We start from the raw sequence: 140384 nt of genomic DNA on the forward strand, positions 1-140384 counted from the left end.
CTTTACTAGGTTCCTTTCTGTTAGAATGGAGCAGCAGTCCTCCTCCCCTGCACCCTTTACCCTCCCCTCTTCCTACATCTCAAACTCTTCACCAAGGCACTGTTAGTCACCCAATTACATAACTGGGGTGTCCAGCCCATCTTGCTTTCTGCTGGGGGCGTTTGAAATTGGACAGAATCACACCCACACTGGACACACGCTAAGGCACCAACACACGCACATTCACAGAAAGGCTCACCGAATCATGCAGGCTGCACCAGGACACATTCAGCCCGGCCACAGCCACTTACCCACAGCACATCCATGGGCCTTGCCCCCAAAGACACTCATTCAGATCCCCCCTGACAGACTGGGGTACCCTCGCTCACCGAGTCTGCCGGCGGGAAAAGGGAAGCAAAATCTGTAATTTACGGCGCTTTAGCGGAGTTCACCGACCCTCCCGCGCACACACACCTTGTACACGCGTCTTCGCTGAGGTCTCTCAATCTCTCTTCAAGCCCCTTTCTGAGTCACACGAAGGGAACGAAGAGCCTGGCCTCTCCTGGTGCTGTCAAAGGAGAAGCCAGAGTCGGGTGAACCCGGGGTCCTCAGAAAGAGCTGGGGACCGTGACGCCTCGGAAGGCCGAGCGCTCTGCCCAAAGACTCCCAACCCCTTCGCTTCCCAGCGCAGCTGGCTCCTAGCCGCTGTCACCTCCGCGCTTCGCTTCTCTCAGCCCACGAAAGCGGGACCTGGGACCAGGACTGGGGTAGGAGGCAGCTCCACGGAGGCCGGTGGGGTAGGGGTGGCACAAGGAAACGCCCACCTGCTAACCCAGTCTGAGGGTGCGGGTCGGGGAGCCGCAGGGGAACCGGGCGTTTGCTGCCTGCCAGTCTCGGCCTCACTCAACCCTCTGGGCCCCTGGCCCCGGCTGTCTGTCTGCACGTGTTTCCTCTCCCGCGGCGGGTACATGTCACTCCGTCAGCACCCCACCCCCCGCCCCCCGGCCTCACTCAGGCTCACTGACCACATTCCAGGCCTTGCCCTCCCGGGAACGCCGGGACCCGCCTGAAGTCTGTCCGTGTTCTTGAGTGTGGGTGGAGGTATGACTCTGGGGCGGGGGTGGGGTACTGAACCCCAGGCCCGAGTCCCTGCCCCCAGCCCCCGACCCCGCCAAGTGCTGGAGCATGGCCAACCTCCTTTCTGCTTGGTCTCTCTGGGGTCGCCTTCCTGGAGCACTGCGGTTATTGATCCCGCTGAAAGAGCCGGAACGCGGAGCCTGCTTCCCTTGGGATGAAGGGAGTGAGGAGGAGAGTAGGCAAGGGGTTGGGGGAGGGAGTTGATAAACTTTATGGGAGGATGTAGGGCTAGGACAGCACTCTAGGGCCGCCCCAGCCTCGCTCTGCCAAGCAGGGTGTGGGGCTAGACTAGGGGTGAAGGAGTGGGCCACCCTCTCCCTTCCTCCCCACCCCCGCGCCGCGCAGCTGCCACGGAATCCTCTGGGAGTCGGAGAACCCCGACTCCTGCCCAATCAGCAGGGATGGGTGGAGCAGCCGGGCAGGGGCGGGGCCGGAGGGGGAGTCGGGCGGGGGGCGCGAGGGGAGCCGGGGCGCGGGGGCGCGAGGGGCGGGGAGTCGCGGGCTTGGGTAGCGTAGGCTGGCTAGGCGGTGGCGAAGGTGGCGGTGGCGGCCGGCATGGGCGATGGGGGCGCCGAGCGCGACCGCGGTCCCGCACGCCGGGAGTCGCACGGCGGCCGCGGCGGGGACCGAGGCGGAGCGGAGGACTCGGGTACTGATGCCGGCCGCCGCAGCCCCAGGGAAATTGCAGGGACCTCAGCTTCTAGCCCCGCGGGCTCCAGGGAGAGCGGCGCGGACAGCGACGGCCACCCCGGGCTCGGTGAGGCAGACCACTGCCGCCGCATCCTGGTGCGAGGTAAGCGGACAGCGCGCGGTCCTGGCTCACCGGATCCGCCCCCCCCACACCGCTCTTCTGCTGCCTCCACCTCCCAATGCTTGTACTCAACCAGTCAGTCATCACTCAGTCATTCATTCAGCTAGTATTATTCTGAGCGTCTATTGTGTACTGAACGTTGAGCTGAGTGCAGGGGACAAAGCGGCGAACGGGACCAAAGAGATCCCCGTGTCACTGCCTTATATTTCTCAGCCTCTCGGGCCGGCCGCTCACTCTAGGCCCATCCCAGCCTCTGACGGTGGCGGGGGCACAGACGCGAGCGCGGGAAGCCGAGAGCCGGTCTCCGCCCCGCGTCCCAAACGGCGGGTGCGGAGAAGAGCGTCACGAGCGCTCAGCGGGGTCAGGACAAGGAGGGACCAGCGTCTGGAACCCCGGGAGGAAAAGGCCGGCGCTCCGCTCAGAGGCCAGGCGCTTCCTCGCCGCCTGGCCAGCCTGGTTTCTCATTCCCAGCGACGCAGACTGCACTGGTTGCTCGCGGGAGAGGGCACCCGGGCACGGAGCGCGGGGTGCGCGGCGCTGGCCCGCCTGGGCTTCGCTCGCTTCCACTTCCTCGCGGCGCCCGGGCCCAGCCGGCCTTCTCCCGGCCTGGCCTTTCACGGCTCTCGCTTTCTCCCTCGCCCTTCGCCCTCCTCTCTTCTTTCCTGGCCTTTTCTCTCTGCCGAGCGCTCCCCAGCCCTCTTTTCCTACAAGCGCTTCTGGACTGCGCCCGAGTACCCGGCTCCTCCTGGCCTCCTCGCTTCGAGGCCGAGACTTCTCAGACCCCTAAAGCGAGCCTCACTGGAAGCTGCAGGCTCAGCTTTCGCCGGATCGGGGCCTCGCCCAGAGAGATGGGAGGAGAAAGGGAATTCCGGGGTCTCTCGGTCAGCCTGTCCCTAGGCCTCGGCCAGAGCCTTGAGGTCTGTTTCCCCCAGCATCTCGGAGCGCGGGCACCCGCAGACCGAGCGCCCAGAAGAGGCCACAGGCTTGTAAAGGCTCCCCCCCCAAGGCCTCCTCCAACTCCCCAGCCCGGCTTCCTCCCGCTTCTCTTTTACTGCCTCTGCTTCCTGAGCGCCCTCTTGCAAGCCGCTAGGCTTTGCGAGGCCACCGGCCAGAGCTGATTTCCCTGGCCATCAGGTCCTGGGGAAGGGAAACCAGCTTGCCGCTGGCCCCAGGACACTCCAGCGCCAGGATCCCGAGTTTGTCTGATCTGACCTAGGCCACCCACACAGAGGGGGGGGGCACCTTGGCCTGGTTTTGCACAGCTTCCCCAGAGCCGCTGGGTTTGAGTGGCTCTGGGAATGGGGGACAGAGCTAGTGTTGAGCATGGAGGCAGCCCAGTGTAAAGTCAATTGATAGACTGTCTTGTACACAGACTCAACGACCCTGGTCTTCCGGAAACACTCCTGGTGTCAGGTGTGGTCCCCTAGAGATGGGGCACTCGGCGCTGTTCTGAGGAAAGGCTTGGGCTGAGGCAGTTACAGGACTGGGTACGAGGGGTAATTCCATCAGGTGTGTGGACCTTTTGGGCACCTGGGATTAAATTGGATCCCTTCTCATAGACTGTAGGATGCCCTGAATACAAGATGTCAGCAGCCAGCTTGGAGTTCCATTGAGAAAATCTGCAGGGCTTCCGGAAATGAAGAAAGAAATCAGCCCTTTAAGCCCACACTCCGAGATTAAGACCCTCAAGTCCCTGGTTGCCACACTCACCACCTCATACACTATCTGTGGGTATTTGTGAGTTCCAGACCATCGTGAGTTCTATGCCACCTATCATCGCTTCCACTCTACTAATTCTGCATGTAGAACAAATAAATTCTGTGTACAGATGGCCAGTTTAATAATTCTCAGTTGTAAACTCACAGAAGGTAGGAGTGTGGTAGCGTGGAGGCCACCCACGCTAGAAGCAATCCACAGCGGGACAGAGAGGAACACCCCTCCAACACACACAGACTGTATGTGGAACAGCTTGTGTGCATTGTCAGGAGATATGTTTTTATAAATGCATGTGTGCACATACAGCAATGCATTATATTGGCATAATATAAAGAGAAATAAAGGAAAGGTACATAAGGTCCTCATAAATCCCTCTGCCCTTTCTCATTTAATGAAAAGAGGTTATTTCAGGCCTGAGATACCTGGCATGTCATTTAACCCTAATTACTCCTAGCCAGGGTCACCTGCGTCCCTCCTGGCCCCACCCGGGCTCAGGGTAGAGGCTCTAACAGATGAAAAGCCTGGCATCGGGATGAATGTTCCTCTGGTGTGCTTTAAGTAGCAAATGCATTTTGCCCTTGACGTCCCAGGGCATAGCCTCCCAAAGTACATTTGGAGGAAATCATAAAAATGTAGAAGGGAGGTGTTTGCCATCACAGACCATTAGGTTGCTGATGGGGTGAGAGTTCTGGGAAGGAACCCCACTTCCTCTGGGTCTTAGCACTTCTTTCTGTTTCTTTCTGTCCTGATCTATTAAGGGGAGTTCCAAGGCACAGGGGGATAGAAGGTAAGTGTGTGTACTGGAGTTAAATGAAGTTGGGTTGGAATACCAGCCTTAGAGGCCTTTAAATTTAAGCCACTTTCTTTACTGCTCTGTGCCTCATTTTCCTCATTGTACATAGAAACCCAGAGCTGTCACCTTGAAAGTCAGTGCTAAATATCAGAGGTGATGTCTATAAAATTGCAAACGCCCAGCAGGATCTCCAAAAATATTCTATCGAACGAAAAGGGGTTGCTCTGAGGTAACCCACAAACCACTCAGGGAATGGACCTCCTTCCTCAGAAGCTTCCTCCAGCTCAGCTCAACCCCGCTATCGGGGACTTGGTATCTTTTTGCCTTGGCAAAATGCTGTGCAGCAAAGGGGTTGAGAGCTGTGGAAAGGAGGATTAGTGCCACCTTGCAGACCACGAGGTGTGGCCTTCCCCCAATCACCTTCAAGAACCCTCACTCCACCAATTGCTCAAGTCCCCTGCTGCCTCGGCGAAATGCGGGTCAGGGAGCCAGGGAGGCCCACCTTACTGCATCCCCACCTCAAAATGGAGGCCGCCTCAAGCCACACACGGACACAAACAAGGCCACAAAGATGACAGGCGAGTGTGCACAACAGGCATGCCCGCATACCCCCCCACCCCGCGGTGTACACAGCCAGGCTCCTACGAGATGAGACAGCCCCGCAGGCCACCACACACCTCTGCATGCACAGCCTCTTGTTGGTGAGGAGCAGGGATGGGGGATCCTTTTGTTTTATACTGGAAACGGCGCCAACCATGAGCTGGAGGCAGTCTGACAGACGGCCTCCCAGCCTCGGCTCTCACCGCACAGGGCGGACCAGATGCAATGGCCTTTTCGCTGGACCCGGGACATCGGCAGCTGGAAGACACGGACCAACTCTCACCCGAAACATCCAGCAACCTCACAATCTCTGTTCAGGCCCACACACTCAGATGTGCCTGAGTGATTCCCAGATTAATCCAGATGCAAATTCAACAACCCTTCTGGATAGAGCCGGCAGGGTCGCCTGCTAGTGTCACCGACTTCTGTGAATAATGCTCAGGACCTCTACCTGCTACCCTGAAGGGGTCCCTCAGGCCAATGGGTGCCAACCCGCCATTCTGGTTGCATCCTCTGTCCTCAGCTCAATGTAAGCACCTTGGCCCCGGTGAAACAGGATCACGCTGCCCAACCCCAGCACTCCCCTTCTGTGAGAAGTGGAGAACCCCCTTCCTCATTTCCACACACCTCTGGTGGCAGGAGGACAGGAAAAAATTAGGGACCCCATGACTGAGTGAACAGCTGACCCGCCCACCACCACCCACTCGCTGAAATGCTTTCACCTGGGAGCTTGATGGATGCACCCGGTGTCTAAAGACATAAGAAAACCCAGGAAGAACAGGGCCTTCAGCACCATCTAGCAATTCTCGCTGTGGGTGTGGGTGTGGGGAAGGGAGGCACTGAATTTAGTGGAGTCCGTGCCCACCGCCCATCTGCGGGCAGTGCTGCTGTGTTCCAGAACGGGGAACCTCCAAACCCTTAAAAGGGCTAAGCAATGGCCTGCACCAGGCAGGGCCCTGGCTGCCAGACTCATCCGAAGACGCTGGGCAAGAGGCCAAGGCCTCTGGGACTTGAGCTGAGAGCGGCCTGGGTGGGTGGGGGAACAGACTCCCCCCTCCTGCAATCAAATCTGGGCTCAGCTTCGCTTCGAATCTGCTTGCTTTCTGCTTGGATTTACAAAAGCCACTGGATGTACAGCAGCTCAGCCCTGACCTTGCAGGTCTCACCCTACAAGTTGGAGCAGCTCCACAAGGCATACCTGCCCACTTGCCCAGCGGGCATTTAAACAACCGAGAAGGTGGGGCAGATTGTTTTATGTAAATGAGCACAGGATTGTGAGACCCAGCTCTTGCTTGGGCCATTGGTGGACCTCAGGACCCTGGCCTCAATCAGAGTCTGTGAATACACGTGATTACCCAGGCCCAGGCCCCAGGCAGCAGTTGAAAGGTTTGAATGGTTCATACAGGGACTGTATGGAATTTTGGAATTTTGGTTTTATATGTTATTTTTAGTTTGGGAGCGTGTGCGGTTGTATTAGGGTTTGTTTTTTTTTCTTTCCCTGGGATTGTTTTTGTTCTGTTTGTTATGTTTTTCCTTTTGCTTTGTTTTGGCAAAAGTACCCGCATTCTCCTCAAGGGTCTAGAGCAGGTGCTATCCTTTTGGTCTTTATTTTCCCCTTTACACACATGCCGCCTCCCCCCCCACACACACACAAAGAAGCAGTCCCAGCAACCGAATGTGTCCTCTCATTGATGTGTTTTGCGGGCAGTTTGCATTTTTAGGGAACTCTGACAGGCTCCTTGTGTTTCATGCTGTTTTTGTTGTTCTGGGTGGTAGACTGGGCTCTAGTGCCCGTGGACCCACTGCCACATCGCCCGGGTGTGTACCACACCCACGTGCAAACACACACATATACACACACCTGCAGGGTTAGAGCTTCTAGGTGTCCCCCTACCCTCAGCACCTCTATCTCCCACCTCCACCCCTTCACCCTGCAGAGCAAGGAGCCTAGGACAGTTGAGGGAGTACTTGCCCTGGAGGGGAGGGAGGGGACCGTGGGTGTGTGTGTGTGTCTTTGGGCTGGTATAGATAGATGGTTAGCTCTGGTTGGGAACATTGGCCCATTGTGCACCATCTATAGGGAGAGGGAGCCTTTATGGGTCCTGCTGGCTCTAGGCCATTTCCTCAATGACCCTGGACTGAGCCTGGGGCTACAGTGGCCCTGAGCTCCCTCCCTATATCTCTTTGATTTGCATGGGGGGGGCACAGGAAGCATACTAATTATACTTCTATTTCCTGTTTGCTTAATATAAAATAAAGACTGCCCTGGGGCACCTGTGTAAGGCAGTTGGTTAAGCATCCCACTTTTGTTTTCTGCTCAGGTCCTCATCTTAAGGTCAGGAGACTGAGCCGTGTTTTGGGTTCCCGGCTCAGCGCAGTCTGCTGGAAACTCTTGTCTCCCACTCCTCTCCTCCTCCCCCCCCCCTTCAGCGCTCTCTCTAAAAATAAATAAATCTTAAAAAAGAAAATAAAGATTGACCTCACAACTTGTTAAGCCGTTAGGGCTACACAGCGTGTATCCGCCCCACCCCACCAGTTCCCAACCCCAATTTGAGAAACTCTGATAGAGGACACCGAGACAGGGTGGGCCTGCGTCGGAATCCCTGAGAGCTGGGTGGTCTCCCCCACCCATCCAGGAGGGAGGTTGGAGGGCCTGAGGGTGTCAGGGTGGCCTCGAACAATGCGAAAAGGGAAAGACAGGACAGCGCCAGGACGGGATCTGGTCTACAAAGCAGTAGAGTGGACAGCGGTGAGAAAGCCAGGGCCTGGAGCGCAGGGGTGGGTGGGGATGGGACTGGGTCGGCTCTTAGGTGCTAGCTGCCCCCCCGCCCCCCCCATCCCCCGCAAAGGCCTCTCGAACCATTTCTCTCCCAGGTTCTCCTGCGGTCTTGCCTTTCACTTGATTGTTTTCACAAACATCAGTGAATACCTACTAAGTGCCAGACCCAGGCGCTAGCGCTCAGCTTCCCAAACAAGAGACTGTCTCAGACACTGGGAAGTGCGGGGTTCCTGACCCGCCCACCCCAGAGTTGTCGGGGAAGCGAGGCCTAAGCGAAATTCCAGGGACCTGACCCTGCGCCAGGACCACGGAAGAGGTCACCGTGCCGTCCAAATCCACCATCTCCCCGGATGTGTTCTTAGCACACAATACACAGTATTTATGTAGTGAATGAAAGAAGACAAAAAAGCAGTCAACGTCGCCTATTTCTTTAGGTGTAAGACTGCAACGCCCATGCCCGGGAGCAACATTCATTCTGAGATGACGTCCTCATTTATTTGACGTTACAATACCGTTTCTTTTATGAAACCATGATGGTGCCAGAACCCAGAATAATTGTTAAAACATAAAATTACCAATGCCAAAAAGAAAAAAAAATTACCAATGCCATATTTTTGGAATTTTGTGCAGCCCTCTACTTTGCGAACCACCGACATATAAAACGTGGAAAACCTCGAATATGTTTGTTTGACTCATCGCTGGATCTCCAGGGCCGGGGGATGGTGGGCCGCCTAGAGTCCGGTCCCGGCCGGAGCAGGGGGTCGTGCGAGGCGCTGGGCGGTGAGGTCGGTAGTGAGTCTCCCGCTTCTCTGCGACTGTTAGTGCGACGCTCCGCCCGCAAAGCCAGCGGGGGGTGAAAAAAGCAATAATACCTAGGTAAATCCGCGCCCCTCACGCCCTCCGCGCTCAGTTCACAGGCCTCCAGCCAGCCGCTGGAGCTGCACATCTCTGGGTGACCAAAGCCGGCGTGTGCGGCGGGTTTCGCCCCTGCCGCGGCCCAGCGCAGCGGCACGTAGGGCTGCGGGCAGCCCGGGCGGGGCTCCAGGGCCACCCTCACTCGGAGAAGGACCGGCGGAGGATTGCATTTCAAAAAGCAATAGGGGCTCCGCGTAAACAAAACAAAGCCTGGAGCGGCGGAAGGCTCCCCCAGATGGCCACAGTTCGCAGTTCCAGGTGCGTCCTTCCAGATTCTTCTACTCTCGCAAACAAACGTTGAAAAAGCGGAATCGTCTTACAGAAGCTGTTTGGCAACTTACCTTTTTAAACACATTTAATCCGCAGGGGTCATCTTTTCGGGTCAACCATTTCGCGCTATCCCGTGACGGAACCAGAAGGATCCCTCCGGCTGGGGAAAGCCCGGCTTCTCCCAACCGCTGAAGGGCTGTTCCAGTTGTTTTTCCCCAACAGAAACACCGTGCAATAAACTCCTAGGGCGCGGGGCTTTGCGCCCTTGAGTATTTCCGTGAGATAAATTCCTCGCCGTGGGACTGCGGCACCAAAAAAAAAAAAAAAAAAAAAAAAAAAAAAAAGGTTTACGCACAGCACAATTTCTAAAAACGTGTTTTTGTTTCATTCCAAAAGAGTAACTAACTCCTATGATTCGGAACTTCAAAACCTGGTGGTGGTGTTATCTCTCCCAGCCCCGCCCTCCGTCTTCCCGTTACCACCCGGCTCTAAGGCAGCGATTTTTACTTTCTCATTTGTCCTTCCAAAACCATTTCATGCTTAAGCAAGTCAGGGCCCCTATTTTATTTTTTCTTGCATTTATTTATTTATTTATTTATTTATTATACCCATATGGTGACATTTCCATACTTTCCAGCACCTTGCTATTTTTCACTTACCCATATATTTTGGGATGTGAGAAATTTCTCATCAGTTTTTTCCCAGATGCATAATATTCCATTTATATGGACTGGGTGGGCCATAATGTATGTTGCATAACCCATGTCCTATTGGTGGGCATATAGCTTTGTTCTCATATGTTGCTATTATATACAATGCTGCAATAAATAAACTGGTTCTCAGTCATTTCTACATGTGTAGATATGTGCCTAGGGAAGTTCCTAAAGGCAGATTACTGGGTGTGTTTGTAATTTTTTTTTTAAAGATTTTATTTATTTGACAGAGATCACAAGTAGGCAGAGAAACAGGCAGAGAGAGAGAGAGAGAGAGGAAAGCAGGCTCCCTGCTGAGCAGAGAGCCCGATGCGGGGGCTCGATCCCAGGACCCTGGGATCATGACCCGAGCTGAAGGCAGAGGCTTTAACCCACTGAGCCACCCAGGTGCCCCTGTGTTTGTAATTTGGAAGATAATGTCAAATTGCCTTCCGTCTATGGTATACCACCCCACTCCCTACCCACCCCCACCCAAGCTCCAGCTTCAGCAACAATGCCTGTAAGTGCTTGCATCTCCAAATCTTTTTTAAAAATAATTTTTAAATTATTATTAATTTTTAAAAAAGATTTTGTTTCTTTATTTGCCAGAGAAACAGATCACAAGTAGGCAGAGAGGCAGGCCGGGCGGTGGGGGGGAAGGAGGGAGGAAGCAGGCTCCCCGCTGAGCAGAGTGCCCAGTGCTAGGCTTGATCCCCGGACCCTGAGATCATGACCTGAGCGCAAGGCAGAGGTTTAACCCACTGAGCCACCCAGGCGCCCCTGTATCGCCAAATCTTGCCACCACAGTTTGTATTGTATATCTTGATAGATACTAATTCTTTGCAATTTATACCCTCATATTGTCATTTTGTTCTTTGTAGTTTACATCCTCATCTTTTCTCTCTGCCCATATTGGGCATTACGCATCTTTTTTACCTTTGTCAATGGTATAGGTGTTATGTAGTGCCTCACTGGCATTCTAATTTTTATTTCATTTATTATTAGTGAAGCTAACTATCTTTTCATATTTACTGACCAGTATATTTCTTCCGGTGTTATCTATTAACTCGTTTCTTTTGACCATTTTTAATTTTCAAATATTCCTTTCTGTGCTGATGGGTAGAAACTCAGCATTAAGGGTAGTAACTCATTGCTTTCAATATGTGTTGCAGGTTTTTTTAAGTTTATAATTTCCTTCTGATGTCTTTTATTTTCTGACGGATAAAATAACCTTCCAATGATAAAACCAACCATGCTATTTTGCTAGATCATGTGTAAGTGGAAACTTCTTCATTTTTCCCCAATAAATCATGTATACTCCCAGGATATCACCTCTCAAATTTTCTCTACTAATTGAAAAATAGAAAGATGTAAGTGATATATTACAAGAGTAGGAATTGTTTTTGCAAATTTTTTTCCATTTTATAAACATTTGTAGACACCTTGCTCTCTAGAACTGCATGATATTCCATACTTCAGATATAATTAATTTAGCCAGTCCCCTATTGATGGATATTTAGGTTGGTTCTACTTTTCCACTACTACACACAATGTGTCAGTGAACATCTTTGTATCCTAATTTGGACAGATGATTTTTTTTTTTAAAGTTCCATTCATGAGACAATCTGAAAAATGTGGAAATGTGTAGGACTTTTTTATGTTAAGGAATGATAGGTAATGTTTTTGGTTGTGACAGTAGTACTATAGTTTTTTTTTTAAAGGAAGTCTTTCTTAGAGATACACAGAGAAATATTTCCGGATGAAATGATATGATGTCTGAGATTTGCTTAAAATTATGAGGACAGAGAAGAAACAGGATTGCTCCTGAATTTATAATCGTTGCAGTTGGGGAATAGGTACATCAGAGCTTTACTATTTTCTCCAATTTTGTGTATGTTTGAAATTTCTCATAATAAAATGTTTAAAATAATAAGCATATTTCACATGTATCATATTAAAATTATGATAAGTATTTCCAAAATTCATACCAAAAATTTATACTCCCAGCAATTGTGTATAAATGTGCCATTTTCCTCATTCTTCCAACCCAGGTATACTGACTCTTAGAGTGAAGTTTTTTCAAGTGAAAAAAAAAAGTATTTTTATTAGCATTTTTAATTACTAGTGAGTTAAGCATGTATTCATATACTTAGGCCTCATTTTAATTTCCTCTTCTGTGAATTTTTTATTCATGTGCTTAGCTATTTCTGTGTTTATTATTTTCTTATAGTTGTGAATGCTATTTTTCTACTAAAGAAATAATACCTTTTCCTGTGACATGTGTTGCAAATACGCCCAAATCTTTTCCTTTTTAAAAAATTTGCTGTGAGGTTTTTTTTTTTTTTTTCCCTGAACTCAAATTTAAATTGTAATCATATCTAATGGTCCTTTCTATTGGGTCATTTAGTTCTGTTAGAAAGTTCTTGTTAAACTGAAGATAAAACTCAATTTTGTTACAATAGTCTTTGCAACAAACCAAACAAAAATATATGCAAGGTAAGATTAGGGAAAATTTTTCCTCCCTGACCAGCTTCTGATCCTGAACAGTGAACAGAAGAGAGGTGTTTATCCTGTGGACTTGAGCCTATGTAGGAACAAGCATACACACCCTGACACACACACACACACACAGTGTAGTCTTACTTTTTGCTCTTTGTAAAAACAGGTTTGTACATACTTGCTGTTTTTGTAAAGTAGCATGTAAGGGGCATCCATCCAGACTGATATATGGGGATGTACCTCATTCTTGTTAACTTCTGCATAAAAGCCAAAGGCATGACTAATATTGTGATTTTGTTAACAATATTTCTACTGATAAACATTGAACCTTTTCCTTTATTTTTTCTCTTACAAACCATGCCCCAGTGAGTCTGTCTTTATCAAAGTGTATCAATATTTTTCTGGCATAGAAACCTCTATCAAATTTCTAGGACAATGGAATTATTGCAGTTTTTAATTTAGCTAGGTATTGTGAAATTGCCCTCTACAAATATTCTTATAAAAATGGAGCTTGAAAGGGCCTATATTTCCCTCATTTTTGCCAGCACATTTTCCCCAGGCTGATAGATAAAATATGGCATCTGGAAAAAGAAAAAGCTGCATCTCATTTGCTGTTCTAACTTTCATTTTCTCGGATTCCCTCTGAGGTTGAGTATTTTTTAATAGTTATTAGGCACTTGAATTTCTTCTTCTCTGAATAAACCTTTCATAAAATTTGCTCAGTTTCTCACCGCTGGACTTTACTCCTCAGTTTCTAGAAGCTGTTTGTACCAGACATTAGGGCTCTGCTATGCAGGTATTATGAATATTTTCTCCTAATCTGTTTTTTGTTTTTTAACAGTCTTGTCCTGCAAAAGCTTTAATTTCTGGGTACTCAAATCTGTCCTTTATTTTCCTTTTTAAAAAATTGTGTTTTTCTTCAATTTTTAGAGCTTATTTTTATATGAAGATTTTCATCTATCTTGTGTTTATTTTTGCACACAGTGTGAGATGAATTATTTTATTCCAAATAATGAGCTAATTGTCCGAATGCCAGGTCTTTTTTTTTTTTTTTAAAGATTTTGTTTATTTATTTGACACAGAGAGAGATCACAAGTAGGCATAGAGGGGGAAGCAGGCTCCCCGCTGAACAGAGAGTCCACATACTGGCTCCATCCCAGGACCCTGAGACCATGACCTGAACCAAAGGCAGTGGCTTAACTCACTGAGCACCCAGGCACCCCAAAAGCCAGGTCTTTAATAATCTTATCTTTCTTCCCTCTAATCTGAAATGTATTCTTTTTTTTTTTTAAGGTTTTATTTATTTATTAGACAGAAAGAGAGACAGTGAGAGAGGAAACACAAGCAGAGGCAGAGGGAGAGGGAGAAGCAGGTTTCCCGCCGAGCAGGGAACCCAATGCTGGGCTCACCCAGGCCCTGGAATCATGACCTGAGCCGAAGGCAGGTGTTTAACAACTAAGCCACCCAGGAACCCCTGAAATGTCTTCTTTATAAAAATCCTCATATATGCGTCGATTTGCTTCCAGATACTTGTGCCGGCATCATACCATTTTAGTTGCTGTAGATTTGTAATATGTTCTACTGGCGGGGTGGGGGATAAAGCAAGCATTTTCGCCTCATTCTTTCACATTGTTTCCTCACTATTCTTCCATTTTTAATTTTCCCAATAAACTCGAAGATGAATTTTCCATAAGGAATTTTTATAATAATCACCTTGTAGATTAAAAAAGGAAGGACCTTGTCACGTTTTATTTTTTTTTTTTATTTTTTTTTTAAAGGTTTTATTTATTTATTTGACACAGAGAGAGAGAGATCACAAGTAGGCCAAGAGGCAAGCAGAGAGAGAGAGGGAGGAAGCAGGCCCACCGCGGAGCAGAGAGCCCGATGCGGGGCTCGATCCCAGGACCCTGGGATCATGACCTGAGCCGAAGGCAGAGGCTTAACCCACTGAGCCACCCAGGCGCCCCCCTTGTCACGTTTTAAAATCGGCACATTACCAGCTCATCATGCAAAGGAACTACCCGGGTGCCAGGGGTTGAAATCAGGAAGGGCTCTGTGGGCATCCACTGGGCGAGGGACCAGGAGTGGGTAATATTTGGTCCTAGAGGTCAGGGGCAGTGGCTAGCCATTATTAGTCAGAGATGACCACCTCCCCCAAAGCAAAGTCTCCTTTGACTGGATCACCCTCTCCCATCCCCCTAGGACTCAGGCCTCTTTGAGGAGACCAGAAAGGCAGCAAGCTTCAGGGGTGCATTTTCATCCTAACAAGTCCCTACCCACAAGGAGGCCCTGGAATTAAAGCTGTCCCTCTTTCTGGGTCCTTCCCCCAAACTCCACCCAGAAAAGGAAAAATTCAGGGAAGGGGGCTGTGTCCAGGGGGCTAGGTTTTGCCTCCGAAACAACCCCAAATCTTAGAGTTTGAATAAAACACAAGTGTACTTCTCACTCTCATGATAAGTGCATCACAAGTAGGCTCAGGCTCAGTTTGGTACTCAGAGATCCAGGCTGATGACCGGCCATCTTGACTCCTATTTCCAGGACCTTCCCAGTGAGAGGGAAGGGCCATGGCAGATTATGAACCAGTTTTTAAAGTGTCCACCTGAAGGTGACCTTTTCTTTTCTTTTTGGCCAAAGTCAGTCATATAGGCATATGTAATTTCAATGTGCAGAAAATTAGTGCAACCCTACCATGTGCTGGGGAGAGGTTGGAAACACTGGTAAATGGCATTCATAATTTATCCATTAACTTAACTTTGATGAGTAGTCTTCTCTGTTATAGCTAAAGTAGCAACTACACACACACACACACACACACACACACACACCCTATGGTTATTGGGTTTTGGTAATTTGGAGAGGGTCAGCAATATCCTCTTATCTTGTTTTATTGTCATCCCAGCATTTGTCGTTACATACATACTCAATTTTAAAGTTTATTGTTTTTCTCTGTCCACAGTACAAGGTCTAAGGAAACAAGGAACTTGTTTCTTTTGCTCATTTCTGTATCTCCAGACCCTGGAATAATATTTGGTACATAGTAGGTGCTCATTAAATATGTATTGAATGGTTTGATGTGAATATGTGTTTCATTTACTTAAGTGGGATATTACTGCATATGTTATTCTGAAACTTTGTTTCACTTAATGTCAGTTCATGTAAATACTTTGTCCTTCTTTTAAATTGCTGCACACTATTTTGTAGTGTGAATTACCATCATTTGTTCAGTCATTTCCCTTGTGGGGAACCTTGAGGTTGCTTTCAGATTTTCAATATTTTGAACAAAGCTGTAGCAAACATACTTACATATACTTTGGAGCACTTGAATGTATGCTTTTCTGAATAAATACTTACTAAAATAAAATGCTAGGGCAAAAGTTACGTGTGTCTTATGTAGCCTAAAAAGGTGGTGACAGGAGCGTCTGGGAGGCTCAGTGGGTTAAAGCATCTGCCTTCGGCTCAGGTCATGATCTCAGGGTCCTGGGATCAAGCCCCATATCGGGCTATCTGCTCAGTGGGGAGCCTGCTTCCTCCTCTCTCTCTCTCTCTGCCTGCCTCTGCCTACTTGTGATCTCTCTCTCTGTCAAATAAATAAATAAAATCTTTAAAAATAAATAAATAATGATGGGCGCCTGGGTGGCTCAGTGGGTTAAGCCGCTGCCTTCGGCTCGGGTCATGATCTCAGGGTCCTGGGATCGAGTCCCGCATCGGGCTCTCTGCTGAGCAGAGAGCCTGCTTCCCTCTCTCTCTCTCTCTGCCTGCCTCTCCATCTACTTGTGATTTCTCTCTGTCAAATAAATAAATAAAATCTTTAAAAAAAATAAATAAATAAAAATAAAAATAAATAAATAATGAAAAGGTGGTGACAATTTACAGTCCTACCAACATTAAATGGGAGTGTGGCACCTCCTACAGTTCATCATTGATTTATTAACCATTAATTAATGCCCTTCCAGTCCTTCGGGAGACAAATGATTTTCCATCATGTGAATTCGCAGCATCCTGATTTCTGTGAAGCTCTGCTCATTTTTCTTACATTTATTGGTCATTTGGCATCTTTTTCTCTAAATGGCCCAGATAAATAATTTGACCATTTTTCAGTCTAGACTAGACAACTTGCTTTTTAAAAAAATTATTTATTATTGCATTATAGATAATTTCTTTACATTTTTAAAAAGGTTTTTCTTCAATTTAAAAATAATTATCTTGGTAAAATTTTTGCTTTTGTCCTACAAAAGGCATTAGCTTTAATATAGTTGGTTATATTCTTTGTCTTTCCTTTACAGCTCTAGTTTTATATCTTTTTTTAAAGATTTTATTTATTTATTTGACAGAGAGAGACACAGTAAGAGAGGAAACACAAGCAGGGGGAGCGGCAGAGAGGGAGAAGTAGGCTTCCTGCTGAGCAGGGAGCCCGATGCGATGTGGGGTTTGATCCCAGGACCCTGGGATCATGACCTAAGCTCAAAGCAGACACTTAACACCTGAGCCATCCAGGTGCCCCTTCTCCCAAAAGTGACATTTTGCATATCTATAAAACATTATCAAGGGGTGCCTGGGTGGCTCAGTTGATATCCCATGGACTAGCTGTACCCCTGTTTGCTTAACCACTCACCTGCTGAGGGACATTCAGTGGCATGTTTCCATGGGGGTGGTTATTATAAATAAAGCAGCTGTGAACATTCATGTATGGGTTTTGCCATGAACCTAAGATTTTGTTTCTCTAGGATAAATGCCCAGGAGTGTGGTCACTGGGTTTTATGGTAATATATATTCAACCCTTTAAGAAAGTTCCAGGTCATTTTCTAGTGTGGCTGTACCAGGTATGTTCCCACTGGCAGTGCCTGAGAGATTGAGTTTCTCTGCATCCTCTGAGCCTTGAAACTCTCAGTATTTTTTATTTTAGCTATTCTAATTTGTATCTCTTGTGATTTTAATTTGCCTTTTCCTACTGGCTTGCGATGTTGGGTATCTTTTCCTATGCTTGTTTTAATGGCCTGTTTTGATAACTAGCGGGCAAGTTGCCTATAGGATTCCTGCCTTCCCTGACCTTGAGAGGAAGAGCTGACCTTGTCTGTTCCCTGAGGCAGGAATGCTCATCTCGGCTCTTCTACAAGGAGGAAATGACAGGGGACACGTGTGATTTGACCCCAGTGGTCAGGAACACAGGCTCAGGTGGTCTCCAGAGGCTCACTGAGGAGATGTGAAGCTGCCAGCACCACATATGACAGCTGCCACCCTTCCTCCAGTCTACACACCCCAAAACACTTTTAATAAAATCAAGGCCTTTGGAGATGGAGTTACTTGGGTGTTGTGACAAAGTTCTGAGACAGGTCTCGTAGTTGGAAATAACAGGACTTGAACAAAGGGGACCCAATCAACGGGGTCACAAATACTACCTCCCCACTTTTCGGAATGTAGAAAGTACCAGTCTCCTAGATCATATGGAGGATAGGCGGGGAGTGGGTCAGATTTACCCTCTAGGGCAGAGATTCTAGAAGCAGAATCCAGAGTGGTGAGGCTCACAGGAGTCCCTTGCCAGACAGCACATCCCAAACTCAGGTCCTTTCCTGTACCCCTGACCAAAGTTGTTTTTTTCTTTTTCTGTATCCATGACCAGAGTTCTCGTCATTATAACCTATCCACTGAATCATTACGCATTACCAAAAGATGGTCTTCATAAGGTAAAGTGAGGGTATTTATATAGCCGATGGAATAGTGTCGGTGCGGCCTCAGCTAAGTTACTTAAAATGTTTTCCTCCACTTCCCTATCTGTAAAATGGGACTAATAAATAGTTCAGCTCCACTGAGACATTAGGAGGGTTTGGGTGCATAGAACAGTGCCTGGCCCAGAGCACACATGGCAGAGGTGTCTGTTTTTATTACGCCTAAAACATGAGCAACCCCGCCATATGCTTCTAGAGGGAGAACACAGATCATCTCTGCCCCTATAATTAAAGCTGAGGTATAGATAGCAAGCCCCCCTTCCAATTCACATTTTACTTTTGCCGCACATTTAGTTGTTGTTTCTCAATTCTTTGAGTGGGAATATCTAGTGAACATAGGCTTCAGGGATTTCAGCCACTCTTGAGGAGGCTTCAAAATATTGGAGACCCTGTGCACAGATGGCATTGGTTTAGGACCCAGGAGGGTGGTCCTATTGCTCAGAACTAGGTACAAGGGGAGTGGTAGAAATCTTGTCTCTGGAAGGCACTGCAGCAGCTTGATGTGGTGGCGGTGGTCCTTGGGCTCTTTCCTGGGGATCCCAGCTCCCTAGGCTGCCCCCCACCCCACACTGGCTAGCTTCCTCATGGATCCCAGGAGGGTCTGTGGACTGAGTGTTCCCCCATGCATGCACATGCCAGCACAGGGCTCAGGACCTAGTCCTAGATGTCTCCTCCAGTAAGCCTTACCTGAGTGATCAGGTCCAATTCTAACCCATCCCTTCCTCTGCACTTGAGGACTTGGTATATCTCTGTCCATTTGTCCTTCTACTCTGCCGAGGGAACAGAATTCTGGCTGAGTCAGAGTGAGTCCTTTCTGCCCAGACTATGGTAGAGGACTTGAAATTTGTAATGAGGCCCGTTCACATATATTTGCCCAATAGATACAACATACTGCATTGGATGATGAAGGAAGCTCAGCCCAGAGAGGGTAAGCCACTTGTCAGACACCACATTGCCAGACCCAGGCGGAAGAGCTCCCCATTAGATCACACTGCCTCTTGTGAAGATGATTGTTGGTGGTCTAACTCCTTGCCTAGTGAACTAACTGGCCTCTTTTTACGGCCCCTGCAGATGCCAAGGGGACCATCCGGGAGATCGTCCTGCCTAAGGGCCTGGACCTAGACCGGCCCAAGCGGACCCGCACGTCCTTCACGGCTGAGCAGCTCTACCGCCTGGAAATGGAGTTCCAGCGCTGCCAGTATGTGGTGGGCCGGGAGCGCACTGAGCTGGCCCGTCTGCTGAATCTCTCCGAGACCCAGGTAAGCCGGCAGGGCCAGGCTACTCCACCCGTGGCCTGCAAGCCTGGGGACTTTGTGGGGGGTGTGAGGCCTTGTGGGCTGCTACTGGGAGACCCAGCTTGGGAGGACTTCAGACATGTATCAGGGAAAAGCTGAGAGTTAGAGGTAAACCAGAGCAGTAAATACAGTGGGAACAAGAGAGCACTGGCGCCAGTAGGCCCACAGGAGGCCTTCTGAATGCCTCTGCCACTTTGGGGTGGGATATGAGAAAGAGCCAGAGAAATAGGAAGGAGGGCGTCCAGGATGCAGGGAGTGAATCAGGGGTGTTGGTGCCGGAGGGACCTTGCAGGAAAGGATGGGGAGGGGTTGGCTTGCCAGGAGAAAAGATTCCAGGAAGAGAAGAAACATCAAAGAACTGAGTTGGGGGGTGTCTGGGTGGCTCAGTGGGTTAAGCCGCTGCCTTCGGCTCAGGTCATGATCTCAGGGTCTTGGGTCGAGTCCCGCATCGGGTTCTCTGCTCAGCAGGGAGCCTGCTTCTTCCTCTCTCTCTCCGCCTGCCTCTCTGCCTACTTGTGATCTCACTCTGTCAAATAAATAAATAAAATTAAAAAAAAAAAAAGAAAAAAAAAAGAACTGAGTTGGGGACTTATTTCCCCATTCTGGGCCTTCCCTCTGTCCCCCCTCCATACATACCCTCCATACACACCCTTTATCCCACTGTGCCTCGGAAGTTCTTGCTGGAGAGAAGGAGTCTGAACACCTCCTTCACCCAGGAAGGGCTTAGCATTTTAACAATAATAAGCTTGACCCAAAGGAGAACCTTTTGTAAAGTCAGCATGCATTTCAAGCTGTAACAGATGCATGATAACAATAATGGTAATAATACCACTGAGGACCTGCTGTGCCCAGGAGCTGCTCTGTGGGCTCTGTGCAGAGTAATTCACCAAGGCCTCCCAGCAACCCAGTGCAGTTAAGTCAGGGGTGGCTGCTGTCCTGCAAGCCTGGGCCATCTCCACCTGGACCTGTTTTCTTGCAGCTGCCAGTCGCAGACCCCCGAACCACCCGGCAGATGGCCCCGGGCAACAAGGACCCTTACCCCAGCTATTCTCAGTACAGAGGCTGGCAAGCCCGGCTCTGCCAGACAGAGGGCTGCAGTGGCTGAGCCAGGCCAGAGCTCCTGGAACGAAATGAGGCAGAGAGTCACCCCTCTGTACCTGCCCCTCCCTATCCTAACTGCCCTCTGCCTGGCCTCGCTTTGCCCACACACTATACCTGGAAACTCTGCTCCTTCTCTGTCCTCATCCTTCCCCTGCTCTGCGCCCTAGACACCATAGTGTACCTACCCTTGATGGTTGAGGGCAAACCCCTCCTCTTCCAGGAAGACTTCCATAAAACCTCCACCTGAGAGACCCTTCCATATGGTGTGTAGCGTGTGTGTGTGTGTGTGAGTGTGTGTGTGTGTGTGTGTGTTGGGCACTAGCTAGCATACACTTCCGGGGGACAAGAATGTGTTTGAAAGCCACATCTCCTTTTCAGGTCTCTTTGGGGAGCTCAGCACACAGCTGGGCAAACAGAGACCCCCACCTCCACCCAGGGAATCCTCAACTTACTGACTCTTGCTTACTCCCCTCCTTTCTCTTTCCCCAGCCCCAGCCCTTGTAGGTCCTATAAGGCACAGCTGACCTTTACCTTTACCGGGTCCTCTGTACCAGGCTCTAAGTACTAGAGGTGGCCTAACTCCTGTCGTCCTCACCACGACCTTGTGGGAGGGGAGGGAGGTATTTCTTCAGACTGTACTTCTGATGCCCAATGTGTGGTGTTTCCCAACACCAAGAGCAACCAGTTCTCCCATTGTTTCCCACCAACTGGGTGTCAAACTAGTCAATTCAGTTCTGACGCAGACTCCTGCAGTGAGCACAGACACCGCCACGTAAGGCTCAGTCCCACAGGACAATCTCCCATCTGGTGCCAGGTGCAAGTCCCCCCTGGGCCACCTGTACTTCTTACTGGCCAGCTGGAAAATTGGGGGTTCCCACATCTCCCTCTTCGGGTTTGGCGGTGTGTTGGAATGACTGGCAGAACTCAGGAAAACACTTCACTTTCATGTACAGGCTTATTGTAAAGGATAGAACTCAGAAATAGCCCAGTTTGGGGCAGGGGAGAGAGACAGCCAAAAGAGATCCATAGAGCAAGCTGTTGGGGTGAGGGTGTTCGAGGAGCTTCTGTACAGTTTCTGGGTGTGCCAGACCCCAAGACTCCCACATGCTTATCAACCCAGAAGCTCTCTGAATCCTTACTGTTCAAGAGTCTTTATAACCCAGCCCCCTTGCCTTCCTGGAGACTCCAAACCTTTAATCATGGGGGGTGGTGTCTTTCTGGGACCAGTGCTGCCACCTGAAACTGTGCAGGGCCCACCCTGAGTCACCTTGTTAGCATAATCTCAGATGTAGCTTAAAGGGATCCGTTATCAATGACAAAAGACACTCCTATCACTCAAGGAATTCCCAGGGCTTTAGGGGCTCCCTATCTAGAACCAGGGACAAAGGTCAAATATGTTCACTTTTTTAAAAATTTTTTATTTTTTACAAACATATATTTTTATCCCCAGGGGTACAGGTCTGTGAATCACCAGGTTTACACACTTCACAGCACTCACCAAAGCACATACCCTCCCCAATGTCCATAACTCCACCCCCTTCTCCCAGCCCCCTCCCCCCAGCAACCTTCAGTTTGTTTTGTGAGATTAAGAGTCACTTATGGTTTGCCTAAATATGTACACTTTTTAAATACCAGAAGAGGCCTTTATTATTTTTGCTTTGAAGAGAGGAGAACTGAGGCACAAAGAAATTAAATAACATGTTTAAAGTTTAAGGCAGGAATATTTGGGGAAAGTGGTTGGCTCAGTCAGTGGAGAATGCGACTCTTGATCTCGGGGTCATAAATTCAAGGCCCACACTGGATATAGAGATTACTTAAAATATTTTAGGGGCACTTGGGTGGGTCATTTGGTTAGCATCAGCTGTTGATCTCATCTCAGGTCTTGATCTCAGGGTCATGAGGTCCCAGCGTGGAGCCTACTTAAGAAAAGAAATCTTGAAGAAAAATAAAAATCAAGTAGGCACATACATTCATTAGTTCAACCAATTTTTACAAAAAGATGGCTTTATGGGTAGTACTATCCCCATTTCAGGAAACTCAGAGAGGTTAGTAACTTGCTCTAGGTTATATAGTTAAAATTCAGTGGAATGCTCCATATAGTCACCCATACCTCTGTTCAAAAATATTACCGAGGGGTGCCTGGGTGGCTCAGTGGGTTAAGCCGCTGCCTTCGGCTCAGGTCATGATCTCGGAGTCCTGGGATCGAGTCCCGCATCGGGCTCTCTGCTCAGCAGAGAGCCTGCTTCCCTCTCTCTCTCTGCCTGCCTCCCATCTACTTGTGATTTCTCTCTGTCAAATAAATAAATAAAATCTTTAAAAAAAAAATATTACCGAATACTTACTACATACAGGTACTGTTCTCGGCACTGGAAACATAGCCCAGAGCAAAACAGACAAGGCACTTAGCCTCATAGCAGCTTCCATTCTGCAGAGAAAGACAGATAGCATTTATTTATTTATTTGTTTGTTTGTTTGTTTGTTTGACAGACAGAGATCACAAGAGAGGCAGAGAGGCAGGCAGAGAGAGGAAGGGAAGCAGACTCCCTGCTGAGCAGAGAGCCCCATGCGGGGCTTGATCCCAGGACCCTGGGATCATGACCCAAGCCATAGACAGAGACTTTAACCCACTGAGCCACCCAGACGCCCTGACAGATAGCATTTAAAGAGTGATGAGTGCTATGAGGCAGATAAAACATGATAAAATAGAGACTAGGGGGTCATCAGGGAAAGCTTCTTTGAGGAGATGGGCTGAGGTGTGAATGACAGAAAGGAAACAGCCAGAGGAAGAGCCAGAAGAAGAGGAGTCGAGACTCAGAGTAAACTGGCAAGACCTGGAACTAGCATAGAATGTTCTGGAAGTGTCAGAAGGCCAGTGTGGCTGGAGTTGGAGGGTAATAGGGAAGATAGGTAGGGAAGAGCAGATAGTGTTTAGGGGCCACAGTGAAGTGTTGAAGAGAGGACTGGCATTTTACAGAGATCATTCTGACATCTGGAGAATGTGGATGAGAGGGCAAGGTGGGGCCACTGCCATGTTGTGTCAAGCTCCGGGTGATGGTGAAGGAGAGAAGTGAACTGATCCGAGACGTACTCTGATTTGGAGATAGAGCCTGTTAGGACTTGCTCATCATGAATTATGTCCACTGGGCAAGGGAGAGAGAACTGGTTGGGACTGGAACAGATGTATGTAGAAAAATGGTCACATATGCCACATCCCACATGGACAAGTTGAGAAAGCCGGGGAGGAGCAGGACAGTGGGAGAAGAATCTAGAGTTTTGTTTTGGATCAGTTCAGTCTGAGATCCAAGTGGAAATGTCAGGAAGATATGTCTGAGTTTTTTCACGGGGTTGATGTTTCTCTGATTTACCTAACTGTCTTGGTCTGGGTTCTTCTGGGGGAAAGGATAAGAGATTCCTTCAAGTGTGCTCAAATGATAGATGGACTTCTAAGGGATGAAACAGGAGGCACAGTCTTGTGGAAATCCCAAAACAGGAACCATGGTGTAGCAGGCCTAGTAGAGAGTGGAAGCTGAAGGTCATTTTGGAGCTGAGGGCTTCAATGCTAAGTACAGCCCTGCCCTCTAGAGCTCCCAACTATGCCCCCCAACTGCTCTCCAAGCAACTGCCTCTGTCCACTTCTCTTCCTCCTGCCAACAAGCATCTTTGCCCTCTTCCTGGGTATCAGGAGGGTCCTAATTCAGGCAGAGAGAGAGCATGGGCTTACTCAGGGCCCGTTCTCATTCCCTATCTCCTCCTTAACCTCTATATGCCAGGTAGGTTGTCTGCACTTTTAATGAGAGCCCCTTTATAGGACCTGGTGGACAGAACAGCGAAGCCTTCCCTCTCCACCTGCCTACAGAGTTCTGCAGGCTGAGGCATTCTTCAGATGTAGGGACAGTGAACCAGGCAGGACACAAGTGACCTCTGGCCCTGGCCTTGCCGAGACCCTGAAGGCTGGAGAGCAGGTGGGGGTCTCAGAAAGAGCTATTTCTTGGAACCATCAGAATCACCTCTCCCCAGCTCCCCAAAGCGACATGTGCTCTTCCCCACATCAGAGAACTAGGATGGTCCCACTTAGCCCAGTTCTTGCTATGTTTAGAAACCCCCTGATACACTTCGTCCCCATGCTTCATTTCAAGGAGAACATATGGTGCTTGGTTAAACCAGTGTTTCTCAAAGTGTGGTCTGCAGACCACCTTTGTGGAGAACCCCTGAAGTCCTCATTAAAATGCAGATTCCTTGCTCAGATTCCACGCTCAGCCCACAGGTTCCAAGTTAGAATTTCTAGGGAAGACCTAACAACCTCTGTATTTTTCAAATGATGTGGTACCACACTGCTGGAAAGACTTCAGCACCTGCCAGACACTTTACTGAATTCACTAGTGTTAGCTCGTTGAGTTATCACCCCAAACCTATGAGGAAGCATTATTACAATCCCATTTTAAAGATAAGGAAACTGAGGACCAGAGAGTTTAAGTAACTTGCCCCCATGCCATTCTCACTAATCAAGGAGAGGCCGGAGTTGAATCCGGGTCTGTCTGACCCCAAGATCTTCACTGTCTTGTTTGCTAGTCCTACCAAAACATCTACTGTCTTGTAACTCTTACCTGTAACTCTTGACCTGTCCATTTGCCCTGCGACTGGTGTCTGAGAGGTAAGTGGGTGAGTTTTAGGTATTCCTGTTTCCTCAGCACCTGGCAATGCCGACATGGGCTGGATGCTTGCTGTTTATGTGTTGTATGAATGAATGACTAGAGGCAGAGCCGGAAACAAGAAAAGACGTGGCTTTGGAGAAAAGGAAGGTGGGAGGCTAGCTCCAGGACCCCCGTCACTCGGCTGACCTGGGGGACTTTTTCAAGGCCAGGGCCCCACACAGGCTGGAGGCTGAAGACAAAGGGCCACATCCCAATACTGACTTGGTCATCACTTAGCTTGGATAAGAGCAGCTCTGGCTCCTCGACAGTTACCTCAGACCCATACCCATCACCTCTGCCCCAGATGACTTCATCCAGAACCGCAGAGTAGGGGGTAATTTCCAGGTTACAAAAACCAGGGCCATTGCAGATATGCAAGTACTGTTAATAGGTTTGGGCCCACAGTCACAGGAAGCAGCCTCTTCTTCTTCTTTTTTTTTTAATTTAAAGATTGATTGATTTATTTACTTGACAGACAGAGATCACAAGTAGGCAGAGAGGCAGGCAGAGAGAGAGAAGGGGAAGCAGGCTCCCCACTGAGCAGAGAGCTGATGTGGGGCTCAATCCTAGGACTCTGAGATCATGACCTGAGCCAAAGGCAGAGCTTTAACCCACTGAGCCAGCCAGGAACCCCAGGAGGCAGCCTCTTAAAGATCAATGCCATTTCCAAATCCACAGTGAGGCTTAGGGTTTAAGGCCAACCATGAGCCCAGAAAGGGGGACAGATGATCTCCCAGAAGACATCTCCCTAGTCCTGGCAGCCGGCTAGAAACCACGCCCCTAGGGATGCCTGGGTGGCTCAGTTGGTTAAGCGGCTGCCTTCGGCTCAGGTCATGATCCCAACGTCCTGGGATCAAGTCCCACATCGGGCTCCTTGCTTGGCAGGGAACCTGCTTCTCCCTCTGCCTCTGCCTACCACTGTCTGCCTGAGCTCGCTCGCTCGTAACAAATAAATAAAATCTTAAAAAAAAAAAAAAAGAAAGAAAAGAAACCACGCCCCTCCCCTCGTGTGTGACTCACCGACTTACTGACTCGCCCTGTGGTCCCTTGCAGGTAAGAGGGCCCCAAGCATTCACTGAGTTCCAGGGGAACCAGGAGAGGGAGGAGGCAGGATGGCAGCCTGCAGGGAGACACAGCAGGGCACCAAGAAAGCAAGGGGAGGCCAGCATCAGGAAGTATGCTTCTGCACAGGATCCAAGCCCATCCAGTATGCCATCGAATTGGGCCTTAAAGGATCTGTACCCAGATTTACCCCTGAGAGAGGGTGGCCCTGGTGGTGGGATTGAAAGCTTCCTAGAGGAAAGTGGGGGGGACGAGCCCAGAGGCTATGAGCCTGTCTCTTACTTGTTTGCTGAGCCTTACAAATTGGCCCTTTAGGGACCGTGGGACTGATGATAGGAAGTAGATGGGCCTGGAGCCTCACCCCCACCTTTGCAGCTCCAGCGTCTTCTACCCCAGTTCACACACCAGAATCACATCCAGAAAGTTTTTAAAAATATGGATGCCTAGGCCTCCCCCTGTAGAGATTCTGAGCTGGGATGAGGCAGGGGCATCCAGCTTTGCTAGAAAATGACTCCAGGTAATCTCAGGGATTGACAGCCCCTGATGTGGCTCATAAGGGCCCAAGAAATGGGCATGCCAGACCCCAGCCCCGCCCCCCCTTCCCTCTTCCCCAGGAGACTTCCCAGACCTGGGGCCAACGCACATGTCCCTCTCCCTGCTCCCCTCCCAACCCACCCAAGCTTTGTCATTCCTCATGGATCACATTCTTGTTATTGCCACTCCCTTTGCTGCCAGGAGTGGGTCAGGGCCACCCTCCCCCTGGACCCTCAGCTTCCCCAGGACAGGAATCCTGACTTCTGGGTCTGTCCTCTCCCCCTAGTTCAGAGCCAGGAGCTCACATTCTGGGTAGGCCAGGCACCATGCGGAGCCATCTACATGGACTTTTTTTTTTTTTTTTTTTTTTTTTTTTTTAAGATTTTATTTATTTATTTGACAGAGAGAAATCACAAGTAGTCGGAGAGGCAGGCAGAGAGAGAGAGAGGGAAGCAGGCTCCTTGCTGAGCAGAGAGCCCGATGCGGGACTCGATCCCAGGACCCTGAGATCATGACCTGAGCCGAAGGCAGCGGCTTAACCCACTGAGCCACCCAGGCGCCCTACATGGACTTTCTTATCTGATCCCTGCAACAGCCCAGGTATTTTTGTCCTCATTTTTTTTTTTTAAGATTTTATTTATTTATTTGACAGAGATCACAGGCAGGCAGAGAGGCAGGCAGAGAAAGAGGAGGAAGCAGGAAGCAGGCTCCCCGCTGAGCAGAGAGCCCGATGCAGGCCTCGATCCCAGGACCCTGAGATCATGACCTGAGCCGAAGGCAGCGGCTTAACCCTCTGAGCCACCCAGGCGCCCTTTTGTTCCCATTTTTGAGATGAGAAACTGAGCTGGGGCATTCTTGGGTTGGTACCTCCGTCCTACAAGAGCCACTTCCCCAAGGGTCTGGAGGGACCCTTTCGTGGAGTTCCAGGGAGCGACAAACTCAGGAAGGTTTTCTTTCCAGTGGCTTCCTTCAGCCATACTTAGTCGAATGCCCTTGACCTTCCCTTACTGCTATCTCCTTCACATGTCACCTCTTCAGAGAGGCCGTGTTTGCCACCCACGAAGTAATGAGCTAGTCCCCTCCCCTCCCTCTCCCCCTCCATCCTGCAGCCTTTGCCCAAACCAGTGTCTCTCCAAGTGCGGTTCTCAGGGCTGGCGTCCCCCGCAAACTGTTCCCTGTCCAGGACGCGTCAGGGGCACAAAGTAAGTGTAATTCGTTTTAATTGTATTTGACAAAAACATTGGTCCACAACAGACTGGAAACTTTAAGGCGGTTCCTCAGGACGAATAATTTGAGGGACACTGCCCAAAGCCCTTCACGCCCCCTGCCAGTCACGCTGTTGTCCTTTGCCCTTCTTCGTCTCCGGCTCTCCCTCGGTGCCGTCCCCTCCGCACCAAGGATTTGCTCTGCTTTCATCCCTGCTCATTCCCCGCCCCCCACGTCGAGAGCACCGCCCAGCAGGTAGTAGGCACTCAGTACATAGCCACTGAATGAATGATTGAGTGAATGAATGAAGGAAGGAATCCCTCAATCTCAAGTACATCCCATAACCTTCTGGTTATTTCTATCACTGAAACTCGGTCCGGTCCAATTTAAAACACCAGACTCCTGTCTATTTCAGATCTCTTCTTCCTCCCCTTCCTGACTCAGAACAGGTCTGACTCACCATTGGGGGCGCTAGAGGGGTGGTTGCTCCTAGGAGGTGGGGTCTCCAGGCATCGCCCCAGGGGGCCTCCACTGGGCCCTCATCCTCACCCAGCCAGCCCTCCCATTCCTGCCTCCTCTTTCTTGCCTCTGGGCTCCTTCCCCAGAGCCACAGGAGTGGCTGGCCTCCCTTACACCCTCGCAAAGCTGGAGTCCACCAGCAAGGCCACCCCATCCTTTTTCTCTTGCGCCCTCCTCTCGGTGCCCCCCCACCTTGTCCTGCGGGCACACACCGCCCCAGGCAGCTGCCAGCCTCTGAAACTTCCAGGCCAGAAGCAAGCACAGCCTTTGCACTCCTGGGCCACAAATCTGGGCGCAGCCGTGCTGGGTTGACAAGCGTTCTGGCTGGGGAAGGAGTTCAGACTCTCCTCTCAGGCTCTTCCAGTCCCTACAAATGATTCTTCCGTGCTCCTGGCCCCTCCCCGTGAGGGGCACACCCTCTCCTTCTCACAGTGGGGAGGAAATCCCGGCACCATGAGGGCTGACCACTGAGCTTCGCTCCCAGCCTCCACTTTCTTCTACAGACTAGAACGGGGCCTGGAGCAAAGGTGTTGGGTGGTGGGAGATGCTGTTCCTGCCTCCTCTCCTAGACCTAGACCTGGAGAAAGGGGCTCTCTCTGCCCCCCCCCTTTTAAAAAGATTTTATTTATTTATTTGAGGGAGAATGAGTGAGAGAGAGAGCATGAGAGAGGAGAAGGTCAGAGGGAGAAGCAGACTCCCCAAGGAGCTGGGAGCCCGATGCGAGACTTGCTCCTGGAAGTTCGGGATCATGACCTGAGCCGCTCAACCAACTGAGCCACCCAGGCGCCCCTCTCTCTGCCCTTCTTTTGGTGGCTGCACTTAGATGTGGAGGACTTGGCACCTCTTCGTCCCCAGGTTTGAGTGTGTGGCCCTTGGAAGCCCCCTTGGCAGTCTTCTGTATGCTGTCACACCTGGTGTTGCCTTAGGAAGCCTGGCGGCCTTTATAGGGCATGAGGGGGGAGGTGGCTGCAGAAAGGTTCACACAGATGGGGACAGAAAGCTCCCTTCAGAGGCAGTGTGGGGGTCGAGACCAGGAGCAGTGGGATGGTCCTCACACTTGGCAGCTGATCCCTGCCTGGGACCCCATGCTTCCCCGGGCCCCTTCTCGGGCCATGCTCCTCCCTATAAGGTGAGTGCTCTGCGAGCCCACAGATGCTGCCTACTGGGAGTCTGTGTCCACCTTCTAGATCACACCCCATGTCCATGATCTGGAGGGTGGGTCCCTTACTGGTTCACCCCGAGCAGGCTGGTGTGGGAAGACCTTAGTGACATTCTGGATGCTCTTCTCTCCCCCTTGTGCTCCACCCTTGCCCCCCCGCTCCCCACTCCCTGGCCCTCCATGTCCTCCCTCTCCTTCTCTCCTCCCACCAACCCCCTCTTTGCTTCACCTGTCCCCTCTCCCTTTCTGGCACCCCTCCCCACCCTCTGCCCCAAGGTGAAGGTCTGGTTCCAGAACCGCCGCACCAAGCAGAAGAAAGACCAGAGCAGAGACCTGGAGAAGCGGGCGTCCTCCTCGGCTTCCGAGGCCTTTGCCACCTCCAACATCCTGCGGCTGCTGGAGCAGGGCCGGCTGCTGTCCGTGCCCAGGGCCCCAAGCCTCCTGGCGCTGACCCCTGGCCCACTGGGCCCACCTGCCGGCCACAGGGCCACCTCGCTGGGTGACCCCAGGAACTCCTCCCCGTGCCTCAACCCATTGACCTCGGCCTCGGCTTCGGCATCCCCGCCACGGCCACCCCCTCCACCAGCGCTCTGCTTTTCCACGGCTCCTGTCCTGGACCTGCCCGCCTGCTATGAACTCAGCTCCTCAGCCTTTGAGCCCTACAGCCGGCTGGAAAGGAGAAGGGGCAGCCCTGGAGGTGGCAAGAAAGCCAATGTTTAAGCCTCCACCACCCTGTGACACTGAGTCCCCAAGCACGGCACCGTCCCTGCCTGCCCTGCCCCGTGGGCTGCCCCGGAGCCCGGCTCCCAGAGCGCGGGGGCAGCACGCGTCTGGCCCCGCCAGCCCCCCAGCTCAGAGACTGTCCACCGGAACGCCTTGGTCCCGCAGCTTGTGTGTGTGAGTGTAGTGTGCGTGTGTGTGCCTCTCACGGAAATAAAAGGAAAACAATGACAAGAAGGGAAACGGAGCCCCCACAGCACCACCGCTGCCCTCAATCCCTTCTTTCCTTCTCACTGGGAAGAAGAATGGGCTGAGCCTGGGGAGCTCTAACGGGGGGGGGGGGCAGTGGAAGCTGGACCCATGTTCACAGTTAAGGGAAGGATCAGGTACCACACGTGTGGGAGGACAGGCACTGCAGGCCTACTCCCAATTAGAGCTCCCACGTGGGCATTCCAAAGCCCGAGAAGACAACACTGACGCATTGGTTTGTTAAACATTGCTCTTTGTAAGCTCCTCCTTGAAGCAGAAATACCTAAGAGGTGGAAATGTTAAGTCCCCAAGAGGGGTAAACAGTGAAAGGCGGAATCAGGATCCAGAGTGTTAGGGTAAAACCAGGCAAGATCCCACGTGCCCCAGAGTGCACGACCCCCACAGTCACCACCCCCACGGTTACCACGGTCTTTTTCTTCAAGTAAGATGCTTGTGTTTAACTTTTTGTTTGGCAGTGGCTGTGGATTTATAGCAGGTTGCAAAGAAATCTTTGTATCCTTCGCCCTGTGTCCCCCAGTAGTTGCATTTTCCATAAGCGAAGTTTGCTATTGGGAGCAGGAAATGGATGTGGGTACTGTGTGGGCATGGTTACCTGTCATTGTATCCCCTAGGTGAGCTTTGTGGAACTACCACACTGCAGTCCGGTTGCAGGGTTGCCAATGACCACAAAGGTCCCCTCTGCAAAGTACCCCACCACACACATACCCCCAGGAGATGTTGAAAGAATGGAAATTCTGAGAGAGGGACCAGGGACCCAAAGTGGGTCCTCAGGCCAGAGGTTGGAGGTGAGATTTTAACCTTTGGGGAAGAAAAGCTTAAGCCGGTCCGCCCTAGTCTGCTCTGGGGAAGACATATTTTGGTTTTGGATTGGCTGGCCTGAGTCACCCGGACAGGGGTCCCCAGACAACCGAACTTCCTCCCTTCCCTCTGCGTTGGCGGTACAGTTTGCCAGCTGGACATCCTGAGTCTGGAATGAAACATGGGAGTGACCAGGGCAAACCTTCCATTCAGTGGATTGAGCCACTACCTCATGCCCACCTTCACTTGTCCAGCAGGCCTGTGACCCCATGACTCTTTAAGCCACTAGATACCAGGAGGATTCCTCCATTTGTACGTTCTGCTCTGAGCTGAAAAATGTCAGGATAGGTCTGTGGCATGACACTGAGCAGGTGAAATATAAAAAGGTAAGACAGTCCTAGGAATGAATGGAGGGAGACTTGCCCCGGCTTCCAGAAAGCTCTCAGTATTATGAGACAGAAAGACTTAAAGAGACCAAAGTCTGATGGAGGAGACACAAACTCAGCTCTCTGGAGGCTCAGAGTCTAGGGGCAGTGATAAGAGACAGTTCTCCAAAAGGGCATGACAAAGGAAAGACACCAGATGAGTGTCTGAAGCCTTCCTACAGGGAAGGCTTCCTGTAGGAAGTGGCCCTGAAGCTGGCACAAGAATGGGGAGACAGTGAGGAAGAGATGTGTGGAGAGAGCAGCCTGCCAGAAAGTGCATGTGGTGTGGAGACCAGGAGGAGATGTGGTCTGGAGCAAGGGGAAGAGCGGAGTTCACACTGGCCACAGACTAGGGGCAAACGGACACCCAGATTCAGAGGTTAGAAGGCCAGCCATACCCCTGCACTGCTACCCTCCTGGCAGCTGCTGCTGGCCATTGGCTTACATCCCCTCCCAGATCCGGAAGAGCTTCTGGACCAGAGGCCGGTTTCCCTGTTTACAGTCAACTCAGGGAGGAGGGGACTGGTGAGGGGAGGGGTGGCCTCTGGGGCAGTCTGAGCCGCCCTCTCCAGCTCCTCCAGCTCCAGCTGGGCCTCAAGTGTTGCATTCGCCACAGCAGGCTCCTGTCCTCAGCTCCCAGCCAGCCGCCTCGCCATGGCCATGAGGGTAGACAGTAGGCCCGGGGGAGTCCCTGGCAGTGGCTGTGACCTGGGCACAGCCCGAGAACATATGCAAGCGGTCACCAGAAACTACATCACCCACCCCCGTGTCAGTGAGTACAATCCCCTCAGGGGGGTGGGGGTGGGCGCTGCTGGGTGGTTCTGCTTCTTAGGCTCAGGGAAAGAGGAGGATCTGAGGCAGAGGAAGATCTAGGGGGCTCTCGGTCCAACAGAGTGACACCATGGGCCACCCCCGACAAGGGACCATCTCTGCAGCTGGGGGATGGGGTCCCCAGCCCAGGCTACTCAACAGGAGAAGGCAGGAAACTTGCAGGAAACTCTCAGTCATCTCCCTTACCCTGTACTGAGACCCCAAGTCCAGAGAGAGCTCCCCACTGCCCCAAGAGTGTGTGTTTGTGATACATGCTTTGTGTGAATCGGTGTGTGTTGGGGGGGGGCGTTGTGCGTGTGCACCAGGACATTCAGCACAAGGAAATGTACCATCAGGTGTTCTCAGGGAATGTGTGTGGCAGGGCAGGCTGTGTGTGCTTTCTCGCGGTGGGGACATATGTGCCACTACGTGTTGTGTCTGCAGGTACATGTCATGCGTGCATTTTGGGGAAGGTGTCTGTGAGTCTAACCCAGGGCAAGGTGCGTGCCTGGGTACTTGTGTGCTCCCACCTTCACTTAGGTGGGGATGGGCGTAAATATGTGTGTGACCGCTTGCAGATGGGTGTGATCAGAGTGAGGAAATGTGGGACAGTGTGTGTGCACGCTTGTGGGTTCAGCGCGAACGTGTGGGTCCGTGCACGCGTGTGCGTGCTCATGGGGAGAATGTGGGTACATGGGCAGGTGATGTCAAATGTCTGTGTAGGGACAGCCCAGTGTATGCCCTTGCAGGACTCAGAGGGGGCCACCCCGAGGTGTGTCCAGATATCTGGGACACAGAAACCAGTAAGGCTCTGAGGACCAATGGGGGTACCGGCTACATCTCTCCTTGCCAAGGTCATTCTCCAATTCTCAGGTTCTCAGACAGCCCAGCTCACTGGCATAAACCGGCTTGGCCAGGACGGGCCACGGAGAGCTGGAGGCTCCCGCCAGGGCCAGGGCATGTGAACAGAGAAGCTGGCCCAGCACAGCCTCCCGCCCTCTGTCTGCTGTTACCCAGGCCGCAGGGGGAGGAGCCGCCCGACGGGGCAGCCAGGTCTGCGTTGAATGGGGCTGGCAGCCACCCAGAACAGACCAAGTGCAGTGTGGTTAGGCCCCATGCGGAGGAACACAGCAGGGGGTGTGCAGGCACCTCCAAGGGCCTGAGGCAGGCACTGAGGGGTGGAGCACATTCCTGCAGAGGAGAAACTGAGCGGGGCCAGATTTAGCAAGGAGGCCCTGCAGGCCCAGCCCTGTGGAGGCACCCAGGAACCGGGAAGCGCTGAGGCCTTGATACCCCCTGGGGCAAAGCAGGGGTCATGAAGGCCGGAAAATACCCCAGCCGGCCCCCCCACTTGGGTCCGGAGCCCAGGCCTGGTGGAGATCTGAGCTCCTCCCCCAACTACCCTTCCTTGCAGGGTGCCTTCCCAGGGACCCAGACAGGTGCCACCTCACCCCAGGGCTCCCTCCAGCCGGTTCCCTCCGGCCCGCACCTTATTTAGAGTCAACAAGGCCTGGTACAGAGAAACACCCAGGAGATGTGACCCAGGCTGGGACCCAGGGGTGGCAGTACCCTCGGTGTCTGTTTGTGTGTCCCTTCACGGGGCCCCCACCCAGGTGAATGTGTCACACCCAACAGCTGACCTGGAGACAAGGTTCTGCTGAGGGGGAGCCCCTCCACCCTCCACCCCACTGGCTCTTCTCCCCACCAGCATTAAAGTTGTTCCTGCACTGTACCTGCAGTGACAAAGGCTGCACACCAGTGTCCTATAGGGTACCCCCCAGGGGCCAGCCCCTGCCCCACTGACAGCCTCCCCAACCCAGGATCAGATCTGATTCTTCAGTGTGCTTCTGTGACCACAGCTTTCTCCAATTCCCATCCCCCTTCTCCTCTGGGGCCTGAGGGGTTTCCTGCCTGAAGGTTGTGGAGGGGGATTGGAGGAGGAGGGTGTGTGGGGGGGAGAGGGCTTGTGCAGAACTATAGCTGTTCGCTCAGGTCACTGAGGCAGGTCTCCTGTGTCTCTCTGCCCATCTCCCCCAGCCTGGCCTCTGACCCCAGAGGACTCTGGATTTCTGGGCAGTAGAACTTTATGTAAAGATAGAAGGAGCCTAGGAGGAAAGGTGGGGGACCAGAAGGACAGGGATGGGGCAACTGGCTTCCAGCCTCAGGGCTTCCTCGGCCATGGGTGGGGTGAGTCCAAGAGAAGGCTTCCTGGAGGAGGAGAGGGACCAACAGGCCTGAGGCCTTAAGGGTGATTCCACTGCAGTGGCTGAGGGAATGAGCCAGAAAGGTGGGGGCAGGGTAGACTTGAATGGGAAGGGAATCCCAACAATATGTGCCCTGGTTCAGAAGGGACCATTTGCCTCCCTGAGAGCTAGAGCTCTTTCCCCAAGGGGAGGAGGTGGCAAGGATTATTTTCCTGTTGCATGGGGCAGAAGATGCTAGGCAGGGCCTGGGGGCGTGGGGGGAAGCAGGGGGGCAGGGTGCCGCAGGAGCAAAGCTTGGACCCACAGGCTGTCAGCCCAGCTGGAGGGGTAGAGCCGGGTCAGATCACCCAGAGGCTGGAGTGCCAAACCTCCAGCTTTGCCGCCTGACTCAGTTTCCTCAATGGAAAGGCCAGAGAGGTCACACTGAAAGAGTTCCACCCGGCTGGTCCTGGACTGATTCTAAGAAGCCTGGGCTTCCAGCCCCTTGCCCTCCTTCTGCTAATCCCTCAGGAGGGGATCAGGGAGGAGGTTCGGGACCTGCTGCCCCGGGCTTGCCCCCACCCCAGCCTCACGCCTGGGCGACTGGCTCAGCCCTCTCCCAGGACGCTGCAGGTGTGGCTGGGCTGGCCCTAATTAGTGGGCTGCACGGAGCCCCGCTGAGCCTTTGACCGGGAAGGCCGAGGGGAGATGGGGGCAGGGAGGGGCTCCAAGCCTGTGGCCCTAAGTGCTACCCGAAGTGTCAGCTAGGACAATGGAGAAGGGGAGGGGAAGAGTGGAGGGAGGGAGTTTCTGCAAAGTCTCAGGAAGGCCTATTGAGGGAGTGCCCCTCAGAGGTCTTCCGGGCCAGCCCCCTGCCTCCAGCACTACCCACCCCCCTGCACCTCACCAAGGTTGAGAAGTAGGTGCCAAGGCTGGGGGCAGTGCCACAGGATGCTGTCTGATGTGTGGTGTGCCCCAGGAGAAATCAGCCAACCTCTGGGCCTCCGTGGTCCACAATCAGCTGGGAGTGGGTACACACAAAAAACCCAGCTTCTGTCAAGGACACCATTGGCCCGGCCCCCACTTTGGCTGTGTCCAGACTAGATAGCCTCTAAGGAAAGATAGGCTCCAGTCTGACCTGGGAGGCAACAGAGCTCTGGTCTGAGGGCAGAGACATGACCCATCTCATTAAGGACCACAGGCTGGAGAAGAGGACACCCTCTATCCAGGGTGTCCCCTGAGGGCTGTGGAACTTCAGTGGGGAGCAGAGCCAGGGGGCTGTAGAACTAAGTTAGGGGCTGGGTGTTGTGGGATATGAAAAGCCATGCTGAACAGCCAGAGTGGCTTTTCTGCAGCCAAAGGGCCCAGCCTGTGGAGGGTGGACTCACCTAGCAAGCATTTAGAAACCCCGAGAGAGAGCGCGAGACCAGTGCCTCTGGAAACCCAGTAAGCTGGTTTATGGCCCAGGCTGGTGGGATGAGCTGGGGGCTTACAGACCACACACTGGGCACCCAACCCAGGGCCCTCTGAGCTGCTCCCAGCTGCTTACCACTGCTTTCCCTACCTCAGGTGCCCTCCCCGAGGTAGCTCTGTGGGGATTTCCACCAGACTGGTTTCCCAGAAAGAAGCTGTGAAATGGAAGGGAGGAAGTTGAAAGACTAGACTCAGAGGCAGAATTGGAAAGAGTTCCCTGGGGCTTTGTGGACCTTGAGCCCCTCCCCACCCCAGCCCACCCACTCTGCAAGTTGCTTCAGCCATCTCAGCCCTTTGGGCCAGTCTGGTATTTTCGCTATAGGGCCAACGGGAGGCCAGCTCTTCCCAGGGCTTTCTAAAATCAGGCTCTGGTCTGCTCTGCCTGGTCCCTTGGGGTGGCCTAGAGAGAAGCCTCACTGGATAATGCAGGAGGAGGGAGAAAGGTGGGCGAAGAAAGTCAGCAATGGAGCCAGAAGTTGGGCTGTGAGGGTCACCCAGCAGTGCAGGGACTGGGGCCGAGGCAGTGGTTCTTGAGATGGGAGATTCCAGGGGCACCTGGGTGGCTCAGTCGGTTAAAAGCATCTGCCTTGGGCTCCAAGCATGATCCCACGGTCCTGGGATTGAGTTCCTACTTGGGCTTCCTGCCCCCAGGGGAGTCTGCTTCTCTCTCTCCTTCTACTTCTCCCCCTGCTCATGTGCTCTGCTGCTTGCTCAGTCTCTCTCAAATAAATAAGATCTTTTAAAAAAAGTAAGATGGGAGATACCAGAGCTTGCTTGATGGGAGGGCCAACAGAGGAGGAGGCACTGGCCATTTCCCCTAGACAGCAGTCATCCTGGAGCCTGGACCCTGGGGCCAGGAAAGGTGGGTCTAAGAGGAAAGGTTGGATCCTTTCTCCCCTCTTCCAGAGGAAGCTGAAGGAGTTCCCGCCACTCCAGGGCCAAGCCCAAAAGAAAGGGTCTTCTTGTGCCCTCCTGTTCTTGAGTTTTCCTAGCAGTCTCTAAGCTCAGAAGAGCCTTGCCCAGCTGGTCTCTCTAGCCCAAGTCCCAGTGTGACCACTGAGCCCCAGACTGGGGAGGGCTTGACATGGGGGCATTGAGTTTCTCTTGGTGTGGGGTGACTTGGTGACTTGGCACCGGGCTTGCACAGAAGCATGAGGGCAAGTGGCTGGGAGCCAGTGTGGTCTGATGGGAAGCACAGACTGGGATCCCAGCCCCAGCTCTGCCACGAGCATGCTGGATGACCCTGGAATAGGCTTTTCACCCCCATTCTACTCCCCTTTTGAGAAGAGGGTTAGAACAGGGTTCTTCCAAACTGTGAGTGCTCCCGTGACCTTACAGACACTCTGACCATCCTGCCTCGCCAGGGTCCCTCATCTCAGCTGTCCCACTGGTGCTTCACAGGGAAGAGATGTATATCCCAGGGTCATGGGTGAGGGAAAACCCCAGGGGTTCCCAGCTAGCCTCCAGCAGAAGCGAGATAGGCTTCCTGTCTGGCTGTCTGTGGCTCTCCTATTGGGGTCCCCAACACTGGAGTTAGAGGCTCCCTGTAAGCTGAGCTCATGTCCCCATTTTTGGTTTTCTCCAGCCACTAGGACTGGGATGTTCCTCTTCTTCCTCCTTCTTTGTCATTCTTTCCCCTCCCCCACAGGCATCCAGGGAGCCCAGGTTGTCCAGGACCCTCCCTGGCAAGGCCTCATGACAAGGCAGGGACCCTGGTTGATTCTTCTCATCAGTGCCTGCACCAGCCCCCACCACCCCCACGCAGGCGCACAGGTGCACGGGCGTACAGGTGCACGTGTGCGCAGGCGCGCAGGCACAGTGCTCAGTCAGTGTCGAGTGATCCCAGAGGGCCACAGAGGGCAGTTCACTCATCCTCTCTAGCTGGGGGCCAGAAGCTTTTGGAAAATGCTGTGGGTCAGAGAGGAGGGGGTGGGTAGGATGGGGGCTGAGGCCGGAGGGGAAGCAGCCTCAAGATAAGAAAGACTTCTGGATGGCTGAGGGGGAGGAGAGGACTCTGAGGGGCCTCTGCCCTTGCCCTGGCCCTCCCCCAGCCTCCTGCAGGTGTCCAAGCCAGCGGGGGGCACTGCGGGCAGGGGCATGACCCTTACAGCAATGGTGGCTGGCCCTGTCACAGCTAATGACCCTGACAGCCCAGACTGGGAAGGGGGTGGGGGTGGTGCACACAGGGAGGGAAAGCAGAGGATGCCTCTGTGTGTGTGTGTGTGTGTGTGTGTGTGCCTGGGTGTGAGACCCTCACCCACCCCCACCCCTCCCCCCAGCCTACAGGACTGTGTGCAGCGTCAATGGGCCCCTGGTGGTGCTGGACCAGGTCAAGGTAAGACTTCTATTTCTTCCCAGGCCCCAAGGCCAAATCCTGTGGGCCCGCTTGTCCCTTCTAATTCCCTGTCACCCGTCCCCACATTCTTCCTCCCCAGCTCTCTCCCCAGCCACCCTGGTTTCCCTTCCTGCATTTTCAGTGCACCCCCATTGCCTCTCTGGGCCTTCAGGGACCCACACCTACTGCCAAGGAGCTAGGCTGTCGTGCCTCTTCCTTTGGCAGTGTGATGGTTGTGTTGACCTTGCTTCCATCAGCTGCATCCTTTCAAAGGAACAGAAGGCAGAGGGGCAATGCCAGCTAACTCTTGTCCAGAGCTCAAGGTTTTCAGAGGCTTTTGGAATATCTCAGCCTGGGAACCAGCTGTGCTGTGAGTGGGACATAAAGTGGGTCTCCCGGAAGGAAATGGGATGTTGGCTCCTTTGTGTCCCCCGGGGAATGGCAAGACCCTGGCAGAGACAGACAGCGTTTTGAATCTGGGGTTGGGGATTTTTTTTTTTTTAAGATTTTATTTGTTTATTTTATTTATTTATTAAGATTTTATTTATTTATTTTAAGATTTTATTTATTTATGACAGACGGAGATAGCGAGAGAGGAAACACAAGCTAGGGGGAAGCAGGAGCGGGAGAAGCCAAGCAGGGAGCCCGATATGGGGCTTGATCCCAGGACCCTGGGAGCATGACCTGAGCCAAAGGCAGACGCTTAACTAAGACTGAGCCACCCAGGTGCCCGGGGGTTGGGGATTCTTAACCCATCAAGGGCCCTGTCAAGGTATGAGATCACTCTGCTGTCCCCTTTCCACCAAACAGTTCCCAGGCTCCCACTGCATGTCCCCCACCCCAGACTGGGAAACTGGTGCCACCCTGGAGTCATCCTTTCCTGCCCAGTCCCTCATTGCCAATGATCTTTGAGCAGTCTCCCACCCCAGCACTCCCTGATTTGGCCATGGCCTCTGAGCCCCCAGCGTGGGGCCCTCCTGTCCCCCATGTTTCCCCCTGCAGCCTGAACCCCTTCATCTCCCTGCTTCAGACTCCTCTAGAACTCCCAGTGCCTTCACCTTACAGGCCCTACATTCTGTCAGGGCTCCTGCACACCGCTCGGCTCTCAGGCCACTTCCCCTCCTCTCTGCATGGAGCTGCCATTTGATGTCTTTAGGCCTTTGCTCATATCTTCCCTCTGCCTCTCCAGCTACTTTTCCCCCATACCTTCCTCTGACTTACCCCTAGGACTGGCTGAGAGGTCACTTCTAGATGTCTCGCCCAGGTCTCTGGGCAATGAGCCTGTGCCTCCTCTCCCTCTTCGTACTGTCCCCTGGGCAGCTCTGTCAAGCCATTTGAGCACCACCCGGCCACATGTCCTCTCACTGCCTCCACAGTGTCCCTCCCATTGCACATTACTCCTATGTCCCTGGAGCCCCACCCTGCACCCAGTCCATTGCGGGTGCTCAGTTTGCTCAAAGGAAGGGTGAGTACATGAATGAGAGGCATGAACGAGTAAGTGTTAGAATAACTAAATCTGACCCTCTCATTCCCGGAAACCGGATTCCGAGTTCATACAGACCTCCCTGTTTTTTGGTTTTTGGTTTTTGTTTTTCAGACCTTCCCATCTGACCCACTAACCTTGGGGAGGCTGTGGGAGGGAGTGTGATGGAGTGCTTATGTGTGTGCATGTGACGGTGGGGCGCCCCCCCCTCGCAGTCTGACTCAGACTCCCTAGCCCACCCTTCCTACTAGCTACCTGTCAATTCGAGATCAGCAGCATCAGTACTACCTGAGGACTTGTTAGAAATACAGATTCTGGAGGCACCTGGGTGGCTCAGTGGGTTAAAGCCTCTGCCTTTGGCTCAGGTCATGATTCCAGGGTCCTGGGATCGAGCCCCACATCCGGCTCTCTGCTCAGCAGGGAGCCTGCTTCTCCCTCTCTCTCTGCCTGCCTCTCTGCCTACTTGTAATCTCTGTCTGCCAAATAAATAAATAAATACTCTTAAAAAAAAAAAAAAGAAAGAAAGAAATATGGATTCTCAAGCTCCTACCCCAGACTGACAGGATCAGAAACTCTGAGGTATTGGGGGCGGGGGGATGCAGAAATCAGTCTCTAAAAGCCCTTCAGGGTGATGTGATGCTCCCTGAAGTTTCCAGAAGCATCTGTTTCGACTTGTGAATGGTGGTTTCCTCATCTAGTAAATGGTCAGAGAGTTGTTGTGAGGATCAAATCAGATAAATGTTATTTTTATTATTCCTCCTTGAGAACGGTAGCCCTAGCTCTGCCTGAGAGGCAGAAATGCTGATACGCCTGATTAGGCAGTTGGTGCCATCTGCTGCCCCCTCGCACGGTACGGAGAGTCAGTACCTGTACAGCCATCCGCTCTCCCGACCGTTAAATGGGGCTAGACTAGGAAACGAGATAGATCCCCAGACCTGTGACTCTGTGACTGTTTCATGCATCTGTAACTCTTAGAACAGAGTAAGTGGGTGATGGAGACACCCAGAGGACCCTGGACTTGCAGAGGGAAGAAAAAGAAGCAGTTATATATAGTCTCATAAGTTCAGGAGATGGAGAAGACAGCTTTATATACCCCTCTTTGGATTCTGCACCCCCTTCCCCTTTCCCATTTCCTTGGGCAAAATGCCACAATTCCTCCTCTGCAGCGCCACCTGCTGCCCAAATCGAGCCACGCCTGCGATGACACTTAGGCTTCCATCCTTCTCAAAAGGAAAAATGCTTGTGGGGGGAAGAATTTTGTGTAGATCTCAGCCCAGGGAATAAGGGCCTTGAAATTGTATGCAAACCTTTGAAGTCGTGTATCCATGTGCCTGTGCATTTTACTAGAGTTAGCTTCCACAGTTTTCATCTGATTTTTGGAGGTCTGAGTGGAAACTAAAAAATCCTAAAGGCTAAACCCCTGAGTGTAGACTTTAAAAAGCACCCCCCTCCCCAGATTACTAAACATCCACACTCCTAGCCCTGATCTCAAACAGTCACACACAGGTTGTGCAAGCCTTAAAGAGGAGTCAGGTTAGCGGACAGCCACCTGTCTGGGTTTCATTAAAGAGATTTTACTAGAGCAGTGGTTTTTGAACTTGAGCATGCATGAGAATCCCTTGGAATGATTCTTTGGGTCCCAACCCAAAGTTCTGATTCAGCAGTCTGAGGTTAAGGCCCAAGAATCTGCATTTCTGACAAGTTCCCAGGTACTGCTGCTGCTGCTGCTTGGCTGGGGACCACGTTAGACGATTCAGTGCTCTAGAAATCTTCCAACTGCTGTGTTTTGATGCAGACCAATCTTTATTGAGATTTGAAGAAAGCCTCATCCACCAGACTTGGTTCCAAATGTCTGTGGCTACTTCCCAACTTGTAAAGGAAAAAGCTTTCAGAAGTATGTGTATCAGCTCTGAAGACAGTTTCCAAAGAGGGCTTTTCCCAAACTGCCCTGGACATCGTCAGAAGGAAAGGATTCAAGGCCAGGGCTTTCTCAAACAAGTCTTGCCAGGCTTGCTAAGAACTTCCCATTTTGAGGAGTGCAGGAGTGTGGGCAGCAGCTCCTCTCTGCCTGAGCCCTGGATGGCTGAGAACTCAGCAGAATCCCCAGCAGAGGATGAAGATGGCCTTAAACCATCCCCCCCCCCCAGTCTTCCTAGGGACCCAGAGTGGGAGTTGAGAGAATCAGGCTCTGAAATGGGGCTCCTTTGAGTAAAAAGTCATCATCATACCCTGGAATCCTCCCCCTGCCCTCCCCTGTTCTAACGGGCTGTGACCACCCCTGCCCACCACAAATAACTCAGGCAGACACACACCGTGGAGCCTGGTATTCTCTTCCTAGAGGATTCCAGACCACATCCTCCATGACGGGGTGTGATGGTCCTGACCATTCTTCCCGGTGTCTGACTGCAGTCTTTCTGCTCCCTACAGTTCGTTTCCTCTTATTTCATGGATGTCATCTCTCAGGGACACACAGGACACCGCCCCTCTCTGTTCTCCTCTCCTCTGCCTTCCCTCACTCTCATAAACCCACATGAACAGGGATGACTTATTATCACCTGGCTGTCTGGTTATTTATCGGGCTCGTGGCCTCCTTTCTTTTGGGCCCGCCTTGGCCTGCCCTCTGCCAGGCAGTTTTCCTCCAGAGGTTAACATCCCAGCAGGCAAGGCTGCCTCGGACGGAGACTGACTCACAGAACAGCCTTGGAAAACCAGGACGTGAGTTAACGTCCGTCCCGGGGCGTCCCAGCCCTGGCTCTTGGGCGCCCTCTTGTGGTTGACAAGCCAAAGACCGCTGGATCGGAGCTGCCCGCCGACCTCCGCGCCTTCCTCCCGGGGCGAGCCCTGCTCTCCCAGCAGCCCCACTCCGAGGGGTGGGTGGTTTGGGGGAGAACGAGGTCGCTTTCCTGGCGTCCGCGTCGCAGGACGAGGAGGGGCCCGATCGGGAGCTTCCTCCAGTGACCGTCAAAGCAGCAAACGCTCCGGTCTCAAGTTCCACCCTCCCAGGCCCGCAGGGGTGCCCCGCCTCCTCACACCCCTTTAGGAAATTGAGCCACCCACCCCACCCAACCCTTAAGGTCCCTATGTTAGGTCGAGCGGGGGACTTAATATAGTTAGGATGGTGATGACCAGTCGCACAGCACTTGAACATCCCCAATTACTTTTTAATTACAAAAATAAATAAATAAATAAATAATAAACCAAAAATAAAAAACATGCTGCTTGTAAGCGGTGAGAGAAAAGAAAAGTTAACTGTCCCTATCCTCTTTTATCCCCAGCTTCTTGAGACAACCAAGGTGAAGATTCTGCTGCTAAGAGGCAAATAGCGTGCACGTTGGCGCTTTATGTTGGTGCCCGTCTCTTAAAAACATGTCAGGGATTCCCCCGGTGTCAGTAGCGTCCTTCCTGAGAGCAGCCCGGAGCCTGGACGTTCCGTGATGGACTCAGTGGCAGACGTTCCGTGTGTTTCCAGGCTTTGCTATTACAGATAGTACAGCTAAACACATCCCTTTCGGACTGGTGCCTTGATTGCTGTAAGGTAGATCCCCCAAAATGAAATTGCTGCTTCGAAATGTATATTGATTTAAAAATAGATTTTAGGGGCACCTGCGTGGCTCAGCCCTTAGGCGTCTGCCTTGTCTCAGGTCATGATCTCAGGGTCCTGGAATCAAGCCACACAATAGGCTCTCTGCTCCTCGGGGAGCCTGCCTCTCCCCCTCCCACTCCCCTTGCTTGTGTTCCCTCTCTTGCTGTGTCTCTCTCTGTCAAATTAATAAATAAGATCTTTAAAAAATAGATTTTTAAATAGATACTGAAGATTTGGGGATCACATTGCCAGCTCAGCAGGATTGTGGGGATTCACATTCCTGTCTCCCCTGTGCTAGAGGACTCACTTTCCAGCATCCGTGCCAGCCCCCAACATGTTCTGTCTTGGAATTTTGCCTGTCCAATCAATGAGAATAATACTATCTTTTTTTTTTTAATTTATATATGAGAGTCTTTTTATCTGTTTGGATTTCACTTTCTCCTTGATGACATCTTCCTACATATTGAGATTGGCCTTTTGAGTTATGGAAGCTCCTTGTTTATTGTTTGCATTTTTTAAATTAAGATTTTATTTATTTATTTGAGAAAGAGAGAGCACGCACAAGAGACAGCATGAGCAGGGAGAGAGAGAGAGCCCTGATGTGGGGCTCGATCCCAGGACTCTGGGACCATAACTGAGGTGGAAGGCAGGTGCTTAACTGCTTAACCCACTGAGCCACCCAGGAGTCCCTAGGGTCAAGTATCTCTATTTTTACATTTATGGCTTCCAGATTTCTTACCTTACTCAAAGACATCTCTCTTGCCCAGCTTTTCTTGAAAAGCTAAGAATAGGGAAGAAGAAAGGCTCTTCTAGTATTTTGTTCATCTTAGCTTTATATGTAAAGGTTTTACATATTCCTGGAACATATGTGTGTTTATGATGTGGGTATCTTCTAAGTAGATACCGGTTCTGTTGGTACCATTTATTCAGTAAATTCCATTTTTCCCTGTGAAGTAATGTGCCCTGTTTGTTCTACAACAGTCTTCTAAAACCTGGGATCTGTTTCTGGACTCGGATCTGCCCCACTGATCTGTCCGTCTTCCCCACCCCGATACTTAACCCTGTGACTTCCGTAGCTTCAGAGCACATTTTTTTTTAATAGCTAATATAGTACTATAATTCATACAAATAAAAGTTAACACATGTTGATCTAAATCCGATCTCTGAATTATCCCAGATAATTTCTTTCATTTTTCACTTTTTTAAAACTTTTTGTTTATTTTTAAAATTTCTTTTTAGTGTTCCAGAATTCACTGTTTATGCACCACACCCAGTGCTCCATGCAATACGTGCCCTCCATAATACCCACCACCAGGCTCACCCAACCTCCCACCTCCCACCCCCCACCCCCAGAGCACGTTTTCACGTCTGCTAAGGCAAGTTCTCCACTATGATCTTTTCCACAACTATTTTTGGATATTGTCAGACACTTAAATGAATTTTTAAAATGATTTTATTAAATTCTAGAAGAAACAAGAATCCATTGGGAATGCATATAATTTATATACTTTTGAAAAAGATTGATATTTTTATGACAGTGAGTCATTCTGTCTTGGACAATAGTATTGTTCTCCATTTGTTCAGGGCTTGTTCGATGTCCTTCACCAAGATTTTATTATTCTCTTGTACCTCTCTTGCCAAATTTATTTCCAGATATTGTGTGGGTTTGGACCCTATTGTGGATTGAACATTTTTCTCCAGTTCCTTATCCGTTTATGGCTGGAATAGGAAAAAAGGATTTTTTTTAAAACTAAAGTATATTGACACACAATGGTAAAAAGATTGATTTTTATGTATTTACCTTGTATACAGCTTCCAACTTCTCTCATTAATTCTGGGGGTTTTATTTTTTAACTAGAGAGCCTCTTGGGTTTTTCTAGATATACAGTATCATCCGAAATGAAGGGAATTCTGCCTCTTTTTCCATTGGGACGCTTTAATTTTACTTGTGATTTTGAAACAATTTCAAATTTATAAAAACTCACAAACATAAAAATAGTATCAGGAACGTCTATATACACAGTTGTTAACATTTTACTCCATTTGTTCTGTCTTTTGCTCTACGTGTGTGTATGTGTGTGCGTGCGCGCGCGAGGGCACGCACACATAATTTTTGCCTAGATCTTTTAAGGGTAAGTTATCCCCCCAAACTCCAGTGTTTATTAAAGAATAAGGATTAAAGAATAAGGATGTTTTCTTGCATAACAACAGTGGTTACCAACTTCTGAAATTTACACAGATGCATTTATCTGATCAACCATCTATTCCAGTTTACCAGCTGCTCTAATGAAATCTTTTATAGCATTTTCTGGCCTCCAGCAGAGGATCCAGCCTGAGGTCAGGTTTTGCCTTTAGTGGTCACGTCTCTGCAGCCTCCTTTAACCTAGAACATTCCCACAGCCTTTCTCTGACTTTTCTGAAGAATACAGTCTCCTCTCTCACTATCTCTTTTTTTTTTTTTAATGAAGCATTCTCCACTTATGTTTATTATAGTATACTTTTAATTTCTCTTTTTTGGGTTTTCTTGTATAAACCATAATTTCCAAAACAATATTAAGTAACGACAGCAATATGGGCATCTCTGGGTGTTACTGGTTTTATTAGAAATAAAAGTGGGGGGTGCCTGGGTGGCTCAGTGGGTTAAGCCTCTGCCTTCTGCTCAGGTCGTGATCTCAGGGTTCTGGGATCAAGTCCCACATCCGGACTTCTTGCTGGGATGAGGGGGGAGTCTCCTTCTTCCTCTGCCTGCTGCTTCCCCTGCTTGTGTTCTCTCTCTGACAAATAAATAAACAAGATTAAAAACAAAAAACACTGCCAAATTTTATCAAAAGACTTTTGGGTTTCTATTTACATAATTCTGTAGGGTTTCTTTTTTAATTTGTGTTTACAAAAAAACCTCCCTATTATTATGAACTATGTATTGTCAAATGTTGACAAATTCCCAAGATTGATTTATCTGGGTTTACATTCTTTTGATGAGCCCTGTTTGATCATACCTCATTGTTTATTTAATATACTGTTTGATTTGACTGGCTAATAGTTTATAATTTCTGCATCTATAAGAGAAACCAATCTACTTTTTTTGGGGGGGGTCCTATCTTTACTACATTTGAGGTTTGGGAAATTTTCTATTTTATAGTTTCATTGCCTTCTAGTGTTTCTTTCCGTTCATTATATTATTTATTTATTTGACAGAGATCACAAGTAGACAGAGAGGCAGGCGGGGGCGGAGGGGAAGCAGGCTCCCGGCCAAGCAGAGATCCCGATTCGGGGCTTGATCCCAGGACCCTGAGATCATGACCTGAGCCAAAGGCAGAGGCTTTAACCCCCTGAGCCATCCAGGCACCTCTGTTCATTATATTATATTGGCTGGTTCTTCGAATGTAATACTGAATAGAACGATGATAGCAGTCGTTGTTTTGCTCCTAATTTTCTAAAAAGAAATTATTTATTTATTTATTTATTTATTTTGAAGGATCTGAATTTTTTAAAATTATTATCCCAGCAGATATTACACTAGAGAAAATTCTTGGGAAAATACAAATAGAGTCATTAAAAACACAAGCTGATTATTCCTCTTTGAGAGAGAAGAGCAGAGCAAAGAAGAGAGAACACAAGTGGGGCATGGGGCAAGGAGGGGTGGAGGGAGAGGGAGGCTGCCCATTGAACAGGGAGCCAGTGCGGAACTCAGTCTCAGGACCCAGAGAGCATGGCCTGGGCAGAAGGCAGATCCTTAATCGACTGAGCCCCCCAGACGCCCCTGTTTTGCTCCTAATTTTTTTTTTTAAAGATTTTATTTATTTATTTGACAGAGTGAGATCACAGTAGGCAGAGAGACAGGCAGGGAGACAGAGAGAGAGGGAAGCAGGCTCCCTGCTGAGCAGAGAGCCCGACACGGGACTCGATCCCAGGATCCTGAGATCATGACCTGAGCCGAAGGCAGCGGCCTAACCCACTGAGCCACCCAGGCACCCCCGCTTCTAATTTTATTTTATTTTATTTATTTTATTTTCAGACTTTATTTATTTGAGATAGAGAGAGAGAGAGCAGGAGGAGAGGTCAGCAGGAGAAGCAGACTCCATGCCGAGCAGGGAACCTGATCCCAGGTCTCCAGGATCATGACCCTAGCTGAAGACAGTTGCCTAACCAACTGAGCCACCCAGGCGCCCCTGCTCCTAATTTTAAAGGGACTGTCTTATATGTTACATCAGAGTATGTTATCAGCAGCTTTTTTTTTTTTTTGAGGATGCTTTTTGGAGTTAAGGAATTTTCCTTTTATTCTCCATTTTCAAAGAGTAGTTTTGTTCTTTAATCGTGGATATTTAATCGTGATTATTTATAATAATCACGATATTTAATCGTGATTATTTAATCTTCAAAGTTTTTGTTTTTAATCATGGATAGTTTTTTAAACCTTTTTCTGGAATGTTAAGATGATCACAGCGTTTTTTTATTTTTTAATCCTGCAAATCATTAATTAGGTAAATTAGTTACATTATCAGATTTCTAATATTAGACTAACCTTGAATTGTCAGAATAATTCCAACTTGGTCTTTTTAACTTTTGTGTGTGTGTGTGTCTTTATTTTTTGGTTTTTTAATCTTTCTTTTATTATTTGGTTTGTAATTTGACTTTTTTTTTTTTTTTTTTTACTTTGCTGGATTTGGTTTGTTAGTATTTTGCATAGGACTTTTGTATATATATTCATAAGCGAGATTGCCTAAAATTTCCTCTTCATTATCTTATTTTGTATTGGGGTTATCCTTACCTCATAAAATTAGGTAAAAGACCATCCCTTTTCCATTAGTCTTTTGAAGAGCTCAAGTAAGTTTCAAATTATTTGTGCTTTGTCAGAACTTACTTGTGAAACTACGTGGGACTCGTGTTTCCTTTGTGAAAGATTTTACACTATTTATGTAATATCTTAAAGACTGTAGGACTATTCCAGCTTTCTGTTTGGTTTCTAGTTGGTTTTGGTTTGAGTTTTATTCTCTCTCTCTTTTTTTTAAGATTTTATGTATTTATTTGACAGACAGAGATCACAAGTAGGCAGAGAGGCAGGCAGAGAGAGAGGAGGAAGCAGGCTCCCTGCCGAGCAGAGAGCCCGATGTGGGGCTCGATCCCAGGACCCTGGGATCATGACCCGAGCCAATGGCAGAGGCTTTAACCCACTGAGCCACCCAGGTGCCCCGAGTTTTATTCTTCTAAGACTTTGTTCCTTTCATCTAAGTTCTGAGCTTTATGGCATACGGTTCTTCGCAATTCCTTTTTATTCCTTTTGAATATTATTAGTGTAGCTGGTTTGACATTTTTACTCCAACAATTATTTATGTCTTTGCTCTTTCTTCATCAGTTTATTTTATCAGTCTATTTTACTAGGCTTTCAACGAACCAATTTGGTTCTTTTTTTTTTTTTTTTAAAGATTTTATTTATTTATTTGTCAGAGAGAGAGTGAGTGAGAGCGAGCACAGGCAGACAGAGTGGAAGGAAGAGTCAGAGGGAGAAGCAGGCTCCCTGCGGAGCAAGGAGCCTGATGTGGGACTCGATCCCAGGACGCTGGGATCATGACCTGAGCCGAAGGCAGCTGCTTAACCAACTGAGCCACCCAGGCGTCCCCCAATTTGGTTCTTAATCTGCCTTGTTGTATATTTGCTCTCCGTGTTAATGATTTCTGACCTTTTATTATTTCTTCTAATATATATATATATATATATAAATTTTTTTTTAGTTCCCATTAGTTAACATAGTGTTGTGTTACAACATAGTGATTCACACTTCCGTACATCACAGGTGCTCATCACAGGTGCCCTCCTTAATCCCCATCACCTCTTTTCCCCACCCCCCATCCTACTTTCTTGGGGATTTTTTTTTTAAAGATTTTATTTATTTATTTTACAGAGAGAGATCACAAGTAGGTAGAGAGGCAAGCAGAGAGAGCGGAAGGCGGGGCAGGCTCCCCGCTGAGCAGAGAGCCCGATGTGGGGCTCGATCCCAAGACCCTGGGATCATGGCCTGAGCCGAAGGCAGAGGCTTAACCCACTGAGCCACCCAGGTGCCCCTTCTTGGGGATTTTAATGCTGTTCTTTTTTTTCTCACTTTTCATGTTGCATACTCTTAAACTTACTGTTTTTTTCTTTTCTAACATAAGTGTTTAAAGCTTAAATGTGGGGCACCTGGAGCAGTTGGTTAAGCACCTGACTTTCGGTTTCAGCCCAGGTCATGACCTCAGGGCCCTAATCTCAGGATCTTGAGATCAAGCCTCATATCCGGCTCTGTGCTCAATGTGAAGGCTGCTTGAGATTCTCTCTCTCTCCCTTAGCCCCTCCCCCTGGCTTTCTCTCTAAAATAAATAAAGAAATCTTTTTTAAAAGATGAACTTTAGGGGCGTCTGGGTGGCTCAGTGGGTTAAGCCACTGCCTTCGGCTCAGGTCATGATCCTTGAGTCCTGGGATCGAGTCCTGCATCGGGCTCCCAGCTTCGCAGAGAGTCTGCTTCTCCGTCTTACCTTCTCCCTTCTCATGCTCTCTCTCTCAAGTAAATAAATAAAATCTTTAAAAAATAAAGTTTAGATGCATCACATATATATCGATATACAGTTTTTCATTATTGCTTAGTGCTTAATATTTTCTAATTCTGTGTTCTTCTACATTAGGTTTTGAGATTTCCAAATCTATGAAGTTTGTCTAACCATCTTTTTGTTTTTGATTTCTAACTTGTTTTGATTATGGTCAGAAAACATAGTACAGCCCAATTTATTCTAGAGGTCGTGGCACAAAGGGATATCCTTTTTCATTCTTTTCCATTTCATCTAGCTTGTCAGTTCTGAGTCCCTCTGCTGTCCAAGAAGTAATTTAGTGGAGTACTTTAACCTTTCAGAATACGAGGGGCATTACCGTTTGTTTTTACTAGATTCTGATTCTGACTTACTCCCCAAAGTAACTCAATCACCAAGCAAGCAAGGTGAGGGAACCTCCCTCCAGAACCTCCCCTGGAAGAAGGTACAGGCAGGGCTTAGGTCTCTGGGGCTGGCAAGAGCTGAAGTCGGTGTCAATGGGGAGGTTCTGCTCTCCCAGCCCAGCTCTCCTGCCTCAGCTTGTAGCCTCTTCAGGAAGTAGAGAAAGACCAGGACCCTGGCTCCTGGAGCATGCACAGACTGCACGGGATGTGAGACTCCCTTGACGCAGACCTCCACCTGCCCAACCTGCTCAATCTACTTCCCTGTGGTCCTGGAAGGACAGCCTTATTGTTTTTTTAAAATTATAATTCATATAAACTCCTTTTTTTTTTAAGATTTTATTTATTTATTTGACAGAGAGAGACACAATGAGAGAGGGAACACAGGGGAAGTGCGAGAGGTAGAAGCAGGCTTCCCACTGAGCAGGGAGCCTGATGCAGGGCTTGATCCCAGGACGCTGGGATCATGACCTGAGCTGAAGGCAGACACCCAATGACTGAACCACCCAGGCGCCCCTAAACTTCCTTCTTTTAAAGCACACAATTCAGTGGTTTTTAGGACATACACAGAGCTGTACAACTATCACCACTGTCTGATTCCAGAACATTTTCATCAGCTCCAGAAGATTTTCTACCTGTTGTCACCCCCAGTCATCCTTCCAGCCCCGCGCAGCCCCTAATCTTTCTGTCTTTATGGATCAGATTATTTCAGACACTTTGTATTCAATGGAATCATATAACTCGTGACCTGTTGTTTCTGGCATCTTTCGCCTACTTAGCGTGTTTCCAAGGTTCATCCGTGTTTTCAAAGGATCAGTATTGCGTTCGTTTTTAAGGCTGATAATACTCTGTGGTACAAATACGCCATCTTCTGTTTCTCCATTCACCGTCTGTGGACATTTGGGTTGTTTCCACCTTGGGGCTACTATGAACAAGGCTGCTACTTGTATGTGAACATTCGTATACAGTCATACACAAATTTTTGTGTGGTCAGGTTTTCATTTCTCTTGGGCCAGTGGACTTGCTGGGTCATATGTATCTCTCTGTTTAGCCCTTTGAGAAGCGCCAGAGTGTTTTCCAAAGAGGCTGCACCATCTTGAGGGGTCCGATTTCTCCACACCCTCAACCACACTGTAGTCCCTCGGACTTCAGCCACATTCACAAGTGGGACCTGGCATCTCGTCGTGGTTTTGATCTGTGTTTCTTCAATGGCGAGGGATGAGCATCTTAGGGGCTTCTTGATCATTTGTGTATCTTTTTTGGAGAAATGTCCATTTAGAACCTTTGCTCGTTTTAAAGTTCTGGTGTTTGTAAATTTTTTTTTAAAGATTTTTATTCATTTGACAGATCAGAAGTAGTCAGAGAGGCAGGCAGAGAGAGAGAGGAGGAAGCAGGCTCCCCGCTGAGCAGAGAGCCTGATGCGGGGTTTGATCCCAGGACCCCGAGACCATGACCCGAGCTGAAGGCAGAGGCTTTAACCCACTGAGCCACCCAGGCGCCCCTAAAGTTCTGGTATTTTTATTTTTATTGTTGAGCTGTAAGAGCTCTTTATAGATTCCTGATACTAGCCTGGTTCTTTTCAAATGGATAAGAAGAGATAACTATAGTTGCTCATAACCAAAAGAGAAGTGATTGCCTGACTTTTTATTCCTGAAACCTGTGAGGACGACACGTGAATCAGCCCCAGCCCAGTGGCTAGGAAAAGACGGCCACTCGTACGAGGGGACACCTGGCAGCCCAGGACACACTGTGCCAGTGTGTCCGCCATCAGTCCATAGGGGCAGAGACAACAGTGCTGTCCATGGGACCTAAACAGCTGTAGTAGTGATTACATTTTATTGAGTTGTTACAGGTCCTGGGCACCAGCTAATGACTTCACGTGGCTCATTTCTCCCCACAGAAGCCCTCTGAAGTTTGAAAGATGAAGAAAGTAATACTCAGAGATGTGAAGTAACTTCACAAGGTCACACAGCTTCTAAGCTTCAGAGCTTCAGTTCTAACCCTGGTCTTTAACTCTGAAGTCAGTGCTCTACCCATCCAGGTGTACTGCCTTCCAAACAGAACCCGAATGTCCCACCTCCAGCCCTTCAAGTTCACCTAATAGTGCCTAGTCACAAAAGGGGAGACAGAAGCTTGAGACTGGGTCAAGGCGGGATGGGGGGAGACAGGGACTTCACCTCTGGTCTCACCTCCGCTCTGGGCTGCTCTCCCCTCCTGCCAGTTCGCACAGTACGCTGAGATCGTCAACTTCACCCTCCCCGATGGCACTCAGAGAAGCGGGCAGGTGCTTGAGGTGTCTGGGACCAAGGCAATTGTTCAGGTAAGTGGTGTCAGGGCGATGTTGCCCGACTGAATAAATGAACGGACCTGCAAAGTGCCCAACTACCTTAATAGGCTCCAAAGGCAGGAAAGTCCTATTTTCCCAAGAGCGTCTTGCCCAGAGCTGGGCACAGAGGGAGCCTAGAATGGAAGGCCCCATTCTCCCCAGCAAGACCCTTATTAGAGTAACTAACCTCTTGTCCCATAGGTGTTTGAAGGAACCTCTGGCATCGATGCCCAGAAGACCACCTGTGAATTCACAGGGGACATCCTACGGACTCCCGTGTCAGAAGACATGCTGGGTGAGGATGGGGGCAGGGGAGATGGGGGGGTGCTCCTCTGTCCTCCCGGCCCAGCTTCCGTGACCGCACACTTAGCACACTTTGTTGTCCTTTCCTCTTTGTCTGTCTGCCTCCCTGTGAGCTCTTTGAGGTCAGAGGTGTGTCTTTTCTCTCTGATCCCCCAACTCTAGCTCAGGGCCAGTCATACAGATGTTCGTGAATGAGGAAGGCAGGTTCAGTCAACTAGGGGCACAGTAGGTAGACGTCTATTTGGGTTAGGCTGAAACAGAGCACAGACCCCCCACCCCCAGTTTTCTCCCAAGATCTGCCATACCTGGCCCTCTCCTCTTTCTAGCTCTAAAACCCTCCATTAGAGTAATTTCCTGGGCTAGCGCCTCACCTGTAAAGATTTCCGGGAGAGGAGGGAAGATCCCCAAGGAAACAGTCACTGTAGCCAGCTCTCTCTGGGTAACTGAGGGCTGATGGGAGAGGGACATGAGGGGCCAGTGGGAGGCAGTGGTGGTGTGGAGGGTGAGCAGCAGTGACGGAGACCCAGGGCTGGCCCTGAGCATCCCCCAACTCCCTTCCCCACCCTCAGGTCGCGTCTTCAACGGCTCCGGCAAGCCCATTGACAAGGGGCCAATGGTCATGGCAGAGGACTTCCTGGATATCAATGGTGAGTCACCAGAGAGAGGCTCTGGACAGCTTTCGGGACCCAGTCCCCAATCACCTTCCTCACTCCCCGCCATCGCCTCTGCCACCTTGCCCTCGGAAGTTCTGCCCCAGACACAGGCCAGAGGCGATGGGCCAGGGCTCAACCGCAAGCTGGTTAGACTGCCAGGCAGATCAGGTGTGCATTGAGAATTGCAGAGGCCTCTCTGTCCCCAAATCTGCCAGAGAGCCTGAAATAGTGCCCTTTGTGTCCCATTCCTTTCAGTGCATCATCAGGTGCAAAGTTCCATGGGTGCCCCAAGACCCTCACTCTCCTGCCGTCCAGTGCCCTGTCCCTGCCCCTCAGAGGCCCCTGGGCTGGCTTGCAGAAGGAGACACAGCCCCAAGGCCATCCCGAGTCCTCCACTCCTGTCCGTTCTGAGGATGAGATGGAGGCACCACAGTGGTCTGCGGCTGGCCCCCAACCACTCAGCAAATCAGAGGCAGAGCCCAGAACACACATCTCCTCAGGGAGGAGCTCTCCAGGCCACCCTCCATTCCTTCGAAGGCACACATGACCCCTGCTTAGCCTTGGGGGCCTTGGCCTGAGTGCCCCCCTGCCTGCTGCTTCTAATAGGCCAGGTGGCACTGTCCAAGGGGGCAGTGGGCCGTGGCTATTGAGATACAAACTAATTCAAGTGCAATACACTTGCATTTCAAAACCACCTTTCACATGCTCACTAGTCAGGTGTGACCAGGGCTACTGGACCTGGCAGTGTAGTTAGAACACATACTCAATATCACAGAAAATTCTGTTCAGTAGTGCTGCTCTGGAGTCTGGGGTAGCGTTGGGGGCTGGCAGGGATGGACTTGAACCCTCAAGCGTGGGTCCATGATCGCCTTCTCCCAGGCCAGCCCATCAACCCCCATGACCGCATCTACCCCGAGGAGATGATTCAGACGGGCATCTCTCCCATTGACGTCATGAACAGCATTGCCCGTGGTCAGAAGATCCCCATCTTCTCAGCAGCCGGGCTCCCCCACAATGAGGTGAGACCTGCGGGGTCCTGCAGATGTGACCAAGAGGAAGACACAGAGCAGAGGCCAGGACTGGTGGCCAGTGAGGAGGGTCTTCTGAGGCAAACAGGCAGGGACTAGCCATGCGGGGGTCATCACCGTCCAGACTGGTAGCTGTCCTCTGGCAGCTGATGGACTCAGGGCTGCAGAAGATCTCCTCAGGGGCCCCAAGGGGGTCTTCAAGCACCATGAGGAAGGCTATAGGACCTGGGGGAACCCTTTCATCTTTCTGGCCTTGGATCCCTCTCATCAAAGGCCTTTGCAGGAGGAAGGACTGGAAATTGCTCTAGCTGTCATCCTCCGTGATGGTCAGTGGGCTGGGATCCTGGCTTTGGCTCTGACACCCTTCCTTCCAATCCACCCCACCCCAGATTGCTGCCCAGATCTGCCGCCAGGCTGGGCTGGTGAAGAAGTCCAAGGCTGTGCTGGATTATCATGACGACAACTTTGCCATTGTCTTTGCGGCCATGGGGGTAAGAGAAGCAGGGCAGATTGGCAAGTTCTGGAAGCTGTGAGCAGGCAGTCTTGTCTTTTCAGACTCTGGCTCTGCCTGATACGATAAAGGAGGCATAATCCTTCTCCCTGAGAAGCTACTGGTGTCCAGGCCTATCTGGTGGGAGAAGCAAGAATATGACTGAAGGGCGTGGTTCACTGACGAGGACAGTGTGTCCGTCAGTGCATTCCAGAGGATGTGGCAGCTATCAGATGAGCCCAGGGTGGCCTAGAGAAGGAAGAAGCCAGGGAATTTGGGAAGACCGCTTCAGGGAGGGGATACCATGGGGCCCTCAGAGGGCCCAAGGAGGGGTTTAGCAGGGAAGCAGCTGGCTGAGTGAGGGGTTGGGATGGCACTGAGCAGAGCTCAACCTGAAGAAATCTGAACTTCTCTTTGGGGACCTGGGGAGAGCAAACCCAGCCTCTGCCTTTTCAAGTTCTAGGTCATCCCAAGGACTATTAGTCAATAGGCTTTACTGAGAAGAGATGGGAGGGGCCAAGGCCCCTGCCCTTAGGCTGCAGAGACAACCCCTAACTCCAACCATCCCTGCTGTGTGTCCAGGTGAACATGGAGACAGCCAGGTTCTTCAAGTCTGACTTCGAGCAGAACGGCTCCATGGGGAATGTCTGCCTCTTCCTGAACTTGGCCAACGACCCCACGTGAGCCATCCCCTGGTACCCAGACTGTCTGCAGGCAGCGGGCCCTATCCCCTCTCAACACCCGCAGTACCAGAGCTCAGGCGTATCCCAGAACCACAGCCATGGGCCAGAGCTGGGAAAACAACCCCTTGTTGTGCAGATGGGGAAAATGAGGCTCGGGAAGGGGTAGGGCTAGCCCAAGGACAGACAGAGGGAACCGGCTCACAGCCCCGCCTGCCACCTGCTGCCCATCTGTTCTTCCCATAATCTGCGTCCAGCCACTGTCCCCAGTCAGGCCTCCTTATCCTTGAGTCACTTCCACAAAGTCACCACTAAGGAGAGATTTCCTTAAACCACGTACTGACAAAAACTGCTGTGGTCTTTTAAAAATTGTCTTACTTGAGTAGAGTTGACATACAGTATTACATTAATTTCAGGTGTACGACATAGCGGTCCAGTTTCTCTGTGGCTTAATGCTGTGCTTGCCACAGGTGTACCTACTGTCAGTCCCCATACAGCACTATGACAATAGCATTGGCCCTGTTCCCTCCGCGGTGCCCTTCTCCGGAACTGGACGCCTGTGACTCCTGCTCCCCTTCACCCGTTCTGCCCATTTCCCCAGCCCTTCTCTCTGGCAACCCTCAGTTTATTCTCTGTATGTATAGGTCTGATTCTGCTTTTTTGTTGGTTTAGTCCTTTGGAAAACTGCTACTTTTAAAGTTTAGGAAATGTGAGTTTAAATCTGTGGGTCAGGTGAACGAAAAAAAAATTTTTGATAAAACCATCCCGGGTACTGATGGTGCTCCAAAAACGATTCTGGAGGCCAGGAGGACATCGCCAGAGAAAAGACCCATGGAACAGAGTTCGAGGACGGAGAGAGCCTGGAGGCAGAGGGTGGGAGTCAGGAGAGCTCAGAGTGCAAGGGGGCTACCAGGCGGACAGGGCAAGCCTATGGAATGTGCACACCAGGCATGCTCTAGAGTAGGGAGAGGAACCTTATGGAAAGAATCAATGGAGTGCCCCAGCTGAGCCAGTGCGGGGGTGGGGGGTAGGAGGAGGAGGCTGGGGAAGACAGAGCGACAGCAGGAGCCCTGCCCCTGCCTCATTCTGAGAGGCCAGAGCCCCCTCACCTTCAGGCCCACAGGGACAGGGTGCTGTCATTCTCCATCAGCCCCCTGGCCCTGCCTGGCCCACTCCAACCCAACTCCCTGCCTGTTCCAGGCTCCCTACCCTTTCCTCCCTTGGACAGCAGGAGGGAGGAACGTTGGACGTGACGAACTGCCTGCCCCAGGAACCACAGCCCTGACATGGGGCTCATCCCCTGATGCTGTGCACAGCTGACTGTCCACTAAGCACTTGGGGATAAATGGAGCACAGGCCTAGGCCTCTGGGCTCTCTGAACATGGGGTGTCCCTCCTCCAGGATCGAGCGGATCGTCACCCCACGCCTGGCACTGACCACTGCTGAGTTCCTTGCCTACCAGTGTGAGAAGCACGTGCTGGTCATCCTGACTGACATGAGTTCCTATGCAGAGGCCTTGCGGGAGGTGAGACAGCCTGGGAAGAGTGTCAGGGTCATGCCTGCCTCTCCCTGGTCCCTCTACCCCAAAACTCATCCATCCAAGCCTGCTGCCACTCACTTCGTTTCTCAGTCGCTGAACCTCCCACTCAGCCTCTTGCCCCCTCTCTTAACCCAGTGACACTGATGTTGCAGGTCTCAGCTGCCAGAGAGGAGGTGCCGGGGCGCCGAGGCTTCCCGGGGTACATGTATACAGACCTGGCCACCATCTATGAGCGGGCCGGCCGCGTGGAGGGCCGGGGGGGGTCCATCACTCAGATCCCTATCCTCACCATGCCCAACGACGGTGAGTCTCTTGGCTGCCCACTGCCCTCTACAGCCCCCTGCCCTCCCTTCTCACTGGGATGCTTAAAGGGCCCGTAGTTTTCTGTATAGATGTGCAGTAGCTCTATTTCTCCATCAAGGGATTCTCTGTCTTCTTCTTGCCTCCACATACCCCATCATTCCCATGAGAGAAACAGAGCCCAGGTGTCGCTGAGCTGGTGGAGACGTGCGCCCCGTCTACACTGACACCACTGCATTTCCTTGCAGATATCACCCATCCAATCCCAGACCTGACAGGCTTCATCACGGAGGGACAGATCTACGTGGACAGACAGCTTCATAACAGACAAGTATTGTCCCCTCCCTACGACTTATTGCTCTGCTCACACCCACGGAGACACTGATGGACAGATGTCACAGTACTTACAGAGCTTCAGTTCTCTGTCAATTAGGAGGGGGTGGGCAAGGCTACCTCCAAAGAGGAGAAGAAGAGACCACCCAGGAAGACTGTGTGGTCACAGACACAAGACAGGTCTGGCTAGAATCCAGACCACCTGCCTGTGGGAACCTTGAGAAAATTATCTCATCCTTCTGATGCTAGGTTTCCTCATCTATAAAAGAGAAATAATAGTACTGATTACTCAATGGAGTGCATTGCGGAGGATACAATCAGTTGGCATATAGAAAGCCTCCAGGAGATAGTAGATACTCAATAAATGCTGCTTCTCTTTGCTTTCCAGCAATTTGCTCAGTGAACAAAACAGTGGGTAACTGACACTGTGCTCTAGCCCCGCCCACAGGTGGACCCTGTGAATAATGTGCCAGCAGGTTACAAAATGTGCCTGTTCCATCTGAGGTTAAAGGCAGCCCCTGTGACTTTTCCCTCTTTGCTTAGTAGGTTCCTTCTTTACAGTTATTAACTATTAAGCTTCAACCTGGTTTTTATCCAAATAATAAAAGGTTTTAAAATAGTGACTTCCATTACCTAATGTCACATCCTGTCCCCCCTCCACCCTCCTGTCTAGGAGCACACCTTAGACACCTGCATGCCCAAGCTCTAGAACTGTGGGCGATAGAGGAGGGTGGCGTGACTGACCCCCTGTCTGTGGGACGAGTGAGCAGCAGTCTCTTGAGCGCCCCAGGGGGAGGAGAGACAAGTAGGGGTAGAAAGGAAAGGAAACTCTGGACCCTGCCTTCTGCCACTCCCTTCTTCTGCTTCCCCAGATCTACCCTCCCATCAATGTGCTCCCATCCCTGTCGCGGCTGATGAAGTCTGCCATCGGGGAGGGCATGACGAGAAAGGACCATGGAGATGTCTCCAACCAATTGGTAAGCATGAGAAAGCCCAGGGACTGGAGGGTAAGCTAGTTTCAGAAGCCAGAGGCTTGAGCCCTTCCTAGACCACGAGCTGTTCTCCAGCAAGATCCCTCCCCTTTTGGAGTCCCCACTCAGCCAAACTGGTGGCCAATGGGCTCCCGTGATAGGCCTGCGGTGACGGCTGGACCGTTCTCCTCTTCACCCAGTATGCTTGCTATGCCATCGGGAAGGACGTGCAAGCCATGAAGGCAGTGGTGGGGGAGGAGGCGCTCACTTCGGAGGACCTGCTCTATCTGGAATTCCTGCAGAAGTTCGAGAAGAACTTCATCAACCAGGGTGAGGCGCGCTCGGGGCGTGCAGGCAGTAACCCCCTTACCCGGCCACATACACGCGCGCGCACGCCTAACCCTCCTGCTCCGACCCTAGGCCCCTACGAGAACCGCTCCGTGTTCGAGTCCTTGGATCTGGGCTGGAAGCTGTTGCGCATCTTCCCGAAGGAGATGCTGAAACGCATCCCGCAGAGCGTGCTCGAGGAGTTCTACTCCCGGGAGGGGGCGCCGCAAGACCCGGCTTCTGACACAGCGCTCTAGCCCCGCCCACACGCGGACCCCGGCGCTGCGTCCCCGGAGCCCCTGCTCTACGCCAGTTCTACACCCGCCTCAGTGTCTGCCAAGGTCCACCACACCTGAACCAACCGCTTGAGTGCCCACTGTCAGCCCCCCGCCGGCTCAGGGCGGGAGGCGGGCTCCCACGCTTCATCCCTCCCCCTGGATTCCCTGCACTGAGAAAGAACACAAGGTTGTTAAGCTTGGGATAATCACCTGGAGAACTTTACAGAATACCAAGGCCCAGGCTCCAAACCAGATCAGTTGATCTGAATCTAGAGGCATAAGTCCTCTGCATTGGTACTCCGCACCCCCACCCCAACCCCGGCCCCAGGTATAGCTGGAGTTGCAACCAGTAGTATAGACACTGCAAGATAACCCAGGTGTAGATAATGAGGGCGAACTTGAAGAGGTCCTGAGACACTCTAACCCTGACATATAGATACAGTTTTGTTGTCATTCTTAGGACCCTAATACCTCAGAAGCAACAGCCCACAGAATCCCCCAACTGCCAGGAAATCCTCAATGCTTTGTCCCTGCAAATCATTGTCACTTTATCTTAATTTGAAGCCAGGTGTTAAGGCCCCCCTTGGGGCAGATGCCCAGTAGAATTTGCTAGTTTTTAAAATGCTCAGGAGGGCTGCTGACTCCTTCAGACTGCTGGGGTTGGGAGGTGAGTGGGTTCCCAGAGGAGGTTTTCCCTGGAATGAGGGAGAGCTGCTTTGGGTGAAGAATCTGCATAATTTTTGTCCCTCCCTGAGTCGCTGTGGTCTTGGGAGACCCTCCCCCCTCCTTAGATTTCTCTGGGGGGAAATACCAGGAATGATGGGGTCCAGAGGGGAGTAGGTAGTTAGAAGTGAGTGGTATGATCAGGGATACCTAGAGTTGACCCCTGGGTCCTCAGTAAACCTCTGATAAGCTTGGGGTCATTCCCCCTGAGAAGACCCAACACTGAATCAAGCCACATGATTGCTTGGCTACCAATATACCATAAAAACTTAAAAGGCAAACTGAGGAAAACACTGACAACAAACACTACCATGTTAATAAGTTTTACAAATCCAAGAAACACTTTAAGACCCTCACAGAACAATGCAAAGAAACAGATAATTCCCAGAAGAGAAAAACACTGATATTTGTTTAACTTTTTGGTAAGTCATCAAGGAGTCAAATTAGAACATTTCCACTACCAAATTATTAGCAAATGTTTATTTAAAATCACAGTATTCAGCACTGGTGATGAGGTTTTCAAGTAGTTCCTCTTTTAATAATAGAAAATTCTAGATGGCTGGCCTAGTCTCCCTGCTCCCCTGGCTTCCCTCCCTGTGAAGTAGGTAGTAGTAGTCGCATTTTGCTGATGCGGAATCTGAGACACAGAGGTCAAGTAACTCACCTGAAGTCCCATGGCCCATGTGCAGGGCACCTGCTTCACTGCAGGGAAAAGTGTAAATGAGCATAAAACTTTGCCGGTGGGTAGTTTGGAAACACTAACAGTTGAAAATGTTCATTCCCTTTCACCTAGTAATTCTGCTTCCAGGAAATCCATCCTAAGAACACAACCAAGATGAATCCTTTTTTCCTGCTGCACGTGTGAAATGATAGCACGGCCATTGTGACGCTGGGCTGCGGCGGCGTCATAATGTCGTTTAGTATATGGCATGACAGTGGATGCTAGTTCTTAATAATTAACGCTAAACGAAAAGTACAAACAAAAGGTCTGTACGATATGTATGTACACATTGTCACAGACCGTGATTTCTGTGGGTGGTGGGACTGTGATTTTTAATTTCCTCATCGTCCTTTTTCTCTGTTTTGACAATCAGCACTTATTAATTTAGAATTAGAAACAACCCCCAAGTGTCTTCTGATTTATGTGTGTGGTCGATGCTGTTTCCACGACGAGTGGGCCCGGGCTCCCCGGGGAGCGGAGCGGGGGCGGGTGAGCGGCGGCAGGATCTCCCGGAGGCGCAGGGCGGGCCCCTGGAGACGCGGGCAGCTGGTTCCTGGGCCCCGGCAGCCGCTCGGTCCGCGGAGGAGCCCGCCTGGCCGCAGCATGCATTCGAGCCTCGGCGGGCCGGCAGGGCGCGCCGAGGGTGGGGGAGCAGTCCCCGCGCCCAAGTGTCGCCATGCTGCCGGGGGAGAAAGTCTACAGGGTCAGCTGGAGTGGCCCGGAGTCCCAGTCGCCCAGGTGGGCCGGGGATGAGGGGGCCGGGCTGCGGGGACTCTTTGGAGGGGTAGGGTCCCCAGCGGGCGGAAGCCCTGGGGCGGCGCGAGGAGCCGGGCAAACGGGGCGGGGGTCCGGGTTCGCCTCCCGAGGGGTGCTCGACGATGGTGGCTTCCTCCTTGCGCCGCCGACCAGCGAGCCCCGGTCCGGTCTCGGTGCTCAGGGACAGAAGTGCCTCGGTGCTCAGAGACAGCCCTCACCCACAAGCACGCCCCTCCGCAGGGCCGCTGGCCCAGACCCAGACTCCCTTTTCTCGCTCACCAGCCCTCTCCCAACCCACACTAACCCTGACGAGGGGAACCAGAGTGCAGCTGGGAACTACTACGAGCTGTTCGCGGCCGCACTGGGCAACTTGGAATGGTTGCGCTTCTGTCTGAGTCGGGGCCGTGACAAAATTCCAGCAGATGACAAGGTAAGGCCTTGGAGCTTGGGGCAAGAAATGAAGTCCTCTGTACCACAGAAAGTTCCTCACATAGTGGTTCCCTGGCAAAGAGCTGCCTGTGGAGCACCCACAGATACCCTTTTCTGTGCAGTCACCTTCTGCCGGCAGAAATTGCTCTGTAGGTTAGGTTGTGACCTTGGGGCCTCAGTCCTGCTCAGCCTCCTCTTACCCTCCTCCCGCTCCCACAGGGCTTCACCGCCATCCACTTTGCAGCCCAGAGTGGCAAGCTCACGTGCCTGCAGGCCTTAGTAGAGGAGTACAAGTTTCCCGTGGACCTGCCCACCAAGAATGGCCAGACACCGCTGCACCTGGTCATCAAGGGGGACAACAAGAGCATGACCCTTTCCTGCATTCACTATCTACTTGAGCAAGGGGCGGCCCTCAACACGTGAGTCCAGCCTGTGTCCAGAAAGTGTCCTGGAGCCTGGGCAGATAGGAATCCCCTCTTCCCCCACCAGGTCGGCAGATCCACGCAGGCCAGGCTTCGAGGTGACAAGGATCTGGTCCCCCATAAAGCAGTCAGCGAGCCCTCACGGTGTGATAAGGAGATCAGGCTCTAGGAGGGGAAAGACCCAGTTCACATCTCAGCTTTGCCATCTGCTAGCAAACAGCAAGACCTGGGGGAGGTCACTTGGCCCTTAGCTTCAGTGCTCTGGCTCCCAAGCCTGTCAGCTTAGGGGAGTCCCACGTGGAGCTTCAGAAAGAGCAGTGCCTGTGTGTCAATCAAAGGCCAACATTGGTGTGGAGTGCTGTCTGGGCTTTGGAAGGCCTAAAACCCAGGGGTTTCTAATTGGCAGCATAGTTGGGGAACTATTTCCTGAGCGTCCTCAACTGCAATGTGGGAGGATGACATGAGACTGTTGTGGCTAACAGAGGAAATGCACGAAAGTGCCCGAACGGCCTATGGGAGACTGCGCTCCCTCACATTTACAGAGCGCTGTGTGCTCAGTGCCATGCCCAAGTTGAATATAGCAGTGAAGACACGCAAATGGCCCCAGCCCTCACGCAGCTGGGGTACTAGTGCAGCAGCACAGTGAGGTAGCACACTAATAAGTAGTTAAGTAGTTAACTAGTGTAACTAGTAGTAGTTAAGTAGTGTAAGTAGTTACAAAGGAAATAAACAGGGTGATAAGCTGATGAGTGCGAGGGGTAGGGTAGAGAATCTATTTTGGAAAGGGAAGTCACATCTAAGGAAATAACATTTAAATTTTTTTTTAAAGATTTTATTTACTTATTTGACACAGATCACAAGTAGGCAGAGAGGCAGGCAGAGAGAGATGGGGGGAGAAGCAGCTCCCTGCTGAGAGAGAGCAGAGAGCCCAATGTAGGACTCGATCCCAGGACCCTGAGATCATGACCTGAGCCGAAGACAGAGGCTTAACCCACTGAGCCACCCAGGCACCCAGGAAATAACATTTAAATAGCAACCTGAAAACTGAGAGCAAGCCAGCCATGCGAAGAGCCAGGGAAAAGTGTCCCAGGTAGAGGGAAAATCATGTACAAAGATCACATGCTGGGAAAGAGTGGGGCAAGGTCAGAAGATGAGGGTGAGGAGGAAGTAGGGCCTAGGTCATGCAGGCCTCGTGTGCCATGGCCAGACGGGGGAGGGGGCAGGAGGGCTGGCTGACTTGAGAGCCAGTAAGGTTAGTAGCCTCAGCTCCAGCCAACCCAGCTCCCCTTCCAGGCGATCTTAACTCTTTTTATATCCATATAATCAAGCTCCCACCATTCATTTAGTCCATACCCTCCTTCTACGGTTGAGGAAATTGAAGCTCAGGGAAGAAGGGACATGTCAGAGTCACCCAGTAGGCTAGTGGCAGAGCAGGCCCAGAAGCTGGCCTGCCCACCTCTCTAATGGGCAGATGGCCTTTGTCCTTCCTTTCTGCCCTCTTCCTGGTCGGTGGGGCCGTCTACAGGCAGACATGCAGTGGCTGCACACCCCTCCACCTGGCAGCCTGCAAGGGCCTGCTAAGCTGTGTGAAGGTGCTGGTGCAGAATGGTGCCAATGTCCATGCCCGGGACGCCCTGGGCTGCAAGCCCATCGACTACTGCAAAATATGGAACCACCGCGACTGTGCCCGGTGAGGGTGTGGGAAGCACCCTTGGCCTGCTGCCCCTTCCCTCCTTCCCAGCCCTTTCCCTGGGGCCCTCACCTAAGGCTGAGCCTTTACCAGGCGGGGCTGGGCTGGGAGCTAAGTCTGCAGTGGAGACCACTGCCCAGGTTATTATTCCCAGGGCTGTCCAGAGGGCCTCACCCCTTTGGGTTTAGCACTGCCCTGCCTTGCCTTGCCCAGAGGCCTTGGGTCTTCTGCAGGGGGTGGTGATCACACTGTCAGACACCTTCCTCTCTCACCTAGAAGGAGAGAAGTTAATCAGACGGGCCTTGGGCATGGGGAAGGCTCCTCTGGTGGCTCCTCCCACCCTCATCCAGACCCTGAGCATTGGCCCGTGTTCCCAGCCTGGGGTGAATCTCAGTCCCTGGGGGATAATAATGTACCCTGCCCTCCCAACCTTGGCATCAGGTATTTGAAGGATGCCATGTGGAAACAGGACAAGAAGGACTTTGCTCGTGAGATGGGGAAACTGAAGAGGCTCAAAGACCAGCTGGCCTTCATGGAACAGGACTACCTGATTGAGTATCAGGTAAGGGGGGAAGGTGGGCAGGGGCGCCGGGCAGCCACTGCCACCCAAGCAGGCGAGCACAGGAGGCCTGACTCGCGTGCTGTTAGAAGAGTGGCTGATAGGGCGCCTGGGTGGCTCAGTGGGTTAAGCCGCTGCCTTCGGCTCAGGTCATGATCTCAGAGTCCTGGGATCGAGTCCCACATCGGGCTCTCTGCTCAGCAGGGTGCCTGCTTCCTCCTCTCTCTCTGCCTGCCTCTCTGCCTACTTGTGATCTCTCTCTGTCAAATAAATAAATAAAATCTTTAAAAAAAAAAAAAAAAAAAAAAAAAAAAAGAAGAGTGGCTGATAGCAGTCCCGTCCAGGAAAAGCCTCCCTCTCCTCATCCTCTGAAATTCCACCCTCAAAAGCCACTCCTCTAGGTCAAAATTCTTATTTTGTGTTAGAGAGCAAATACAGGTTAAATTAGCAAGAACTACAGCACCCCTCCTAGTGCATTGCCTCCTGGATTAGAGGGAAATCTCTAGCGAGATGCATGCCCTGCCTACACTGGGATTCACACTGGTCAAAAAGATCCACCCTGAGGCGCCCGAGAGGCTCAGTCAAACATCTGCCTTTGGCGCAGGTCATGATTCCAGAGTCCCAGGATCAAGCCCCGTATTGGGCTCACTGCTCAGTGGAAAGTTTGCTTCTCCCTCTGCCCCTGACCCTGCTTGTGCTCTCTCTAAAAAATAAATAAATACATAATCTAAAAAAAATAAAAAAGATCCATCCTTTGGGGCATGTGGCTCACTCAGTGGGTGGAGCATGTGACTCCTGATCTAGGGGTTCAGAGTTCAAGCCCCAAGTTGGGTATAGTGATTACTCAAAATAGTCTTTAATATTATTTATTTATTTATTTATTTGACAGAGAGAGATCACAAGTAGACAGAGAGGCAGGCAGAGAGAGAGAGAGAGGGAAGCAGGCTTTCCGCTGAGCAGAGAGCCCAATGCGGGACTCGATCCCAGGACCCTGAGACCATGACCTGAGCCGAAGGCAGCGGCTTAACCCACTGAGCCACCCAGGCGCCCTTAAAATAGTCTTTAAAAAAAACAAATCCATCCCTTCCAACAGACACTGAGCACCTCCTCTTGGCTAGACACCTGCTGGCCCCTGAGGCTATAAGGACAAATGAGATGTGGTCCCTTCACTTAAGGAGCTTAGGGTCTAGAATGGGAGGTGGGTTATATTCCCACAGAGGAAGAAGGGTCCAGGAGGATGCCAGAGAGATTAATGCTTAGAAGGATCTTTAAGTGTGGGCAGCAGTTGGCCATATGAAGGGAAGGGCTGACGAGGCAGAAGGAACAGACAGCCCTGTGGAGAGGCACAGAGGTAGAGAGCGTGGTATATGCTGAGAAGTACAAAGTCAATACAGCTAGGGGAACAGCTGTGAGCTGGAGATTGACAAGCTAGAAATTTGGAAGGGGCTCAGATCTATGACAAGCCCTTGGCTGGCGAAGAATGGGGGAGTAGCTAAAGGATTTCAAGGAGGTATAATGACATAGGATGCAAGAGCCAGAAAACCCAGAGAGAAGATGCTGGGAATCCTAAGTGGATCCAGAAGTGGGGAGGGCTTCAGGGCTGGCAAAATCCAGTACTCAGCTTGGTTCCCGGTGCATGTCTGTCCAGTTTTCTCAGCCCTGCTCTCTTTTGTCAGTGTTGCCCCGTCCTCATAGCCCCATGGGTCCAGAGGAGGCAAAGCTCATCTGTTGCCATGGCTCTTAACTTTCCCAGAAGCTCCTTACAGATCTCCCCTATCTCTTTGTGGCCTCAGTTGGATCCTGTGTCTATTCTGTTCCAACACCTGGAGCTAAAGGAAAGCCAAGTACTGACTGACCTGGGTCTGGGGCAAGGCTGATGCAATTATGATGATTGGCTTAGTCTAATCAGAGCCTACCTCCAGGGCAGCTGCTGCGTCAATCCCCAAACCACCTGGTGGCTTAGCGACAGTCTGGGGGGTGAGAATCTAAAACAAGGGCGTGGACAAGGGGCTGTTCTGTGACCAGCTGAAAGTTCACTTCTAGTGGAGGCAAAAAGAAAGAGGTAGACAGAGCCATGAGCATCCGGCCCGAAGAGCCAGCCAACTATATCCCCCAATATACAAGGTCCACCACTTCCCGAAGCCTATCCAGACTGGCTCCCCCCAGTTCCAGGCCTTCCAAAGCTTTCTGCTTTCTTCCAGGGTCGAGGATGTGCCTTTCCTCCCCCATCAAACCAGAGACTCTCTCAGGGCAAGCCATATGTCCACTATCAGACGGGGGACTTTGGAGGTGGAGGTTTATCTCCCCCATGAGACTTGAGGTTTTCCATAGGGCAGGGACTGGAGACCTCACTTAGGGCAGAGGCCCTGTCAAACTTGCCCCATCAGCCCAAGGGCTCCCTTCCAGCAGTAGTTCTCTCCCTGTCAGAACAAGGGCAGAACAAAGGCCCATGAGGCAGGAAGTCTCTCTCCTCAGACTTAGGCCTCCTGGGGTGTGGCTGTTTCTGGCCAGTGACACTTGAGGTTTCCAAGGGCTACAGCCACAAGAGCCCCTTCTATGGGAGCAGGGAGGAGGGGCAGCCCTCCATGACTGTCTCTGTCTCGTACCCTCTGATGTTGCAGAAAGAGCACCAAATTCTGAGAGAAGCCGATTGGAAGAAGTGGCTCCATCCCAAGCAGCTGCTCCGAGGCCAGTCCCAGACTCGCAATACCAAGCAAGCACCTTATGCCCCCCAGCCAGCGATCACTGTCTCCAGGACTCCCAAGCGCCAGGGGCACCAGAAGAGCTTCTACCCCTCCCCAGAGGCACGCCTGTGGCAGACCTCAGTGCCCAAGCTGCAACCTTCGGGGATACCCACCCCCACCTACATGCAGCCCATGGTCAGGCGGCCCAAGTCATGGAATGTTAGCAACAACCCTGCCAGATCGCCCACCACCCAGATTGGCTTCCCACAGGGCATCCGCCTGGGTGTACATCCAGACCCCAGCCCGGAGCATGACTTCAGCAGCTTCCTCGAGGTGAGGTCTGACCGGCACGGTGGTGTACAGCTGCGCACGGTGGCTGGCAGCCGGGTAGCACCTGTGCCCCAGTTGCCTTTCGAGGTGGTAGTCCAAGAGCTGCATCCTTCAGTGCGGCCACACAGGTTGAAAGTGCCCCAGGGCTTCTGCCCTGTCAGCATGAGCACTGTGCCCCAGAAGCGGCACTTTGGTGACGAAAACTTTTGGACCGATACTCTGGCCATGAACCTGCGTGAGACCTTTGATGAAGCCTTCCTGGCCACTGTGCGAGCCCATCAAGGGCTCCCCACTCTGCCCTCCCTCAAGAGCCTCCCATAAACTTATTTTGGTAGAGTCTCAACCTGAGGCAGCCCAGTGAGGGCTGAGGTGTGGTGATTCACGATGGGTTCGGAAGGGAGAGGAGTACCCACAGGCTTCCCACTTCCTGCTCCCAAGCTTAAAGATCGGAGCCCCTTCTCTTTCAACAAAAGCCTAGATCCCAGGTCTCCCTTCTCCACGAAGAAGTTTCTTGGATTCCCCAGGAGGATGAAGCTAGGGCAGAGGGCTCAGAGTGGGCATCAATCTCTATCCTGGGCACTTGTGTTGTAAAAGTTGACACTTTGGTGTCCCCATTATCTCTCCTCCCCACCAGAAGCAAGGCCTTGAGGATAGGGGAACCACTAGAAAAGTCTGCCTCTTGTTCAGATGGAAGTCCTTCAAGGTTTCTGTAGTTCAGGGAGGCATAAGCAGCATACGTTCATTGGGGGGAAGGAAGGGAGGACCTGTGGCTTCAGTTTCGGCTATACAAGCACTTGTACTTCTTCCAGGAAGCTGTCCTGGGTCCCCTGTTATGCCCTGGACGCATCACTACAAATCGTTCATTAAACAAACATTTATTGAGTGCTTTCTATGTACCGGGCACCAAGCCAGGCACTGTTGATACAAAAACTGAAGGGCAGTCCCTGCCCTCAAGGAGCTTACAGTCTAGTGGGGAGATAGACCAGTAAGCAGGCAAGTAAGCCTAGAGTGATCCGTGTGGTGTCCTGAAGGGAGAGGGGACAAAGCTTGGAGTAAGGGAGATCTAAGTTGAGAAATGACTGAGAAGGTACCCAGGTGAGCAGAAAGGGGAATCAAAGTGGCATCTCTGAATACAGGAGGTGGGGACACAGGGCGCAAGGTGGCAAGTGATGAGGCCAGAGAGGTGAGTAGGAACCAGACATCACAAGTCTCACAAGCCATGCTAAGGGGTCTGGACTTTAACCTGAGGGCAACAGGGAGCCATGGAAGGTTGTAGGCCAGGAAGTGAGTTGATCATTTGAGATAACTCTGGCTGTGGGACAGAAAAGGAAGCTGTCACAATAATCAGGGTGTAAGCTGATGACTGTGGGTGCAGCTCGAGTCAAGAGATGTGGGGAAGGTAAACTTAACAGTTTTTAGAGATCAGATGGCAGGAGGAGGGGCAGAAAGAGAAAGCAGGGCTAGAAAGCAGGTTTCTGGTCTGGCTCCCGAGCAGTCTTGGGGCCATGGCAGGTACCCAAAAGAGGCAGGTTTGCAAAGGACAGGAACAAGTGCCCTCTGGGCCATGAGAGTTGTCTGTGCACCCAAAGGCAGCAGAACAATGGTTCCGAAGATCAGGAGGGATGCTGGGGCCGGAGGTCAACTCGCAGTTCCTCGGCAAAGAGTCCTTGAAGCCATCAGCATGGATGGGCTCCTCTAGGGAGCCCAAAACAGAACCCTGAGAAACCCCATGGTGCATGGGGCAAATGGAGAAGCCTGCACAGGAAACTAAAAGGAAGAGCAGAGGTAGGAGGAAGACCAGCCACAGGAGTGCCAGGGAAGTGCAGTTCAAGAAGCCGGGGGTGACGGGCCCTGTCAGGTGCTGCAGCAATCCAGTATAAAGTATGAAAGGGTCCGCTGGGTTTAGCACGAGAAGGCCACTGGCAACCCCTGGGAGAGAAGCCCTACTGTTGGGGTGAGGAACAAAGGACACGGCAAGGGAGAGCAGAGCCGGCTGCTGACCCAGCAGTGAGGATGATACTGGCCTCCTGTGTCCTCTACCTTGTTTTCCCTTGTCTGCATAAGCTAAAAAGGCCTGGCCATCTCAATCCCGCCAGGAAGAAACCAAAATGTGCTACTCCTCTCAGGAATGGGAAATGCTGAAGTCAAGGGAATGAAGGGCTGTGGTGGGACTTGGGGCAGGATACAAAGAATTTCAAGCACAGGGGATTCCCTGGCTTTAAGGTCCTGCATATGCACTGTGCATCTCCGCACCTGCCTGTCCTGCTCTGACATACAGGACGCAGCTGGGAAGGGCTCTCGGGGAGGCTTCACTCCCGTATGTACTGCTGAGTACTTGCAAGGCACTGTAGTTGGAGTGCAAAGTCAGCAAATGCTGGTCTGTGCCAGGATCTGGCCCACCTTCTTAGGAGACTGAGGTCAGCTCCCTGGGAGCCAAGAGCACGCAGAAGAGGGCCAGCCTCTGTGTGCTCTTAGAGTGACAAACCGTTTCTCCCCTCAGTCCCATTTCTTAAAAATTAGGCTGTAACCCAGGCTGCCTGGAAGCCAATTTCTATTTTCTTTCTCCTTGGGCCTAAGATAGAATTCAGCCAGAAACCACTCCTTTTCCCCAGGGGAAGGCTTACAAATAGGATATTGCAGATGTTCTGAAAGTCCAACCCAGTCCCAAACTGTCCTTCCTCTGCCCCCAGTGTCACAGCCATGGAGCCTTGGGGAAAGAAGAGATGGAAGAAAAGGGAGGGGCACGAGAAAGGCTGCTTCCGCCAATTCCCCTGACCCCGCTCGGCTCCTCATATCTGCCCGTTTCTCACAAAGGGCAGTGAGAGCAGTCCTCTGAGAGGGCAAGACCCAAACCCAGGAAAGGAGCCTCTGGAGCAGAAAAACCAGTCCAGTCCAGGGCAGAAGGTCAACAGGAAGAAAGGGAGATGAACTTTCAGGATATTAAGGCAAACAGTGCCACCTAGAATCTTTATTCAAATGGGAACCAGCACTTGGGACAGAAATCACAGTTCAACAGCAAAAACTATTTCTCTCAGAAGTGCCAAGCCATGGCCCCTCCCCACGGCCATGTGCCCAGAGAACTTATTCCTATCTGGTCTCCAGCTTCATAGCTCCTGCCCTGCCTGCCCCAGCTGAGCCAGAACCTCCTGACACCATGGAAGCGGGCAGGAGGGTCACAGAGAGCTCAGCTTCTGCCTAACCAGAGGGACCGTGGCCGCCTGGCTAAGCAGGCTCTGCCATCTTCCCCGGTGCCCTCTGAGGTCGCAGCCCCTAGCAGCGTCAGATCTGAGCCAAGCTGAGCCCTTCAAGGAAGGTGGGGATGAGGGCTTCAGGGAGAGTCAAGGGGCCAAGGGCCAGGGCCAGGGGACGGTGCCTTCCAGGCTCACAGCCCCCGTCTAGTGCAGAGGCCCAGGCCCCGACTCTCCTGATCTTGTCCCCGCATCCCCTCCCCAAGGGGTTCAGTATATCTTCTGACGACTGGGTAGAATGGCCTCTTTGATGAAGGAGAAGACAACCAGGATCCCTAAGCGTTTGCCCCGCTTGCCTTTGGTGAAGTAATTGGAGACCACGTCATCTGTGGAGACATAGGCAGGGAGATGAGTGTGTGTGCCACCGTCTTCATGGGAGCATGGCTGTCCCCACCTGGTGCCCGAGTGTTTCCATCACAGGGCTGGGCTCGGGCTCCCCACACGACCCAGGCCTTCTGAGGTCAACCCACTGAGACCCATGACAAACCCCTTCTCACCTCCTGGCTGCACGGTGGAGGGCAGGATGTTTTCCCCAGCCGACAGGGACACAAAGAACGCAAACGGGATTATCCACAGACAGAAAGTGAAATAGGCCAGGACCTAGCAACAAGAGACACTGAGAAGACGGTGCCCTGGAGGTGCCAAGGGTGGGTGACACATGGTCACCATGCATCTTGCAGAGGCGGTCAAGAATGCACAGAAGGCCCCGCACCTATCTCTGAAGGAGGCCAGGAAGCAGAGAGAGGGCAACCCCAGACGTGGAGATAATCAGTGGGGAACGGTGCAGGTCGAGGATGACCGAGTAGTACCACAATCCCCAAACCCTGGTCACTAAGACAAACGACTCTTCCGAACTAAAGGAAGCAGATGGAGGGCAAAACCATGACTGACCCATATTCCCCCCAAAAGTGATCTTGTTCTTCCCAGGGGACCGAACCAGAGCAGGAGCATGTGGGGAACCCCTGAGAGGAAAAAAGCCTAGCAGGCTGCTGGGAGGAGCTGGGCTGCAGGGCTGCAAACTGCCCAGCCCCGTGAGGTCTGGGTCAGACAAGGCCAACCCAACACCCAGTCCCAACCTCATGGTGTTAGGCTGTGATCCTGGGAGAACCAAAAAACTCCCTGGAGGAGAGCAGTGTCCTCCCCGTCTCAGCCAAAGACATCCCTGCCCCTCAGCCACACCACTTTCTAAACTCATCAATGCTATTTTTTTTAAATGTGTTATCCCCGTGTAGACCAATTCAAATCTCAGCTAAGTTCGTGAAGCAAATCACGCAAGTCCCCTTTACTTCCTCTGTCCCTGCTGGTGGTATGACGTACCAAACACTTCTTACCTCTGAGAAAGGGTAATATTCTTCTGCAAAAAACTGAAACGCTAGGTAATGATTCACCACCACTAGCCCTGTTGAGGGAATGAAGAGTCAGTCAGTTTGGGGGGAAGACTATAGAAGAAGCTGGACTTCTAACCTTCAAAAGGCCCCTGGGAGTTGGGAGGCCAAGTCTTAGTCCTGGTCTTACACCCAACTGGCTATAAGCCAAGTACACTACCCTCCGAAACACAGTTCTCCCTCTTTAAAAATAGGGTGGTTAGCTCCTACCTTCCCACTGCAGAAGGGTTAGAAGGCAGATAAGAAAGCTCTCCGAATGGCATAAGAATGAGACTGGTTACAGAATCCAAAGCACTGTGACAATTAACCTGCTTTTAAATGGGTGTGAATCCTGAAGAGTACCCTCCCCTGCACAGTGGGTGCAGGAAGTCATGTGTGGGCAGATAACATACTCCCAAGAGGTTCCACTCTGAACTGGGCAGACCTCGAATAAGGAGGCTTTCACTCCTCAGGAATACAAGGGCACAGTTTGCTACATGCTCTGGGGTGCAATTTTAGGGTTCCTCCAAATTCTCGGGGAGAGGGTCCTTCCTCATTTTGCCCCAGGGTAGGGTTCACTGGTCTAAACTGGAATGTAAAGGACGCAGCCGCATTTATGGAAAGAGAGACAACTTGCAGATCCTGGGGACGCGCTGCTCAGAGAAAGGCATCCCGGCCTGTTCTCATGGTAAGGTGAAGGGCAGGCACCAAAACAAAGCACCTACTTAAACTGACCACCAGAGCCAAATGCCACGTCTTCTTTCTCTTTCCTCCTCTCTTGCCTTTCCCCTTCTAAGGCAGAGCTTGGCCGTGCCTAGCCACACGCTAAGACTGGGGAAACTGGAAGACTGATGGTGCCTAATGCCCACAGATCTTCAGCAAAACTCTCAGACATCTAAAGGGCAGGTTGGGGGAATAACAAAGGGATGCCAGAAGGGTCTGCTCCTATAGTAGCAGGGACAGGGAGGGTTCTACCCTCTGGGAAGATGCAGAAGAGGCCTGGTCTCCAGGGAAGGACTCCCCACACCAACCCTCACCAAACACATCCTCTGGTGGACTCCCCAAGGCACTCAGGGTAAGAGGCCAGTCCTAGCTTTAACCCGGTGCCCTTCTTGGGAATCTTCTCTTTCCACATTCTCCCACAGAAATAGTCAAACAGCTCTAAGAAACTCCCAATTACATGTACATCCTGCCCAAAGGCTAGATGACCAGTAATGATTAATGGGAGAAAAGATAATCCTGATAACCAAACACTTCCCAGAATCTTTTCTGGGGATATCTATACCCATCTACTGTGTGTCAGCTGAGTCCATCATCTCTGAATAGATCAAGAACCCAAGGCCAGAGAGGAAAAATGACTCCCAGGATCAGAAAGCAGTGCCAGGTTAAAGGCAGAAAGGTCAGGGTCCTCTAAACATATTTGTCTACCCCAATACCGGTACCTGCAGGGGAGCCCACGGCCCCATGAAGCCTATGTTAATCAAGACTTTGGGCCAGGGCGTCTGGGTGGCTCAGTGGGTTAAAGCCTCTGCCTTCGGCTCAGGTCATGATCCCGGGGTTCTGGGATCGAGCCCCACATCAGGCTCTCTGCTCAGCGGGGAGCCTGCTTCCTCCTCTCTCTCTCTCTGCCTGCCTCTCTGCCTACTTGTGATCTCTGTCTGCCAAATAAATAAATAAAATCTTAAAAAAAAAAAAAAAAAAAGACTTTGGGCCAGACAACTAGGCGGGGAGCTACCTGCCTGCCAGGGTAGGGCTTTGGGCTTTTCCTGGCCAAGTGGTTTCTTAGGGCCCATAACTACACATCAAACCCACATTTTCTCCCTTCTCAAATTCACCTCCTTGGGAAAGCCCTCCCTAAATATCCTACTCCCCCACGCCATCCCCCCAAATATTAGTCACTAGAGCCAAGTAGACTCTAGACTCCTCAAGTGTGAGAAGACCATGTTCCCAATCAGCCTGGCCTCTTGGAGGACCTGGGTTGAGTGGTTTGCCCCTCTTCTCTATATCCCCAGAGAGCCCTGGACTGAGCTGGCCAAGTTCAACCACCTCGACTGCCTCCCCAACCCTGCCCCTCTCACCGCATGAAAGGATGAAGTTAGGCGAGGTCAGCATGATGAAGGGGAAGGTCTGGAGGAGGCCAAAGTAGACGAGGTTGGTGAAGAGGCCCACGCCAATCATGAAGGTGGGGAAGCGCTCAAACACGTAGAGGCCAATCAGCACAGCTGTGGAGAACTGAAACAACCAGAAGGACACAGTGCAGGGAGCCTCTTCCAGGCAGCCTTCTTGGTCTTACTAACCACACCCGCCCGCTCTGGGCAACACTAGGTTCATGCTTCAATCTCTTCTTGTTTCACAAGTCCTCCCCAACTTGTCTCTCAGTGCCCAAAGGGCAGCATCTTTTAATGGCATTCTCAAAATTTTTTACAGCAAAATGTAAACATTTTACAGATCAAATTTCAATTCTAGTCTCTTCTATTTTTTGAAAATGCCGAGCATGACCTACTGAACTGATGACACAACCCAATAATGAGACCCATGACTTGAAAACACTTCTGAAGGATTTACGATCTATGACTTGAAAAACACTTCTGAAGGATTTATGATCATCAGCACTTAACAAATGGCAGTTGGTAGAATGAAGATTTAATTCCTGTACCAAAACCCACAGGCCAGGCCTCTGAACCCAGAGCTGACTGCTAATGGTCTTGTCTCCACTACTAACTCTCTACCCCAAGCCATGTCCCGAGTGGCTGCTGACACCAGGTGACTTGAGAGGCACTGGACTTCTCCCATCCAAATGGTCCCAATCCCCACACCTTCCTGAAGCTGGAAGGAATCTATCCGCCAGCAGGCACTCCTGTAACTTTGACATCAATGGCAAGGATTGTGTCTTCAGGAACAGAAGCCTTCCGTGAGACCGCAGGAGGGCAGGGCCTAGGCCAGGGAAGGTGTCTCTCCCTTAGGACAAGTTACTTGATTGAATCAGGACGAGGGCAATGAGTACAGTACTCTAACTCATGTACTCAAAACCGTCCTTAGGTTCGTTCTTCGTTCTAAATGCTGCAGAGGGAGCAAGGGGCTATAGAGTCAATGGGAAACAACCAAATAAAGGCCAAGCCATGGTCTTGTCACCACAGAGTGTGCACTCAGCTGTCACCCTAAGGATCTGAGAACAGGGTCTGCAGTGAAGCACTGCCACTTGGAGAAGGGGGAGCGAGGAAACACCTGGACCTGGAGAGCAGACTCAGGAGACAAGGGGCAGGTGAAGGAGGTAGGGATGGTGCCCTCAGGAAAACAGCAGGGACAAAGGTCTCATCATCCCTGCCAAACTCTCCCCACTTCCTCCTTTGAGGCAGGCCAAAAGAGGGGATAATCCTGGGGAAAAACTGCCACTTACCCAGATCATGTATTTTATGATCCTGCTGGTGGCCACTGTATATTCTTCTATCAGTTCTGCCAGGTAATAAAGTCCAGCCGCTGGGGGGGTGGGTAGGGAAGAGGAGCAAGCAGGAAAATATTAGCCAGGGTCACTTCCACCATCCCGGTCTGCCTCTGTCTGCAGCTGGGATCCCATCAACCCCTCATGAACTCCCTAAGGCACAAACCAAACAGCCCATGTGGGGTCCTCCCAAATCTGAAGAAGCAAAACTTTTGTCAGGGCAACTGAAAAAAGATTTTGTAAAACTGAATGGAAAAACCTGTATCTGATGCCTCAGCACAATGCTAACCTCTGGTCCACGAAGGGGGAATTTCATTCACTCATTCACTAAATATCTGTTAGGCACCTAGTATGGGTCAAGTGCCGGGCCAGTCCAGGCAAGATCCCTTCCCTGACCTAGCGTGGGTAGGCAGGGGTAGGGAGAGCAATCAGCCGATCCCGGTGTGACAGGTGCTACATCAGACTAAGTACAGGGCACAACCAAACCCCATAAGGAGAGCTTCCCGGAGGAGGTGAGATCTCGGCTGGGACCAAGAGTAAAAACTCGCCAGAAGGGAAAAGCGTGTCAAAGTCCAACAGAGTAGGCAGTAGGAAGGGCCACAAGCCAAAGGGTGGGGATAAGCGTCGGGGAAAAGTTCAGCGCGATAGGGCCACGAAGGTGGGCACGGCAGCGGTTGGGGATGCGCGAGCTCCGGCAAGGGGCACTCGAGTCAGCCACTCCCAGGCAGTGCCGGGGCGGGTTCAGTGACACCGGGAGGGACCCACGGTCCCACTGGGCTGGTGGGGTCAGCAAGAGGGGGCAGGATCCGGCGGGACAGGGAAGGGGAGGGATGCGAAGGCTGGAGCATGGGACAGGAGTCTCCCGGGTTGCTCCGGCGCCCCCCTGATGCGACCGCCCTCGTGATGCGACCCCCGGCCAGCACAGATGCCGGGACAGGAGCCCGCGCGGACCCGGGTCGCGCACTCTCACCGACGGCCAGCGTGATGAAGGCCACCTGGATGAAGAGCGAAAGCCAGCTCAGCACGTACATGAACCACATGGCGCCCCCGCCCCGCCCGCCCCCGAGCGCCGGGACGGGCCTGCGCGCTTCGGCTCCGGCGACACGGAGCCGCCGCCACCGTCGCCGCGTCCCCGCCCCGCGGACGGCTAGAGGGCCGTGCGCCGCCGCCGAGAGGAGCCGGGCCGGAGCGCCGTCCCCGGCCGAACCCGGACTAGCGCCGCCCGCCGGCGCGGAAGACCAGCCGGCCGCGGCCGCGAACACCACCCTGCAGGCGGAGCCGGGGCCACCCGGAGCTGCACCCAGGGCCGGGCCGGCGACGCCGCCGGGGGAGGCAGGACGGTGCCCGGGGGCGGGGATGCGGCGCCTCCCGGAGGGACAGCCTTCGGGGCACTCCCAGGGCGCTCCCGCGCTGGCGTGGAGGGGGTCCGGGGCGCGAGAGGGCCGCCTGGCCGCACCCCAGCCGCCGCGGGCCGGAAGCCTGAAGGCAGGTCGCCCGCGGAGCTTGTCTTGCTGCCGCGGCTGAGTCGAACGACTTGGTTGCGTGCCTAACGCGGGCCAGGCCCTGTGCTAAAGGCCGCGCTGTATTTTCGGGAAGGAAGTTGATTTTAAGTCATTTCAGGATGGGGAAGCTGGGGCCAAGGAAGGTTACCTTGCCTCAAGTCATACATCTAGGAAGCGGCATGGGCGGGAGTGGGGCGCCTTTAATTAGTCATCCTCAGGCGTGAACTCTCCCTTTAGGCTGAGTTCCTTTAGGGTACCTTCTGCATCTTTGTGTCGCCGGCACATCGCCAGTGGCGGGCACGCAGCGCGCCCACTGGGCCCTGAATGCATTTACTAGATCTTGGAAGAGTTACTGAGGGAGCGGAAAGACAGCGGAGCCCTTGCTAAGAAGCTCCCCATCTAGTGGCCACGACAGGCATGCAAAATAAAGTGTTGGGGACTGAGCTAAGCTATTCATCTCAGGATGATCTTTATATGCATAAAAATGAATACACATTCCTCAAAGATTAAACATAGAACTACCAAATAGTGCATCGATTCCACTCCTCGGTATATACCCCCAAAGAATTGAAAGTAGGGACTCCAAAGAGTTAAGTCTACACCAATGCTCATAGCAGTTTTATTCATAAAGGTGGAAACATCCCAAAAGTTCAGCAGCAGGTGAATGGATAAACAAAAGGCGTTTTAGATATACGATGCGATACTATTTAACTTCAAAAAGACATGAGATTCTGATGCATGTTACATCATGAATAAATCTTTAAGACATGCTAAGTAAAACAAGTCAGACCCCAAAGAGCAAATATTGTATGATTTCACTTATCTGAGGTATCTAGAGTACTCAAAATTGTAAACAGAAAGTAGCCAGTAGAGGAGGGGAACAGAGAGTAATGGGGAGTTACTATTTCATGGGTACAGAGTTCCAGTTGGGGAAGATGAAAAAGTTCTGGAGATGGATAGTGGTGATTGTTGCCATTGTGAATATGCTTGATGCCAATGAACTGTACACTTAAAATGGATAAAATGGTCAATTTTGTGCTACATATACTTACCACAATAAAAAATACATAAGGTTACAACAAAGAAATTATACTGAAATGCAGGTATCAAAATACTTTTTAGAAAGCCAAATATGTGATATAGTAATGTTTATTTATTAACGCATACCATAACCAGATCTAATGGAAAATCTAATAACTACCTGTTAATGACATAGTAAGAAATATATATGTTTGGCCTCTGCTCCCATTCTTGACACAGACCTCCTGAAGCCTTTGTAATTTCCCAAGTAGTAGAGGTGATAAGAGTGTGTTAAACAGAGCTCCCAAATCCCTTGGGATTTCCAGGGTGAGAGGAGCATCTCTGGTCTAAGGAGGAGACTCTGGGTGGGCTCCTGGATGGATCAGGATGGGGGCTGGCCACCAGAAAGACCAAGTCCTGATTAGAAGCTTGGAACTTTCAGTCCCATCCCCCATCCTCCACTGAGGTGAGAAGGCTGGAGATTGAGTTATTTCAGGATGGGGAAGCTGGGACCAAGGAAGGCTTGGCTTCCTTGACTGTGTGATGAAGTCTCCATAAAAATCTCTAAACTATGGAGTTCAAAGGTTGGTGAATGCATCCACATGCTTGGGTGGTGGCCCACCCCAACTCCACAAGGACAGAAGCTCCTGGGCTTGTAAGCCTTCCAGACCTCACCCTATGTGTACCTTGATCTCACTGTTCATCTGTACCTTTGTAGTAAACTGGTAAGTGTAAGTAAATATTTCCAAGTTTTGTCAGCCAGTTATAGCTGAGGTATTATTTCCAAGTTTTGTCTAGCCAATGATCTAGCCTGAGGAGGGTGGTTGGGAATCCCCCACGTTGTAGCCAGGCTGGACCTGTAGGCGCTCTGGTGACCCGTGACCATAGCTGGCATCTGAAGTGAGGGTGCTCTTGTGGGACTGAACCCTTAAACTAGGAGAGTCTGACACTAACTCCAGGTAGTTAGGATCAGAACTGAATAAAATCACAGGACACCAAGTTGGTGTACAGAGAGTTGGAAAATCGGTTGACGTTGGGGTAAAGCATACACATTCTACGTCAGAAGGGTTGTAAGTAAAGAAACGATTTCCTTTACTACCACAATGACGAGGTATGAATGACAATTCAAAATGATATCTCAAAATACAGTCAGTCATGTGGGAGAGTTGCAGATACTGCTAACAAGTACTCGGAGTTTGTTGTCTCTATTCACAACAGAGGGAAAGGCTAAATTTCAATTAGAGGTTAGTGCAAATAAAGACAGAAAGCATTTTTCCTTCCAGTTTTCCAGGGTTCTGGAGTTTCTCTCTCTGACTTCTACGTCTGCTGACTTCTAAGGGGTCCCAAACCCCTGCTTAAGAATTCCTGAGAAAGAGGCGCCTGAATGGCTTAGTGGGTTAAAGCTTCTGTGTGATCCTGGGATCGAGCCCCACATCAGGCTCTCTGCTCAGTGGGGGGCCTGTTTCCTCCTCCTCTCTCTCTCTGCTTGCCTCTCCACCTGCTTATGAGCTCTCTCTTTCTGTAAAATAAATAAATAAAATCTTAAAAAAAAAAAAAAAGAATCCCTGAGGAATATGTATAAGGAGCAGTGGGAATTTCAAGAACTGTGGCCTTGTCTGTAAGCCTCTTCTTTGCAGCACTGGGAGACACCGGAGCCAACCTGGACGTTCACTAATAGGAAACTGGATAAGTGCCTTTTGAAACGTCATAGAGCAGAGCTGTAAAAACAAATGAGAACAGAATAAGTCATGGGGGTAAAAAGTACCGTTCAGTGAACATAGTCAATGATATTGTTAAAGCGTTGTGTGGTGACCGATGGGAGTGACACTGCGGTGAGCATAGCATAACATAGAGACTTACTGAATCACTGTGTTGTACACCTGAAACTGATGTAATAGTATGTGTCAACCATACTCTAATTTTAAAAGAATCAAAACAAACACACAAAACTGAGGATGCTCTTTATGTACCCATATAAGAAGATCCCCCTTTTGACAAAAATAAAGGGCTGGGAAGAAAGAACTAGATATTCTGTATAGAGGTATTTCTTTATATAGAATATCTGTGGAGGGATACATTCTAAAATGGTGACATTGCTTGCTTCCTAGGAAGAGAGTGTGGGGTTCAAGGGTAAGGGAGAGCCTTTCCACTGTATGTCTTTTTATATTCTTTACATATATTACATAGTTCAGTGTGTTAACACATTAGCCATTCATAAGTTAAGTTTAAAATTAAAATGTTCCTGGTATGCTGGATCTTCTGGGATGACTCAAATTTCTTGTTATTACCCCATCCCCTTGTGAGAAAAGCCACTGTGTAGTGACTTACAGGTAAGTTAGCTAACCTCGAATCATGTGGCCTGGCCACCTGGGAGTCTGAATTTGTCCTCCCTGGGAGGGAGGAGAATCTAAAAGTACTCCCCCACTCTTCCCAGAACTGTAGAGAAGAGAAACTGGGCCAAAAAAGTTATGCTCATTGAAATGAGTAGATGCAGGATTGTTTCGGTAGGGGCTGGGCGCTTTCACTTCCCCACAGTCTTGGGACTATAAGTGGCCTCGGGAACCAAGGCTGAGCACTGGCGTTTCCTCCCACAGCCGGCAGGAGAAGCCAAGGCTGAGCACTGGCGTTTCCTCCCACAGTCGGCAGGAGAAGCCGTGGTTTCCTGAGAGCCGTGAGAAGCAAGCCAGGAGGCACCGGCTCCCATCTGCTCCCTCTGACCCAACAGGGCTGGACAGAGCCCAGGGAGGCTCTCTGGGACCCATGCGTAGGCAAGGGGAGAGCAAACCCAGCCTCCCTGGAAGGAGGGTTGGGAGGGAGCAGGAGGGCTCCCCATCCTCAATTCAAGGGACTCGAGGGTGAAATGATTTATAGATTCAGAAGTTTGTTGACTTATCCTAATGTTACACATAATCCTTTAATTTTCCTATTCACACACTCATGTGTTACCATTCGAGGCTGGCGTGTGTGAGGACCAATTGCTCCACATCTCATAAGGATGTTCTAGGGGAAACTATCTCTTTCGCCATCGTATGGATCTCCTCCTCAAAACCCTAACTGCTAGCATTTGTAGTGTTCTTTGTGCCAGACACTGTGCTAAGTGATTTGTATGTATAAACCCATTTAGTGCTCATATCTAGCCTAGGACATGTGTTATTATGACGTGTCCATTTCACAGAGAAGAAATTGAGGCACAGAGAGGCTGAATACCTTGTCTACAGGCACACAGCTAGTAGTTGGAAGAGTCGGGGTTTGAGTCTGGGCATTCTGGCTCCAGAGCCAGGATGGTTTTTTCTGGTCTCTTAAAAGTCACCTGCCTTTGTTGTGAGAGTGATTTTGCCTGTCTTGTCCTCACCTGCCATTTGGCCAGTGGCCTTGATCCTGCTGCATCTCCCCAAAGGCTGCCTGATCCTCTGGCTCTTCCTCTTTTCCCTCTGCCTTTACCCTTAGAGGAGCTGATAAGTATACCTCGGGTTCTGGTCTCCTCGGATCCCTTCCTGCATCTTCACTAACCCTCCTGAGCCCAAGGCCAGGGACGGGAATTCAGCTGTTTCTGTGGTCCCAGTGGCCCACAAAGCTGCAGGCTGCACATCCCTAGGGGTTGGGAAAGGTAGAGGGCTGTGGAATGAAAAGGTGGGGTTCTCCAGAAGTGTGCGGTTCAAGTTCTGGGGCCCCGCTGTGTTGGCTGCCGCCCTCCAGTGGCGGCCAGAGGAGCTACAGAGACAGGGTTGGTGGGAAACCTGTTGAGGGAGTTTTGAGAGACCGCGGGAGCCTCACCGTCATTGTTAGAGTGTGGGCCAGGAGGGCAGGGGGAAGAGCACACACACACACACACACAGACACACACACACACACACACACACACACACACACACACCCCAAACTGGTGGAGACAAAGTCCACATCGGCATCTGTGCCTCTGCTGCCGCTGCCTGTCCTGGCTGCCAACAGGGATGGTTGTGAGAGGCACAGAAAACTTAGAGACAGTCAGGCCTGGAGACCAGGCCCCTCTTCCCTCATCATCCTTTCCTCCCCGCTGTGGAGCTCTTGCCTCTTACCCTGCCATCGCCCCAGCCCCAGTGGAAGAACAGATATCCCTCACCCCACTCTACCCTGACACACGTGATGTCACCGGGTGACCCCCTCTCTGAAGTGCTCACATCCTCGGGGGAACTTCCCCTATGATGGTCCGTGTAATCAGCAGCTTTATTGCTGGCTCCTCACCTCTCTGGTCTTGGTTTTGCTGCAGCTTAGCAAGAGCGAAATTTGGTAAAAGACAACCACAAACAACGAGCAGCAACGACCACGGGACTATGACCCCATTATCTATTTGTTCCTGCAGTCCAGGCCTCTTGACCCCATTTCTCTGTTCTGCCTCTGCCTCCCCCACCCCAAACAGCTGCCCTGGTGTTCCTGGCACCCCTGTCACATGCCTGGGGCCCCAACTCAAGTGGCTGAGTTAAAGAGCTTTCTAATGACATGTCCTCAAAGGGCTCTATTAATTGCCTCACATTTAGCTACTAGGCCTGTGAGGACCACGTGGGGGGCGGGGGTGAGGGTGTGAGACTGGGGAATAACAGGAAAGAACAAGGTGGGGGAGGGGAGCCATCTGGGACTTTGCACACATCACATGAGACCCTTGCTGACCTCTCTCTCTCTCCCTCTCTCTCTCTCACTCACACACACACACACAAACACACACACAGCAGAGCCCCTGAGTGGGGGTTGTGGGGAAGCAGCAGGCTAATGGAAGTCCAGTCAAGACTGGGAGTTCCTCTCCAAGGAGAAGAGGCAGTCCATCAGCAAGAACAGCAGAGAGCCATTCGTGTTTTCTTTAGCATAACACAGATCATTGGGTTCATGGCTGGAATGTCTCTTGTCTTTATTCAAGCAGCTCTGAGTGGTCTCCCATGACAGGAATTGCTAATTAGAAGGAAAGAGACTGCTCTCTCTGACAAGCTAGCTCCCCTCCTCAGGGGGAGAAAAAAGAGGATGAGATTAATTTATCACAGGACGAAGATATTTCAGGACTAGGAGGTGACTTAGTTCTACTGTCCACTTCACAAATCAGACCAAATATTAGCCCATGTTTGAACACCTTAGCAACACACTAGCCCTGATGCATCTACTAGACTTTTCCTTCTACTGAGCAGGTTGGTCCCACTGCCTCCCCTGGGGCTACACAGAAAAAGTCTCTGTATCTAAGGCAATATTGTTATTAGTGGCTAATGCTTGTTGAACATGACTTTGTGCCAGGCCCTGAGCTATGTCCTTTACACACACTCTCTGTGGAACCATCACAAAAATTCTATAAACTAGGTTATTATTTTTAGACCCATTTTACAGGGGAGGAATCTGAGGCACAGAGAAGTGAATAAATTGATCACGTTCACACTGCTGGTCAGCCCCGGGCTAGGTGACCAACCACGCTGGTATACCCAGGACCTGGGATTCTCAGGGCTGACCGGGAAAGTCCTAGGCCAACTGGAATGAGTTGGTAACCCCAGTCTCTAGTCTTCCCAGCACTAACTCCCCACCTGCTTAACAAGGCAGAATGCCATGCCTGGCTAACCAGTACCGGGGGGGGGACTCGAGCTATGTGGAGGATACAGCCAAGATCATTGCAATGCCAGCCACCAGGACGGGAAATCCCAATACTACCCGCTGCCCACTGCGTCTTAGGGTTGGAATCACCAAGAAAAACACAACACGGTCAAGCGCCCAATGGCACAATGCCTTACTCCCATACAGGAGAGACAGAACATCAGCTCAGCAGCAGGCATCAGTCCTTCACGGACAGTGGGGGGCACCCAGCAATGGGTGCAAACCTCAGGGCTTGTATCTCCGCAGAGATACAGTTTGTATCTCCAAACTGTCTGATAGCAGTCTCAGGAGTGGGCAGGAGCAGGAGGAGAAGGTGAGATGTGCATCGATTTCAACAACATGTAAGGGGAGTGGCCCTCCCGGGAGCGCTCCTTGCCTCCTGGCTCACACAGATACCAGAGAGAGAGAGAGATTGAGAGATGAGAGGTTCCCTCTCTTTCTGTGGTTTCTTGCCTCAGATGCAGACTCCAGTCTTGCCCATTTCACCCTGCCCCACCTCTCCAACTGGCAAACTCCTATTCATTCTTCAAGACCCAGCTTAAATATTTCCTGAGACGTCTGTGAGAATGTGCTCATTCCAGCACCCAGTGCGGGCCTAGCTCGAAGAGGGGCTTATCGTGGGCAAAAACCACCCCACCGGCAGCCATATTTCTGCTAGGCAATACTGTACCCATTGGAGAGGCAGAGCCTTGATCCAAACCAGCCAAACGGATTCTTGTTACCCAAGCTAGCCAAACACGTTCTCTTTCCCAGAACTGGAAAGGTGCCTGAGAGATAAAGAGCACAGGAGACCCTGGGATCACCAGAGTCCTGAGTTCTCATCCCCACCTCCTCCTCCCAGCTAGAACAGCCCTGCTCAGCCTGCCCTTCTTCCTCTCCTTCTTTCCAGCCCCTACTCAGGAGGGACAGCCCCCTGGAGCCTTCCCTGCCAACCCCCACATAAGACACCCTGAGCGATGGCTCTGCAATCCTGAAGAATCCTGCTATCTTAGCCCCTGCCTGGCACACACCCTCCTACCTGCCCTCTTACTTCACTCACAGGGCTCTTTTTGCCCCTTCTCTCTGCCTCCCTCATCAGTTCCTACCAGGCTTTCGAGACCCAGGTAGCACTCCTCCTCCAGGAAGCACTCCAGGAGTGCTCTAGCCCATTTGAACCCCTTTTTCCTCTGACCTCCGGTTTGTACTGAGTCCACAGTCCTCATTAGATTCATCTACTGCCTTCTTGTGACTTCTGGGCTTCTTAGTGAACTTCTAGGTTTTGACGTCTTGCCTGCCCAGCTAGTCTGTGAGACCCATGCCCACCTACAACCTGGCCCAACCCTGGGCCAGGTACATGGAGATGCTCAGGAGTGCACTGGTTGCTGCTGGAAGCCCTTTCCCTGCCCTCTGCACCTCAGATTTTCAGGGAGGGTCCCACCCTTGGGAGAGAGAGCAGCCTCCCTCTCCCACAGAGACACAACTCCGGCATGGCCTGTGGAAAGGACACACTGGGGAGGGCGACAAGATTACCTCTTAATTTCCTCCCAAATCTGAAATCTCAGAGCCCAGCACACCAGGTAAACAGCCACCGTAGCCAGTCAGTCTGTCTCATCTCGCCCTCAGCCACCACAGCCCTTCCTCGTGGACCGTAGAGGTGATGAGAGCCTGAAGCCACAGTCGGAGGTCGGCAAGAGGCCAGCATCCATGTGGGACTGGTCTTGGGACCACTTGGGGCCACTGTTCCGGCTAGCTGGGGGTGGGGCAGGGTAGCTGGCGACATGTAGACACAGCTAACGGCAAATCCTTGCCTGTCGACAGCCACAGAATCACATCTCCCAAGACCCGCAAGTCTCCTTGTCGCCCCATCGACAGCCCTGATGAGAGCAGAGCGGGCAGCTTCTCCCCAGAGCCTTGGGGCCAGGCCAGGCTAGGGAGCAGGGTGGTGCAGACCTCAGAGGCTGACAGGTGACAAACCTTAAGTCACCTCAGCCGCTCATGCCCAGAGAGGCACATATACAGAGAGGCTCCCACAGAGCCAGCAGACACAGGGGCCTCAGAGGGTCCCATAGACAGAGGCACATGGGACCCACTACCAGACACCTGAACAATCTGGAAGGCACCGGTCTGACCTAGGTGTCAAGTACACTCGGGTACAAGTAGACCCACAGACGCGGGTTCTCACGCCTCATGTCGGTGTCATCCTGAGACACCCAAGCCAACCTTCCATGGTGGAAGGAAGCCTTTGGCTGGTTTGTCAGGGCAAATAATGGCGTTTCCCACCGATCCACCTCCCTTTTCTTTCAGTCACTTGTCCTCTCCTGGAGGCCACCTGAGGGATGTCCAGCTCGGCTTCCCCTCCTGAGCCAGTGAGGCTCTCTGTCCCACAGCTGTGGGGTTAAGGAAAGAGAAGGTGAAGTCTGGAGTTGGCTTTTGGCTTCTTTGCTGGAGGCTGGAGCCCACCTTGTTTGTGGAGAGGGGTTGAGCAAGGCAGCAAGGGCTGGGGAGGCCTCCAGCTTCCTCTGTTCCCAGTCCTGGTTGCTACACCAGGCCAGGCCTCTTAAGAGAAAGTCTGAGGTGACGCTCTCAGCCGTCCCATCACACCACCTACCAGCAGGCCTTATGCGGCAGGACAATCCAAAGGCAGCCTTGCCTCTGGCCACTAGGATTTGGCTTCGAGGCCAGTTTCAGACTCTAGGTTCAGGGTTGAGTTTGGCTGGAAGAGTCCTGCTCTTTCTCCCTGGACAGTGGCCTCTCCTGTGGCTGGTACTATGTGGACATGATTAGATTGGCAGAGCTGAGAGTGTCCTCTGGGGATGGTCAGGACCTGTACAAGCAGAGAGGCTAGACCCTGGGATAGGATTTGGGGGAGGGGCAGAACTGCTCCCCAGAGCTGAGGAAGGCAAGCAGATTTTCACTGAGGGTTGTCCCCTGCCTGGACCATCGGATGTCTCCCCAGCTGCGGCCTGCCCCTCCTTCTCCTGGCCACACCACACACACCTGCAGCATGGCAGAATCCAACCTCCTCTCTCTCTGGCCCTGCTCCCTGCCCTCTGTCTACAGCCCTCCTCCTCCTGATATTCAAGAGGCTGCCTCCTTATCATTTAGGTCAAGATCACCTCCTCCAAGGGGCCCTCCCGGATGGTGTTGGAAGATAGCTCCCCAATCCCATTTCCTGTTGCACCTTTCCTCTGGCACTCAATCCATGTCCATATAAATGTTTGTTTGTTTCTTTTCCCTCTCTGCCACTCGAATGGAGACCCCACTAGGGCAGACACTTGGGCCGTTTTGTCCCAGAGTTCCAAGTGCACACACCAAGGAGGCAGGAAGTAGATACACAAAGTATGCCAGAGGGACGAAACATGCCAAATGGGCATGAGCAGGCACACGTGTGCAAAGGGACACACGATTCATCCATCTCGAAGGCGCACGTGGGCACCTGCCCCACGCACATGGCCATAGCCACAGGCAGAGGCCGGCATGCTCACGTGTCTCACTTGGCCCTACCCCCCAGATCCCAGGGGGAGGTGTTATCACCCCCAGCCAGCCAGCCTCCGGCAGGACTCCACTCAGCCCTCCTGGTGCTAACTCAGCCTGACACGCCGGCAGCACGTGGGGCTTTCCGTGGAAGCTGTGGCAAGCGCACCACCATTGTGGGGGCTGCTAATTGGCTCTGTGTTGGGCCTTGGGTCACCGCTCGGTCAGCCGTGGCTGATACCTTCTTCCCACTTGTCTCAGGAAAGGCGCTGCTGTCCCCTCTGCTTAGGCCTCAGCTGGCCACTGAACCGCACATGCCTGGCCACATGGGACTGGCTGGGCCAGCGGGCCCCTCCGACCGTGGCCCCCGCCTCACTCACTCCTGATGGGAAGCAGAGAGAACTGGCAAACAGGATTGGCCTGGGATGGACATTTGCCCAACGGGTGTGGTGTGGAAGCAAGTGTGAGGATGACCCAAGCCCAGATAGCTAAGTTCCGGTGCCTGAAATGCCGCCATCCGAAACTGGGTCCTCCAAGTCAATCCTTGCTCTCCCGCAGGGTTTCTGTTAGAGTGTACATCCCCTCATGGGGGTGGGGGGCAGTCCTGAAAGGTGGGAAGAAGAAACACTACTAACTTGAATGTTCCAATCGATCCTTGCGTTTCTTCGTCAAGGCTCCAAGCTTGAAACTGTTATGCTCTCTATACCCCATTTCCAGGAGTTTTCACTATTTTTAGAGTAGAAGTGTCTGCCTGGCTCCATGCCACCACACCCCATCTCTGGGATATTAGGGTTCAGGGGAAGGTGAAGTGGCCTTTCTCAGCCGTGTCTGGGATCCTTGGTGGGTGCTTGTTTTTCTGACTTTCCTCCCGGTGGGGTTTGCGGGTAGAGATCGGCAGTGCCTGGGCCTTGAGAAAGCTCCAGACCCGGCTTCCTCTATGAGATGTCCACCTTGCTCCCACTCTTCATTCTTCCAGAGCCTAGCTTATATCCTTCAACAGATTTGCCAGAGCCCACGCTTCCTTCCAGTTTGGGACTAGAATAGCTCTCACTCTCTGCCTTCCTCAAAAGCCCGACTCCTCCAGGAAGGCTTCTCTAGGACTGTTCCAGCCGGGTTTTGCGACGGGTAGCTACATTCTTGCCCCATCGGCCCCACTCAGGGAGCTCAAGGAACATTTGGGCTGTACCATGCCTCTCCTGCTTTTCTTCCCCCAGAGCCCCCGGCTTGGGGGTTCATGAATACATAAACCCTATCTGTCCAAAAACTCCAGGGGCCTCCTTTGACATAGTCCATTACTCAGGGAGAGGCAGTATGTTAGGAAAGGCCCACAAGAGGCTGTGGGCAACACCGCGGAGGCCAGCTCTGACCCCTGCTCTGGGTCTGGAGAGCGGAAACCTACTTTTGCCCTTCCTGCTTAGGAAGAAAAGGCTTAGGGCAGGCCAAGGTCTTACTGACCCAGAATCTGGGAGAGAATTCTGGGCTGCCCCAGGGCAGGAGGAGTGGTGGAGTGCTAGCGCTGTCCTCCCACCCCGCGAGGCATGGTGAGAGAGAGACCCGAGGCTGCCAGCGGTTCCAGCCCAGAGGGAAACAAAGCCCAAACTTGAGGCCTTATGGTGAAGGCCCTGGAAGAACTGAAAAGTCCAGTGTTTATTCATTTTTTTAAAAAGATTGTATTTATTTATTTGATAGTCAGAGATCACAAGCAGGCAGAGCAGCAGGCAGGGAGAGAGAGGGGGAAGCAGGCTCCCGGCTCAGGAGAGAGCCCAGTGCGGGGCTTGTTCCAGGACACTGGGATCATGACCTGAGCCAAAGAGGCTTTAACCCACTGAGCCACCCAAGTGCCCCAAGTCCAGCGTTTAAAAGCCAGTGGATTGGGGTGCCTGGCTGGCTCAGTGCATACAGCACGTGACTCTTGATCTCAGGGTAGTGAGTTCAAGCCTCATGCTGGGTGTAGAGATTACTTTAAAAAAATAAAATCTAAAAAAAAAAAAGAAGAAGAAGAAGAAGAAGAAAACCAGTGAATTATTTTTTTTAAAAAAGATTTTGTTTATTTATTTGAGAGAGAGAGAGAGAACACAAGCAGGGGGTATGGCAGAGGAATAGAGAGAGGCAGGTTCCCCACTGAGCAGGGAGCCCGATGCCAGGCTCCATCCCAGGACCCTGGGATCACGACCCGAGCTGAAGGCAGATGCTTAACTGACTGAGCCACCCAGGCACCCGCAAAGCCAGGGGATTATTAAAGAAAAAAAGGGGGGAAATTTTGAATTGAACAAGAATGGAAATTACACTTCCAGCTGGGTTATCCTTGAAGTCTACCCATGGGATTATTGAAATGATATAGGCCTTCCAGGACTGTGAAGTATAGGTGATCCTATAGACCGATGTTCTTTTTCCAGAGTTCTCCAAATTGGAATTGGGAGAAAATTGCTGTGTTGGGTGAGAGAGTGTGCAGGCAGGGAAAGAGAAAACTCCCTCTGGGCAAATAACCTTGTTTCTTGAGCCATTAAACAAGATGAAACAGGGTTCTCTCCCTTGGGGCTTTTGGGAGCATTAATGTCCTGCTGGGCAGCAGAACTCTGTGACATAGCAGGTGGATGGATGGTAGAGGACTCAGGGTTCCCAAGGCTCACCGGGTCCCTCTGTTCTAGAATCACCAGTTAACATCTCTTGGGGAAACAGCATTTGGGAAACCCTGCTGAATTGTTCTGCGGGTAATACCTCAATCTGTTATTTGCTGTCACATGTCAATCCTGCTTTCCTAAATTATGAGAAGACAGTTGTAAAGAACTGAAAACTGAACATTTCTCCTCCTAAGAAACACTTGCGTCATAAAATCTGTCATGGGTCATTGGGGTGACCCCCCCAGACTTGCTCTAGGGCTCCTCTCCAGAAGGGATTTTTTTTTTTAAGGGTGACCAACCCAAACCATGTTTACAATTTCAAGTCCCTCATCCCAGGAACTCCCTCAGTCCTGAGCAAACCAGACTGCTTCCTTGCAAGTATTTTAACACGGCGGATTGGCTCCAAGGAGCTTAAGCAGCTCTCCAAGCCCTGCAGGGCGCCTTTTGTAAGGGGACGGTTTCAACTGATTAGGCTAGTGGCCAGCCCTTCTTCTTCCTCTTGCCTAGCCTCCCACCCTGCGGGTCACACTGCCCAGGTCTCCTGGGCCAGTGAAGGGGAGGCAAGTTGCCTGGCCTGCCTCACAAAACACTCTGAGCAATGGCTCTGGAATCCTAAAGAATCCTGCTCATCCTAGCCCCTGCCTTGTATATGCCCCTCTTCACTCACAGGGCTCTTCCTTCCCCTTCTCTCTGCCTCTCTCATTAGTTCCTACCAGGCTTTCAAGACCCAGGAAGCACTCCTCCTCCAAGAAGCCTTCCTGAGTGCTCTAGCCTGTTCAAACCCCTTTCTCCTTTGATCTGTTTATACTGAGTCCATGGTCCTTATCAGATTCATGTACTGGGGCCAGGTACATGGAGATGCTCAGAAGTGGTGCACTGTTGCTACTGGAGCCCCTTTCCCTCCCCTCTGCACCTCAGATTTTCAGGGAGGGTCCCACCCTTGGGAGAGAGAGCAGCCTCCCTCTCCCACAGAGACACAACTCTGGCCTGGCCTGTGGAAAGGATATGCTGGGGAGGGGGTGGCAAACCCTCAGGATTCTGGGAGGTGGGAGCTTGGGCTACAAAGGGAGTCTTTGGGGCATCTTGTAGGGAGGGGCAGAGCCAGTCCGGACAGTTGCCTGCCCTGGAGCAAGTTTCCCAGCCTCTGTTTTCCTCATTCTTCTCCCTCTACTTGACTCTAGGGACTGTCCCTTCTCTTGTGTGGCCTCTTCCTGGAGGCCGGACCCCGTCCAAGTCTTGAGCTGCTTACCATACTCCCAAACGCAGACACTCAGTGCCTGCTAAGGGGGTCCTAGCCAGGCTCCCCTCCAGGAAACAAAGCCCCAGAGGTATCTGTCCTGAACTCCCACCTCCTTCTAGAAGCCCTGTTGGCAGAGGCCTGTCTGATCCTGGACGGCCCTCGCACTTGTCTCGTCCTTGTGTAGCAGCTGGTGCTGGAACAGTGGTGACTTGCCCTGAGAGGGGGCCCTGCTCAGCCTCGACTGGCAGCTGTCTGCTCCAGCCTCTGTCCACCAGAAGTCTGAGCAGAAATGGAGGCTCTAATCGAGAAAGGCCCTAGTCCGGCAGAAGTCTCTTTACCTCTCTCTCTCCCTCCTGAGGTCCTAATCCCCTCAGGCTCAGGAGGTTGGGCTCTTATCCCCCCCTTTCCCGGCAGATAGTCACCCCCAGCCTGGAGAGGGATACTCAGCCACAAGAGCTTGAGGGTGGGGGGCCAAAAACATGGAGTTTCTCCTGATTTTCCAGGTTCTTTTGTGAGGCTCAAGGGTTCACAGATAAGGAGTCACAACTTTAGAAACTTTACGGCCATTATATAGATGTTTGTATGTGTGAAATATTTCACCAGAAAGAAATACACTACATCCACAGGTGGAACGCTGCTCAGCCATGGGAAGAAGCTCTCCAGACGTACCACCGCCGGGATGAACTTCCGGGGAACTGTGCTAGGTGCAAAAAGCTCCCATGTAGATCACATTCTCGAAATGACAGGATTGGGGAAATGAAGAACACATCAGTGGTTGGCAGGGGGCAGACCAGCCCTGAGGTGGGATACTCCCAGAACAGGCCTCTGGAAGAGGTCCCTCCACTGTAAAGGGGGTGGGGTGGGCACCAGCACCTTCCTCTCAGCTGCCAAGAGGGAAATAACTGCTCTTGCCAGGCTGCTCTCCATGGCTCCTCACATACTAAGCCTTGACCAACCTGCATAGCCCATCCTAACACTGGATGCTTTGCCCTTCTCTCCTGGGACCCAGAATGTCTGTAGCTCAGAAAGTTCTGTGTCCAGGCCTCCAGCTAGGTGCCGAAGAAGAGATCCTGATAAGGCTATGGGACAGGCCGGGGGAACAGAAGCTGGTGAGACTTGGCCCCCCAGATCCACTAGAGGAAGGTCAGCCTCCCAGCCCACCCTCTGCACACACTTATTTCTGGGTTTCCTGCAGTACCTCAGCCGACAGGGCAGGCAAAAGTTGACTCAGGGTCAGATGATGGCATTTGGAATTCTAGGATTTCTTTGAGAATCAGTGGCCTAACCCATCACGACCAAAAGTACCACTTCCTGACGGTGCTCGGGAGAAGAATGAGGCACAAACAAGTCAGCTGTGAGAGAAAGGGAGCAGGGGACAACAGTAGAAAAGACTTGCCCCAAACAACTCCTCAGTCCCATTTTTATATAGACAGTAATCAACAGAAGAGCTGAAGAAGGCTACACTTTAATTATATAGCTTGTAGATAAACAAGAAGGAAGGCAAAATAAGTCTGGTCAAGCAGTGGAAAGTTTATAGTTGAGCAGGCACATTTAAAGGACTTATCTGGGGCGCCTGGGTGGCTCAGTGGGTTAAGCCGCTGCCTTCAGCTCAGGTCATGATCTCAGGGTCCTGGGATTGAGTCCCGCATCAGGCTCTCTGCTCAGCAGGGAGCCTGCTTCCCTCTCTCTCTCTCTCTGCCTGCCTCTCCATCTACTTGTGATTTCTCTCTGTCAAATAAATAAATAAAATCTTAAAAAAAAAATAAAGGACTTATCTAATTAGCCACAGGTACTGGGGGGGAGGGGAGGGGAGACAACGGAAAAATGAAGCATGGGGCGTCCGCCCTGAGCGGGCCAGGCGTTCCCAGCTGCTCGGCTTCAAGGCCCTATATCGTCCTCCCCTCCAGGGGCCTGTTGCCAGTATGTGTTTTTCTTGAGGCTATGTCTAAACATGCTTGGTAACTAGTAGAATTTCTCATGGGTTATATTTTAAGTAATACATTGTTCTGAGGGACAGTTACACAAAAGCATGTACCAAGTGCCCCTAATACACTGGGAACGGAGGCAGCCTGGTGGAGTGGAAAGGCATTATAGTCAGAAAGAACTAAGTTCAAACCCTGGGTTGGCCCTCTATGAGGCCCTTGACCTGGGGGAGTTCTGGTCTCTATAAGACAGGCTTGCCGTTTATCTTAGTTAGGCAATATGATGCTCCTTCCCCTCCCTTCACCCTTTAATCCTGGAGGCAGCAGCCTGGAGGGAGAGTCCAGGAGCCCAGAAGGAAGGAAACACACACTCCTCTGAACCTGACGAGTGAACAGGATCTAAAAACCACGAGAGATGGAGACTGGTTGGAGGCCCAGGCAGGCGAAATGGGCATCTCGGCAGCTGCTGTGGCCACATCTCCTGGGGCTGTCTGCTGTGTGATCCTGGCCCTCAGATGCAAATGGGGGAGCCACGAGGAGGAGGAAGCAGCTGAGCGTTAGGTCTAGACTGAAACCTGAATGACTGAGCTCCCCTGTATATGGTTCGATTAGGAGTGGAGGACTGAGATAGAAATTCAGCTCGATGGTAACATAGTTGCAGGTTCGCACCCCTGAGTTTGTGATCTGTAAAAACGTGGACCCACGACACAGGTGCACACTTTCATATATGTACTTGTACACTGATACACCCAGGGCACAGACATCTCACTCACATAAAGCATATGTGCCCAGTGTATGCTGGTAAACGTTTAACAGCCAGCTTTCTGGAAGCCTGATCACCTGATTTAGAGTGGTTACTGCTTCCTGTGTTGTAAATATTCCCACCGTGACAATTTTGAGCTGCAATATATTACCTAATGGAAGTGAGAAAGATGTGCCCAGCTAGTTCTTTGTGAGCTAGTGTGAGCCTGTTCCGGCATAACACTGCCAACCTGATTTTCTGGGGTTGCTGCACTGGCCTGAGACCCCACACCTTCCGATGCAGGGGCAGGAGACTAGAAAACCACACCATTTATATTTATAGTCACCCACCTATACCTGTTTCTGCACTCTGCCCCCCACACCCCTCCTTGCATCTTCTGTCTTATTCCTGGTCGTTCTGCAGGTCTGGAAGAACCCTTCTCTTGCATTCTAGCTGCCAGCCTGGAGTCCCATCTCCACCTCTAGTAAGGCAGCTCCTTACCCCTCTCCTTTCACTGGTGGAAAGTCAGCTCCAGCTTCGTCTCTGCCTTCATTCCAGATCAATAGAGGGAAAGGTCAGTATGACACCCCCCCCCCAACAATTGGATCCCTTCTCCCGACTTCTGCTCCGCCCTGTCCTTCATCACTTCCTTGTTCATTTCACTCTTGCCTGGGGCCATGGTCCCAGCCTTCTGAATATCTCCCTGCTCCAGCCTCTTCCCTTCTACTTGTCCTGCTATAAGGAACCTTCCAGATTAAGGATCCTGGGCACAGGGCTGAGGTTGCCCTTGTGCTGACAACTTCCCAATTCAGGACAGATTAGGGCTGGACCCCTGAGAGGCCCCTTGACCCCCCTTCTCCAATTCTTGCTCCCTCAGGCCAGTTTCCCTACTGTTTTTCTCCAAATGTTTTTTCCCTCGCCAATCTGTTCAGCAGATTGTCTCTGCTACAGAATCTTATTGTTCCCCTCTTTAATTTACAGTGGGGCATTTACTATCTCTTAGGACTGTGATACAGGGCTTTATGGTTTATAAGCACTCTCAAAACTGTTTTACGGACCTCCTCTCCTATGCCCTAGAGGTTAGCTCTGGAAATACAATGAGTGAAAACAGATGTGGTTGTGCTTTCGTGAACCAAGTCAACACAACCTGTAGAGGACCTTGGGTCCCAAAGATCTCTGACCCAAATCAAGTGGATTTGGGAGGGAAGATATTTTCCTGCTATTCCTTTTGCCTGCCCCACCCCCCAACCCCATTGGAAATCTGGCTTCCCCTGGAGCCATGGGGACAAATCTGGCCTCCCTGGAGCCACAGTCTCCAAGACTGTGGCTTGAAGAAGAGGACTTTACCAACCACATGAGCATCATAGGGGCAGTTGTGGGGATGTTGCAAGCCCAGTAAAAAGGGCCATTAAACTATACAAAGCTAAATAGAGGTTAACACTTGTATGTATTGCAACATCTTTATTTCCTTCCTGTAACTAGCACACCCACAGTGAGGAACATACATCTGTGTGAGCCTAGGCTAATGGCTTTGACTTCACAGCCTCAGCATCCTCGCTTGTAATAGGTGGTTAAAATTCGCTGATATTTTCATGGGGCTGTTAAAATAATCAAACAAGGAGCACCTGGGTAGTTTAGTTGGTTGTGTGCTCAATTCCTGGTCTCGACTCGGGTCATGATCTCAGGATTGTGAGATCGAGCCCCACCTGGGGATCTGTGCTTGGCAAGGAGTCGGCTCTGGATTCTCTCTCCCTCTGCCCCCCTCCTCTCAAAAATAAATAAAATCTTTAAGAAAATAATGAAACGAGATAAAAGTACATGAAAGAGTTTTATAGAATTATGATGGACAACGCTGTTAAAGTTTCAGAAATAACAGAGGTAAAACCAATGAATCACTGAAGTAGTAATTAATACAAGTTTACTGCACACATCCCCCCAAAAGACAGTTTGCAAACCAGGGGCACTCAAGCCAAAATGTGGAATGAGGCTCAGAGATACATTGTTATAAAACAGCTTATTTAATGAGAAGACAGGGACTGTTTATTCTTTACTGCGATTGGTTATTGTCTATTGTGTCTGAATGGGATATATCTCAATCGGATGGTGGGGGAGGATCCCATGGAAGCCGGTGGCCTGGAAGTGAGGCAGACAAAGGAGGTAGTAGTTTTATTGAATACACTGCAAGGGAGGGGCCCTAGTACAGCAGGGGGGGGGGGGGGGGCGGTCAGTAGTGAGGCAGTGAGTGGGGGCTGTTTTTAAAGGTGGAAGGTGAGGTGTGGGGACATACAGAATCCTCCCTTCTTTGGTAACTATGCCTGGTTTTTTAAGTAGCTCATCGGTCAATGGTCAGCCGATCGGCCTGCCTGTAGTCAGCCAAATGGTCGCTGCAGGGCCCTTCCTGTGGAGGCCGAGAAAAATCAAGGCCATCCCACCTCAGGTTTAGCCTTAGCATAAGTACAGCCATCTCAGACCCCTGTGCCCAAGGCCTGACCTTTCCCCTACTTTACTTTAGTTCCAGGAAGCCCCACTCTACTTTAAGTAAGGCCTACCCTACTTTGGTTCCAGAGACCCCCACCCTGCCTTAGTAACAGGAACCCATAAATACCCCTGCCTTAACTAAGCTCAGGGTCCAAGTCCCTACTCTGCTGCATCAGGTATATTTTGGGCCCAAGCTTAAGCTTGTCAAATAAACCCTCGTGTGATTGCATTGGTGCTTGGCTCCTTGGTGGTCTCTGGGACATGAAAACTCCGGGCATAACACTTCCTACATTCCATCGCTCAAACCTGTTTGCCTAAAAGCAGTCTGTACAGTGGTAACATTAAAATTTTCTTAAATGATAAGGAATTGGCCAAGGGTTACCTCTTATGAACCTTGGGAAACAATTCAAGCTGTGTTAATGATTTCCAGAGGCCTAAGCAACATATGACCCAGGTCAAGTTAGTCTTGCAAGAGTAGCTAAATTAAGCCTTATGTGTGACTAGCCTGGGTTTCTCCACTCAAAGGCTTTTCAAGGCTGATCTCTGTTAGCTTCTTTTGCAATTCTGTATTTTTACAATCTCAAGCACACTAGCCACATTTCAAGTGTTCAGCAGTCCCATGTGAGCCACTGTGCTGGGGCAGCACACAGTAATTAGTAATATAAGTAAAATCAGTTAAAATCTGTGTAGTACTTTAAGGTTTCCAAAATCCTTCAGATATTTAACTCTTGTGTTAGTCTGGGTAGGTGAATGTATATCATCTCCATTTTGTGGATGAAAAGCAACAGCAACTGTGTATATTTCACTCAAGATCCTCAGCTAGTAAAGTTAGTAAAGGGGTGAACTCAATCCTTGTCTTTGAATCTGGGCACTTTCTTTTTTGCTTCCTTTTTTTTTTTTTTCTTTCTTTCTTTTGCTTCCTTTTCTAAACAAGCAATACAAAGGGAAACTACGGAATGTACAGGTCCCAGGGCTCACTGTGCTAGTGTGCAAAAAGGCACAGTCCTTTCTAAATCCACCTACCACGTCCTCTAAAAATCCTGCCCAATTTAAGCCCACCAGAATCTAGGAGTTCCATTATTCTAAAAACATGTGTGTTGGATTAAGCACCTTCTAGCTCTGATGTTTTGCAGATGTAAATGACACAGGTAGACATAAAAAAAAAAAAAAATCCTGTCTCTCTCTTTGGTATTTTCTATGAGTAGTGATTTACTTTTCAACTACCCTTGAGGGTTACACTATAGTGTTTCAGCGTCCCAAATAAGTATCTCGTGTGGTAAAGACTCCTCTCTTCCAGTCTAAGAGCGCACATATACGCCAAAGTTTCACACCAAAACATAACCAGACCCAACTGGCTATCAGGGAAAGAAAGCGACTAGTGCAGGGTTTCTCTCAAAGAAGACAGAAGCTACTTCCAGGGTTGGGGAGCAAACAGAGCAGAGACCAGGCGTTTGAGAACTGCCCTGAAAGGACTGGCCGGGAAGGCTGAAGTTCCTTAAGAGATGCCAAGGACAACTGACCTCCCTCCTGGCCTGACAAGTCCCCACCCTTGGCACAGAACAGCCTGGAGCAGACCATAGAGGCTTGCAGGAGCCCCAGCCCAGCTTTTGAACCTGGCTAGCCCACTTCTTGTTCCCTTTCCCAATCACATGGAAGGAAGATTAGGATGACGGCTGGAGGGCAAAAAAAAAGTTTCTCTTCTTTATCCCTGGCAAATACCCAGCACAAATAATTGAACTAAGCAGGTGCTAAGAGCTGATGGCTACTTCAGTGAGTTGCAAGGGCAGACTCCAGAGCTCTTCTCCTTTCAAAGTTCAATTCTAGTAGACTAAATTTTTTTTTTTAAGATTTTATTTATTTGACAGACAGATCACAAATAGGCAGAGAGGCAGGCAGAGAGAGGGGGAAGCAGGCTCCCCGCTGAGCAGAGAGCCCGATGCAGGGATCGATCCCAAGACCCCGGGGATCATGACCGGAGTGGAAGGCAGAGGCTTTAACTCCCTGAGTCACCCAGGCGCCCCTAGTAGCCTAATTTTTTTTAAAAAAGATTTTATTTATTTGACAAAGAGAACAAGAGAGAGCATAAGCAGGAGGAGCAGGAGGCAGAGGAGAGTGAGAAGCAGGCTCCCTATCCCAAAGGAGCCCTGTGCAGTGCTCTATCCCAAGACACTGGGATCATGACCCCAGTGAAAGGCAGAAGGCAGGTGTTAAACTGACTGAGCCACCCAGGAGACTTTCACAGCTGAATTTTTTTAAATTAATTAATTAATGAATTTTTAATAAACATATAACGTATTTTTATCCCCAGGGGTACAGGTCTGTGAATCGCCAGGTTTACACATTTCACAGCACTCATTATAGCACAAACCCTCCTCAATGTCCATATCCCCACCACCCCTCTCCCATTCCCCCCCCCCCAGCAACCCTCAGTCTGTTTTTTGAGATTGAGTCTTTTATGGTTTGTCTCCCTCCCCAATCCCATCTTCTTTCATTTTTTCTTTTCCTACCCCCCAACCCCCCACATTGCATCTCCACTTCCTCATATCAGGGAGATCATATGATAGTTGTCTTTCTCTGACTGACTTATTTCGCTAAGCACAATACCCTCTAGTTTCCAGCCACGTCGCCGCAAATGGCAAGAGATCATTTCTTTTGATGGTTGCATAGTATTCCATTGTGTATATATACCACATCTTCTTTATTCATTCATCTGTTAATGGACATCTAGGTTCTTTCCATAATTTGGCTATTGTGGACATTGCTGCTATAAACATTCGGGTGCACATGCCCCTTTGGAGCACCACGTTTGTATCTTTAGGATATATACCCAGTAGTGCAATCACTGGGTCATAGGGTGGCTCTATTTTCAGTTTTTGAAGAACCTCCACACTGTTTTCCAGAGTGGTTGCACCAGCTTGCATTCCTACTAACAGTGTAGGAGGGTTCCCCTCTCACTGCATCCTCGCCAGCATCTGTCATTTCTTGACTTGTTAATTTTAGCCATTCTAACTGGTGTGAGGTGGTATCTCATTGTGGTTCTGATTTGTATTTCCCTGATGCCGAGTGATATGGAGCACTTTTTCATGTGTCTGTTGGCCATCTGGATGTCTTCTTTGCAGAAATGTCTGTTCATGTCCTCTGCCCACTTCTTGATTAGATTATTTGTTCTTTGGGTGTTGAGTTTGCTAGGTTCTTTATAGATTTTGGATACTAGCCCTTTATCTGATATGTCCTTTGCAAATATCTTCTCCCATTCTGTCAGTTGTCTTTTGGTTTTGTTGACTGTTTCCTTTGCTGTGCAAAAGCTGTTGATCTTGATGAAATCCCAATAGTTCATTTTTGCCCTTGCTTCTATTGTCTTTGGCGATGTCCCTAGGAAGAAGTTGCTGCGCTTGAGGTCAAAGAGGTTGCTGCCCAATTTTTAAGGCAGCTCCTCCCCCATCCCTTACACAGACCGCGCCCCCCGCCCCCCGCTCAACGACGCACTGATCACCCGGGCTCTTAGCAGTGCCAACGCGGAAGGCCGAGCTGCCGGCAACTTCCGGGCACTGGTGGGGCGGGGCGTGGGCAAGGCAGGGACTTGTCCAGTGGGTGGGAGCCCGACATCCGCTTCTGGTTGCTGCGCTTGGAATCCCGCATCCATCTCCGGAGGCAGGGTACAAGAGGTGCGCAGGCGGCAAGCAGGAGTGTAGAGGAGCCGCTGGGGACCGCGCTCGCCCCGTCTGGGAGTGTCGCCCCGCCCCGCGCACACGCCGTACCCAGTCAACCGCACTGCCCCGCCCCGCACGTGACGGGGGGCGGCGCCCAGCAAGCCGGCAGGGCCGGGAGTAGGGGAGAGGAGCAAAGTGCGGCAACTTGGGCGGCGGCAGCAGCTAGGGCATGGCGGCTCTCTACGGCGGCGTGGAGGGGTGAGTGCGGCTTCGCGGAGAGAGTCCGGGAAGGGCGGCTGAGAAGCGGCCGGAGGGCGAAAGGCGGGAAGCCCGGGGCCAGGTTGGCATGCTGGTGACCTACCACGTTAGGGTCCGGCCACTTTGGGCTTCTGACTTGCGGGGCCTTGTGGTGAAGGGGTGTGTGCACGCGCTTCAGTGCCCGAGGACTTGCGGGACTCTGCGAGTGCACGGCCACACCCGAGGCGCACGCGGGGGGTCTTTTATGTTTCACGGCGGAACCACACCCCTTTCTCCGGCGAAAGACCCACTTCACCGCCCCCCCCGCCCCCCGCCAGATCTAGAAGCTCGGGATGGCTGAGAGAGTTGAGCTTGAACAGGTGTCAGGTGTGAAGTTGCTGGGGGGTGAGGGGAGTGGGAGTGTGGTGGAAGCGGGGGACAAAGACCCTTGCCAGGGGGGATCTGGTAGCTACAACAGGCAGCCAACCGAAGTGCTAGCCTGTCCTGATGTCTGGAACTCCCCGTTCTTGTCAGCATTCCAGATGAACCCTCTGTCATTCTTACATTTTTCCTTCTTAGAAACTTGCTTACTGGACTTCTTGTAATACGGCTTCTTCCTAGGACTATGGGCAAGGCTTTTGCCCAATCTGGGCTTCATTTACCCCATGTGTATAGTGAGAAGGGGGATCAATGACAAGTCCCCTGCCAGCGAAAGCATTCTGTGAATCTGGGTGTGAAATCTGGGCAAATAGAGAGTGGCTCTTGTCACAGCCTGGACACTTACTTTTGAATCCGAGATTAGGATTACTTGTATGCTGTACAGACTCACAGACCCCCATGTCATTTTATTTATTTATTTTTTAATGTAAATTGTTAAGGTTTATCTCCCCCATTCTGCATCTGTTGCACTTTTTTTTTTTTAAATTCAGTATAGGAAAAAAAAAATTCAGTATAGGAGCTTGGGCTCATCGCTGTTATATTCATGTGTAAGATATGACCTGTTTCTCTAGATTGTCAAGAGATTCTTTTGGACTTTGAATCTGCTGCCTTGTTCATTAACTACCCCTCGAAACTTCTTGTCACCTTTGAGGTTGATCAGCAGGTCTTTAGTGTCCTTTTCCGATATTCCCAAGAGTTCTGATCAATAAAGAAACATACATCACACCACCACAGACCTCCATCCAAACTACTATTTCCCCCAGTAATAAGCATTTCACCATTTGGTTCCTTAAGTAGGTATAAACTCTCTTCTGCCCTCTCGTCAGTGTTTCTCCTGAGGGTGTCTTGAAGAACTTGGCAGCTGTAGCTGGATCTTGAAAGGCAGCCTTTAAAAAAAAAAAAAAAAAAGGCAGCCTTTAGCTATTATGAAAGAAGCAGAGACATGCGCCACTCCCTTTAGTCACATTTCCTGAGTGTTGGCCTGTGCCAAGCAGGAAAATGGATGAAGGATCTGGAGCTTGGCACAGTGGAGTTTGTAGTTTCGTGAGAGGCAGACAGAAAAACAACTATAGGCTCTTATCAAAATCTTTACAATTTATAGGGACACTGATGTGGCCCAATGAATGGAGCTGTGGCGGTAGGCCACACGTCAGAGGTTTCAAGTACTAGATGATAGAGAAGTAGGGTCTTACAGGATAAATAGGACATCCCTGAGGGAAGCTGTGCAGAAGCAACATTTCAGTCCAGGAGCGTATCAAACCAGAAGTGGGCTTGGGAATGGGAATTGGGTTTGGCAAAGTTGTCACCTGGGCTCTGCCTGGGACTAGGACCCCTGGAGCTTAGCTGTCCCTGTAGGTTTGTCAGAGCAAGACTGAGTGCCCCTTTGTGTTCTCTAGGGGAGGCTCACGGTCCAAGGTCATTTTACTCTCAGAGGACGGGCAGATTGTGGCAGAAGCAGATGGACTCAGCACAAATCACTGGGTAAAGACCACACTGAGGGACTGGTGGGTTTCTTTGTGGTTGTGGTTTTATTCTCTGTAACTCCCATCAAGATGGTGGCTGGGGCCGAGTATAACAGCCTGTAGGGGCAACATGGGTCATGCAAGACTTTGTAACTCCTCCTTCCCTTGATTGGGGCCAGCTAATCGGGATAGACAAGTGTGTGGAGAGGATCAACGAGATGGTGAACAGGGCCAAACTGGAAGCAGGGCTGGATCCTCTGGTCCCTCTACGAAGCCTGGTGAGTCTGGGGTCGATCCTGGGAATGAAGGCACAGAAACACAGCGATTTTGCCTAGGTGAGTCTGAAGACTGCAGGATGAAAGGCTTTGAGGGCTTAGTCTCTGGTCTAGAAATACATGTTCTCACTCATTCTTATGGCTTCAGTTGTCACCTACAAGCCATAAGGATGGGAAGAGCCCAGGGCTTTGGAGAACCACAGAGACCCTGGTTTGAATACCAGTTTTGTCACTCAACATCTGTGAGACCCTTAGCAGGCTACTTACCTCCACCAAGCTTCGGTCTCATTTGGGAAATGCAGGTAACGGTAGCTACCTCAGTGGTCAGCTAAGAATAATGGCATGGTACATTCCAAAGTGCTTAGCGTAGAGCCGTAAGCACTCCTTTAATGTCCCCTGTGAGTCTCAGCTCAGATGTTTCTCTCCAGTTGCTGGGGCTCCGACTGCCCCCTGGTGGTAGCCTCAATGATGGTTCTGCAGGCACAGCTAAGCCCCTTGTAGTCCACACCAAGCCCACCTCCTTTGCTTGCTCTCTTGCCTGACTTTTCCCTTAAGGGCACTGCTAACCCTCCCACCCCCCAAACTTGGCAGTGTTGAGTCCCCTCTCTGGGTTCATTCCCAGACCAGGTTCTTCTTGCCGCCAGCAGCACCTGGTGGGTCATCGTGTGGGGCGGCAGGAGGACTGGAGCTGACTAAGCAGGGTGTGCCCAGATGTACAGAGTTGGGGTAGACACCAGGAAAGGAGGGGTTGGAGAAGGGAGCTGGGTCTGGTCACTTTGCTCACTCGCTCCCATCCCACACGGCCTAGGGCTTGTCCCTGAGCGGTGGGGAGCAGGAGGACGCACTGAGGGTCCTGACAGAGGAGCTGAAGAACCGATTTCCCCACCTGAGCGACAGCTACTTAATTACCACAGACGCCGCGGGCTCCATCGCCACAGCGACGGAGGCTGGTGAGGAGGAGGGCGGGGTGAGGTTGAGAACTGGTTTTCTGGGGAAAGCCCCTTGGTTGGAGCTGACGGAACTTGTCCAGCAGTACCTGGAAGGTGGCCTCCAGCACACCCCGCGCTCTTCTCCCTGCTCTTTTTATTGGCTTAAGTCCCCCTGCCAGAGCACCAACTGGACAGAAGGTGGGGGGGCAGAACTGTATCTGTCAGCCTGGAGACTCTGCTCCAGAGGAGGGAGCCCCCGGGGTGGTGCAGGGGTGAGGCTGGCTGGGAGAGCAGTTAAGGGCCAAGAAGAAAACTGGGCGGAGCTCTGTGCTAGTGTAAAAGGCCTGGTATCCTGAGCTCAGCATTTGAAGCTCTGTTCCTGTTTTATGAGTAGTACCATCTTAGAGAAGTTATGGAACTCGTGGGTTTCAATGCCCTCCTCTATGAAATGGAGGTTACTGTATTCACAAATGAGATTTAGGATGTTGAATGAGTATCACTGTGTGAACAGGGTCTAGCGTGATCGTTGGTTCTTAATAGATAGCGTGGTAAGTCAGGTAGTCACTTAGCTTGGCAAGGAGGCTGGCTTATGTTCCTCTTCGTCTCTCAGAGAAGGGCTCTGTATAGACTGGAGCTCTTTGAGACTCAGGTCGTCCACTTTCAGGTGGGAAACTAGCTGGGCTCACTTTTCTGTACAAGACTGGGTGATGATCCCAGGGCTGGTTTCTGCCCTCTTTCCTCAGTCAGAAGCTGTGTGCTCCGTGCAGGGCCTTGGCCACACTGAGCCTCCCTATTCCCTTTCCCCAGGTGGGATCGTGCTCATCTCTGGGACAGGTTCCAACTGCAGGCTCATCAACCCCGATGGCTCTGAGAGTGGCTGTGGTGGCTGGGGCCACATGATGGGGGACGAGGGCTCAGGTGAGTCCATGCCAGCCGGGCCTGGCTCTGGGGCCCTGGACCCTTCCGTTCCTGCAGCTCTCTGTCTTCCTCTCCCCTGACCTTGGCCACCAACCCCTTGTGGCTCTCCAGGGATAGCTCCTGAAAAGATCCTCTGAGTCCAGGGTAATGACTGAGAGAACACAGAGATGCGATGGCAGACTCGTGGCTGACCTTGGACGAGTGGCCGACCTTGGTCTGCAGTGCTGATCTGTATCCAGGTTCAGATTCAAGCCTCGGTATAATAGTTGTTGTCCACCTGTGTGGACACTATAAAGGTTAAGGCCACAGGTGCCAGGACATGCTGGACCAGTCTGCTAATAGGAAAGGGCTATAGAAACTCCTCCTGCATGACCTCTTTGTAGGTAGTAGGTATACCTAGGGGCCTCTGGGGCCAGCTCATGGCAGTGACTGCGGTGGTCTTTGTGACAGTGGACTCTCCTTGTCTTTGTTTTTGGGTAGGAGCTGGTGTGACTTGGCCTTACCTATTGTTTTCCCCCTTGCTTTCCTTTTGTGGATAGGTCATACAGTTGAAATCGGGGCACCTAATTTGCTGTAATACCCAAGCTGGTCACTAAACTGTCTAGGTCTGAGTTTCCTGGTCTGTGGACTCAGGGAGATCGTCCCATCTTCGCCCTCTCTGCCCTCCACAGCCTACTGGATTGCACACCAAGCAGTGAAAATAGTGTTTGACTCTATCGACAACTTGGAGGTGGGCTCCTCATGACATTGGCTTCATGAAATACATCATGTTTGACTATTTCCAGGTACCTTCCCCTGCCTCTGGTGAAACATGCGCACCTGGGATGGGGCAGTGGCATACTGAGCAGGAGTGAATGTAGGAGAAGAACTGGGTGAGCTGAAGGGAAGTTGGGGTGAATTGTGGGTCAGAGCTGGAGGTGGAGGAGAAATTCTAGGTGAGGACAGGATTCATGATAACGTGGGTGGTGTGTGCCAAGGGGAGAATGTCAGGCACGTGGAATGGGCAGGCTGGGGCCAAATGGTTAGCTGGAATTCATGCTTGGGCAGCTAGGCCCTGCTGGGAGGTGAAGGTAGATGCCGTTTCAGGCTGGAGCGAGAAGTGCTGGGTGAGATCAGGAGACAGGGAACTCAGACTGAACTGCTGCTTCTGGCCCATATGGGTCGGGTCAGGGGAGGAGAGCCCGTTAAAGAGGGAGGGGTTCTTGGGGGAGGTGTAGCCTCCTACCCAGGGCTTTCCTCAGTCTGGGCCATGCGTATTTGTAGTGGAGTAGGAAACAGCTATTTTTAGCTGAACCCAAAGTAAAAGGGAAGAGGAGAAGGAAGGTAAGTCTACCCAATAGACCTCTGTGCATGGCAGCTGCTTATGTGTGCTGGCGATGGGCTCAAGGAAGGAGATTAGAGATGCTGGAAGGCAGATCTGTATAGGGGAGGGAGGAGGAAGACAAATCCCTTTCGATAGTAGCTGCTGTGGGAGATGCAGTTAAGCTACCCCAACCCACCAGATTGGTTCTAAACCCAGTTGGTGGGTCTCCCACGCCATCTATTACCCTTAGGCGTTCTCACAAAGTCATTACAAGAATTAAATGAGATTGTGTGCAGAATATGCTTACTGTATTGCTTTAAGTGCTCACATTGAGAGCCCCCCTTCTTCGTCTTAGTGTGTGCTCTGGGAAAGTGCCCCTCCCTTAGGACCTGCAGAGGCCATTTGTTAGAGTGAGAGAAGGACTTTCTGTGGTCAGAGAAGTTTGGGAGAAACAAGCAGATTTCGCGGTGCAGGACTTCACAGGGCCTTTAATTTGCGAATGCACCCTGTGACTTGGAGAGTTGCGACATGCAGTAGTCCTTAGATTCCTCTCGTCAAAGAAATCTTTTCAGGAGCACCTCTAAGAACTACAGAACACACTTTCGTGCTCACAGATCTGTGCCCTGTGCTGTATGTATCCAGGCTCATCTGTAAGGAGTGATGGGATTCATGTGGGGAAAACAAAGAACCTGCCTCAAATGAGAAATCTCAAATCTTTGTACTTTCTAGAGCTTAAAAAAAACAAACATTATTCCAGCTTCTCAGAGACATCAGGAAGATCAACTTGGGTGGGCAGACTGTGCATTTTTCTTTGCTTCTGATGACTCTCTGTGCCCCTTTCTCTGTCTCTCAGGTGTCAGACCGGCTAGGAATCCTCACCCACCTGTATAGGGACTTTGATAAATGCCGATTTGCTGGGTTTTGCCAGAAAATTGCAGAAGGTACTGGAGGGGTGGGTACAGGGTTTTATTTGGTTTTGTTCCCCAAAGTTTTCCCTCATTATAGGATGGAATGGGGTTCATATGAGAACTAGAAGCTAATTTCCCTTTGACCAAGTGACTTCAGTTCTCTGCCCTCATGCAGCTTGGTACTAGGATGCCTTGGGCTGGAGCCAGAAGGACATGTGGGGTGCACTGATAATTGTTTTATATTATCTCTGATTTTCTTGACGGCTGTCATGGCTTGGGGAGGCCGTGTGTCTGTTTCCGAGAAATGTATGAAGCAGTTGTCCTTTGGGCAAATCTGTAATTAAAACAAAAAAAAAACTAAAGATATCTGAAGAACTAGGAGATCATAGAGAGGTTTGGCATGGTGGGTTGGCGTGGGGGGGTGCTAATGCTCAGGAAAAGCTAAACCGTAGGGCTTGCTTGTCTCCACAGTGCTGTTGTTTCTCCACTATAAGGTTCATACTCCCCTCACTTGGATTCCTGCAGTGTAACTGCATTGTAGGCCTCTCTTGCTGTACTGAGGCCCTTTTGGAGCAGAGCTGGGTGGGGGGCAGACCGCAGACTATTGGATGGTGGGTGGGGCAGGAGCACGCCAGCCTGCTGCTCAAGTAGGGTCCCCAGAGATGAGACACCTTCGGGGACAGACTCAGTAAGCTGGAGTACAGGCCAGATGCTACTGTGCTCCTCTAGTGGGGGCTGCCCTTCTGCGCCTGGAGTGACCCACCTCAGGACAGGACACCCCTGCTCGGGTGGAAGTACCTGGTTGGGGCAGGGCAGTAAGGATGGAGGACTGCTTTTGGAGGCTTGTCTCCCTACATGCCATGAGGTGGGCATCTATTCCTAATTTAGAGCTTTGCTAGCTCTAGGTGCTCCTCCTGTTTCTCCCCTGCAACAGGTACTCACCAGCTCCCTTCCCCCCAATCCCGCCCCAGGTGCTCGGGAGGGGGACGCCCTCTCCCAGTTTATCTTCAGGAAGGCTGGGGAGATGCTCGGCAGACACGTGGTGGCAGTGTTGCCTGAGATCGACCCGGTAAGTCGATGGGAAATGAAATCTGGATGTTGCTGGGCCAGATCTGGCTCTTTCCCATTAGGGATGAGACTGTCCCATCAAACTCCGTAAAGAGGGGCATGATTTTAAATGGACTTAGGGTGTGAGAAGAACTCTGTATAGTCTCTAACACGTAAGAGCTCTCGGGTCTGGTGCCTCCCCTCTGTGGCTGGCCCGAAGCCTGTGTTTATATATAGTCCACTGCTTGAACACGGTGCATGTTTCCATCCATTTCCCCCCCTTCTCTTTCCTGCCTCTGTATTGTTGCTTCACCTTTTTTCCCTTCCATTCTCTCTCTTGGCTTTTTGAGTCTCCCTGTTTTCCTCCCTTTGCAACCCTTTTCTTCAGTCCACCTGGCTAGAGGGAGAGTATCTGGGAGCGGGTGGGCTGGTCTTAGGAGACCATCTGCTTCAGCGTTGGAGAGGTGTGGTCACCCCAGTGTCCATTTCTGCTCTTCACCAGGTCTTGTTTCAGGGGGAGATGGGCCTACCCATCCTGTGTGTGGGCTCTGTGTGGAAGAGCTGGGAGCTGCTGAAGAAAGGTGAGCCTAGGGTGGGTGATAGACAGGTCGAGGGTGGGGTTACTCGGGAAAGCTGCTTGTCCCAGGGGGAAGACTTGAGACTTGGCTCCTGAGGCCTGCACAGGCCACAGCCCTCCGCCCACAGTCTGCCAGGGAGCCCTTTTATGGTGTCTCACCCAGCTTCCCTGAACTCTTAAAAGATGCTTTTGTTTTAAAGGATTTATTAAATACACACCACTTCTTAAAAATTAAAGACATCCCTCCCTTGAGATCAGAGCTTCTGGCCAGCATGTGGTGACCTCTGTAGTCAACACAGTTGCAGCCAGAAGGTAGAAGAGGGGCCTTCTTCACCCTTGAAGTGTTGGTTCATGTAGCTGTGTCATTAGACATTCTGAAGCAGTTGGGAGGACCCTCTTGCTTCCTTGGAGTTCCCAGCACTGGGTACGGGCTGGCTGCAGGTTCTAGTATCCAAAGGCCATGACCGGGTTCCTGTCCCCTGGTGCCCTGCCTGTTAGGGACTTGGTGGGTGGGCCTCTTGGGGACCTGCACAGGAATGCCTCAGGGCCTGGGCTTCTCCCTTCCCTCCGTGTCACTGTCCCACCTTCTCCTGGTCTCGACCAGGGAGAGCTGGTCTACTCTCACCTCCACCCTCCACCCTCTACTCTCTCTCCCTTCAGGTTTCCTTCTGGCGCTGACCCAGGGCCGAGAGACCCAGGCTCAGAACTCCTTCTCTGGCTTCACCCTACTGAAGCTGCGACATTCCTCTGCCCTGGGTGGGGCCAGCCTCGGGGCCAGGCACATCGGACATCGCCTCCCCATGGACTATGCTGCCAACACTGTTGCCTTCTACTTCCACACCTTCTCCTAGGGGGCTGGCCCTGGCTCCACCCCGCCTAGCACCATGTGCTGCCCAAGAGGAAGCTTTGGGCTTGTCGTGACTCATTAAACCACCAGACAAGCCTAGCACTGTGGACATTGGGTGCTGGAAAGGAGGCTTTTTTTTTTTTTCTTTTTTAAAAAAACAAACACATATAAAAGAAAATAAATGCACTTTATCCACTCCCCAGTTAGATTGTGTTGTCAAGCACACTTGCTGTGTATATCCTGAGTGCATCTACCAGTGGCCATCCCAGAGAGCTCAGGAACAGTTCTAGGTCAGAACTTACAGCCCGGTGCCTTGCTGCTTGGCGCTTGGTTTGCCATCTGCTCACCATACAGTTGGGGCAGAGAATTCATGTGTGCCATCCCTCCCCACTGCCCCCAACCTTAGCATACCTCTACGCCACGCTGCTGCTAGTTAACTGTGACCTCAATTTCTCCTGTCCAGGTGAGTAATGATTCCTGCCCAGCCGTTTTTCCTGGAACCGAGTGTTCTCTGTGGAGAGCATCACTGGGAGTAACTTTAGACACTTTATACCCTCCCCTGATGGTCCCAGAAGGATTTAGGAGAGGGGACCATTCTGGTCTGGGAGAATTCCCTCACTGGATTTGGTGCTCATAGGTAAGTGGTACATGTTGCAGTTTTTCCCCTATGAAAGCATTCTTGAGAGGTTGGGAAGATGACTGAGATCTAAGAAGGCCAATTAGATACAACTAGGTGGCCTGTTTATTCCTCGTGACTTCCAGCCTGGCTCTGGTTATAATACGACATCCTGCATTTGTTGTGTGACACGAATGATGAACATTGGTGAAAAGCAATGTCCTCTGGATACTGTTACTGGTTTAATGAGTCAAGACAAGCCCAAAGCTTCCTCTTGTGTGCGGCACATGGTGCTTGGTGAACTGAAGACACAATCTTGACCTTCAACAGCTGCCTCTCTGGGTGTTCAGAGCATAAGGTATTTGAAGGCATGGAACATGTGCACCAGTTAGTCTAGATCTTGTTTTCAACTAAGATCTTTGTCTTCCTCCTCCATCAGGGGTCTGATTCAGTAGGTCAAGAAGAGGGGGAAATGTTCATTTCTACCAAATATCTTGGGTGAGTTGGGCTGTAGAGGTCCAGGATCTGCACTGGAGGGAGCTCTACCCTAGAGCTTTTGGGTGCTGATTAAGTCCTTGAAGAGGTCTTGGATGCTTGTTTCTCAAGTCAAGTGACACTTCTTCCACAGTGTAGAACAGAGTGGCAGTGGCTCTCCTGTTTGCCCTAGCCCAACCCAACAAGCCGGGATTTTGACAATAAGAACTCAAGCCAAGTCCCTTCTGAGGAAACAGCCAGCCATTTTCACATCTCCTGTGGTCCAAACTACTAGGGGCCAGCTCTCAGCAAGTCCCATACATCTTCTGGTAAAAAGCTTGCAGTGAGGAGAAAGACACACAGGAGGTGTCTTTGCTATATCTCACAGTCCTAACAACACTTACTAATGTGCAGGGAACTTTGAAGGTGTTTTGTTTTAAGATTTATTTACTTTAGAGAATGCTTGAGCAGCAGGGGTGGGGGTGGTGGCGGGAGAGAGAGAAAATCTCAGACTTCATGCTTAGTGCAGAGTCTGATGTGGGGGCTCGATCTCATGACCCTGAGATCACAAACCTGAGCCATAAAAAGGAGTTGGGCACCTAATCAACTGCACCACCAGGCGCCCCTGGAGAAGTTTTTTTACATGATCCTGGGACCAGGAACAAGCCGTATTTTGGGTTTAGAATCTAAAATCTCATTGGTGGAGAGTTTATACATATAATATAAACAAAGAGTTAATATTCAAGAATATGGCCACCTCTTTTCCTTACCATTGTTGAGGCTCTACTATCCCAGTGGGAGAGCTGAGCAAGGAGCATATTTTGATTTTTTTAGTCCTGGTACATAAGTATTAAATACATATGAGTTGAAAAAAAAAAAGCAGTGGGGTGCCAGGGTGGCTCATTTGGTGATAGAGCCCAACTTGTGATTTCTGTTTGGGTCACGATCTCAGGATCCGGGCTCTGTGCTCAGTGGGGGTCTGCTTGGGATTCTCTCTCTCCCTTTTCCTCTGCCACTTCCCCAACTTGAGCACGCACTGTCTCTTTTTCATAAATAAATCATTTAAAAAAATAATATAAAAGTGTACAAGATCCAATGTGTTCCTAGTTCCTTTAGCCAGAGATGTGATGAAATGGCTTACTTTCCAGTTAGTAAGACTCTGTTACCAGAGGTTGTGGTGCAGGAAGTCATTTTTGATGAGTGTCTTCCCCTTTCACTTACACTTTCTTGATAAAAGGAGCAATTAATGGGATTCCATCCTATCAAGGCATCAGAGATGAACCTGTAACAGCCTTGTGACAGGCAAGAGCTTAGAACAAGAACTGGACTCAAATGAAGCCCACGCTGCTTAATAATCCACCTGGTGATTTCATGACCAGCACAGTCTCCTTATCTGTCACATCCATTCAGCAAACACAGAATGTCATACGGCTGTGAAGGGTGCTCTGAGGATTAAAAATGAGTACCCTTATCCCAACTGAGAAGTTGGCATAAATTTATGGAACTGCCTATTTACAATATCTGCTTTTCTGTAATGTATTCTACTTCAAGTAAGGTCAACGAAATGTTTTAAGTGAATGAGTACGACACACATCTTCAAGGATGTGCGTAGTCCAGGCCTCGTGTATGCATAACTAGAGTATCTCAGAAAGCGCTCCACAGGCAAGTCTGCTCAGCTCTTTCCCCCCCTGGTTTTAGGAAGGCAGTGAAGAAATAATAGCACTCAAATCAAAATGCACGGGCCATGGTCTGGTCCCATGATCTTTCTGCTGCACGTGATAAAGCCCCTCCGAGAATCCCTGGGAGGTTCAAGTTAGGTGTAAACCAAATAAAATATGAATTACCAAACATCCCCCAAACAATGGATGATGCCCGCTTGTTAACCCAGTAGCCTGGGTACCTAGGACAGTGTTTGGTAGTTAGAAGGCTCTCAACCTGCAGTAGTTGAAAGGCAGATTCAGAAGCTTTCCTTGTTTTCCAGATAGGAGTCAGTTTTCCCCTGAAGCCGGAAGATAAACAGCTATCCAATTTTCCTTCCAAGTCCAAGGATTTCCTGTTACGACCTTTGTTCAAAGCTGTACACATGACTGTGCGTATTACTGCCACTATGTATTAAGCACCTTCCTTGTGCCGGGCAGTATTCTGAAATTAAATTCAGTCTAATTTACACAGCAGTCCTAGGAGGGAGGAGCCACGTCTTTATAGATAAACTGAGGTGCAGGCTGAAGGCACTAAGAAAGTGCTGGAGGTGGGATTCACTCAGGCCTGCAGCTTCCAAACCAATGCTTTTTACCACTTCGTAACACTATTTAGAATGGAAAATGATGCAGTTAAACCCATGATCCATCTTGAGACTGAAATCTCTCATGAGGGGTGCCTGGGTGGCCAAGTCTCTTGGCTTCAGCTCAGGTCATGATCTCCGGATTATGAGACCAAGGCCCGAATCAGGCTCTGTCCTCAGCAGGGAGTCTGCTTGAGCTTCTTGCTTCCCTCTCCCTCTGACCCCTCCAGCCCCTTCTCAAATAAATAAGTCTTTAAAAAAAAAAAAAAAAAAAAAAAAAACTCTCACAAAAACACACCACACACACACACAATCACCCAACCATAAGAAAAACAGTAGCACTGCCGGCAAGTAAATGCATTTTATTCTCATTTTATTGAGACTTTTTTCCACAGCTGCCATTTGATTTATATAGCAAAATTTTTAAAAAGTAACTTTTTCCCCATTTTGCTATTTTTTATGAAAATCATTTTCTTCGATTGTAAAGCCCTGCCCCTCCCCCAAAGACATTAATAACTACCACATCATGTGTATTTAGAGGAGAAAAAGGGAACAAAAACAGCTGTTAAACACTTGTGAAACAGGGATCAAAGTTGCAAGTCAAGACTTGCCCACTGGAGGCACGAAGCCGCTTCGGGCCACTGAGCAAGCCACACACAGGCCCTCGGGGGCTTCTCGTCCCACAGGGCTCTACTCCCTTTCTCCCCTTGACCTTCTCTGCTGGCCATCGTCCTTCTCTCCAAATCCATCCAACAAAGGCAGCACAATCTTTAATACGTGTTTCAGCTTTGTAACGGAGACAATACTGTATCCAGAAGTTCAGTGATTCCCTCCATCCAGTTCTGGAGGGTAAAAATAGCCAACAGCGTACGGATGGCTTCACTTTTTGTGTCCACTCAAAACAGACTCATTAAATTACCAGATGCTTCAAAAGTCCTGTTGTGTAGACAGCACAAGAATTCCTTATAAAAAAGAAGTTGCAAAAAATGATAAAAATTTCTGCAGCAGTTTTCGGCTCCTCACACAGAGCCTCTGATGACACAGCTGGTTCTGAGGAGTTGTTCCTGGGACACTCACAGCAGCTCGCCCAGGAGTCCCCTGTTCTGAGGGTTCTATTTAGACCACAGGGGGCCGAAGTCCAAGTTTACAAGATTCCCTGCTGGCAAAATTAGCCTATCAGTGGAACACTACTGAGTGCTCTAAAAAGAATAAACTACCAACACAAGTTTACAGCTCAGGGATGAAACTTAGAAATATGCTAAGGGGAAAAGCCAGCCAAAAGAGACCACAGTTTGTCGGATTCCACTGATATGATGCCCAGAAGAAAAAGGGAAATTTGTAGAGACAGAAAGATAAGTGGTTGCCCAGAGCTGGGAGCAGGGATTATCATGTAAATGGACACGAAGGATCTCATGGCGTGGGATGGAAAATGTCTAAAACTGAGTATGGTTATGGCCTTACCACTCCGGAAGCTTACTAAAATAACTGAAATGTACAGTTGAAATGGGTGAATTTTATATGTAAAATATGCCTCAATAAAGTTGTTAAAAAAAAATCCCTGCTTCCCAAACCACACATCAAGCATTGAACATTTCTGAAGGCTCGATTTGTAGGGCGGGATTATCACTTAGCATCAAGTTACATGGTGAAAACACTGTACTATTTTCTAGTAAATAACTTAGAGTTTCCCAATGCCCACAGGACCAGGTCAATCTCACCACTCATTTCCCAAATGAATGCATTATCCCAGGGGAGAGGGGCTGGGGATACAGAGTCTTCCCCAACAGGTGGCCATGTCCAATTCTTGGTCGAATTTGTGAGGTGTCTGCTCTTTCCATACCTAAACGTTGCCTAAACCAAGAACCATTATTAACCTGTGATACTGGGACCCTTATTGAAGATCAACTCTCCTCTTCAATCACAGCAGGGTCGATTCCTGGGCACCCGGGTTTCTATGTGGGGTCTGCAACAGCACTAACATGAGAGGATTCAGTCAACGGTTTCCTTCAGCTCCTTCGTACAATTTTCCTCCCTGACATCTAGAATTGCCAGAGTATTGTAATGACCTCCTTACTCCCTAGCTTCCCCCAAATCAAGACAAAACTGACGGTAGGACAATACACAATTAAAAAAATCCTGCTTAGTATTTCCCTAAAAACATTTTTTAAGCCATCGTTAGTGTTATAACCTTAATTAAAGAGACTCCAGCTGTTTTGACTTTGAAAACTGAAGTCCTGCCTCTCCCTTAACAATCTGTCTTGGTTTGACCACACGTGATCCCAGAAGTTCACAGCTGCGGTCTGAAATGCTTAAGGGCCTCACAGCTGCAGGTGCTCAGGCCTGGGCTATAGCTGTCAAGTTTTCTCCTGCGGTTCAAAGACCTGGAGAAGCTGAAAAGACCTTTCCTTGACTTTTTTTTTTTTTTTTCTCTTGAAGAGCAAGAGATAAAATAATTTTCATCTTGCAGTTTTAGAGTCCAACAATCACAAAACTCCGAAACCAGTCACTGAGAAACTACCCTGGGCCCAGCCAGAACTGGCACTTAGAGAGAACACACACACTATTGCTATACACATCATCCAACTTTCAGTTTGCCAACAAAACAATTTTAAACAGAGTGGTGGCTAAAATTCAACATCAAAATAACTATTTATAAATACCTGTCTCACCCTTAAAGGGTCAAGGTGCCCAGAGGGCATGCACCCAGATTGGTTCCTACGAGGAAAGGTCGGAGACAGGGGCCCCCAGTCTTTTCCCCAGCGAAGGTCCAACAAGACCTCCCCACTTTTTCTAGTGAGGAGCTTGCAAACTCTCTAGATGAGCTTATGATCTGGGTAACAAACTGTGCTCCCGCCTTACAACACACAAAGGATGGAGAAAACAGCTGGGCTACGGAGAGAGAAACTGTCTGCAGTGCAAGCCCCACAGCGCTGCTAGCTGCTTCCTGCTCCTGGAGCCAGCAGACTCTCGGGTCTGAATGGGACTGGAAAGTCCAGCCCTCAGGTTTCTGCTGCTCATCTGGCAGGAAGCTCTCTTACTCCGGACCAAATCAGCCTGGTGAAACCCCAGATTGATATCCAAAATGGAAAACCCCAAAGCAGACAGACAAGCCCTTTGCACTGCCCCAACATCTCAGCCGATCCTGGTCAGGAGAGCAAGCCTTCTTCAAGATGAAGAAATGGCTCCATCTGGATCCCTGTAGGGCTCTCCAGACTAGGAGCCACACTAGAATCATTTGTATCTTTCTGACGGAGACGCCCACACTCTAGAAAAATGGCTCTTCCTGCAGTCTCAATATATTCCCTGCGCAACCTTCAGAACTCTGAACTCGGACACGCTAACAGGAGAAGGAAACGGAGCCCCTGGGACAGACAGACCTCTTTATTCCTGCACTTCCAAGGCTCTCTCCCCATTAGAGGTGATGACCCCAGTTGGAAAACTGAAGCTGTGCCTGTGTGGCTCAGCTGGTTTAAAACGTCTGCCTTCGGCTCAGGTCATGATCCCAGAGCTCTGGGATCAAGCCCTGCACGGGGCTCCCTGCTCCAAGGGAAGCCTGCTTCTCCCTCTTCCACTCCCCTTGCTTGTGTTCCCCCTCTCTCGCTGTGTCTTTGTCAAATAAATAAATAAATAAATCTTTAAGAAAGCGGAAGGTGCAATAAACTCGTTTCTTTATTCATAGCCCTCCCTGGAAATGAATTAAATGTTCCATTCTCTTGAGGTAGAGGCTTTTGGGATTTAATGTGCACACCTGGCAATAGGAGCTCCTTAAGCTACTCTCCTCTGACATGTGTCCTAACGAGGAAGGCCATTCTTTTAAACGATGCCATCCTATAGACTTCTAATGAGAAAAAGATGTGGGTTCATATTTTAAATCTGACATTAGCCTGTGGCTATTCAAAAAAGTCAACAAGAGAGTACCTAAGAAAAGGGAGAAATTTCTAAGCTTTCTAGACACCGGTCCTTTCCTTCCAACCTCTGTCCCATATCCACATACTGAATTTACACAGACTTTATTTCATTACGTGGTCTTTTCCTGATAGCCTGACACAACACAACAGCAGTCATACAGAAGCCACTGTCCCCCTCAGGCCTCTGCAAACCCTCATCCTAGGAGAACGGCCAGGACTCCACATGGTCTCCTTTAGACCTGACTCTGCCACATACATTCTTATCACACAAAGGCAACTTCTGGTGCGCATTTTAATCCCTTATGAGTATCAGCTGTTTTACAGTCAGGAAAAAAACAAAATGAATATACCCAAAGAGCTCAACCTAGAAAAGCTGTAAAGCTGGGTATATGGCAACAGCAAAATTTTATAATTACAGAAACTGTCCTGGTGGGTCACATGGTCACATGGGTCAAGCAGGACTCCCTCTAACAGGCTTTTTTTGAGTTCTTTTGCATAAATCTGTAAGGTGGGAAGAGGCATCCAAATTATAAACTGAGTTTCTTGCTGGTGTCTTGAAAAATGTTTACTTGGGAAAAGTTACTGGGAATAATTTACTAAGGGAAGATACCAGGAGGACCAAGTCTTCATGGGGCTGGCAAAAAAATTGCCAAAATACTCTTAAGACACAATTAATAGGACTCAGGGTTGGCTACTCCAGAGTGAAGCTGATGGCCAGCACAGCATGCCTCTCCTTTCCCTTTGGTAACAATATCTTTTCTCAAAAAAACAGAACAGGGTTGGTATGGAAAGGAGAAGGGGACTAGATGCCATGAGGGATAAAGTGACCAACCCACCCTAGAGCTCTATGACCTCACAAATAATGAATAATGACTTTGATGGTGGCTGTAAGCAGAGACTTAAGAACAGGCCAGCAGTGACAGAGTGACCCCCAATGGCAATCACTGTCACAGCCCACCACTGCTGGTTTGTAACTTTCATGAACCATCAGAAGAGTTACCAGAAACCAGTCCTTGGAGTCTGGATTTTCTTGAAACGGGGTTCCAGGCAAGAACACGCTGGCTTTGCAGGCCATGGTAATCTGCTTCATCACAGGAAAGCCCTCGGGGTGAGGGGAGCTGGGCTGTGAACCCCAATTTGCAACACCTCCTTCTTCCACTCGTCCCTCTTCTCATCCAGCTTAGCAGACTCAGTAAGTAATTCTCTAGGCAATGAACATTGCCCTCAGTAAGTGTACAGTAGGGTGAGAAGGGCATTCTTAAACACCCAGATTTTCTTGGTCAGCTTGTTTTGTTTAAACACACACAGCAGAACATTCCTGATGAAGGGGAAAAAAAGACTGCGATATCCTTAACTCAAAAAGCTAATAATAATAATAATAACAATAGGAAACTGCACCAAACCAAAGTCAGTAGAACAAAAGAGAAATACTCAGAGACTCAGAGGCTTGTAGAGTAAGACTGAGCACATTAGTTACTCCAGTCACAGTGTCAAGTTAAACCACTATCCCCCTTCCCCACTGTGCACCCCTCGCCCACCCCACCCCCTTCTTCTGCTCTGCCTCTTTGTGCAGCGCTATCCCAAGGTGTGGGGACATACAAGTTCTCCTCAAAGCTTTCTGTCAGCTCAGTACTTCACTCCTGGAATAAATTCCTTGGCATCCGGGTTCAGATTACTTTTGCTCTGAAATAAGAACCAAGAGATAATAAATCCCACTTCAAAAGCTGTTTACTCCCTGCTTCATTATTACCAGCACCTTCCTCTCAGCCACCAAGAGGGAAAAAAGCTCCGGCTGCTATTGCCAGGCTGCTCTCAGTGGCTCCTGACGTACTAAGCCTTGACCAACCTCATTTTCTCCTTCCTGCTCTAGACTCCTGTTCGCCTCATGATGCTTTCATTAGAGGTCTGGAAGCCTGACTCCAAAAATAATTTTTCAGTTCACTGGGTACCTTAATGCGATGAGAATCCAAGTTTTCCACCAAAGCAGTTTGGTGACCACAGTCCCTTTATTTCCCACCTCGCTGTATTCTCTTTGGGTTATCTACCCTCTAGTGAATGTCCAAAACCTGAGCAAACCGCAGGGCACAGTCATCTGGAACGTGAGTTCTGTGAGAACTAAGTCACTCACAGAGTTCTGACTTTAAGTAAACACGAAAGGCAGGAAATTGGTTTATCCAGTCTTCTAATTTTAAGTGGAAGATAGCCTCTTAGGAGAATGTTCCTTCCAAAACCGCACCATTCAGAACTATAAATACAGATTTGAGGAACAGTAAAAGGAAAGAACAACAGCAAGTGATCATTTGACACCAGACCTCTTCTGTGTTCAAATTCTTATCCTTGATCCCAATTCTACTTTGAAAGGCCCACTGCAGGAAATGAAAGCTGGTGATGCTGCCCCTTTGCAATGTGTGGTGCAAGGTGTCTTCCATGCACCCTCTTATCAAATCCCATGGGATGATGGGTGAAGAAACATGGGCCAGAGACTTGCCCAAAGTAGGAGGGCCAGAAAGGAAGTCTGTCACTACGAATCCCATATTCTTTTCACTATGTCTCATGTGCAACTACATATGCCTCTTACCAAAATATCTTCAGAATCATGACCATCGCCGACCGACAGTCCATTTAACTGCTGCTGCAACTGTCCCATGGCCTGAGGCAGGTCCCGTGAGGGAATGAACCACTCTTGGTCTTCTTCATCCAGCATCTCCTGGAAGCAGCGGTCTAAGAAGTCTTGCTCCTGCAGTTCCTCCTCCACCTAGCAAGCAAAGGGCGAGGAGCTCACACTTACTGTCCTAGTGTGACTCGCCCCTTCCAGTTTCCTACCTCCTTCTTTCAGAGATTATTGGTCTGAGGTTCAGAATGATGTTGTGTACTAAGAATTAAGACGCTTCAAATGACTGGCTAGAGAAAATACAAGTTTTAGATTTTTCAACCAAATTCCATCCACAAAAAGACTAAGGAAATAGAAGAGCAGAAAGTCTAGGCCTTCACAACTCTTCCAACATCTTTGTGTGACACAGACATGTTCCATCCAGATGGCACTTACAGAGAATCATTTTAAAGCTTGAGATTCTTTTCTCAATCTTGTTCAGAAGCCACATTTCTTAAATTTCTCATTTTGCAAGTACGAAAAAGGCACAGGAATTACAGAACTAGACCACTACCTGGAGAGTGGAGATTAAATCAAAATCAACTCTCAGCTTCTGGCCCTCTTTTCTGGTAATGAGGCCCCTAAAGGAAAAAAAAATACTTTCAGAACCTAAGAAAGATATAAAGAACACTTTTTGGCAAACCAGCAGAAAATGATGTCATCAATGTAGGTATCCTTCCAAAACAAGGAAAAGTATGAATATTTAAACAGCTCTGTATTTCTTAAAGATTGCCCTAAACTAAAGCACTATGATCTAGGATATTGTACAACTCTTTGCAGACATCATTAACTCTTCCTAAAGAAAATGGTCCAGGCTGCAGATTAAGTGTGGTTTTTTTAACAGGCCCTCAGCTTCACATGTGGCCATCCCTTTCGTGCAGGCTAGTGGTGGACAGATTCATAGCTCACTAGCACCACCATCAGAGGGGAAGTCAAGTAAAAATAATCACCCAGGGGCACTCAGTCGTTAAGAGTCTGCCTTTGGCTCAGGTCATGATCCTAGGGTCCTGGGAGTGAGCCCCGCATTGGGCTCCCTGCTTGTTGGGAAGCCTGCGTCTCCTTCTCCCACTCCCCCTGCTTGTGTTCCCTCTCCTGCTATGTCTCTCTCTGTCAATAAAATAAAATAAAATCTAAATAATAATAATAATAATCACCCAAACTAGCCCCTATACTTATTCATGAATTCAAAAGTCACCAGTAGCAGAAGATGTAAAAGTAGTCTTCAACATTACAATTAGCCACACTGATCTCAAGTAAATTAGATAGTTATGAAGTACTTATAGTAACAACCACCACAAAATATTTCCAAGCCATCAGATTTAACATGACTGCTCAAGATTTGCCTTGCCTCTACCCAAGAGCATGACAACGGGCTCCTCCTTATTAAATCTACCCTGATTCACAGGTACAACCCACAGAAATGGTTACCTGGGCATAGTGATGTGACTACAAGCATGATCTGTGTGCCAGTCACACAAATTATGACACAGTGGGATTAAGGGGGTGGGGGAGGAGCAGAATTGCTGGCCACTCTGCTAAACTTGTTCCCTTGTTCCCAGAGCACCAGGCTGTTCAGTTTAAAAGCACATTTCCTGTCTCCCATGCTGGCGATGGCCATGGAACTATTCATCATGTAATGTCCTCCCTGATGGATGTGAACACTTGGGCATCACTTGGTTAAAGGATCCCTTCTTTGGCCTTTAGCTCTCCCCTTTTCCCAGTTCCTAGAATTCCAGTTACCCTTCAGTTACTCAGATGATCAATGCCCTGGCTGGGGCAGAGCAACACCATCGAAGAACTATGTGGTCGCCACATCATTGTCTACCTGGAGTGCCTACCTTGAGCTATTAATGTCACAGAGATGCAGGACAATGGATTACTGCTGATTCTTTGTTCAGACTCTCTAGCCTTTCCCCACCTAATACACTTGTCCATCTCAGACATATATTCTGCCATTCCCTGCATTCCCACGTTGGGAACATGGCAGGCTGGCCCATCTGCACACAGCTGCTGTTCCCAGGTTTATACCACATCACCATGGCATGAGATTCTCTTGCAACAATGTGATGGAAAAGATCAGTATCTTCCTCCAAAGTACCCTATTCTGGTGTCTAACCAGCTAAAGGGGCTTCTTGGTCAGCCCAGACCAGGCCTCCATGCATTCTTCAATTATTCTCAAGCCAACAAATCCATTTATTTCATTACAGACAGATGGTAAAATACAGCTGTTGAGATACATGTGTCTTAGCCTTCCACTTCTTTCTTTACCTGTCTGTTGAAATCTTCTTCGTTTCTCCATCCACATGTACTCTGCAAATGGGTTTTCCTTCTCATCGTGCCCATTTAATCCCTGATCCTCTTTGGATTTCACATTAGGTGATGTATTTGCTACACTGGATCCATTCATTATGACAGAACCTAAACAGAACCAAAAGAAAGGATCAAGGAAAGGAAAACCTGGAACATCCAGATTCTTCCAGAAGCTTCTGAAGTTCTAAGTCGAAGTTCTAACTATAGATGAACAGAAGCTATTGGTCTGTAACTGTTAGAAAACTAACCATATTCTGCAGTTATCAATTATACAGATGATATAGAGTTAACAGAGTTAACCTCCTCCTCCTCCTCTTCTGTTAACAGAGTTAACAGAGATACAGAGTTAACAGAGTTAACTCTTAAGAGTTCTTTTAACTCTTAAGAGTTAAAAGAAAAAAAAAAGTCCAGGCTTAGCCATTCTAGGCAAGTGGGAGGAGGAGATCTTTTCAAGTCTATTTTTTGCAGGTTCTAGAACCTAATCAGGGTCACATGGCCTCCTTAATGTTAAGGAATATGTAGAGGAAATCCATTCTTTTTTTTTTTTTAAGACTTTATTTGACATAGAGAGACACAGGAAGAGAGAGAGAGAGAGAACACAAGCAGGGGGAGTGGGGATGGGAGAAGCAGGCTTCCTGCAAGCAGGACCCTGAGATCATGACCTGAGCCGCAGGCAGAGGCTTTAACCCACTGAGCCACCCAGGTGCCCTATTATTATCTTTTAAAACATTGCCAATCTCCTAAGAGAAAAATTGTCATATATGGTTTACATTTCCATTTCTGTGATTTTTACCGAGACTGAATATTTTGAGATATACTTACCTGTCATTTGAGTTCTTATCTTGTCATTTTTCTGCTGAAGTATTTTGACCATTTTTCTTTTTTTTTTTTTTAATTTTTATTTATTTATTTGACAGAGATCACAAGTAGGCAGAGAGGCAGGCAGAGAGAGAGGAGGAAGCAGGCTCCCCACTGAGCAGAGAGCCCTATGCGGGACTCGATCCCAGGACCCTGAGATCATGACCTGAGCCGAAGGCAGCGGCTTAACCCACTGAGCCACCCAGGCGCCCTGACCATTTTTCTATCAGGGTATGTATCTTTTCTTTATCTGCTATAAGGATAATTTTTATTTTTCATAAAAGAACTTACAAATTAAAAATACTATATTTGTTTTGTTTGCTTAATTTTTTTGATGGCAGTTTCTGCTGACCTTAATTTCTGTCTGTATCTTATGTGAGTGTCTGCCTATCCATTATCTTTTTAAAGTACATATATGCTTTTTAAATTGCTTACACTTGGCTTCCAAATTCACACTGATGTGTTTGCTATCATCTGGAATGTGTCTTTTTTCTGTTCTTGATTTAAATCTTAACCATTCTTCAAAAATCACTGTAGTCTTTACTCACTGCTTTCCTCCTCTATGTTCCTGTACCTGCGAGCTTGGAATTCATACTACTTAACTACTCTGTTTCATAATTCAAAATAATGAAACTCTGTTTCATAATTCAAAATTGCATAATTTTTCTCTTTCCACTTAGATTTTCGACTTGTGAAAAGCAAGATGGAGGTTTATAATCTCAATCTCAATTCCAACTCTTCCTCTCTCCTCCTTGGGGCATCTTTAAGTTTTCTTTAACAATTTTTTTCCTAACTCATTTCCATCTTGGCAACATTCATGAAAAAGTCTTATTCCTCTGCTTCTGGGTATACTAAAAAATTACTGCTTACTCCCCTTTAAAGTTCTTTCAATTTCCTAACCTGTTTTGAACATTAGAAAATTCAATCTTCTTAAAAGACAAGGTAGAATTGTGATAGGTGAAGAATTAGATGAAAAACCAACTCATTAATATTTCAAAAAGAATTTCATTTATTGACAAAACCCATTTAATTCACTACTGATTTAAATAGGGCATTCCTAGTATAAAACATACTGGTTTAACACATTTTAAATAGAGACAAAAGAAAACAATGATTACTCCAAATACTGCTATAAAATAATAATTCTATAAGCCTAAAGAAGGTAGGAAACCAGTTCTTTAATTTTACCACCTCCATTTGCAACACAACAATGACAGAAGCAAGCCTGCCCTAAATGCCAGGGCAACTGCATGACTAAGTAGGGTATACCTAAGCCCAGAAACTCTTAAAGGACCTGACCCTTGCTGGGTAGCAGGTTAAACAGAATTATATTTCCAAAGACTCATTTGGCAGTTGGTCACAACCAGCATAGCGATTTCTCCCCATCAGTATGGAAATCACCCAGAGAGAACCAGTATTCAGTTTTCCAAAATATCTGCCTTTGCCTAAAAAATAAATCCTAAGTGCACATGACCATAGGGAAAAGAGAAGGCAGACAAACAAAGCATAGAATAACCCGCCTAATTCCAGAGTGGGTTGGAACGCCGAGAGCAAGCCACAGGATGCTCCCATTCATGAAAAAGAGAACGGAAATGTACCATAATCCCAACATGGGGATGTTACCCAATTTAATGCAAACACTTGGGAGAAGTTGAAAACATTGAGATATGGGACTGTTAATACCAGAAAAGTGGTTCTCAGCAGGCTATATTCAGTGTTGATGTGCAGTTTATACCATTCTACCTGTGTTTTCTACACAATTGGAAAGCTTAGGTTACCCTAAATAGAAGCAATCCAACAACTTAATTTGGATAATGTTTAACAATTTATTTTTTTTAAGATTTTATTTATTTGTCAAAGACACAAATAGAGTGAGTACAAGCAGGGGAAGCAGCAAGCAGAGGGAGAAGCAGGCTTCTTGCTGAGCAAGGAGCCCGATGACAGACTCAACCCCAGAGCATGACCTGAGCAGAAGGCAGATGCTTAACTGAGCCCCTTAGGTGTCCCTAGTACTTTTATATCTACACTCTGACTTCAGGTACATAATCTGTCCAACTTCATTCTAAACAAAACAAAACAAAAACATTAAGCTAGTGCTATATGTAAGACCAAAGAGGGTACCAGATTCAAGGGTTAAGCAACTTGAGTTGCTGGGTTTGCTCAAGAATAACACTGGTTTGTGGGCCCACTGGGTGACGATGCACAGGTGTTTAATGTGCCCCTAGACTTTAGTAGCGGGGTGGGAATGGGGAGATTTTGCTGGATAGTGGTAACTCCTAAGTAAGGCATGTGGGGAATGTCTTCCAACTCAGGGAAAACACGAGGTAAGACAGGACCACTGTGCATAACTTCCCTGAATTTCCCACCTCAAGAGTTTCATGTAACATTCTCTTCCTGTTCCCAGCTCCTCTCTAGGTTCATCATCCACCACACCTGCCCTCTAAGTACCCAGCATTTTCCTAACTATCCTATTTTGACCTTTGACCATTATTTCACTTGATCTTCACCCACGTCAAAGTATATTATGTGTCATCCTAGAGTAGTGGGGCCAAAGAAAATACCCTCAAAGCTTCCAGAGATGGGAGAAATGCTTGGGTACATAAGTAGGATCACAAATCAGAATGGCTGCCATGTTGTCAGCTATGTTATGGAGAGGCCCATGTGACAAGGAATTGAATCCTGTTAACAACCATGTGAGTGAGCTTAGTTCATCTTTCCCCAGTCAAGGCTTCAGATGAGACAGCCATCCCAAGTGACAACTTGACTGGAACTTCCTAAAAGGCTCTGAGGTAGAAGCATACCCTGCTAAGCTGCTCCCAGATTCCTGACCCACAAAAACTGTGAGATAATAAATGTTTGCTCTTTTAACCTGCTAAGCTTTGCAGTAAGTTGTCACATGGCAATAAATATAGGCATTCGATAAAAAATGACAACTAGTTCCGCCATATGAACCATCAGTATAGTCACTTATTTAAAAAATGACAAACTATTTTTCTAGAGAACAGTTGTGCAGTTTTTTGAAGTTTGGTCATTGCTTGAGAACAGGTCCTCAGTAGAATTAAACATCAAAACATCAGAAAAACAGATGAAAGAGTTTTATATCTGGCGTGCCTCTATATTATATTATGAAATCTGAGAACTATTTGGAATTTATTCTCCCCCACCTCAGTTTCTCTCTTACTTGGCAAATATCCTGAAAATGAAAAATAAGACTTGTCATTTGGATTAAGATGGGAAAGCATGTAGCTGACAGAGAGTCAAAATAGAGGTGCTAATGGGCGCCTGGGTGGCTCAGTGGTTAAGCCGCTGCCTTCGGCTCAGGTCATGATCTCAGGGTCCTGGGATCGAGTCCCGCATCGGGCTCTCTGCTCAGCAGGGAGCCTGCTTCCTCCTCTCTCTCTCTCTCTGCCTGCCTCTCTGCCTACTTGTGATTTCTCTCTGTCAAATAAATAAATAAAATCTTTAAAAAAAAAAATAGGGGTGCTAAAGCCTGCTAGGCATTTATTTGATTTAGCACTTTACGGGGACCAAGGGCTCCTGTTTAAAATATTGGGCTTGAAATAGGGGCCTCAGTTCCCAACTATTAAGAACTTTGGGACTTTTAATGTGCCTAGGACATCTACAATACATGCTTCATTAGTTTAAAAATTTGAATACCCACAGCTCTTAAATCCAATGTGCTCATACCAGAAACTAGCTATTCTTTGAACCTGATATTTTTTCAGAAGCTATAAACCTGGATTGTGCCTATGATAACAGCTTGACTCTGAAAAATACTTGGTACTTTTGGCTGAATTATCTAGAAAAAGTCTATTGAGCAATTGCTATAAAAACTAATCTCTACTATTCTGTTTCCTACAGTTTTGTGAACTTTGTTCAGTCTGGTTAATACCATTTTTAAATTAAATATTGTGAATAACCATTTAAAACGTTATTTTAGTTTAAATATGTGATACTAGATCCCAGTTTGGTCCATTCTCAGTTACATCTTAGCAACTCAGGTCATTAGATGCACTTATTCATTAATATCAGGTGCCTATTTACCCTAGACACTGTGCTTGACTGGTGCTTTAACAGCGTAAATAGTCCTTGCCCTGGTGGTATTCACATTCTGTCAGGAAAGAGACAAATAATTAAGGATAATTATGACCCATGTTATAAAAGCCAAAGTAAATCTAGAAAACAATGGGGATGGTGGGAGGGACCTAATCAAGTCTGAGAGTGGGGGGATGGTTAGCAAAGGTTTCCCTGAGCAAACAACACTTTTTTTGATACCTAAAGAACATAAGTTAGCTAGCAATAGGGTGAAGAGGGTGTACGGGCCAAGTGTAAGAACCCCAAGATAGGCCACTTTGGCATAAAGATTATTTTGAGATAAAAGCAGCTGAAACTCAGCAGATTCAGGAAAAGCTCTTTACCTCCCCCTCAGTTGCCTAAATTTACATTGGAAAGAAGAGCCTGTACCAGGAAGAGGGCTACTAACAAAGATTCCTCTTTACCTAAGAAATTTTTCTGTATAACAGGGCAACCTTTGTTTCCAAAATATCTCTTCTCCCTATTGTGCTAAAGGTCTTCCTCCCCTTTGTATTCTCAGACTCTTACTCAGGATGTCATATAAGCTTCAAGTCACCCAACTGTCTTTGGAATTTCATGTCTACATGGATTCCCATATATATGAAACTAAATTTAATTTCACCTGTTTATCTGCCTCATGTGAATTTAATTCTTAGTCCAGCCAGAAGAACCTTGGGCCAAGGAAAATATCTTCCTTCCCAATGAGGAAAACACATGTGCAAAGATTCAGAGGCAGGAAGGAACTCTCAGGAAACACAAGAAGGTAGGGATGCATACAGTTGAATGGTCAAAGAAAGATGGAAAGGAGAGAGATGAAGTTGCTAAGACAGATGGGGCCAGATCATGCAGGACATTAGAGGCTACATGAAAGATTTAAAATTTTATCTTAAAAGCAATAAAAGCCTTCAAAAAGGGTATCCAGCAGCACAGTGATATGATTCAATTTATATTTTGAATCCACTCTGGCTGCCATATGGAAAATGGATTGGAGAGACTGACAGTGGATAATGGGAGCTAATGCACTAATCCAGATGGAAAAATGGTGGCTGCTTAAGACTAAGGTAATGGCAGTAAGAAGAGAGTAGGCAGATTCTGAACTACTGTAGGTTGTTTTTGGTGATGGACGTGGGGAGACAAGAGTGAGGGAAATATCAAGGATAACTTTGGCACAAGCAACTAGATGGATGGTAATGCATTCACTGAGCTAAGGAATTCTGTGGGAAGGGCAAACTTTTCTTGGGTGGTGATGAGGAGTGGGGGAATAAAAGGGGTGATGTGTTCTATTTTGGACATGTTAAATTTGTGAAGCCTCTGAAACACTCAAGTGACTATGTTAAGTAGGTTATCTATATGCATCAAGAATAGGAAAGTTCTTGCTAAATAAAGAAATTTGGAGTGGTTGTTTATATAAATGATTATAGAAATCATGGGGTTAGAAGATATTACTTAGAGAGAAAGGGCAAAGTGAGATGAGAAGAGGATCCAAGACCCAGATCTGATGCATATGAACATTTTCAAAAGTCAGATAGAGAAGGAGGAAAATACAGAAAAGGAAAGTAAGAAGAGTTAAAGAGTTAAGAAGGAAACCAGAAGAAGAGTATCGCATCAAAGGAATCAAAGGAAGATAGAACTCCATATAGTGAGTTGAATGGTAGCTCCCTGAAAGATATGTCCACATCCTAATCCCTAGAACCTGTGAGGCCACCTTATTTGAAAGAGGGTCTTTGTAGATGTGACTAAATAAAGAACACTGAGATAAGTACATCATCCTGGATAATCCCAGTAGGCTCTAAATCCAATGACAAGTGTCCTTAAAGAAAAGCAGACCACGGGGGCATTACATAACACACACAGAAAGCATTTCTCTAAAAATTGAAAAATTCTAAATTCTGAAATTCATATAGGCAAAGGTTTTAGACCTTCTATGGGCTTGTATTCCAAAGCATTTTAAAAACAATTTCTCAGAATGATTAGATCAGAGGTACTTGATCTTCAGGACCTCACAGGCCAGTAAATTTTAAAACTATTTTGAAGACAACACAGAGTTACAATTTTTAAAAACTAAGTATGATAAAAACTAAGGATGATAAAAAATATCCTATCAACATTGTTTTATAAAAGGATATTTTCAACACCAAAAAACACAGGTAGGCCTCAATTCAATGCAAAAGACAATTCTTTAAATTGAATAAATTTAACTTGATGGAAAATTTAACTTGATGTCTGTGGTCTTAATTTTTCTTATTTCACCACAGGCTGGGGAAAATTCACTGGAGACCAGCACCGTTCTGGTTAGAGGCATAGAGCCCAGCTGGCTACAAAAAAAAATTGCTTCAGGAAATAGTCAAGAGTGCAGTCCCTGCAGATCTATCCTACATGAAAGTCTAGGCCACATCTATATTGTGTTTTAGAGAGCCTATGGGTTGTCTCTGATGTGTAGCCAAGCTTCAGAATCACTGGTCTGGTCTGTAGGATCTAGTTCCACCTTTCCCCCCCCTACCCTCAATTCTTTTCTGAGGGAGTAAGGAGAGGAAAACAGAAATGTTTCCAAGTAGGGAGCCTGCCCAACCTATTTTTTATAACACCAGTTATTCCTCCAATAGTCAATGCTGGACCAGCTCGTCAACTTGCAAACTGAGGTTGTTAGCAGAGAACAACAGAAATTAGGTAGTAGACAAGCAAGAAAAGCCTGCTGAAGCAAAACTCCTCTATGAAAAAGTGTGGGTTCCAGAATTTCTTTCTCTTTAACTCAAAGATTAACTTAACTCACAGGTGTATTTGTCTTTGCTGGAAAAAATAGTAATTTAAAAAATATATGTGTGGGGGCGCCTGGGTGGCTCAGTGGGTTAAGCCGCTGCCTTCGGCTCAGGTCATGATCTCAGGGTCCTGGGATCGAGTCCCGCATCGGGCTCTCTGCTCAGCAGGGAGCCTGCTTCCCTCTCTCTCTCTGCCTGCTTCTCCGACTACTTGTGATTTCTCTCTGTCAAATAAATAAATAAAAATCTTTAAAAACAAACAAACAAATAAATAAATAAATAAAAAATATATGTGTGTATGAATATGTATTTATACATGTACGTGTATGTCTGTCTCTATCTAATCCTTCATAGTTGTCTTCTGTGTCCAGCTGCTGTGCCAGGTCTATGATTTTGATTTTCAATTTTCATTTTTAGAGGGATTACAAAAATCACTATTACCTCAAACAATACAATGACAAATCATAAAAACAACGGAAAATCCACAGCATGCATGCTTGATGTTTGATGCAGCAGGCTACATTCTCCAACATTCCAAAAAGATAAAAGTTGGGCGCCTGTGTGGCTCAGTTTGTTAAGTGTCTGCCTTCCGCTTGGGTCATGATCCCAGGGTCCTGGGATCAAGCCCCACACTGGGCACCCTGCTCTGCAGGAAGGCTGCTTCTCCCTTTCCCACTCCCCCTACTTGTGTTCCCTCTCTGCTGTGTGTGTCTCTCTCTCTAAAACAGAACAAAACAAAACAAAAAACACAAAAAAAGTTCAAAAAGATAAAGTTAATTCCAATAATATCTTCTTTTTTTGGCAAAAAGTTTTACTCTCTCGCTATTGTTTTTTAAAAATTCTTAAGAACACACATAGCTATTATAATATCTTGAAAAACACACAAAACTTTCAATAAGCTATCAAACTTCTGTCCCAGCTAAAAAAATTAGTGGAACCTTCCCAAATAAGCCTAAATGGTCAGTGACAGGACATATAAAGAACTCCTATTGTGATGGGATTAATCACTAAGCCCTATTTGACCAGAATCCCTTGGTCTCTAAGCTTTGCAAATGAAACAGCATCTCTCATTTGATACTCATCTGGGAATTCCAATCATGAAACAAGAATTGTTTTAGGTCACCGTGTATTGCTGATTACCTAAACTCAACACTATGCTGGCAGCAAGAGAAGTGAATCTTTCATGATTTGCTCCATAACCAGTTTACTTCTTATACTCCCAGACCAAATTCAGCTTTCTTCTAGAGCCAGAATTCTAATACTGAGTTAGTTTACAGCAATGGTTCTCAAAATTTAATCCCAGGCCCAGCAGCATCAGTACTTGCTAAAATGCAAATTCTCAGGCCCCACCCCAGACCTTTTGAATCAGAAACTGTGGGTGGGGCCCAGCAGTCTGTGTTGAAATAAGCCCTTAGGTGCTTTTGAAGCCTGTTCAAGTTTGAGAACAAGTAAAAAAAGTAAAGACAAGTAAAAAACATGAGATTCCTTCTGTTGGTCCAAAGCCAGAGGTGTCGTGTACTCTATCTTGGTAGGAAATAAAGACATCCAATTAAAAGACACGCTCTCCCCACAAATCCTACCCTCATTTGAGTATTTTATTTTTGTGAGCTAAATAAGAAAACAAGCCACAATCTGAGATTTAGTAAAAAACATATACTTAACAGTTCCCTTCCAGCTTGATTTCACACAATGCCATTTACATCTTCTTACATCTAAAGTTCCAAAAAAGGATCTTCATAATGTAAGCCTCCGACACTTCAGGAATTGTGTAATAAAACATCAACTAGGTCTGAATCTATCAAGTTTATTAGAGAAAAAAAGTGGAATTATTTGCTACATCTCAGAACTGTATTCAACAGGGAACTGGGGATTTCTTTTCACTTTTATACTTCCAAGTTAACACAATTAAACCAGAACACCCCATTCTTTAAAAGGTACTAGCTAAGCAAAGTTTCACTGCATTACTTTTTGCTTTTAGTGGGGATAAAGCAGAGTCCTGGGAGGTCCATTTCGCATACCTGCAAGGTTGCAGCATAAAACGGTCACATCTGTTCCATACTGAAATAAAGGTCCCGTAAAACCTCAGATAGTGAGTGTTAATACCTCGGCACTGGCCTAGGTAATAAAGACACCAAGAATACCACTATAGCACAAATCCAATTACATCCTGTTTTGCTCTTGTTGATATTAAAATCACTGTGATAGGGACGCCTGGGTGGCTCAGTTGGTTGGACGACTGCCTTCGGCTCAGGTCATGATCCTGGAGTCCCGGGATAGAGTCCCGCATTAGACTCCCAGCTCCATGGGGAGTCTGCTTCTCTCTCTGACCTTCTCCTCATTCATGCTCTCTCTCACTGTCTCTCTCTCAAGTAAATAAATAAAATCTTTTAAAATCACTGTGATAAAACTTCACTTGCCCTAATATTATTGCATTTTAAAGAAGGGGGCAACACCAGTCTACAGTCCACAAAGCACCAACTTTCAAAAAGCAAACAGTTCCCATGCAACTGTTTCAGAGAACAAGTGAAGTGAGCCTTGAAATGATTAGCTTACAGCTCAATACATTAAACAGAAACAAAAACAGCACAAAAGATAAACCACAGACCAATTTCCATGCTATAGACATGCACTTTCAAATAAAACAAGAGCAAATAAAGTCTAGCAATTTATTTTAAAACAAAACAATAACACTGATCAATAGGGTTTAGCCCAGAAATGCAAGGATAGTCTAAAATAACAAAATATAAAAATGTAGTTTTTCATATTAACAGGCAAGGGGGAAAATTTTCATGATTACATGAAAATCTCAGTAGTTGCCAGAAATATATATATCCCAAGTCTACCTTCAAAGATATTTCTAAGCTTAAATAAAGGGCTAAAAAGCAAAAAACTAGAATGTTTGGGTAGCAAAATTACAGATCGTTTTTCTTTATATTTTGTTTCCTAATTATTATAAAGAAGAGTATGGCTTCTTTTACAATTAGGGAGGAATGTTTTCATTTATACATATTTAAATCTCTTTCTTATTTTCCTCATGTATGTGTGTCACACATAGACAACAGGGCTTGAATTCCTATCTCTTGAGGTTGAACAGCAAAATTCTGGGATGTGCGCTGGACAAAGTTGCCCTATCTTCATTAGTTTTATTTATTTGTTTGTTTGTTTATTTGAGAGAAAGACAGAGAGAGAGGGAGCAGGGGGAGAGGGAGAAGCAGACTCCCCACTGAGCAGGGAGCCCCATTGTGATCCTAGGACTCTGGGATCATGACCTGAGCTGAAGGCAGATGCTTAACCAACTGAGCCACCCAGGCACCCTTATCTGAATTATTTTTAAAGGTCCTCCAGTAGCAACACAGGAAAAAAAAATTAGGTAAGTTACAAATACGAAAAGTGTGATTACAATTGAAAAGAATATGTATGCATTAAAAAATACTACAAGTGAACATGAAAAAGAAAGCAGCTACTGAAGCCATGGGGCGGCCATCTGGAAACACTGTTTTCAGTTGTTTTATTGTGTTCAAAGTATTTTTTAAATATACAAAGGAGTAAAGTAAGGAAAAAAACCCTGCCAAACTCTTGTTACTTGGGGCCACTCTTTCAATCTTTGCTACTGTTGCTATGTATTCACCTGATATCAAGAAAATGGGCAGCCCCTCACACCCTTTCTCCTTTCTCATTACCCCATTTCATTCATTCATTCACACATTTCTTGAAAAGGTAAAAAACACAAGCACATGATTCAAAAAACTGTTATTAAAACAATTTTTTTGAAAGATTTTTATTTATTTATTTACTTATTTATTTATTTGAGAGAGAGAGCACAAGATAGCGAAGGGGCAGGCAGAGAAAGAAGCGGGCTCCTCGTTGAGGGGACTCCTATGCTGGGCTCAATCCCAGGACCCCAGGATCAGAAAGCAGACATCTAACAATTGAGCCACACAGGTGCCCCCCAAAGTATTCTAATATATATAAAGGCATATGGAGAAATCCTATCTCCACTCTGTATCTCCCATTGGTTTCTTATATTATGGTTTCAGAACTTCTTTTTGCAATTATAAGCATATATAAATAAGTGTATATTCTTATTCCACCCTTCTTTTTCTCTCAGCACAGAAAGTAGCATATGAAATGCATGGTTGCATGCTGTGCCTCTTTTTTAAAAAATCACAATATATCTTAGAGCTCTTTTCCATCCCATCAGTCCATAGTCTCCCTCATTCTTTTCTACAACTATGCAATAGTCCATGGTTTACATGGGCCACAGTTGACTTAACCAGTACCCGGCTGACAAACACTGGGGTCATCCCTACCATGCTATTACAAACAATTCCAACCATAATCACATGCATACATCAAATTTGTTCATGAAAGTGCCTTGATGAAGCTTCTGGAATGGTTCAAGATATTAGATGATTACAAGGTCACCCGTTCACCAGGTTGAGAAGTTAGCCCCTTTTCTAGTTCTCATTATACATAGCATTATATAGCAAAAGATGGAACAATTCCATGAATCAAGCAATTGTACTCTGAGGGGATTCATCTCATAAAAATAAAATGACTAAAACATGCAAATGAACGCATCTATAAAAAATGATGAATGTACATAAAAAGTGTAAAATATACTTATCAAAATGTGAACCACTGCCTTAGTATGGTAGATCTACAGAGTGCTTTGTAGCTCACCTCCCCACCTCTTTGCCCATCAGTGCTTTCTAATTTTACAAAAGTAATGTACTAGTTCTGTAATATAAAATTAAAAATGGTAAGTAAAATGTTAATTCAAATTAATCTGGATACATTTCTTTGATCTGTCTTATATTTGTACAATGAGTGCTTCAGAGTTCCTGAAATATGTTTATGTGCCTCACTTAATTCTTAAACTAATCTTATGTATTTTCATTCTATCAAAATGAAAAAGGAAGCAACAAATGGTTAGGCAGTTGTGCTCAAGGTCATTCAAATAGAAAGCCTGGCAGAGACAAATTTCAAACCTAGATCTTTGGAATGCAGATTCAGTGTACTTTTAAAAACATAACTGTTGCTTCCTTAATTTTAATAATATTTTAGGAGTTACTCACATAATCAGAATTTGACAGATGAATTAAAATTATACAGTATAAGGCCTCAGTTCCTAAAGATCATATAATCAGATCTTATTGAAGGGAGAATGCTAGCATACAACTGGCAAAACTCCAGAGTTAGGAGAGGGATGTTTATAAATAAATTACTTAACTGGCAAAGTTTATGTCTAATATGGCCCCAAATGAATGCCTAATAAAAGTAACATCCTCTCAAGTTGGAAGATTCTCACCTTCAAGACAACCTTTGTCTTTGACTCCTGCTCTAGTCTGGTCTCCAAACTCCTCATGGAATTTCAAAATATGAATAAGCCATATTTTCAAGATGGTGATTATAAAATATACATATTTTCAAGCTTGGGACTTATGGACCAAGATGATAATAAGTTGACTAGGATGTACTCTTTCTCCCCATTGTCTCTCCTTCTTTCCTATAAAATCATACAGGGTAGGGGCACCTGGGTGGCTCCATCAGTTAAGTGTCTGCCTTTGGCTCAGGTCATGATTGCAGGGTTCTGGGATGGAGTCCTGTGATGGGCCCCCTGCTTGGCAGGGAATCTGTTTCTCCCTCTCCCACTCCCCTTGCTTGTGCTCTCTCTCTCTCTCTCTGCCAAATAAATAAATAAATAAAATACTTTAAAAAAATTATACAGGTTATTTTATAATATACATGGAGACCACTGATAAATCTTGGTTTGTTAAAGTATGTTTTTGAAAGGTTTTATTTTTTAATTTTACTTTTATTTTTAATAGAGGGACTGGGGAAGGGGCAAGAGGGATAGGGGAGGGAGAATCTCTTTTTTTTTAAAGAGTTTATTTATTTATTTGACAGCCAGAGATCACAAGTAGGCAGAGAGGCAGGCAGAGACAGAGGGGGGAAGCAGGGTCTCCGCTGAACAGAGAGCCCAATGCAGGGCTCCATCCCAGCACCCTGGGATCATGACCTTAGCTGAAGGCAGAGGCTTTAACCCACTAAGCCACCCAGGCACCCCGGGGAGAGAGAATCTTAAGCAGGCTCCACACTCAGCACAGAGCCCAGTCCAACTCAGGGCTCGATCTCACAACCCTGAGATCATGACCTGAGCCAAAATCAAAGTTGGATGCCTGAGTGACCGAGCCACCCAGGTGCCCCAAAATATATTTAATTCATTATTCCTCAAACTATGTCTCATATAACTCTTTTCCAAAATATGATTAGATATGTTTCAGAAAGGTGGAAAGGAAAGACCATAGTTAAATACAATGCACCCCTTTTGGAGATCCACAGTTCACAGTGGACATTAATATAATGAAGGCTCTAGAGAAGTCCTGTGTCACAGAAACCTCTGTTTAACCCAGTTTATTTTGACACAGAATTCTTCTACTGTAGCGTAACTATTTACATCTCATGTTTAGACTAACTGCTTGAATAAAAGTAGCTATTAATTGAACACCTGCAACAGACATCCAAAAATGGGTAGTTCTTAAATCTTTCCTAACACAGATGTCTTAATTCTTTAAAAAGTTCCTAGGTTCAATCTAGTGAACTCCTTCTTCATCACCCACCAAAGCCTTGCTCAAATATCTCATTTGAGAAATCTTCCCCAGTGCTCACTATATTACTAATTGCTCCTTCCTCCTGGTTTATGCAGCATTTATTTATATCTCTATTATTTCACTTAACACATGATAAATCAGTTCATCTGTCTCCTTGCTAGATGGTGAGTAAGTTTGAGAGTAAGTTTGATTGTATTTTCAGCACCTTGAACACTGTAGGGCACATACGAGCTTCACGATAAGCAGGTAAACAAAGTCACTTCTTCAGGTGTAACAGTTCCCCAGAATTCAATTCTTGTATTTCTATACTGTTAGCGAAACCTTGCCAACAGCGTGAGAATATTATGCTCTCTCCCTAAAACCTGCATCCATTACTGAGCAACAGTGGTCAGAGTTAACTCAGTTGTGATGACATGTCTTCTAGTCGAGCCCATTCAGTTTTTTCCTTAGGTGATTTTTGTTTGTTTATATCTCTGTGCCTTTGTACCTGCTGGTCCCTGCTCAGAATGCTGTCTCAAAGTTTTATGCACCTGGAAAACATTCTTACTCATCCTTAAGAATGAGTCTTAAGGATGTCTTTGGAAAAGACTTCATATCTTCCCATCCTTCCAGGAAGAGTAAGGAAATTTCTCAAGTCACACATTTATGCATCTACTACATAAGCACCATGGACAGAAAGATGAAGATGTGGAGTGGCACCTGGGTGGCTCAGTCAGTTAAGCATCCAACTCTCAATTTCAGCTTGGGTCATGATCTCAGGATCCTGGGATTAAGTCTCATGTTGGGCTCTGCTCTCAGTGTGGACTTGGCTTATCCCTCTCCCTCTGCTCCTTCCCTTGTTTGCGCCCTCACTCTTACTTTCTCAAACAAATAGTCTTCAAAAAAAACAAAGAAAAAGAAAATGAAGATGTGGACCCCACATTCATGGAGCTCACAGTCTAGTAAGAAAGAAGATAGCCATATAAACAAATAACCACACTGTAATAATACTAAATATAATACTGAAAGGAAGACTTATGGAATAGTTGACATATGTTTACTTTGTTACATTCTTCATTAGACATTAAAGCTCTAAAGACTGCTATACTCTCAACTGTCTTCTGAAGAAACTGCCTCCAAGCAGTTCTTTTTGTATATGCTAAGATCTATATAATAGATCATGCATGAAACCAACCCTTCTCCTTGGGCCACACGCAAATGGACTAGCACATAGAGCCCTAACTAAAGATAATCTACAGGCTGAACTTGAGAGAGAACACCTAGGACATGTCTTGGCTCAAAATTCTGCCCAATAGGGGTCCTCTGTTTCAGGTGACAAACCAACCCAGTGAAGTTCCCCTTGGGAAATACAAATGTTAGGTGAGCAAAGTAAAAGAAGACAGGGTTCCAGGTCCAAATCCTATTCTAAATAATGCTTAGTTCCTGTTTTTTAAGGTTTTGAAAGCAGTAGGGCCAAGGGACAATATGGCTGCTAAGATGATTTCCTATTTAAATTTACACTAAACCCTCATCATCAGAGGCAATACATGCATGCCTCTTCCTTTCAATTGATAAAGGCTTAACATACCATATCACTATGTTTGAAATTAGGAAACAGGCTTAAAAGTTCTACTACTTGACCACAGTCCCTCAGTTGGTAAGTGGCAAAGCCAGAAATCAAAGACCAAATCTGATTTTTCTTGAAAATCTGCTAGGTAAATGGCCTCAAAAGCAACTGAGGACACTTAAAAAGTTGCCAAAGGTTAATGGAGAGAGGCTTAAAAGGAAGAGTTTATGCACAGAGTAAAACAGAAATGTTCTGGAAGTCAATATGCTAGGAAATGTGAAGTGAGGGGGGCACATCAGATTTTACTTTGGTCAAGTTAGTTTATCATTCCAACCTGGACCTCTCCCCTGAGCTGTTAGCTGTCTGTCTCTTACTCAAATATAGTATCAGTAAGGGCAAGAGCTTAATCTACCTATTCACCAGAGTCTAAAACAAAGCCTAGCTTACAGTAAATGCTTAATAAATATTTGAGTAAGTGAACAAATTCTCGAAGAAGATATAGGAACATTCTACTGTGGACTCCAAGAAGGGTTATCATGAAATAAACTCCAGAGGTCATTTACAAGTATAGTTGATCCTCACTTTTTTATGGATCCTGTATTTGCAAGTTCTCCTCCTTGCTAAAATGTCTTTGTAACCACAAAATCAACACTCTCCGTGCTTTCTCAGTCATCCACAGACATGCCCAAAGTGCAAAACTTGAGTCACTTCTGCAACACATTCCAAGCTAAGTAGAACAAGGCAGGGCTCTGCATTTGTGTTTCCAGCCTCATACAGGGATAACTAGAGGACACAGATGGTAGGGGGCAGTGCAGGGCAGTGCCAAGAACTCTGGCTCAGGGGCCAATCAATCAGACAGGGTTTGAAGCCTAACTCTGGCACTTGTTAGAGGGCTGCCTCAGGGAAGTCGCTTAACACTTTGGAACCTCTTTTCTCTTTTGTAAAATAAAGAAAATAGAATTTACCAGGATGAACTGTATTTATATAAGATTATAATCTATGTAAGATGTATATATGGACATATTTTCCCTTGAAGCAGTAGTTCGGTATTTACTAATCTTGGTGATTTTATAGAAAATTGCTGTAAGTAATGAGAACTAAAAATAATCATTTGCAATGAAATAACAGAAAGATATAGAACACAATTATTTGGATGGAGTTCAGGTCAGTGTTAGGGTTCAAGAGATTCTGAAATAGAATCTCACCAGGCATACAAGGTATGGATAAGGCTTTTAAGGAGAGAGAACAGCACAAATAGAGAGAAACCCAAGTGTGTAACAAACAGGTAGGTTTAGGAAATGGCCCTGCAGAAAGTCTGGAGCAGGAGATGAGGCCAGAACAGGGGGTCACAATGCTTCTCTGTGCCTTCCATACTATTCTGCACTGCAGAACCTCTCCCTCTGCATTTAATTCTTGGTTTACAGGTCTCTCTCCCATTAAACTGTGGGCTCCTTAAAGACAAGATCTCTAGGGAAAAAATCATAGTTATAATCTTTTAAATCTGCAAACAAGTAATTACTAAGCACAAATACACCTGAAAAGACTGTAAAAAAATAACTTTGGTTTTCTTTTTCTTTTTTTTTTTTTTTTAAGATTTATTTATTTATTTGACAGACAGAGATCAAGTAGGCAGAGAGGCAGAAGCAGGCTCCCTGCTGAGCAGAGAGCCTGACGTGGGGCTCGATCCCAGGACCCTGAGATCATGACCTGAGCCAAAGGCAGAGGCCCAACCCACTGAGCCACCCAGGCGCCCCTGGTTTTCAACCACAGCCTATACCAACTCAAAATAGCAACCAATTCAGAGATTTGCAGTTTTTCCAGGACTTTTCTTTGATGGCCATTAATAATTCTGTAATTAATACTTTTGTTTTTCTTAGTACCTAGGCATTTGTTAGAATGGCTTTAAGATCTTCCTCTTTTCACATGATTTATTAACAGGGTTCAAACATATGGTCTATAGACAATGCAGTGTGCTGGCTTCTCAGAGTCAAAATTCCTATTACTTCACTCTACTAGACTTGTTCTCTATATACAAGGTACAGTCTCTTACCATAGTGAAATACAACGTGTGTGTGTGTGTGTGTGTGTATATGTGTGTGTGTGTATATATATATATATATACACATAAATATAACAACTAAAGAAAACAATGAGAATTTTTCACAAAAACTTGCAAAATTCGGGCCCAAACACAGTGTACATATTAAACTCACTGCTTACATTTCACCTCTGTAAACTGAGAAAAACAATTCCAATTTATATGAAGTCATAAAACTAAGTACTTTGAGAACCTACAAAGTTTTGTACACGAGTATTTTCTCTTGCACACTCTTTCTCAAACACACGCAGCCTAAGGGGCCCATCACTCTTAATCCAATACTTCCATTTTCTCAAAAAAAAAACCTCTACAGTCCAGTATCTAAATAAATATTTTCAAAACTCTAATGTGACTCTTCCCCATAAATTTCTTGGCATAATTTTATTTAGGCATAACATAGTCTGCACTATTATCCAGAAGCAACACCATTAAAACACAAACTGATATACTATAAATGTGAATACAAATCCTCTGTGAATGAGGAAAAGAGAATATTGTTTTTAAACAGTTTCGATGCTACATTATCCATAGTCTTGGTGTGGGCAAATCACATTGTGCTACACAGCTAAACTATGTTGTATATTTTATGATAAATATATGACAGGCCCTTACACTGCAAACTCTGCGCCACTGAAGTTAGGCTATTTAAAACATAATGTTAAGCAAAAAAAAAAAAAAAAAAAAGAAGAAGAAGAAGAAAAAAAAGTATAATGAAAACTGCCTACTTAAAATAATCCACTTTAAATTTCCCGTGGCCAGTGAACCCTTCCCACCTGCACTTTCAGGAACTGTCACCAAAACAACTGTACTGGGACAAAGATTTCAGAGAGAATATTATGATCAAATGCCACTTTAAGGAAGGCAAAAATAGTTTACCATTAACAAAACCGATTAAACTTTCCAACCTTGCAAAGCTCC

The 140384-nt window shown here is 48.9% G+C and overlaps 6 protein-coding genes across 9 annotated transcripts; 4 read left to right on the forward strand and 2 right to left on the reverse strand.

The window, feature by feature from the left end:
• The first annotated feature begins 1624 nt into the window (after positions 1-1624).
• VAX2 (ventral anterior homeobox 2) lies at positions 1625-30448 on the forward strand. Its single transcript, XM_004742151.2, has 3 exons — positions 1625-1909; positions 18986-19173; positions 29758-30448. The coding sequence occupies exons 1-3, from the start codon at positions 1672-1674 to the stop codon at positions 30199-30201; spliced, it is 870 nt and encodes a 289-aa protein (XP_004742208.1). The 5' UTR covers positions 1625-1671; the 3' UTR covers positions 30202-30448.
• A 1776-nt stretch (positions 30449-32224) lies between these two features.
• ATP6V1B1 (ATPase H+ transporting V1 subunit B1) lies at positions 32225-61591 on the forward strand. Of its 2 annotated transcripts, none has more exons than XM_045078997.1 (14): positions 32225-32466; positions 38440-38495; positions 52738-52836; positions 53044-53137; positions 53715-53792; positions 54678-54817; positions 55216-55317; positions 55899-55996; positions 57398-57521; positions 57689-57839; positions 58085-58167; positions 59042-59146; positions 59302-59470; positions 59561-61591. In XM_045078997.1, exons 1-14 carry the CDS (start codon positions 32349-32351, stop codon positions 59722-59724), a joined length of 1581 nt encoding a protein of 526 aa, XP_044934932.1. In that variant the 5' UTR covers positions 32225-32348; the 3' UTR covers positions 59725-61591. The 2 variants fall into 2 exon arrangements, with proteins under 2 accessions (XP_044934932.1, XP_004742209.1); XM_004742152.3 differs by having other exon boundaries at positions 32228-32466; positions 59341-59470.
• Positions 61592-61726: 135 nt separating this feature from the next.
• On the forward strand, positions 61727-68944 carry ANKRD53 (ankyrin repeat domain 53). 2 transcript variants are annotated; one of them, XM_004742155.3, is made up of 6 exons: positions 61727-61927; positions 62228-62375; positions 62594-62793; positions 64322-64486; positions 64928-65048; positions 67667-68944. In XM_004742155.3, the coding sequence occupies exons 1-6, from the start codon at positions 61866-61868 to the stop codon at positions 68378-68380; spliced, it is 1410 nt and encodes a 469-aa protein (XP_004742212.1). In that variant the 5' UTR covers positions 61727-61865; the 3' UTR covers positions 68381-68944. The 2 variants fall into 2 exon arrangements, with proteins under 2 accessions (XP_004742212.1, XP_012906599.1); XM_013051145.2 differs by having other exon boundaries at positions 61727-62375.
• A 2045-nt stretch (positions 68945-70989) lies between these two features.
• On the reverse strand, positions 70990-77908 carry TEX261 (testis expressed 261). Of its 2 annotated transcripts, none has more exons than XM_004742154.3 (6): positions 77761-77908; positions 76069-76148; positions 74750-74903; positions 72639-72706; positions 71805-71907; positions 70990-71633 (listed from the first exon to the last, which is right to left on the reverse strand). In XM_004742154.3, exons 1-6 carry the CDS (start codon positions 77777-77779, stop codon positions 71518-71520), a joined length of 540 nt encoding a protein of 179 aa, XP_004742211.1. In that variant the 5' UTR covers positions 77780-77908; the 3' UTR covers positions 70990-71517. The 2 variants fall into 2 exon arrangements, with proteins under 2 accessions (XP_004742211.1, XP_004742210.1); XM_004742153.3 differs by lacking the exon at positions 77761-77908 and adding an exon at positions 77081-77271.
• Positions 77909-100298: 22390 nt separating this feature from the next.
• On the forward strand, positions 100299-109487 carry NAGK (N-acetylglucosamine kinase). Its single transcript, XM_045078999.1, is given in 11 exon segments — positions 100299-100597; positions 102412-102496; positions 102657-102755; positions 103561-103702; positions 104489-104599; positions 105271-105332; positions 105334-105384; positions 106756-106843; positions 107782-107879; positions 108360-108438; positions 109095-109487. Coding segments are annotated over 11 exon segments (1035 nt in total). The 5' UTR covers positions 100299-100568; the 3' UTR covers positions 109286-109487.
• An 8112-nt stretch (positions 109488-117599) lies between these two features.
• PAIP2B (poly(A) binding protein interacting protein 2B) lies at positions 117600-121628 on the reverse strand. Its single transcript, XM_045079000.1, is given in 4 exon segments — positions 117600-118243; positions 119139-119315; positions 121479-121502; positions 121504-121628. Coding segments are annotated over 4 exon segments (372 nt in total). The 5' UTR covers positions 121618-121628; the 3' UTR covers positions 117600-118186.
• Between the last annotated feature and the right edge of the window lie 18756 nt (positions 121629-140384).

This window comes from Mustela putorius, unplaced genomic scaffold, assembly GCF_011764305.1.
Source record: "Mustela putorius furo isolate JIRA1106 unplaced genomic scaffold, ASM1176430v1.1 tig00000281_pilon_pilon_pilon, whole genome shotgun sequence".
Classification (NCBI taxonomy): Eukaryota; Metazoa; Chordata; class Mammalia; order Carnivora; family Mustelidae; genus Mustela; species Mustela putorius.

What these genes read in the sequence shown, in the direction of transcription:
- VAX2 (XM_004742151.2), top strand. Translation starts at nt 1,672, where the DNA reads ATGGGCGATGGGGGCGCCGAGCGCGACCGCGGTCCCGCACGCCGGGAG. An exon ending in CCGCCGCATCCTGGTGCGAG is followed by an intron (nt 1,910 to 18,985) that starts GTAAGCGGACAG and finishes CGGCCCCTGCAG; the next exon opens with ATGCCAAGGGGACCATCCGG. An exon ending in TGAATCTCTCCGAGACCCAG is followed by an intron (nt 19,174 to 29,757) that starts GTAAGCCGGCAG and finishes CTCTGCCCCAAG; the next exon opens with GTGAAGGTCTGGTTCCAGAA.
- ANKRD53 (XM_013051145.2), top strand. Translation starts at nt 61,866, where the DNA reads ATGCTGCCGGGGGAGAAAGTCTACAGGGTCAGCTGGAGTGGCCCGGAG. An exon ending in AAATTCCAGCAGATGACAAG is followed by an intron (nt 62,376 to 62,593) that starts GTAAGGCCTTGG and finishes CCGCTCCCACAG; the next exon opens with GGCTTCACCGCCATCCACTT. An exon ending in CAAGGGGCGGCCCTCAACAC is followed by an intron (nt 62,794 to 64,321) that starts GTGAGTCCAGCC and finishes GGCCGTCTACAG; the next exon opens with GCAGACATGCAGTGGCTGCA.
- TEX261 (XM_004742153.3), bottom strand. Translation starts at nt 77,150, where the DNA reads ATGTGGTTCATGTACGTGCTGAGCTGGCTTTCGCTCTTCATCCAGGTG. An exon ending in AATATTACCCTTTCTCAGAG is followed by an intron (nt 71,908 to 72,638) that starts GTAAGAAGTGTT and finishes TCTTGTTGCTAG; the next exon opens with GTCCTGGCCTATTTCACTTT. An exon ending in CTCCACCGTGCAGCCAGGAG is followed by an intron (nt 71,634 to 71,804) that starts GTGAGAAGGGGT and finishes ATGTCTCCACAG; the next exon opens with ATGACGTGGTCTCCAATTAC.
- ATP6V1B1 (XM_045078997.1), top strand. Translation starts at nt 32,349, where the DNA reads ATGGCCATGAGGGTAGACAGTAGGCCCGGGGGAGTCCCTGGCAGTGGC. An exon ending in GGACCAAGGCAATTGTTCAG is followed by an intron (nt 52,837 to 53,043) that starts GTAAGTGGTGTC and finishes CTTGTCCCATAG; the next exon opens with GTGTTTGAAGGAACCTCTGG. An exon ending in GAGATGTCTCCAACCAATTG is followed by an intron (nt 59,147 to 59,301) that starts GTAAGCATGAGA and finishes CTCCCGTGATAG; the next exon opens with GCCTGCGGTGACGGCTGGAC.